We start from the raw sequence: 144,179 nt of genomic DNA on the forward strand, positions 1-144,179 counted from the left end.
TTCTATCGACGTGCAAACCAACCTTACGATATGTGGCGGAATATCATTGGATACCACTATCCTATTCTATTGGTGAAAAGTTCGCCAGAAGAACTACTCTGAACTTCTATCATTTGTCCCGTAGAGGTAATTTCGTGAGATGTGGGTGGGAGGAAGTAACGTAGTGCCTTACTCTTTTTGGTACGTAAGTTGTCAGGAATTTAACAGTGAACCTCTATCGACGCACAAAGCCTCTCTTGTGGCGCCTGCCATCTCTCGATCTTGCCTGCTAATGGGCACAGACTGGCGAAAATTGCTCAATCCTAGTTCAAAAAAAGGATCTTTTAAGTTCCTTCATCGGTGAGTTACATTTTGTTACCGTTTCTCAAATGAACTCAATTCATATTCTTAGCCTACAACTTGTTTCACGTGGTTGCTTCAGTTCCTAGATATTTTAACGTTGCTGTTGTTTGCAGTGACTAATGACCATTCGTGTAACCGCGCAACAGTTGGTATTTACGCCCGCTTAAGCGCAATACGTTGAATTCATTTATGTTGAGAGTCAAATGCCAGTCCCTGCATCAGTCACTGATTCTTCACGGGTCTTCCTATATTTCGCTACTCTTTTCTGGTGTTGTGTTTCCTTTGTGGTTCAAATGCTTCAAATGGCTCTGAGCACTATGGGACTTGACATCTGAGGTCATCAGTCCCCTAGGACTTAGAAGTACTTAAACCTAACTAACCTAAGGACATCACACACATCCATGCCCGAGGCAGGATTCGAACCTGCGACCGGAGCAGTCGCGCGGTTCCGGACTGAAGCGCATAGAACCGCTCGGCCACCCCGGCCGGCGTTTCCTTTGTGAGTTGAGGGCCAAAACTCAGGAAAAGTGTTGCCCTTTTTGGAGATATGAGTACAGAGTGATGTGATAATCGTTTACAATGTACCTCAGTATTGTAGGGGAAGTCGAGGCGAACACCTGTGTCCTATCAAGCCGGAAAACAGCCTCAAATCGGCGTAAAAAGCTACGCTACAGCACATGCGCACTGCGCGAGATTTTCACTTAAATCGTCTACATCTATATCTATACTCTACAAACCACCGTGAGATGCATGGCAGAGGGTACGTCCCATTGTACCAGTTATTACAGTTTCTATCTGTTCCATTCACGTAAGGAGCGCGGGAAGACTGATTGATTGAATGCCTCTGTGCGTGCAGTAGTTGATCTAATCTTATCTTCACGATTCCTAAGTGAGCGATACGTAGGCGGTTGTAGTATATCGGTTGAGTAATCATTTAAAGCCGGTTCCTGAAACTTTGTTAATAAACTTTCTCGGGGTAGTTCACGTCTGTCTTCAAGAGTCTTTCTGTTCAGCTCTTCACTATGTCCGTGACACTCTACCACAGATTAATCAAACCTGTGTTCATTCGTGCCGCCCTTCTCTATATACGTTTAATATCTCCTGTTAGTCCTGTTTGGTACGGGTCCCACACACTTGAACAATATTCTAGGATGTGTCGCACGAGTTATTTGTAAGAAATATCCTTTGTAGACTGTTTGCACTTCCCCAGTATTCTACCAATAAACCCAAGTCTACCACCTGCTTTACCCACGACTGAACTTACGTGATCATTCCATTCGTATCCCTACAAAGTGTTACACGTAGGTATTTGTACGAGTTGGACGATTCCAACAGCAACTCATCGATATTATAGTCATAGGGTACTTCGTTTTGTGAAGTGCGCAATTTTACATTTCTGAACATTTAGGGCAAGTTGCCAATCTCTGCACGACCTTGAAATCTTATCAAGATCTGACTGAATATTTATGCAGCTTCTTCCAGATAGTACATCATTATGGATAACTGCATCATCTGCAAAAGCCTGATTTTACTATTAATATCGTCTGCAAGGTAGTTAATATACAACACGAACAGCAACGGCCCCAACACACTTCCCTAGGGCACACCCGGAGTTACTTTTACTTCTGATGACGACTCTCCATCCAAGATAACATGCAGTGTCCTCCATACCAAAATACGATATTGCAGTGCCCGTGTTATTCTGATGACGATGTACTGCGGCGACCAAAGCCGTTATGAAACACATCAGATGAATTCGCAATTGCGAATAATGAGTACCGTCAGCTGTAGAATGAAATGGCGACAATGAAAATTTGTGCCGGACCCGGACTCGAACCCAGATTTTGCGCTTATCGCGATAACTCCCCGATACAGTCACAAATTTCACTTGATACATCATATGATGGTACTTTTTTACAACAAGCGTAGGTCTGGTACCGAGTCAATTGCTTTTCGGAAATCAAGAAATACGGTATTTACCTGGTTGCCTTAATTCAAAGTTTTCAGTATGTCATGTGAGAAAAGTACGAGTTGAGTTTCACACGATCGATGTTTTCGAAATCCGTGCTTGTTAGCATTGAGGAGGTCATTCTGTCCAAGATGCCTCATTATGTTTGAGCTCAAAACATGTTCAAATGTGTGTGAAATTTTATGGGGCTTAACTGCTAAGGTCATCAGTCCCTAAGCTTACACACTACTTAACCTAAATTATCCTAAGGACAAACACACACACCCATGCCCGAGGGAGGACTCGAACCTCCGCCGGAACCAGCCGCACAGGTTTGAGCTCAGAAGCGCTCTTGAATATTAAAAACCCGTTATTCCCGCACTTAAAAATATGTAAAACTGACGTTTGTTTGTGTACATTTTTCTCAAAATGTTGGGAATATAACAGCACAAAATTGTCAATTAAATCTTTTCATTTGTCTGGCCTTCTTACTGCGAAACTACTGTGCTTGTCATGGTTCAGTTTAAATCGGATCGTAAACGTAGTTAGTTTTTGCACAACGTCTACAAAGGTCATTTTCTTTCATTACCCTCACGGGAAAGTTTAAATGAAAGACCGTAGCTCCATAGCCGACTAAGCCGGCGGCGTAAAAAGAGCGAGAGAATATTGAAAATATCACGCTGTGCGCATGTGCCGTAGCTTAGGTGTAGGGTTGCCATAATCCAAGGACGAAAATCAAGGACAGAATTCGGTGATTATAAAGATGTGGTTGAAACACGGACCGATATGTTATGCAAGTGACCATTGGTTTGCGTTTCAGTTGAATCTTTATCATTACTTTACAGTGGTAATTATGAAGATGTGGTTGAAACCTGGTATCACACAACGTCCTTTCACCTTTCTGCACGTCAGCCAAATCTTCATAATTACCATAATTCAAACAGTAATTCTGTCAGCAAAGAAGTTGTAATTAACAAGGAAAATTAATCCAAACATTAAAGGTGTCTATAAAGGAGTGGTCAATGATGAAGAAAATTAATTGCAATTGACATTAAATAAATTTTTAATTAAAGCACTGAACACAAATTATTAACATGTACACAACCATGCGGCTACAATTGATATATATCTTTCACTTTATGCTTTAAACCAGTCATATTTCTCTGAGCCCTGGACAGAAGAAAGAAACTCGCTCCGATTCTGAATCAGTCTATGAAAATCTGTGCTATTTGTGTTTTTCATGTTATATTGGATTTGAAGAATTGCACTGACTGATGTTAAAGTTAGCTTGTTAACTTTGCACGACCAAAGAATATGAGATACCGACAGCAGAGACGTTGTAAACCAACAGCGGAAAACTGAAACAATCGCAAAGAATCGATTATTCCACTGCTTCCACAGTCTGTTCTGAAAACAGCCGAGCGATTCTGAAGTGACACAGAATATCAGCACAGGTTTCAACGGCTATCGTCAAGTTTGCAGGAGTTATCAAACACTTGATCAGTGGCCAGTGGCAAAATCTGCGTAAAAAAATTTTTTTACTTAAGTGCTACTTTTTTCGCGGACATTTTCCACTTCGTCCAGGACACCCGCCTTCGAGCATAAAATTGCGGACTGTCCGCGAAATCCGCGACGTATGGCAAACCTATTTAGGAGCCTTCTGCAGACCTGATCGAGGTTTATGGAAACAGAGAATGGGGAAAGAAAGAGAAGGGACGCGTGGGAATTCGTGACTTTCAGCCGCTCAGGGCACTGCGCTGATACAATGACGAAAGTTGAAAATTTATGCCTGACAGTGATTCGAACCCGGATTTACTGTTTCTCATGAGCGTGTTGCCTGGACCGCTTCGGCCATCCTGACACGGTCCGTGACCAACCCAAATTTCCTACTTATCGCACTCTGCCACGCAGTATCCCTCGTCCATTAACCCCCAAATCGCAAATTAGTCATACCAGTTGAAGATTGGGCGATATTAGTACATCTGCACTGAAACAAACGTCAAGGAGCCGTGGCGCTCTTACAGAAATGTATTTAAAAAATATGTATTTCAGTGCTGTCTGTTCTGTCGGACGTATCAGATAATACAGTTTGAGGTTATTTCCCCGGCTTGATAGACAGCAAGTGTTCAAATGGTTCAAATGGCTCTGAGCACTATGCGACTTAACGTCTGAGGTCATCAGTCGCCTAGCACTTAGAACTAATTAAACCTAACTAACCTAAGGACAGCACACACATCCATGCCCGAGGCAGGATTCGAACCTGCGACCGTAGCGGTCACTTGGTTCCAGACTGCAGCGCCTAGAACCGCACGGCCACTCCGGCCGGCACAGCAAGTGTCCTATATCAAAATGTTCGCGTTGACTTCTCATACAACACAGCAGTACGTTGTACGAGGTTTGTTCAGAAAAATTCCGAGATGGCAGAGATAGAGAAGCAACGCGTCTGCATTAAATTTTACGTGAAACTCGGGAAAACCTTCACAGAGACACATCAAAAAATGGTTCAAATGGCTTTGAGCACTATGGGACTTAACATCTGAGGTCATCAGTCCCTTAGAACGTAGAACTACTTAAATCTAACTAACCTAAGGACATCACACACATCCATGCCCGAGGCGGGATTCGAACCTGCGACCGTAGTAGTCTCACGGTTCCGGATTGAAGCACATCGAATCGCTCGGTCACAGCGGCCGGCTATCAAATAACGCAGGGGGTCTACGGTGATGAGTGCTTAAGCTGTATTCGGTGTTACGAATGGTTCACACGGTTTAAAAATGGCCGGACGGAAGTTAAAGATGACCTTCGTTCAGGACGACCTTAGACGTCTACCGACGATGCTCATGTCAGGAACGTCAAGACCAGAAAGACCTCCGCCCCGCAATCTGTGAAGATCTTTTGGACAGCACAAATGAGAACGGGACGTTCCTAAAGAAAACTACAATTGGTGATGAGAAACGGTCTATGGTTTTGGTGTTGAGACCACGGTCCAGTTTTGACAGTGGGTCGGGAAAGGTTCTCTAAGTCCAAGGAAAGTACGTCATGTCAGATCAAATCTCAAAGCCATGCTGATAGTTTTCTTTGACTTTGAAAGTTTACTTAATGATGAATTCGGGACACAGGGACAAACTCTTAATCGATGGTACTGTCGGCACGTGTTGCAATGCCTGCGAGAAAATGTGAGAAAGAAACGGCCTGAAATGTGGCGAGACAGTTCATGGCTCTTACATCACGACAACGCACCCGCACATCCATCCCTGTTGCTGCGTAACTAATGCACAAAAAATAAAATCACTGTGCTACCTCATCTTCCGTACTCTCCAGACCTGGCCCCTGCGGGCTTTTTTTTATTTCCAAAGTTGAAAAACCCGTCGAAAGGTTTAAGATTTGCGGCGATAAACGAGATAAAATAAAATTCGCAGACGCCACTTCGCGCGATCCAGCTAGAGACGTACCAAGACTGCTTCCGGAGGTGGAAACAGCGCTGGGAGCGGTGAATCAATTGTGGAGGAGAGTATTTCGAACGAGACGATGCACAATAAGTAAAAGGTAAGTGTAGAAAAATACAGGGTGTCCACAATGAGACTCCAACATTTTAATATCCTATATCTTTCTCATTTCAGATGGTGGACCTGTGAATCCTGAAGGGGCAGACAGAGCAACTCAACAAGTTTGTGGTGTGCAAATTTGATACGCCAAGAGTCCGTAGTGGAGCTGCAACAATTGTTTTCGCAAAATGGAGGATGTGAAGGAGCGTGCACAAGTGGTCTGGTGGTATGCAGAGACAAAATCGGCGACCCAAGTGCAAAGAAACTTTCGTAGAGTTTACAACAAAGCGCCCCCGTCGTTCAAGACTATAAAGAAGCGGTGTGATCAGTTTTTGGCTACTGGGAGTGTTGCGAAAGGGCATGGTGGTGGTAAGCCTGGGATCAGCGAACATCGTGTGGAACAAGTGCGGCAAAGTCCACAGAAGTCAGTGCGACAGGCAGCACGAGAACTTCGTATGAAGCGTTCAACAGTGCACATAGCGCTTCATCAGCGATTACGTTTGTACGCATATAAAGTGCAGGTTGTGCAAGAAATCAAGCCTGTTGATGGACCAAAGCGAGAAGAATTTGCATATGTCATGTTAGAGCGCATTTCCGCGGACGAGACATTTTTATCACGCGTGATGTTTACTGACGAGGCAACCTTTCACGTGTCAGGGGCTGTCAATCGTCACAGTGTGCGCATCTGGAGGTCCGAAAATCCACATGCACGTAGGGAACACATGCGCGACAGTCCGAAAGTTAATGTGTGGTTTGATGATAAATCGCATTGTTGGGCCGTTTTTCTTTCAGGAGCCGACTGTGTATGGAGCCATCTACCTGGACATGTTGGAACAATTTGCCGTGCCACAGATAACAGATATGCAGCCAAATGTGATGTTTCAACAGGACGGTACACCACCCCATTGGAGCCTTGATGTACGAAAATTTTTAAATGACACATTCCCGCAACGGTGGATTGGCCATGGAGGTCCAATTCCTTGGCCGCCACGTTCGCCCGACATAACCCCCCTCGATTTTTTTCTTGTGGGGTTATGTGAAAGACCGGGTATAAGCTACACCAGTAAAGGACCTGCACGACTTGAAACAGCGCATAAGAATTGTCATCAACTCTGTCACAGAACAGATGCTCCGCAACACATGGCAGGAAACCGATTATAGACTTGATATTCTTCGCGCTACCCGTAGAGCCCATGTTCAAGTGTACTGAACCGTCCACCTGTGTATGAAAACTTGATGAACTGCTGTATGGTTTCCCTGTATTTGTTCGTCAATAAATTGTGTTTCCTCTCAGATTCTATGAGTTCAAATGTTGGAGTCTCATTGTGGACACCCTGTATTGTGAACAAAGCTCCGGATTTTTTAACAGGCCTCGTAAACAGTTATCGTTCACACCCTTGTACGACCCACAATGTTACCACCAGATGCAGCGCAAGGTTCAAGTGTACAGACGATACCTGAGGTGTCTGTCCCAGACAGTTGTGTGGTGAAAGAGGCGAGACGTCACGAGTTAACCAGCTTTGTCCGTGGACAATGATTGGCGCAAGACGCATGGCCCATACCGTGTGGGAGATCCGCATTACTAAAACATTTAAACGGTGCACAGTGCAATATCCCAGATGCAGGTTGCCTATTAACGTTTACTAGGGGCAACAACAATTTGAATTTCTGTAGTCCATATAACTATTAACCGAATTTAAAATGTTGTTCCATGTTAAGCGTAATAACTTTAGTATCAAAGTTATTAACCGCGTAAGACTCTTGAGGTAGAGCTGCTCATGACACGCAAACTATTCACACTATACTGACTCATTATTTGAGAATGAGAGCACTTAGCGACTTCCAACAAACTTTACACGTAATTTCAAACCTTTTCCAAACTTGTTCACGCTAAATCCCCGCCCAAAATAATCGTTCTCTAATTTCATTGTACAATTACGTCAGAAATACGTTATTTCTGAGAATTTCGGAAGCTTACAAAACTATATTTTCTTACGTTACCGGTACGACTTTTTGGATACATAATTTATTTCATATTAAATCAGCTTTGTGGTTCTCAGTTCTGCCAAAGAATACATTACCACTGAATTTCGTTGTATATCAACGCAAATAAACGTGTCTTTTTGAGAACTTCAGGAAGCTACTACTGTCCTTTGCGTAATCTACGATCAATCTGTAACAAATCGGTGTTTGTGATTTAGTTACTCTAGCAGATATTCTTTGCTTTCTTTGTTTCGTTTGCTTGTGCCTTGTTCCCGCAATGACGCACAGTCGGCACGGTTAATCGGAATTGGCAAGGTTAAGTTAAGAAGGGGTGGCCGGATGCCCTTCCTGGCGCCACCCCGTACCCTCCGGGACGGAAGTAGTGTACCCCAACTGTCTGTGACTGGCGTAGTCCATGGAATAGTGCGAATGTGTTCAGATGTCTGCGAGCTGTGGAACTGAGGCGAAACGTGGGGACCAGCCCGGTATTCACCTAGTGGGATGTGGAAAACCGCCTAAAAATAACAGCCAGACTGGCCGGCACACCGGCCTCCATCGTTAAGCCGCTGGGCGGATTCGATCCGGGGCCAGCGCACCTACCCGAGTCCAGGTAGCAGCGCATTAGCGCACTCGGCTAACCTGGCAGGTCAGTTACTCTGGCAGATATTCTAACAAACATATTGTGCTACATCTAGTTTTCCGTTATAGAGGAGTAGCCCTATATATTATCTGCATTTATCATAAATTAACTCTGTTTTAGATTTCGCTAACAACTATAACTAACCTCAAAACGTTTTAGGAAACTAACAAGTTTTATCACAGGTTTTTGTGTTGCCTTAATACGAGGTGCATTCAAGTTCTAAGGCCTCCGATTTTTTTTCTCCGGACTGGAAAGAGATAGAAACATGCGCATTGTTTTAAAATGAGGCTGCGTTCATTGTCAATACGTCCCAGAGATGGCAGCACCGTACGGCAGATGGAATTTTACCGCCAGCGGCGAGAATGAGAACTGTTTTAAACACTTAAAATGGCGACGTTTTCCTTACTTGAACAGCATGCAATCATTCGTTTTCTTAATTTGCGTAGTGTGAAACCAATTGGAATTCATCGACAGTTGAAGGAGACACATGGTGGTGGAGTTATGGATGTGTCGAAAGTGCGTTCGTGGGTGCGAGAGTTTAATGAAGGCAGTACATCGTGTGACAACAAACCGAAACAACCTCGGGCTCGCACAAGCCGGTCTGACGACATGATCGAGAAAGTGGAGAGAATTGTTTTGGGGGATCGCCGAATGACTGTTGAACAGATCGCCTCCAGAGTTGGCATTTCTGTGGGTTCTGTGCACACAATCCTGCATGACGACCTGAAAATGCGAAAAGTGTCATCCAGGTGGGTGCCACGAATGCTGACGGATGACCACATGGCTGCCCGTGTGGCATGTTGCCAAGCAATGTTGACGCGCAATGACAGCAATGAATGGGACTTTCTTTTCGTCAGTTGTGACAATGGATGAGACGTGGATGCCATTTTTCAACCCAGAAAGAAACCGCCAGTCGGCTCAATGGAAGCACACAGATTCACCGCCACCAAAAAAATTTCGGGTAACCGCCAGTGCTGAAAAAATGATGGTGTCCATGTTCTGGGACAGCGAGGGCGTAATCCTTACCCATTGCGTTCCAAAGGGCACTACGGTAACAGGTGCATCCTACGAAAATGTTTTGAAGAACAAATTCCTTCCTGCACTGCAACAAAAACATCCAGGAAGGGCTGCGCGTATGCTGTTTCACCAAGACAACGCACCCGCACATCGAGCTAACGTTATGCAACAGTTCCTTCGTGATAACAACTTTGAAGTGATTCCTCATGCTCCCTACTCACCTGACCTGGCTCCTAGTGACTTTTGGCTTTTTCCAACAATGAAAGACACTCTCCGTGGCCGCACATTCACCAGCCGTGCTGCTATTGTCTCAGCGATTTTCCAGTGGTCAAAACAGACTCCTAAAAAATCCTTCGCCGCTGTCATGGAATCATGGCGTCAGCGTTGTGAAAAATGTGTACGTCTGCAGGGCGATTACGTCGAGAAGTAACGCCAGTTTCATCGATTTCGGGTGAGTAGTTAATTAGAAAAAAAATCGGAGGCCTTAGAACTTGAATGCACCTCGTAGAAATCTCGTTTTTTGTATTTGCGTCAATTCTTGTAGGGAATTAGCAACTTTTAGCTCAACAGATTAAAAGATAATCAGTGGGCTTAATTAAAGTTATTCGTTCACTACCTTATAATACACTGCACCAGACAAAATGCAACCACGACTGTGGATGTTGTTCTCAAACACAGGATGAGTTGGCTGAAGTTCGTAAGCAGCTGGAAATCGCCCTGACTACTGCCAAACGATTGGCAGCTGCTGCGAATCGCTGTGTTGGAAGAGCTCCAGATAGTCATGCGCCTGTGATAGCTGCACCAGAGCTACCTCAAGTACCATCCTCTCCTGTGGATCCAGTCCCCTCTGCAGAAAGTACAGGATCCGTCATTACTCGTCCACTTGACTGCGAGTGGCGAGTCAATAGCAGATCCAGGCGTCCTGTACAGGATGGATGAGGACCAGGAACGACTCAGAGTTTTGTACCGGACTCCCTAAGCAACATATCTGAGGTGCTGTCTTTCACTGAAGCTGAAACTGAGCCAGCGGGACTCACTTTACCTATTTTTGGGAAACCTGTTTAGTCCAGTGTCAAGAGGAGGCAAACACAAAATGTTAAATCGTCGGCAGTTCAAACGTACAGTTAATGATGGTACACCTTACGGAAATGGCAGCAAGGGACAGGGAAGGACATTGGGTGCTCTCATTGTAAACTCCTGGAAATTGAAATAAGAACACCGTGAATTCATTGTCCCAGGAAGGGGAAACTTTATTGACACATTCCTGGGGTCAGATACATCACATGATCACTCTGACAGAACCACAGGCACATAGACACAGGCAACAGAGCATGCACAATGTCGGCACTAGTACAGTATATATCCACCTGTCGCAGCAATGCAGGCTGCTATTCTCCCATGGAGACGATCGTAGAGATGCTGGATGTAGTCCTGTGGAACGGCTTGCCATGCCATTTCCACCTGGCGCCTCAGTTGGACCAGCGTTCGTGCTGGACGTGCAGACGGCGTGAGACGACGCTTCATCCAGTCACAAACATGCTCAATAGGGGACAGATCCGGAGATCTTGCTGGCCAGGGTAGTTGACTTACACCTTCTAGAGCACGTTGGGTGGCACGGGATACATGCGGACGTGCATTGTCCTGTTGGAACAGCAAGTTCCCTTGCCGGTCTAGGAATGGTAGAACGATGGGTTCGATGACGATTTGGATGTACCGTGCACTATTCAGTGTCCCCTCGACGATCACCAGTGGTGTACGGCCAGTGTAGGAGATCGCTCCCCACACCATGATGCCGGGTGTTGGCCCTGTGTGCCTCGGTCGTATGCAGTCCTGATTGTGGCGCTCACCTGCACGGCGCCAAACACGCATACGACCATCATTGGCACCAAGGCAGAAGCGACTCTCATCGCTGAAGACGACACGTCTCCATTCGTCCCTCCATTCACGCCTGTCGCGACACCACTGGAGGCGGGCTGCACGATGTTGGGGCGTGAGCGGAAGACGGCCTAACGGTGTGCGGGACCGTAGCCCAGCTTCATGGAGACGGTTGCGAGTGGTCCTCGCCGATGCCCCAGGAGCAACAGTGTCCCTAATTTGCTGGGAAGTGGCGGTGCGGTCCCCTACGGCACTGCGTAGGATCCTACGGTCTTGGCGTGCATCCGCGCGTCGCTGCGGTCCGGTCCCAGGTCGACGGGCACGTGCACCTTCCGCCGACCACTGGCGACAACATCGATGTACTGTGGAGACCTCACGCCCCACGTGTTGAGCAATTCGGCGGTACGTCCACCCGGCCTCCCGCATGCCCACTATACGCCCTCGCTCAAGTCCGTCAACTGCACATACGGTTCACGTCCACGCTGTCGCGGCATGCTACCAGTGTTAAAGACTGCGATGGAGCTCCGTATGCCACGGCAAACTGGCTGACACTGACGGCGGCGGTGCACAAATGCTGCGCAGCTAGCGCCATTCGACGGCCAACACCGCGGTTCCCGGTGTGTCCGCTGTGCCGTGCGTGTGATCATTGCTTGTACAGCCCTCTCGCAGTGTCCGGAGCAAGTATGGTGGGTCTGACACACCGGTGTCAATGTGTTCTTTTTTCCATTTCCAGGAGTGTATATGCCTGTGGGCCTCATTCAACATGATGAAGCGGCTACTCCAGCAGCCATTGAGGGAATAGGGGGCAACTGCAAATTGTGGCACACGATGGAACATATAATGCCCGTCATCTGGGCTTGGGTCATTCCAGCGACTGGCAGAGAAGTTGTAAATACCAGCCTTGCGCATAGAGTTTGAACAAAGCTCACAAATTGGAGCATTGTCCCCAGAACTGATCGTGGCCCTGTGGTTCTGGGTCGAATGGAAGGATTGAACCAGAGACTTCGAAGGTTCTGTGACAAGCTAGACTGGGCTTTTTCCACAGGGTTGAGAATTTAGTGTCTCCCTAAATGGATCGGGTGTGCACTACACAACAGAAGCTGCTATTAAGGGAGCTGACTGCGTGTGGGGTGCACACAAGGATTTTTTTTAGAATAGGCGACTCCATCCAATCCAAATAACGATAGTTATAGGAAACCCAGAAGTATCAGTACAAGGTCGAAAGATATGCCTCCCACAGGTAAGAGTATTAAAATCGTAATGGTAAACTGCCGGAGCATTCGCAACGAAATGCCAGAGTTTGAAGCGCTCATGAAAAGCACTGTAGCTCACATAATACTACGTAGAGAAAGCTGGTTGAAACCTGAAACTGATAGCAGTGAGATTTTTGGGGAAGATTTAAGTGTATATCGAAAGGATAGGCGAATGGGAAATGGAGATGGCTTATTTATCGCAGTAGACATGAAATATAAATCCACCGAGATAGGAACTGAAGCTGCACGTGAGACTGTTTGGGCAAGGCTCAGTATCAGGGGTGGGCATAAAATGATAATTGGATCCTTCTATCGCCTACCATACTCATCTCCTGACGTAACCGGAAACTTTGGAGAAAACCTCGGTTCAATTGTACATACCTTCCCCAAACATACTGTAATCATCGGTGGAGACTTTAATCATCCAACAAGTAATTGGGAAAATTATAGGTTTGTTAGTAGTGGGCATGATAAGACACCCTGTGAAACGTTACTAAATGCCTTCTCTGAAAACTACCTAGAACAGATAGTTAGGAACTCCAATTATGACGGAAATCTATTGGATCTAATGGCAATGAAGAGGCCTAAATTTTCATTGAGGATGTCCACATCGAAACTGATAAAAAATCAGTAGTGTCATGTCTCAATAAAGAACTTGAAACTTTCATCACATGGCAGGAGTACGAAGAGGAACTCCAGCTCAGGTTTAAAGGAATAGTTGACCATGCACTGGATATGTACCCAGTAGAACTGTTCAAAATGGGAGAGAACCTCCATGGTATGCAGTCACTGTAATGAAACAGAGATTAGTGCATAATAGGTGTAAAACAAAGCGTAGGGCTGTAGGTAGAAAGAAGCTGAATGAAATGCGTTTGACTATCAAAAGAGCAAATCGTGATGCCTTCAATGACTACCATAGCAGAATATTGTCAAGTAATCTTTCACAGAACCCAAAGAAATTCTAGTCATATGAAAATGTTGTTAGTGGCACCAAAGTTAGTGTCCAGTCCCTAGTGAATGAGATAGGAACTGATATTGAGAGCAACAAAGCAAAAGCTGAAATGCTTAATACCGTTTTCAAAAGTTTCTTTACAAAGGAAAACGCAATAGATTTGCCCCAGTTTAACCTCGTACCACTGAAAAGATTAATGAAATAAGTATTATTGTCAGTGGTGTTGAGAAAGAGCTGAAATCGTTAAAACTGAACAAAGCTCCAGGGCCCGATGGAATCCCTAAGAGATTTTATACTGAATTTGCAGCTGAATTAGCCCCTCTTCCAACTATAATCTATCGTAGATCTCTCGAACAAAAAACCGTGCCCAGATCTTGGAGCAAAGCAAGAATCACACCTTTCTACAAGAAGGATGGTAGACGTAATCCATAAAACTATAGTCCAGTATCCTTGACATCGATTTGTTGTAGAATCTTGGAACAAATTCTAAGTTCAAACGCAATGAGGTATCTTGGACAGCATGACATACTCAATGCCAACCAGCATGGATTTAGAAAACATCGATTATGTGAAACCCAACCTTGCACTTTTCTCACATGGCATACTGAAAGCTTTGCATCAAGGCAGTCAGGTCGATGCAGTATTTCTTGATTTCCGAAAAGCATTTGAGTCAGTACCACACCTACGCTTATTGCCAAAGTTCGATCATATGCGGTATCAAGCGAAATTTGTGACTGGATTAAGGACTTTTTTGTAGGGAGGACACAGATGTTATCTCGGACGGAGAGTCAACGTCAGACGTAGAATAACTTCAGGTGTGTCCCAGGGAAGTGTGTTGGGACCCTGGTTGTTAATTTTGTATATTAATGACCTTGCAGACAATAATAATAGTAAAATCAGGCTTTTGCAGATGATGCAGTTATCTATAATGAAGTACTGTCTGAAAGAAGTTGCATAAATACTCAGTTAGATATTGGATAAGATTTCAAAGTGGTACAAAGATTGGCGACTTACTTGAAATGTTCAGAAATGTAAAATTGTCCGCTTCACAAAACTAAAAAACATAGTATCCCGTGACTGTAATATTTATTAGTAGAATTAACCAACTCATACACATACCTAAGTGTAAGTCTTTGTAGGGATACGAAATGGAATTATCACATAGGTTCAGTTGCGGGGGTGAAGCAGGTGGTAGACTTCCGTTTTGTCGTAGAATCCTGGAGAAGTGCAATCAGTCTTCAAAGGAAACTGCTTACAAATCACTCGTGCGATTCATCTATATCTACATGGATACTCTGCGAATCACATTTAAGTGCCTGGCAGAGGGTTCATCGAACCACCTTCACAATTCTCTATTATTCCAATCTCGTATAGAGCGCGGAAAGAACGAACACCTATATCTTTCCACAAGAACTCTGATTTCCCTTATTTTATCAAAATGGCTCAAATGGTTCAAATGACTCTGAGGTCTATGGGACTTAACATCTGAGGTCATCAGTCCCCTAGAAGTTAGAACTACTTAAACCTAACTAACCTAAGGACAGCACACACATCCGTGCCCGAGGCAGGATTCGAACCTGCGACCGTAGCGATCGCGCGGTTCCGGACTGAAGCGCCTAGAACCGCTCGTCCACACCGGCCGGCCATTATTTTATCGTGGAGATCGTTTCTCCCTGTGTAGGTCGGTGTCAGCAATATATTTTCGCATTCGAAGGAGAAAGCTGGTGACTGGAATTTCGTGAGAAGATTCCGTCGCAACGAAAAACGCCTTTCTTTTAATGAGGTCCAGCCCAAATCTTGTATCATTTCTGTGACACTCTCCCATATTTCACGATATTACAAAACGTGCTGCCCTTCTTTGAACTTTTTCGATGTACTCCGTCAGTCCTATCTGGTAAGAATCCCAAACCGCGCAGCAGTATTCTAAAAGAGGACGGACAAGCGTAGTGTAGGCAGTCTCCTTAGTAGATCTGTTACATTTTCCAAGTGTCCTGTCAGTAAAACGCAGTCTTTGGTTAGCCTTCCCCACAACATTTTCTATGTGTTCCTTCCAATTTAAGTTGTTCATAATTGTAATACCTAGGTATTTAGTTGAATCTACGGCTTTTAGATTACACTGATTTATCGTGTGACCGAAGTTTAACAGTTTTTATTAAATATGAAACTCCTCCAGCTGTACTTAAGATTTCATATGTATTTGGCTACTAGTTTCGACGTTCCGTCAACGCCATCTTCAGGCCCGTACACTTTGATGATATCAATTGTGTGTGGCTGAGTACTAGAAGTCCGCGGTGAGACCAATGGGTGCTCCACAATGATGGCGGGCAGAATTTTCGCACCATTCAGATATCTTTTCTAAATACTAGAACATTGCTCAAGTGCGTGGGGCCCGTACCGAACAGGACTAACCTGGGATATTGAACGTATTCACAGTTACTGCACGCAATCCAGAGCAGTTAACACAAGCAGGAGAGGGAAGGAGGGGGGGGGGGAATCTGCTCCTTCGTTTACAACAGAATATACTGTGCGGACAGAGTTCAAGCGAGGCCGTACGAGATGCCAAGGCGGCGAACATTGCAGTGGTCGATCAAATGAGGCGACCCGCCAGAAATTGTGAAGGAAATCCGCAAAATGATATTGAACGACCGTCAGCTGAAAGTGTGCGAGCTAGGAGACGTCCTAGGCATTTCAAAAAGTGCTGTAAATCGCATACTGACTGAAAATTTGGGCATGATAAAGCAGTGGGCAAGAAGGGTGCAGTGTTTACTCACACTGGTGCAAAAACAGCGTCGTGACGATGTCTCAGTCGAGTGTTTGGTGGTGTTTCGCTGCAACAAAGCCGAGTTTTTGTGTCGATTCGCAACCTTGGATGAAACATTTGTCCATCACTTTACACCCGAGACGAAGGAACAACCGAAACAGTGGACTGAAAAGAAAGAATTGGCTTCAAAGAAGGTGAAGACCTTTCCATCTGAAGGCAAGGCCATGGCGCATTTTTTGGGATGTGCGCGTGGGATAATTTTTATTGATTATCTTCAAAAGTGAAATGCATTCAATAGGGAGGATTATGCGTACTGAATGCAGCGTTTGTGATGAAATCAAGCAAAAACGGCCGGATTTAGCTAAAAAGAAACTTTTGTTTCATCGCGACAATGCACCAGTTATCACACATCCGTTATCGAATTGCTTGCTCATGTAACCTATTAGCCAGGTTTTCTTTATTTACCTTTGCGCATTTTGCTGTTCGTCTAACTTCATCTGCATGGCTGTACCGTAGTGATACGGAGGAACCTGAAGAACAGTCATAAATTCCATGATGAAAATGTATTCCTAGAATATTCGAAGTGGTTTTCGTGCGGTATTAGATGCCATGTTTCAAACGCACCTTGTCGGGAGGCACCTGGATTACTGTAACCGCACTGTCCCTATTTTATGTACTTGCTGCTGGTTTCCTCTTTCTTCACTGAGCAACCCAAATTCATTCAAAGCGTCTTTCTCGATGGCAGATCCCGTAAAATTAAGTTGCATAGCCTTTAACAGACGCAGGTATAGGGGCAAATAAAACAATGTCATGACGACGTGACGATCGTTTGTGTAGAGTTCCTCCTTCCTTTACAGATAACCACCTACATTATTTTTCTTTAAATTGTGTTATGGTGATCTGATGAAGAGCGCGTAGTTCCACTATTATTTTTCAATTCTTCCATTCTCCAGCACGGCTGTGGAAGCATAAAAACACCCTACTAATTGAACTCGTGATTCTACGAATTCCGCAGACGGTTGAGCACGGGTGAGAGAGCAAGTTTCCTGTCGTAGCCAATAGTTCGCCTTTATTGGGCCATGATGAATAAAATTGTCCTGAATGTAACGTTTTTCTATTTCCTTGTTTCTCTTCCGGATTTTTCATAGGTTCAACATCCAGTCAACGTATAAATCTTTTGAAGCTGAACAGCTGATCGCTTGCAAAAGAATATGAAGCGAATCGACTGTGTACCCATTCGAGGAAGAACCCGTCGTAGGTCTACTTGCCTGGAGAGATTCGACGGAGCCACAAGAAACCCAAAGCAGGATTTTCGAACGAAGATTTGAGGCCCAGTCCTTCCGAATACGATTCAGAGTCAGATCACTGCACTGCTCGGGATAGTGAAACGAAAATGATTGTTGCAGGGGCGAGCAGAATTTCTTTCTACTTTTATCTCGTTTTGTCCCTGGAGAGGACAATATCTCTGCGCTACGATAAAGTTCAGAATGCGGAAAGCAGTCTCCTTCCACTTCACATGTTACGTCGTGGCTTCTATGAGGAGATTTCCTCGGTTAGAAGAAATAGTGTCATTAAAAATGGTTCAAATGACTCTGAGCACTATGGGACTTAACATCTGAGGTCATCAGTCGCTAGAACTTAGAACTACTTAAACCTCACTCACCTAAGGACATCACACACATCTATGCCCGAGGCACGATTCGAACCTGCGACCGTAGCGGTCGCGCGGTTCCAGACTGAAGCGCCTAGAACTGCTCGGCCACATCGGCCGGCTAAGTGCCATTATAATCCGATACCTCTCTCGTAGTAGTTGTTTATTGTCAACGAAGAACGTTTGCCATGCGAAAAGAAAAGAACGAAGGGATCCAATAAAAATACGACAGTTCGCTGCTTCGCTGTGTTATTCACAGAATTATCATGTACTCTGTATCGTCGTGGCAGCGTTCAAGTGAAGAGCTACACATTCTAACCTTCCACAAGAAAATATCTTATACGAGAAATTATTTCCTACGTATAAAAAGGGCATTGTCATGCGAGGCCATATTTATAACAGTCCGTAAGTATACTGTCATCAAAAAATTCCCCTCGACTGTAGCTCGCATTTCAAGAGAAAAATCAGTCAACTTAATCAGATAAAGAGGTGTCAAATCCACATATCACTAATTAATATAGGCTTTAAATTAGCGAAGTGTAGTCAAGCTACTATCGTAACACAATTAAATATTGTAAATGAATAGCTTCTTCCTTGTTGGCACTCTGTTGATGCGTTGAAATTTTTAGTGGCACATATAATTAGTGTACAGATTATTGTGTAATTGTAGTTCCAGGCAGGAATTCTAATTAATGAAACGGAACATTCCATGCGTCATTTCATATGTCTGTAAGAAATAAGCTTGTATAGAAGAGATACGCCTCCTATGTTGTACGACGCTATTGATATGCACTCTATGTAAACGAGTACCAGCTCCGCGTTTAGCTGGTGTGCTTTTTATTACTATTTTAATAATATCGTTTGTGCCTTCTGATGTTTACTGTCTCATCGGTTTTTATGAACCACAAGCTAAACGTTTCTTACGAAATTACATCGTCACGCGATCAAATCATCGAGTAATTTAAAGAGACGCGAAACACATTTTGAGAAACGTACAATTTAACAGATCGCTGTATCTCCAGAATATGGGTAGTAAGATTACCGTGAATATTACGATTTGCTTGAGGTGATATATTCACGACTATTCTAATCTTTGTCTATTGAATGTACGTGATTAGCATAGTATATTTTTTTTTTTTTTTTTTTTTACAGGAAATGGGTTCGTCGTTATGAAACTTCGTTTCAACTAACGTTAAAGAACAAAGCCGCATGTAAATTAGCATGCAACTGACACCACGACCATCTCATAGTAATGTTAATGAATTTTAACATACACCTTCACAGGATCTCTTTTCAAGTATTAACATTTGGTCTGTGGACTCGACTACAGCTGCCGCATTTACTTACCTCTGGTAGTTCGTCGGGTACTTTTCCCATCCATGTGAGAGACAGGATGGCACAGTCACATTTGGCATTTGTATTCCGTTCGAAATGCAAGTGCATAGCAAACTTTTCCTCTTCTAGTAGATTACAGACAGCTGAAGTGCGCGAGATGGTAAGCGCGTTATTTTTACAGAAAGATTTCGATATAGAAAGCTAGTGCGGCCGTAATTGTAAACGTCACATTTCGAAATTGTTAGGCTCATGACCAGTTCGAGGAACAAACATTTTTTCCGATAACTTGCGGCATGCGAAAAAGTTATCTGTCACATTAGCATTATTTTATTTGCATTAGGACACATTTGCTGTTTGTTACAGAAGTTACGTATTATAAACACAGAATCCGCATTCCGTATTCCGCGCCGTTGTCGTTGCACTTTATCAGTGCAATGTCTTGCGGGCAGCACTCCGGAGATAGTTAAAGTAAGAACTTGGCCCTTAGATTTTTCACGCTTTACACGCGCAGCTATATTAGTCACAAATAATTTCGAAACATGAGGAATTCGTTTATTAGAGCTTGCTTCTCGAGCAGAACGCGTATTGATTCTGGCTATCCTCGCACCGCGTGCAGGCGAGTGTTCGAACTATACGCGAACTGCTGGAAGTGGGGGGAAGCTTGTCACAGTATACATTGCTCCAAGCTTAGGCATCTAATCTTTGGAAATCTGATTATTCATTTGTTATGCTGGATTTAAGAGCACAAATAAAATACAAATTTCTGTATGCACGACGAGATCAAACATTTTGAAAATGATGTTACAGAAAACTTAGGTTTTAATCTGAATTTCGTGATTAGACTAGGCACAGTTTAATTTAATGTTGTCACGCCTGCGCATGAAAGCTACATCTATGACACCAAGAGTAAGCTGTTGGAAGTGTGAGCGAAGTAATGTTTTTCGTTGTTGTAAAGCAGGCGATTGAGAATGATAGTTTTGAAGTACGTTTGGCTGGTGGACGTCGTACATTTCATTGCGATTCTTGTACGGGCAGTTATGGATTAATTATGTCTATTCGGTACGCTTATGTGTTTGTTGAATTCGAGTAGCTGTAAGGCACGAAAAAATGAAAATTGGCACTAATTGTTGCGGGTTTTTCCATCTCGTCTTTCACGTGACTTGCTACTCGTTACGTTTTGACACTAGTGTAGGCAGACAAGCTGTATTTTATTCTCACTTACCCAAGATGTGAGGCTATTTAATATTTACATGTGATCTGTGTTTTTATCTTATAATTTTTTCCATCAGTTACATAGATACGGTCTTCATATGCATGACGTTAATTAACGGTACATACCCATAAGTAATATTGCAAAATATATCTTTTACATGCTGTTTCAAAGTATGATGGCTTTCATGTGTTCAGTTTTTTTTTCACTGTGGCATTCTTGGTAAATTGACAGTGTACATTCCCCTGTACATTAGCCCTTATTTTTCATTTCAAGCAGCTATTCTGCTACTGAAATTGTTGCGGCGCATTATTTCAATTGACATGTCTGATTGGTCGGTAAAATTTCTGAGCATTCCACAGAAATTTTATTTTAATCTCTTTTACGTACCCTGGGTAACGGGGTTATTATGAAATAATCAAGAACTGATTCCTGCACCCATAAAACTAGGATTTTTAATCATATTTTGGGGCAATTCGTCATTAAGAGAGAAAGTATTCAGTTCACAAAAGCGTGTAATCAGAATACCTGGAGCTCACCCAAGATCACCTTCCACCCAAGATCACCTTACGGACTTTTATTTAAGGAACTTGGTATATTCAAAGTACCTTCACAATACATATATTCCCTTATGAAATTTGTCATTAATAACCTATCCCAATTCAAAAATAACAGTGAAGTGCATAGCTACAACACCAGAAGAAAGGATGATATTCACTAGTCTGAATTAAATCTCACTTTGGCACAGAAATGGGTGAATTATGCTGCCACAAAAAGCTTTGGTCATTTGCCAAATAGTATTAAAAGTCTGACAGATAGCCAACCAACATTTAAAAGCAAATTAAAAGAATTTCAGAATGACAACTCCTACTCAATAGATGAATTCTTAGATATGAAGTAGTAGCTGTAAAAAAAAGTTAATTAGGCCTATTTATTTTGTGTAAAGAAAACTGATAGTGACACATTCCACATCATTACGAAATGTCATATTCATGATCTATGGAACAAGGACTGATTAATGTATGTATGTATGTTGAACCTATGTTGATAGTTTTGTTGGTGTTTCTTCCTGGTGCTTACTTATGTTTTACTAGGTCAGTTTCCACACACTTCCAACAGACTTTTTATGGGTGTATTCGTTGGTTATAAAAATTAAATTGCACAAAATGATTAATAAGAAAAATACAATTTGTCCTATTCCTCAAAGGAATCACCTGCTTGAAACACTGCAACATTTGAGATCATGATGTACTAGTTGGTTAATTATTACTGTGATAGGAAATACTTGAGAATGGTATTTGATTGCCAAAAAGAGAAGTAAGAGTATATTATTCCTAATTATTTGATTTTTACCTTTATTTCTTGAATTAGATTCCATATTTTTGAGAATATCATCTGAAATGTAGATATAACGCACTGCTGTTGGGACCCATCGCAAATAGGGCTAACACGGGATACTGCATTGAAGATACATGTCAACTATACTTTCAAGAACCGCCTTCAGATGATGACTGTAGGAGCATACTACTCCCCCCCCACTGCTTCACACTCACATAGGAATCTCGAGGACAAGATTAGATTACTTATAGCACACACAGAGGCATTTAAACAGTCATTCTTCCTGCTCACCATACGTGGATGGAATGGGAAGAGAGCTTAATAACTGGTACAATGGGACATAGCCTCTGTCGTGCACTTTAATTGATATGCAGAGTATAAATGATCCGTATCTGGAAGTAACTGAACATTCTTTCCAAGATTACCATATTGTGCTGGCAGCATCTCTCTCTCTCTCTCTCTCTCTCTCTCTCTCTCTCTCTCTCTCTCTCTCTCCCCCCCCCCCCCCCTCCCTTCCTCCCCCAACATTCACTGCTTGTGTCACCCATACTATACAGTTACATCTTCGACATGCAGATTGGACAGAGGAAAATGGGTCAAGTGACCATGAGGTCCCCAACTCTCCCACCTTCAATTTGTTGAAAATTCTTCAGTATTTACCACAGGGACCCAAGTGAACATTTGCCAAGTTTAATTCCATCTGTATCTCTGTGTGTATACTGCTGTCACTTTCACAGAGGCCGATTTATTCAGAAATGGAAATGCATGGGAAAGATCTTCAAGTTTCCTGACCTAATATAGCTACAATTCTTCTGTTTGGACTCCCAACATAATTTATGGACAGAATACAGAAATAACATAAGAAGGGGTCAGAAAGTAATAGCCATAGCACAATCTCTTCAAAATTGCTTAAAAACTTTATTGCAACAAATCTTCTCCATCTTTTAACAAGGAATAGGTAGTGAGTAAATGATGCTGGAAACATGATCATTTTTCAGTGAATTGTCTGTTTGCCTATCAGAAAACACACATGTATTCCATATTTTTATGAGCCTCTTAAAGTATCCAAATGTAACATATGTTCTTATCTTCAAGCATCTCTATGCTTTGACACATCTGATTTCATAAATCTTAACACCACTGAAAGGGTTCATTTACATTCATCATAAGCATTATTTTTAGTTTGGTGTTTTTCAAAGTGGTTTGTGACCATAGGTGCAGCAGGTTCACACTCATCATTAGGTTTTTTTTGTTTGTTTGGGTTTTTTTTCCAATTGTAATCCGAATTCTTTCACCTTAAGGGGAATTGTTCATGAACAATTATCAAAAAAATCAATTTTTTAATTTGCCTTAAAAAATTATCTGTAGCATTCTTCGTGATCTTGCGGTAACGTTCTCGCCTCCCGAGCACAGGGTCCCAGGTTCGATTCCCGGCGGGGTCAGGGATTTTTCCTGCCTCGAGATGACTGGGTGTTGTTGTGTCATCTTCATCATCATCATTTATCCCAATTACGGTCGGAGGAAGGCAATGGCAAACCACCTCCACTAGGACCTTGCCTAGTACGGCAGTGCGGGTCTCCCGCATTGTTCCCCTATGCTCCGTCACAGAGTATGGGACTTTCATCATCATCATCATCATCATCATCTTAAGAAGAAAAAGTTTGCTTCCAGGAAAGTAGACCACAGAAAGTATCAAAATTAGGGAAATTTAAAAGTGGCTGCATGCACCATGATGTCCCCATGGCACACAATTAGTTCTACTAAAAATAAAGTTTTGTTGTATGACTGTTTAGTCCCATAAGTTGGCTAATCTGCAAAAGCTTTACAGTTGCTTAGCCTTTGTTTATACAGAGAGTTTATTCACTGTTTGCTGTTGCTTTGGCACGAATATTTCGTTTACAGCCAAGTAACTGTATGCATGAGTTTTGTATTGAATTATTACGGACAAGCCATAAGACTAAATGAATATGACCAAAAAGGCAGTATGGGCTACCTTCTTTCATAAATCCTCCACAAATGACGACCCATAACATGCACTCTACCCATCTGGCAGTGATTTATGGTGTGGTTCCCAGGGAGCTGTTACTCAAGGTGAGACCTACAACCATTCTTTGCCATTTGCTGTCATGAATGTTATAAAACCTATATATAGAGATCTTAGTGACACAAGATTAATAGCGAAATGTTTACATGGTAGGACTCAAAATCCAAATGAAAGTTTCAACAATAGCGTATGGGAACAGATGCCAAAAACTCTTCTAGTAGGACTAAATACATTGAAAACAGGTAGGTGTGCTAGATGCTGTTGTGTGTTTCAATGACAGTGCAGTGTCAAGACTTAATGTTGGGGAACTGATGGGAGTGCCTGGTGGACAAAATATGCATAGAGTTCTAATAGCCATTGACTCAAGGACTCTCTTCGAAGCAGAAAAATCAGTGTTGGAATCCACAAAAGAACCAAGAAGTAGTAGTGTGAAAAAGAGAAGGGAGGAAGAACGAAACAGGAAATAAAATGAATATGGACCTGGGAAGCATTAGTGCCATTCAAGTTTAATAGAAAAAGCAAGTTTTAACTTTAACATGAATTTCCCAAAAGTTAAATTATTTCATGTTCTGGTACACTTTGGCTAAAAACAATTAAAGGCAGAGAGCTGAAATTTTGTATAATGTCTTAAAACATGCTTAATTAAAAAGTAAGACTACTCTTTTGACTTAACTTTGAAAATAAAATGCTTTTTTGAAGAAAAACCCTGAATGTATTTCCAAAATTTTTGATAATCATACTTAATTTTTTTTTGTACCACAATTTATGACAGTACCATCTTCTCAGTAGTCTGTTTTAAAGGTAATAGTGTGAAGAACTTACAGGAAAAAAAATAAACCTACTTTCTTTGTATTTTGAGTAATGTGTACCTACGAGGTGCATTCAAGTTCTAAGGCCTCCGATTTTTTTTCTAATTAACTACTCACCCGAAATCGATGAAACTGGCGTTACTTCTCGACGTAATCACCCTGCAGACGTACACATTTTTCACAACGCTGACGCCATGATTCCATGGCAGCGGCGAAGGCTTCTTTAGGAGTCTGTTTTGACTACTGGAAAATCGCTGAGTCAATAGCAGCACGGCTGGTGAATGTGCGGCCACGGAGAGTGTCTTTCATTGTTGGAAAAAGCCAAAAGTCACTAGGAGGCAGGTCAGGTGAGTAGGGAGCATGAGGAATGACTTCAAAGTTGTTATCACGAAGAAACTGTTGCATAACGTTAGCTAGATGTGCGGGTGCGTTGTCTTGGTGAAACAGCACACGCGCAGCCCTTCCCGGACGTTTTTGTTGCAGTGCAGGAAGGAATTTGTTCTTCAAAACATTTTCGTAGGATGCACCTGTTACCGTAGTGCCCTTTGGAACGCAATGGGTAAGGATTACGCCCTCGCTGTCCCAGAACATGGACACCACCATTTTTTCAGCACTGCCGGTTACCCCGAAATTTTTTTTGGTGGCGGTGAATCTGTGTGCTTCCATTGAGCTGACTGGCACTTTGTTTCTGGATTGAAAAATGGCATCCACGTCTCATCCATTGTCACAACCGATGAAAAGAAAGTCCCATTCATGCTGTCGTTGCGGTCAACATTGCTTGGCAACATGCCACACGGGCAGCCATGTGGTCATCCGCCAGCATTTGTGGCACCCACCTGGATGACACTTTTCGCATTTTCAGGTCATCATGCAGGATTGTGTGCACAGAACCCCCAGAAATGCCAACTCTGGAGGCGATCTGTTCAACAGTCATTCGGTGATCCCCCCAAAACAATTCTCTCCACTTTCTCGATCATGTCGTCAGACCGGCTTGTGCGAGCCCGAGGTTGTTTCGGTTTGTTGTCACACGATGTTCTGCCTTCATTAAACTGTCGCACCCACGAACGCACTTTCGACACATCCATAACTCCATCACCACATGTCTGCTTCAACTGTCGATGAATTTCAATTGGTTTCACACCACGCAAATTCAGAAAACGAATGATTGCACGCTGTTCAAGTAAGGAAAACGTCGCCAATTTAAGTATTTAAAACAGTTCTCATTCTCGCCGCTGGTGGTAAAATTCCATCGACAATGAACGCGGCCTCATTTTAAAACAATGCGCATGTTTCTCTCTCTTTCCAGTCCGGAGAAAAAAAAAATCGGAGGCCTTAGAACTTGAATGCACCTCGTATAATGTACATAAATAATTAACAACAAAGAAATACAATTAAAAAAAAGTGCGAGAGCTAAAGCTGTAGTTCATACATAAAAATGTTCCCAAAAGATGGTAAGCATTATATGGGCTTACAAATCTTATTCTTTGAGTTACAATGGTTAGAAAACTAACTATTTTTCAGCATTTCCTCTGGTATTCGTGGACCAGCCCCCTTAACTGAAGTGACACCAAAATGATAGGTAGACAAGACAATTTACTGACAAATGACTGTGTTTCCGGTGCCTTTTACTCACTACTTATCCCTTGTTAAAATACGGAGAAACTTTTTGTGACAAAGTTTTTCCAGCATATTTGAAGAGACATTGTGCCATGGGCTTTGCTTCCTAAACTGGATTTATGTTATTTCCTTGTTGTTGTTGTTATTGTTGTCTTCAGTCCTGAGACTGGTTTGATGCAGCTCTGTTATTCTGTGCAAAAACACGTGCAAGGTTTGCAAGTTATGGAATCATAGCTCTATTAAGTCAGAAAACTTTTCTTAAATGTGTTTCCAATCCAAAGAAAGTGGCCCTTGTGGAAACAGCTCTAGTACATACGAATACACTAAGTTACAAATGAAGCTGAGCCTTAGCAGAAGTTTATGCACATCCTTTAGGAACATCCTGTACAGATTTCAACAAAACTGAAGGGGTCATGCTGAGAGCATCTTGCAGATTGCGTCAATTGACGTTGAATGACTCAACTGCAGTTACAAAAATTTAAGTGCATATCGATTTTACACATTCACTGGCCCAAAATACTAGCTATGTGGATGTACAAGCAAATAAAAAGTAAACTATTTTCTTTTTTATTATTATTACTGACATTTTTAGAAGATTCTGCTCGATATGTAAATTGATAATATATAAAGACAAATATTCTAGAATCTGGGTAAGAGTATAATCACTGTTGCACAGTTTTGATTGCTAAACCTGAAATTTACTCTCAAAATGTTGAGCAGTATGAAACTATGCCTTTAACATGTTCCATACCTCAAACGGTAAAAATGAAACATTATAGGATCACTTTGTTGTCTGTGTGTCTGTCAAAACCCCTTTAATCAGGAACGGGCAAACTTATCAGATTGAAATTTGTGTCACCTACTAAGGTCTATGTTCTCTTGACAGCATAAAAAACTAACTTCTAAAGCAGTGCAGCCAAAAGATATGGCCACTTATGTCGCTTGGCCCAATATTTGCAAACACACACTTAAAAACCAGTAGGGTACTTCCTGTTTACCTAGAATTATGAAATTTGCCAAGAAGCAACATTTTATAGTAAAAACTTTAACTTTGTAATTATACCACACAAAAAAATATTTTCAAGTTGAAATTTATGTCACATACGAAAGTATGGCCCTTTGGCATCTAAGTCAGAGCAGTCAAAAGACACAGCCATTTACACCTTTGATATCCTGCCAGTATCAGTATCAATAACTGACAAAAATCGCTGAAATTCTCGATTTGTGAGACGGATGAACTATGTATGTACATCAGTTACTGTTAGGTGACTGTTTTGCGCTGAGTGCAATTTACTTAAAGAGAATTACATCATATGCATTTTGCTTTTAATTATTTATGAAGCATCTTCCATGGTTATACTGCGAATTGGATACATACATTTGTATATGTTTGGTTATTTTAGGTTAAAAATAGCATTTTGTTTATAAATTTAGTGTAGAAGTTTTTCTTTGCATATTTTGCTTCTTCCCTCCTTGCTAACAGCAGTTGATGTTGAAAGACTTCAATTCACATATGCAGTTGGCAGTTTTTGCCATTCTGCAGTATTTTTTGTGCTGCAGTAATTTGCACTTCACTTTGGTAAACTGTTTATCACTCTGCACAGTAACAATGTTTAATATCTGTTCTTTTGTTCTCACCCATGTTGAAAGTGTTGCCAACGTATGAAGCTACCTTCCATTTTGTGAGAGTTAGTGTAAATTAGTGAAATTGTCTTGCGTGTTAGGTAGAGATGTGAGAGGAGATGGCGAGGTTGACAGCGTTTTTTTTTTGTTTTTTGTTTTTTTTTTTTTTTTTTTGGGGGGGGGGGGGGAGGTGGGCCTGGATGGTGATTATAGGAGAGCATCTAGAAGGAAATGGAGATGGGGCCTGTTGTTATATGTGTATATTTTATGTTGTATTAAATGGTCAGTCAATTTAAAGAGTGTGTGGTTTGCCAAGTTGGTCTGATGATTTACGGGATGTTTCTTTTCTGTTATGGGTTTTTGGATGTGGTAGTTTCCTTGTAAGGTGTTTTTTTGTTGTTTATCCTTATGATTTCCATGTCTGCATCTCTGGTTGTAATTTTACATTTGTGTTGGTGTGTGTGTGTGTGTGTGTGTGTGTGTGTGTGTGTGTGTGTGTGTGGGTGCGTGTGTGTGTGTGCGCGCGCGCTACACAGTTCAATGATTTGTTCTGTACTTGCGTGCTCTTACATGTTCTTTTGTATCTGGTGTCAAATGTTCTCCTGGCTTGATGTATGTATAAACGATCAGACCATCTTGGCAAACCACACACTCTTTAAATTGATTGACCACTTAATATAAAGATATAACCACAGGATCCATTTACCACTACCACCTCCTCCCAGATTTTGTCCTAGAATCACCATACAGGCCCATCCTTACCCCCCCCCCCCCCTCCCCAACCACAAAAAATTGTAATCAACCTCTCAATTTCCTCTCATATCTCTACCTTACATGCAAGACAAATTCACTAATTTACACTGACTTGCGAACAGTTTACAGAAATGAAGTACAAATAATGCAGTGCAAGATATACTGCAGAATGGCAAAAATGCCAAGTACATGTGTGAATCGAAGTCTTTTGACATCAACTGCTGCTAGCAAGGAGGAAAGAAGCAGAATGTGTATAGAAACACCAGAAGTAACTTGCACACCAACATTATAAACAAAACACTGTTTTCAACCTAAAACAATCAAAAATATACAAACGTATGTATCCAATTTGCAGAATAAACACTGAAGGTATTTTGTAAATAAAAGCGAAATGCGTCTGGGGCAGTTCTCTTAAGTTTGTACCGAATCCTTGGTGTGTGTGTCCTACTTGCCCTTATCCAATTTTTTTTCCCCCTCCACAGTAGTGACTATGTAAAAATATTCCAGGAGTAGAACTGAAGGGTATTTCAGATGTTGTTCTCATACTTTGAATATAAGCCAAAAATCAGCAAATCTTGCTTTAATGATAGGAATACAAAATGTTTCGTTTACTGTCAATCGTGAAAGATCAATACTGAGAGCAGTTTGCATTTGTAATGTTGTATCTCTTAATCTGTTGATTTAAGTGCATAGTAACAAAATAAACGTACAGTAGGTCCTCCCATATGATTTTTATGGAAAGTTACTTGTGTTTCTTCAGTAAGTGATACTTTAAAGAAATTTAGTGTTGTACATCAACAAAAATAATCAATTTTTAAAAATGGAATACAATTGCATTTAAAAAAATCTGCTCAACAAGCAGCAGCAGGAGAAAATTCATAGAAAGGTTAAAGAAACATGTGTGCTCTTCTTCTCATCCCATACAATAAGTCTCCACTGACCTGTGGTTGGGCAAGTATTCCAACCTCTCTCCATTTCGTAAACCTCGCCAGGTTTTTCCTTCATCCCTCTTCCTTCACCTTCAACCCTTCTACCAGAAGGAACCACTGGCTGTGAAAGCTTACAATTTTCTTTAACCTTTGTACGTGTTTTCTCATGCAGGGACTTCGACGGTAGATATTTTTATGTATCCAATTGTATTATAATTAGTGCACTGTGCCATATATTGGAAGACCAAATGAGATTCAACTTTTAATGGTCAAATTTTAACAAAGTTAACTATTGCAAATCAGAATGATCATATAAATTCACTCTGTTGTTGAGGCTTCATTAAAAACCTGAAATTTGTTGTTTGTAGATTCATACACACTGTCACTACTAATTACAATCGAGCCACCAGAATAAGTAAATCTTGGATTAAAAGGTAGGTCACACCACTGAAGCAGATGACGATTGCTGGCTACAAACTGTGAAGTAATGTTTAAGATACTTAATATCATGATCCAGATTAAAATGCCTACCCAATTATTCAGATTTAGATTTCCCTAAATCATTCCAGGGGATTTAGAATCAACAATGTCACTGCAAATTTTGTCCTTCATCTTCCTCAAGCTGAGCTAGTTCTCTAATGACCTCAAACTTGAGGAGTACTACTGCCAACATTTCTTTTAAATTGAAAAGTTCTGTGAACTGTAATGTTCAGTTTATTTTGTTATTACAGGATCTCGTAAATAGCTGTGTGTGTGTGTGTGTGTGTGTGTGTGTGTTTTACAGGAACATTCCAGGTCAATGACAGGATTAGTACTGAGAATAACTTCCAATTTCAAACGCAACCAGCATGGTTCACTTGTGTCTCCTGGCAATTTTACCTTAAATGCTATTATGATTCAGTTGTCCCACTCTGACTTTTACAAGGTTTGTTCAAAAAATTCCGGTACATTCGTAATTTCACACCACTGGTGTGGTGGAGCGGAATGCAGTTGGCATCCCTGCACACACCTGTGTATAGAGTAGAATATTGTGTCGCACAGTTTGCGAATTTCAAGATGGCAGATAAGGAGCAATGTGTCTGCATTAAATTTTGTGTGAAACTCAAGAAAACCTTTACAGAGACACACAAAAAGAAGCAGGAAGCCTACAGTGATGACTGCTTAAGCCATACCGAGGTGTTACGTTTGGCTCGGAAAAGTTTATGCTCATGTCAGGAACGTCAACAAAATTGTGCATGCCAATCAAAGACTGACTGTCCGAGAGATTGCAGAAGAATGTAACATTTCAGGTGGATCACGTCATGAAATCCTGATGTCTTGGAATGCCTTGTGTTGCCGCCAAGTTTATCCCACGGCTCATGAGTCAAGATCATGAAGACCTCCACCTTGCACTATGTGAAGATCTTTTGGAATGCGCAAATGAGAACCAGATATTCCTTAAGAGAATCATAACTGGTGATGAGACATGGGTCTACAGTTATGATGTTGAGACCATGGTTCAATCTTCACATTAGGTCAGGAAAGGATCTCCAAGACCAAAAGAAAGCTCATCAGGTCAGGTCCAATCTCAAAGCCATGCTGATAGTTTTCTTTGACTTTGAAGGATTAGTTCATCATGAATTAGTGGGACAGGGACAAACTTATAATTGATGGTACTGTCAGGATGTGTTGCGACACCTACAAGAAACAGTGAGAAGGAAAGTGTCTGAAATGTGGCGAGACTATTAATGGCTCTTGTGTCACGATAAAGCACCTGCATATTCATCCCTGTTGGTGCATGACTGTTGCACAAAAAAATTATATCACTGTGCTGCTTCATCCTCTGTTCTCAACAGTCCTGACCCCAGCAGTTTTTTTTTTTTTTTTTCCTCCGAAGCTAAATACCCATTGAAAGGACAAAGATTTGCAACACTACATAACAAACATGAAAATTCCAGACAGCGCTTCACGTGATCTAGCAAGAGGCGTACCAAGACTGCTTCCAGAAGTGAAGACAGCGTTGGGAGAAGTGTATCAATTGTGGAACAGAATATTTCGAAGGAGACATGCGCAAGAAGTAAAAGGAAAGCGATAGAAAAATTTTGTGTACAGAGTCCTGGAATTTTTTGAACAAACCTCGTATATGATACTAGCCGACAAACACAGCACGTTCTGGGTATTCATTTTGACAATTTTCTATTAGAAACAAAACCAAAAAATGAAATGAAAACACCTTTTAAACCATGAAACAGTCATACAAAGAAATTCACATAATATACAAACGTGTGAGTACAAACAATGGAAACTCTAGATTGGAATATCAACAATATTCGGAAAAGGAAAGATGCTACTCACCGTAAAGATGACCCATTGAGTTGCAGGCAGGCACAATGAAAAGAGTTTTACACATTGCTGAATAAGGCTTTAGCCTAAAGCTGTAAAGGAACACACACACAAGCAAGCACACCTCACGCACACGACAGCTACCACCAGCAGCTCTGACCAGAATGCGACTGTTATGTGAATAGCAACCTGGAGTGAGGCAGGGAAGAGAGAAGGAGAGGAGAGTAGGGTATTGGGGGGGGGGGGGGGGGGGAGATCGCCGATGCATGGCGCACAGGTAATAAGACTACCAGGAGCAGCGTCCCGAGGTGGGGGGGGGGGAGTGGAAGCAGAAAAGGAGAGGAGCGGGGAGGGGGGAAAGGACAGGTGGGTACACTGGCAAAGGGCAGCACACAAAGAGGTTGAAGAAATGTGAGAGAGGAGGAGGTGATAGGATGAGTGGACGGAAACTGGTGGCCATGGGGCCAGTAAATTACCATAGGTAGTGGTGGAGGGGAGGATCTAGGTGGCATTGGGACCCTCCCCTCCACCACTAGCTCTTTGAAATCCACAGGTGGGACTTATCCTTAAAACACAATCTCCACTCCTGAAATTATCCCAGCCTCAACCTATTGTCCCCACACCCTCCTCCCTCAGTTTCTGTCCCTAGCCATATTACCTCCTCCCTTTTCACATTCCTTCACCCTCTTTGTTCGCTGCCCTCCGACAGTCTACCTGCCCATCCTTTCTCCTTCCTTACTCCTCTCCTTTTCTGCTCTCTGCCCCCCCCCCCCACTCCCCCACCTCCAAATCCTGCACCTGGCAGTCTCTACTCCCTGCACACCTTGCCAGACAGTGCTCTTCTCTCCCCCCACCTGTACCCTGCTATTCGTCCCCTTCCCCCACCCCACTCTAGATTGCTATTCACATAACAGTCGCATTCCACTCAGAGTTGCCAGTGGAAGCTGTCGTGTGCTTCAGGTGTGCTTGCTTATGTAAATACATGTGTGTGTGTTTTCTTTGCTGAAGAAGGCTTTAACCAAAAATTAATGTGTAACAGTATTTTCATTGTACCGATCTGCAACTCAGTGGGTCATATTTACAGTTAGTCGTAAATCCTTTTCCTAATATTGTAAATGTATAAGTATAGAATCCAAATTAGAAACATGATCCCAGACAGTTTCTGTACTCTGGGTACAGATGCTTTACGTATCTACAACGTGATTTTGTAAACATCTCTATGGCAACACCTTTTCACAGCTCTATAAAAGGCTATCATCTCACCTACAGCAGGTTGCGCTTCACAGATGAAACCTGTCAAAAGCACTGCCGCCAGTTGTCAGGGATTTCCTTAACATGACTCTGCTGTAGGAGTGCCTTACTAGTAGACAATAAATGTATTCAAACTCCATGCATGATGCAGAATTTTGTTACATATCCCAGAGTTTATGGCATTATACATCATATCTCTTTAACTGTGTGTTGTAAAATGATATATTTGTGTAGGTAGATTTAGCGGTATATGTGGATACCATCTGAAAAATATGTGCTAATAGTGTTAGTACAAAGAAGTAATAAATTTAAAAGTCATGCATGATGCAGCAGTTTTTCATGCATCTCAGTAATTATGATGCCGCATCTCCTGTAGTGCTTCTTTAGTGACTAACAGAATAATTACTTATGCTGTCATCTGGAATCTGAGTAACTAGTTCTTTTCTCTAACACAGGGCTTCACAACATACGTGCTTGCGGAGCAAGCTGTGAGCAGCAAGGCGCAAGCACGGAGCAGCGCGAGCACGCTACCCCCACTACCGGACCAGAGCGGAGAGTGGGGAGAGTCACGTGGGGCACACAACAGCTGCCGCCAGTCAATGTAAATCTGCAGCCACCTGCAGGGATATCACTCACGAATTATTACTGCGACAAATGAAACAAATAAAGGAGAATGTACACATGCCACATAATTTTATTAGCTTAGTGTATACCTCTACATTCGCATTAATTTGTGAACTGTTACACAATAAAAGGTGTCACTGAAGTGTGGGATTCTCGGTTATCTTACTTTTCGCTCTTTACAATTGCGTCTATGTTCGGAGTAATTGTTCTTGTGCATTTTAGGCGCAGCGTGCAGTTTAAATTTTGATCAAACAATGCGTTTCTCAGGCGCGTCTTGTTACATTTCACTGCAGAGAACAGTGGTTCACAAACATACGTGGAACCGAACACTGATATTATTGTAGCCGCCAGTTTGTATAAACGAGGAAATCTATCCTGAGGGAAGTGTCTGTAGAATTCCAAAATGTTTTTCTTGTTCTGAAATTTGTCTGTATTCTCTGTCACACTGCAGGTCAATAATTTCTTGCTGCAGCTCAGGACGAATCTCTTAAATATTCGCTGAATATGGAGAGAACAGATCTTGAAAGTGCTGATCAACTAAACTATGTGAATAACGTTCACAGTCTTTGTGAACATCTTGCATGGATGATAATTTAGGAAAATGAGCTAGGTTTCCTGTTTCCAGCTGACTCACCCAAAGTGTCAATTTCATTTTAAAAGCTCGTATTCGATCTATGAAATGAGTAATTAGCAGATCTTTACCTTATAGTAAAATGTTCAAAGCATTCAGATGGCTAGTTAAATCTGCTAAGAACGCGAGATCACATTCAAACGTGCGCGCGGATTTCCCCTCCCTCCCTACTCCGAGACCTTGCACCTGCTCGCGAGCACGTGCCTGAGCAGACGCGAGTACTCGCGCTCAAAACTGGCCAGTTGTTAAGCCCTGCTCTAACATAACAAAATATGTTTGCTTCATTTTTTCAGTTTAATTTTATTGAAAATTATGTCAGTAACTTTGTGTTTTTCAGTTACTTCAGACATTTGGGGTGTAAAAAAAAAAATACCTTTAAGTTCAGTGCATTAATCCCATTGTGATGAATAAATTAAGGTCAGTCAATAAACAGTAGTTTCATCTAAACAGCATACCCCATTTTTCAGTTCTCATGCTGCTGCCATAGTATTAAATGTAGAGAGAGGAGTAACAACATGGATAGGGAAGGGAAGAAGAAAACTCGAATGCATACTTAGCACTGAAAATACTTCTTGTTACTCTCGACTTACCTCCATTTGGCATAATTCAGTGATTGGTCTTAATATGTTTTCAGATTACTTCATTAGCTTTTATACTTCCTTACTGAGAAGCACTTCAGAAGACTACAAAATGGATCTTCCATTACGAGTTTCATGCATTTCTGGATGCCTGTTCAGACAATATCCAGCAACAGAAATTAAAATAGCTGAACCCAAAAATGATCCATGTTTGATTAATATTGCCCAAAATGTTCACTGTACATTGTCTTAAATAAGTTCAGATTAGTTGCTAAGTGTTCAAAAGATGTAAGGAAATTTTCTACATCTTAAAATGCATAATAAAAACAATCAAAAACAATGCATGTATTTTTTTCTCACTTCATATGTACAGTATTCACTTATGGCAACTTTCTCATATCTCACAAATGTGCTTAGGTCTTCTGCTGCCTTACACATGGAGGAATACAAAAGTTTTACAATTTTAATCTCATGAACTATCTTCTTCATCCAGTTCATCTTCAGCATCAAGGTCAAGCTCATCCATATCTTGGAAGAGGGACTCATCGACTTTAATGGTATCACCACCTATACAAAAAGAAATAAATATAATTAAAATTTTCTGCCTTATGATGAAGGATGTGGTGAAATTCCTTACAGAAAAAGACGATCCTCGTTGTTTTGTATAGCAACACAATGCAAAGAAGAAAATAGATATGAGCATTCACACACATTATACCAAGTGATGGACTGTGACAATTCAAGAACTAGATAAGCCAAATTGGAAGACTGCAATTAAATCCATTCCCTGAAAGTTTTTTTACATCTGGCTACCAACATAGAATTACAACCGTGAATAAAAGTTTGCCACTCATATTTCAACGAAAACTGTAAACTATATTCTGTACAGAAAAGCTGTTGTGTAACATAGTCCACATGTTCTTTTTACTAATATGAAGAACTACGAAAATGTCCAAAATGCAAGCATTTCTGACAACCATGAAACTTGATAACTGCACTCTCTGCAATAACTTGACTACGGTTCACAAGGTGAATATATTAACAAAGCCATTGTTCGATACTCTGTAGAACACTCAGCAACTCAAAAGCGCGTTTCTTGCTCTATAACGTGCTGCACTAGGCTTCTGGATACCACTGTGTTCTGACATACACGAACTGCTCCAACAATACAAATTGTTTCTAGCTGCCTCTGTCACACTTGGATTCGAAAAATAAATTAGTTGACAGCGAACTGTTTACAGGTAACTACCATATTAATAACCAATCAGAGAATGACTGTAGTAACAGCTTCTGTTCTTTTCACAATTGTCATGCCACTTGCTGTCAAGTGTTCGACAAAACAGCCAGTTGCACCTGACAAATGCAGTCAATGAGTAACTGCTGTGATTTGTTTTCAATGTGCGTTTTATTTCTCAGTGTGGTGAATTTGTTTTACAAGCATTAAATCTGAAACTAATGGCAAAAGAAAGCAATAAAACTATTAAAATCATGACCTGTTAGGATGTTCTCATAGAGTAACTGTTAGAAACAATGGTGGACATAACGTAAGTCACATTGTGTCCCATACAAACATTCCTCATGGTAGGATACCACCACCAGCCTCTACTGTACCCTGCCATCACCCTGTGCAACATATACAATGAAGTAACATGACAAGCTGACATTTCAATGGCAGTGTTCCTGTGCTCGTGCTAATCTCTTGTGTGTGTCCTGTTAGCAGAGGTACTTACATGAAACTGTCTTCTGCTTCCCATAGTGAAGAAAGAATTTTGCACAGTATGTCTACTCTTATTTTCTCGTCCAACAATATAGAAATTATTAGTGGTGTGTTTCCCGTAAGTCAGCCTGCTGGTGGCATTTTTACCAGGCTTGAGGTGTCCAAAGGGGTCCACAAAAAGGGATGTGGACCTTAAATATCATCCCAATGATCTGGAGAAAAAATTTGAGGGCAGAGATCTAAAATGTGTGCAATTAGTCCCTGACTGCCTCAAATGGCCACTAGGAAGTTGGAACACTACTACAGTCAAACATCAATAAAAGAGTGAACGATTATCAAAACTGCAAGTAGTAAACATGTGCTTTAAACCATTCTAATGCATGATGTCAGATATATTACCCAGATATCACCTTGATGATCATTCAGTCTTCTGTGATCTGAGAAGGCCTTTAGAAACAGATGTATGTACATTGCCCCAATAACAATAACTACAGAGAATGAATGTTTCATTCTGCAAGCAAAGTGCACAGTTTTGAAACTTCTTAATCGCTGAACCAGGCTTGAACATAGAACCTCGTCTTTTGCAGGCAATGGCTCTTAGAGACAGACCCAGGGAAAGTCTCCACACTTCATTACTTTCCAAACTGTCAGGGCAGGCCAGGAGTTGTGCCTGGATAACTCAAAAACACCTCACTTGAAACACTGTAACCGTTAACTGTATTAATCATTCTAACCTTAAATCTCAATGGATTTGAGAAGGATGCACACTTCGACATCTAATGAGGGGAGCATGAAGTGACAGGCTGGGCACTGGAGACCGAACTGAATAGTGATGTTCTTTAAGGTACCCGATATCTCATCCTAAAGCCATTCACTCTGGTTGGCCTTCACTCACGAGATATCATCCTCAAAAAGCAGACAAGGTAACTTTTACATCCATTAAAACAGCATCAGTTTTCGTAGAGTGGTGAAGGTAGCCGAGTGTGTATGATTTTAGACTAACACACATGGTGTCTTGGGGTTGAAAAAGCTACGTGTACTATTTTTAATTTTTGTCTGTGTCTGAATGTGTTGGTGTATGCGCACATTGCTAAGGGGGTAATCTGATGAACTTCCATTAGACTCTGCTTTGTGGCAGCAAAATTCCATCCATTTCTCTTACTTAAAGAAGCACTGGCCTTTACTTCAGTATTATTTTTCGTTTTCCCTTTCACTCACAAAGATATGAGAAGGATATATACCTATTTTTAAGGGAACATGTTCTCTCTTGACTTTACACATATTCACTATGTGCTGCATTTTGCCAAAAATGACCATGGCAGCTGCTGCAGTCTCTTCACGCCTAGTACAGAAATGTTATCTACAATCAGCTAGTCACAACTTATGGTTAATTGGCGTCCATCATGCATTAAACCACCCAATAAATAACCAATTGTCATCTTTTGGAGTGATATTCTCCCTTCTCTACAGTCTTTGCTGTTCAAATTCTGACACACTATGTAAAATACACTGCCACCTGTTTTCACAATTATCCTTCCAAGCAGTTTCACAAGTAGTATCTCAAGGTCTCTTCAGCAGTTCCAATTGTCAGAACATTCACATATCTCACCCCCCCCCCCTTTCCTATTTCTACCTTATTCCCTGCAATATGACTCATATTTGTGTGAATAACTCCAATAAAAACACATTTTGTATACCAAAGACCAAAAAGATGATGAATTTTCACCCACATGGTCTCATTTTATTTGCTTCTCACCCCTTTTTTTTTTTTTTTTTTTTTTTTTTTAAATGTTCAATTTTATGATATCAATCTCTACATTAACGTTCAGCTACTGTCACCCAATTCCAATTGCAAGTTGCCTATGTAAAGGCTTTCTTGGACAACAAAAATTTAATTTTCAGTATCTGACATAATTATTTACCGAATTTAAAATGCTGTAATAATCTACTCATTAAAAGGTACAGTTTTACATTAAAACTTTACCACAAAACGTCCCGTTTGAAAGTTAGAAACTTTTTATATATCTTGAGACAGTGTAACAAATGGCTTGCAAATTACCAAGACTACATTCATTTGTCTATGGGTGAAAAATTCGAAACTAATAAAACCAACATAATTAGGGTTTCGCATCTTAAACCATAAAGGTTTTACATGCTTAATATCAAATATTTAATGCTTTAACTTATTTATAATCAGACTTCTGAAAGCTTTTTTTGTACACGGGAATTCCATTCTTTAAAGAACTGGAAAAAAGGGGGAAGGGGGGGGGGGGGGGGGTTGGTAATGGAGTATTAACACAGGGTGTTACAAAAAGGTATGGCCAAACTTTCAGGAAACATTCCTCACACACAAAGAAAGAAGATATGCTATGTGGACATGTGTCCGGAAACACTTACTTTCCATGTAAGAGCTCATTTTATTACTTCTCTTCAAATCACATTAATCATGGAATGGAAACACACAGCAACAGAACGTACCAGCGTGACTTCAAACACTTTGTTACAGGAAATGTTCAAAATGTCCTCCATTAGCGTGGATACATGCATCCACCCTCCATCGCATGGAATCCCTGATGTGCTGATGCAGCCCTGGAGAATGGCGTACTGTATCCGAATCTGTTGTTGAGAAGCGTACGAACACTTCGACTGAAATGTGCAGGAGCTCCATCGTGCATGAACCACATGTTGTATCGTACTTGTAAAGGCACATGTTCTAGCAGCACAGGTAGAGTATCCCGTATGAAATCATGATAACGTGCTCCATTGAGCGTAGGTGGAAGAACATGGGACCCAATCAAGACATCACCAACAATGCCTGCCCAAACGTTCACAGAAAATCTGTGTTGATGACGTGATGGCACAACTGCGTGCGGATTCTCGTCAGCCCACACATGTTGATTGTGAAAATTTACAATTTGATGACGTTGGAATGAAGCCTCATCTGTAAAGAGAACATTTGCACTGAAATGAGGATTGACACATTGTTGGATGAACCATTCGCAGAAGTGTTCCCGTGGAGGCCAATCAGCTGCTGATAGTGCCTGCACATGCTGTACATGATACGGAAACAACTGGTTCTCCCGTAGCACTCTCCACACAGTGACTTGGTCAACGTTACCTTGTACAGCACAAACTTCTCTGACACTGACATTAGGGTTATCGTCAACTGCACGAAGAATTGCCTCGTCCATTGCAGGTGTCCTCGTCGTTCTAGGTCTTCCCCAGTCGCGAGTCATAGGCTGGAATGTTCCATGCTCTCTAAGACGCCGATCAATTGCTTCAAACGTCTTCCTGTTGGGACACCTTCGTTCTGGAAATCTGTCTCGATACAAACGTACCGCGCTACAGCTATTGCCCCGTGCTAATCCATACATCAAATGGGCATCTGACAACTCCGCATTTGTAAACATTGCACTGACTGCAAAACCACGTTCGTGATGAACACTAACCTGTTGATGCTACGTACTGATGTGCTTGATGCTAGTACTGTAGAGCAATGAGTCGCATGTCAACACTAGCACCGAAGTCAACATTACCTTCCTTAAATTGGGCCAACTGGCGGTCAATCGAGGAAGTACAGTACATACTGACAAAACTAAAATGAGCTCTAACATGGAAATTAAGCATTTCTGGACAAATGTCCACATAACATCTTTTCTTTATTTGTGTGTGAGGAATGTTTCCTGAAAGTTTGGCCGTACCTTTTTGTAATACCCTGTATAATGGCAACCTTATAGCATTATTCAGGAACATGTACAACAGCTTCTCCACCCGTCAATTGCTCTATAACGGAAATTGTGCTGTTTATGTTCAACACATTGAATCTGGTCATAGAATTAACTGGGTTATCCAGATCAGCATCAAATGATTCAGAACTTTAATATGTACCTTCACAACATCACAAGCACAGAGACTGAGCTGAATCTGCTCGATTCATACTTCAGAAAGCCATGTAGGAAAAGTTAGCATTTTTTAACATCCCAGCAATAATGATCTTTGAGGTGCGTCCACACTACTCGTGTGCTTATGAGACTCGTGAGCCTATGAGTACTGTGAACGGAGGTAGGCTCTGAGGACTCACCGTGAGATGGGCTCGGAAGCCACCCAAACCTACAGCTTGTCTAGCTTCACCTGTTGTCAGTACATCATAGGGATGCACAGCAAGCTGCGCAAGTTGAGTGGATGGGGACAAGCCTAGATCAGTCGGCTCGCTGCACTTGTCCAGTTTTTTCTTGGTTTTTTCCTATTGCTGAGTCGTGGACATTGGTTTTTCTTTTAAATTGGAGTGGACCGACAATTTTATTACTACATTCACACGTTCATAAATATTTACGAACTATATTCTGTGTTGTTGGGTTTCCACAAACTCCCATTAAAACATAAAATCCAAAAAAGTGAAACCATAAGAGCTGCACCTACTTCAGGATATTGCTTCCTTGGAGACTCTAAATAAAAATAAGGCTGAAGTAGGAATCATCAGTTGTAGGTATCCGAGCATAAATGCCAGCTGCTCAGTAACTGGTACAGCTTTCTGAAATTTGCTGTCCATCTTTGCTATCTTCAATCCAACCAAATTTATCAAATATTCAAAATCAGATGCACACATAAGGCAAAATGTATGTTTTCAACATCCAAGTCATCCATCCAATCACTCCCACTATATCTTTTTCTGCTTCTGAAAACTGGTCATCCATCATCTTTGTTTTCTTGGGTCTATGTTACTACTTCTTCTATCTTGTCCACGAGGCAACAGACGCTTCACAAAGAAATTGGCACTTGTTATAACCAGGGAATCTGGCACTAGTCACGACTGTGAGTACAGAACAGATCCTCACGTGTCAAAGCCTGGCAAGCAAATGCAAAAGTGTGGACCAAGAAACAGCACGAGCGCAAATTGGACAAGTCAGATGAGCCTCCTGACAGACGAGTCTGACGAGCACAAGCCTGGTGAGCACGAGTAGTGTGGATGCACCTTTAGAGACAGAGCACAAATTTAGATACGACTAGGATGTAAAAATCAACTGACCATGTACTTTTCAATTAAACATTCTGGCGTTAGTCTTAAGTAATTTAGGGAAACAGTCGTAAAACTAAATCTTGATGGTCAGATAGGAATTTGAATCCCATTCTTCCAGAATACAGACCCAGGACCTTAATTATTGCACTAACTAACTCCAACTCCAATAAATATGTTTATACACTTCAGTTATAACACAATAATGTCAGTCTTTAATTTAGAGTGTATATCTTGTTATAAAAAGATGTATGTTATGCATCCTTTTGGTCTGTCAGTTTTTCACACTGACAGGAAAACAGATCATCATTTGCCTTGCAGAAAGAATCATCCAGGAATGACCAGAAAGAATTATAACATGATGTTTCCACCATATCACCAAATTCAAAGTCTGCCGTACCAATTCCAAATTCAAAGTCTGCCATACCAATTTCCACATTAGAATTAAAAAAAGTACTAAAAGAATAGGCCTACATACCATCCTCAAGAAATTTGAGATCTGATTCATAAAGACTTTTATCAGAAAGGAACAGTTCCCTTCCAGTCATCTTTTTGCTATCTTTCTCCTCTTTTTCTGGCTTCTTCTTCAAATTAAATTCAGCATCAAATGCAGCCTTCCACGCCAGAAATGTTTCAACGGTAACTCTGGTGCCCTCGAACCTTTTCTGCAATAATTGGAGAAATTGTGATGCATTTTGACGTTTGTAAGCAACTTTGCTATTAAAATTTCACACTGAATAAAGATAGATAATAAAAATGTACAGGAAATAGTGAAAGTACGAACATATACAGATGAACACATCTACTGATTAGAGCTCATTTGCACCAACAGACTTGTTCAAACAAATAAACAAAAAATAAAATAAAAAAAGAGACATTTCGAAGAAACTAGAATGCATTGTTCAGTGATATTACTTTATTTCAAACTAAATTTCTAGCAAATGAAAAAATGATAACCATACATGCTAAACCATACATGTTGAACCATACATGTTGCAAAGTACCTGCTGCATTTCAAGGTTTTTACTATTCAAAACTTATTTTCTTGGGGTGCTCAAATGGCTCTGAGCACTATGGGATTTAACATCTGAGGTCATCAGTCTACGGGTAGAACTTAGAACTACTTAAACCTAACTAACCTAAGAACATCACACACATCCATGCCCAAGGCAGGATTTGAACCTGTGACCGTAGCAGTCGCACGGTTCCAGACTGAAGCGCCTAGAACTGCTCGGCCACACCGGTCAGCTCTTGAGGTGCCTCCAATAACAGTTCATCTGCAGGCTCAAATATACACACATATATCAATCTATTCTCTCCCTGCAGCATTCTTAGTCTCACAATGAAAAAAACTTAGACAGTTTTGGTTGTTGTTGTTGTGGCCTTCAGTCCTGAGACTGGTTTGATGCAGCTCTCCATGCTACTCTATCCTGTGCAAGGTTCTTCATCTCCCAGTACCTACAGCAACCTACATCCTTTTGAATCTGCTTAGTGTATTCATCTCTTGGTCTCCCCCTACGATTTTTACCCTCCACGCTGCCCTCCAATACTAAATTGGTGATCCCTTGATGCCTCAGAACATGTCCTACCAACCGATCCCTTCTTCTGGTCAAGTTGTGCCACAAACTTCTCTTCTCCCCAATCCTATTCAATACTTCCTCATTAGTTACGTGATCTACCCATCTAATCTTCAGCATTCTTCTATAGCACCACATTTCAAAAGCTTCTATTCTCTTCTTGTCCAAACTATTTACCGTCCATGTTTCACTTCCATACATGGCTACACTCCATACAAATACTTTCAGAAATGACTTCCTGACACTTAAATCTATACTCGATGTTAACAAATTTCTCTTCTTCAGAAACACTTTCCTTGCCATTGCCAGTCTACATTTTATATCCTCTCTACTTCGACCATCATCAGTTATTTTGCTCCCCAAATAGCAAAACTCCTTTACTACTTTAAGTGTCTCATTTTCTAATCTAATTGCCTCAGCATCACCCGACTTAATTCGACTACATTCCATATTGTTGATGTTCATCTTATATCCTCCCTTCAAGACACCATCCATTCCGTTCAACTGCTCTTCCAAGTCCTTTGCTGTCTCTGACAGAATTACAATATCATCAGCGAACCTCAAAGTTTTTATTTCTTCTCCATGGATTTTAATACCTACTCCAAATTTTTCTTTTGTTTCCTTTACTGCTTGCTCAATATACAGATTAAATAACATCGGGGAGAGGCTACAACCCTGTCTTACTCCCTTCCCAACCACTGCTTCCCTTTCATGTCCCTCGACTCTTATAACTGCCATCTGGTTTCTGTACAAATTGTATATAGCCTTTCGCTCCCTGTATTTTACCCCTGCCACCTTTAGAATTTGAAATAGAGTATTCCAGTCAACACTGTCAAAAGCTTTCTCTAAGTCTACAAATGCTAGAAATGTAGGTTTGCCTTTCCTTAATCTTTCTTCTAAGATAAGTCGTAAGGTCAGTATTGCCTCACGTGTTCCAGTATTTCTACGGAATCCAAATTGATCTTCCCCGAGGTCGGCTTCTACTAGTTTTTCCATTCGTCTGTAAAGAATTCGTGTTAGTACTTTGCAGCTGTGGCTTATTAAGCTGATTGTTCGGTAATTTTCACATCTGTCAACACCTGCTTTCTTTGGGATTGGAATGATTATATTCTTCTTGAAGTCTGAGGGTATTTCGCCTGTTTCATACATCTTGCTCACCAGATGGTAGAGTTTCGTCAGGACTGGCTCTCCCAAGGCCGTCAGTAGTTCTACTGGAATGTTGTCTACTCCGGGGGCCTTGTTTCGACTCAGGTCTTTCAGTGCTCTGTCAAACTCTTCACGCAGTATCGTATCTCCCATTTCATCTTCATCTACATCCTCTTCCATTTCCATAATATTGTTCTCAAGTATATCGCCCTTGTATAGACCCTCTATATACTTCTTCCACCTTTCTGCTTTCCCTTCTTTGCTTAGAACTGGGTTTCCATCTGAGCTCTTGATGTTCATACAAGTGGTTCTCTTATCTCCAAAGGTCTCTTTAATTTTCCTGTAGGCAGTATCTATCTTACCCCTAGTGAGATAAGCCTCTACATCCTTACATTTGCCCTCTAGCCATCCCTGCTTAGCCATTTTGCACTTCCTGTCGATCTCATTTTTGAGACGTTTGTATTCCTTTTTGCCTGCTTCATTTACTGCATTTTTATATTTTCTCCTTTCATCAATTAAATTCAATATTTCTTCTGTTACCCAAGGATTTCTACTAGCCCTCGTCTTTTTACCTACTTGATCCTCTGCTGCCTTCACTACTTCATCCCTCAGAGCTACCCATTCTTCTTCTACTGTATTTCTTTCCCCCATTCCTGTCAATTGTTCCATTATGCTCTCCCTGAAACTCTGTACAACCTTTGGTTCTTTCAGTTTATCCAGGTCCCATCTCCTTAAATTCCCACCTTTTTGCAGTTTCTTCAGTTTTAATCTACAGGTCATAACCAATAGATTGTGGTCAGAGTCCACATCTGCCCCTGGAAATGTCTTACAATTTAAAACCTGGTTCCTAAATCTCTGTCTTACCATTATATAATCTATCTGATACCTTTTAGTGTCTCCAGGGTTCTTCCATGTATACAACCTTCTATCATGATTCTTAAACCAAGTGTTAGCTATGATTAAGTTGTGCTCTGTGCAAAATTCTACCAGGCGGCTTCCTCTTTCATTTCTTAGCCCCAATCCATATTCACCTACTACGTTTCCTTCTCTCCCTTTTCCTACACTCGAATTCCAGTCACCCATGACTATTAAATTTTCGTCTCCATTCACTATCTGAATAATTTCTTTTATTTCATCAATTTCTTCGTCATCTGCAGAGCTAGTTGGCATATAAACTTGTACTACTGTAGTAGGTATGGGCTTCGTATCTAATAACTGTAATTACTGTCCAGTAATTCTGTATCATAATTTTTTAGTTTTCTTAGTTTGTTTCAGCAAAATGACAATATTCAATAATTACGTAATAACTGACTTCCTTGACTGATGCCTCGGGCCATTTCCAATAAAAGTGTACTTAGTAAGCTCACAACAGCAATTATTAACTATTCTGCAATGGGAAAAGATGTGGTATTTCAACCATGTGGGCAATAAACATTATAGATTATTTCCAATCATCATACTTCGAGTAATATTATTAGATTTTTTTCCCAAATGTAGTGCCGTGCTGTCCTGATAAAGACCAGATATATTCTAAAATAGTTTGGTATTAAAGGAAATAAGTTGTTCTTTCCTCCAAAATTATTTACATTGTATCAGAACTTTCCATACCATTGGCATACTTGAAAGATGATTAATTTTTGCAATTACTACTATCTTGCAATATTTTACTGAACTGCGGCATTTCTTGAACTAGAGATGTGAACTTCTGTGTTACCTTACAACTGTATTACCATGTAGACTTTTGTGGTACATAACACAAGATATAAGCCAAAATAATGACTGGGGGGGGGGGGGCTTTTCATGAACTCAAGATTTGACTATCATGTACAATACATGCCTAACAGTTCTCATACCACAAGGTACATTTCTACCCATCACCTCTTTCTAGGTTACAACATTAGCAAGGCACTGTCAACTGTAACAATGTGTTCATAATTAATTTTGATGAGTAGCCAACAATAAACTAAATATGTCAACAAAGAATCAGAAGCATTAATATCCAGAAGGACTAAAATAAAGACAAGTGATGTCTTAATGTGGCTCAAAAATATATTAAGTCCACGAGGAGGACACGCACGGGTAGTCTCTCTCTCTCTCTCTCTCTCTCTCTCTCTCTCTCTCTCTCTGTGTGTGTGTGTGTGTGTGTGTGTGTGTGTGTGTGTGTGTGTGTGTAAGTAAGTAAGTAAGTAAAAGGCCTACATACAGCTATTCACCACACTGTAATTGACGTTTATCAAAAGCAAAAACAGAACTGTTTGTAATCTACACAAAAATATTATAATGATCCAAAATGGACTATGTTATCTTAGAGAAGTACTGTACTAAAATAATTTGAATGTGACACCATAAGCAACTGCCATGGGCAATTGAAAAGGAAATTTGGTAGCTTTTCACAAATTTGCAAAAACAAATTTTGAAACAGTATATAACTAATACACAAATAACATTTTATAAACTTCTAACCATACCATGACTTCAGTATTGTAGTGAAAACTGTACTTGAAAAGAGCAAAATACAAAGGATAAAATTAGGAGTGAGAATTACACAAAGTTAACCTGCATAAAATATTACAGTCCACCTGAAACTGAAGTTATAAAATTTAAGACATAGCAATAATGGTGTCTATATATGTTATGTATCTAAGACCATTGTGTGATGAAAGAAAAAGAAAGAAATATTAGGGTTTCACATCCCATTAACAATGAGCCATTAAAGACCAAGCATACGGATTAGTACAAGCAAACTGGATGTATCATTTTCAAAAACAAAAAACTGCTGGCATTTGCCCAATGGTCATGTGGGCCTCTAAGCCACCATCCCCTAAATGCAAAGCCTTGCTTGGCTTTCTTGTCTAAGCTCTCTCTCTTTAGCAACTATCAAAGCAAAGAAAACTATCCATGTGACAACCAAGTAAGAGGTGAATCAACAGACCAGGACAGGCAAGAGCACCGGATCTCACATTACTATTATTATTATTATTATTATTATTATTATTATTATTATTACTACGGAATAATTCAGCATGTCGGATGATTGGGACATCATCACACCTAGTACTGGCTATCAGTTTGTGACAAACCAGGCAGATTTTTTCAAACTGTTATGTTTTTCTTCCCCCCACCCCCACAAAAAAAAAAAAAATAAAAATAAAAATTCTGGCAAATAGTTTCAATACTGTTACTTTTATGGCATGTGTATAGTACTAAAAATCTCAAATATTAACTCATGGCTTGACCAACTTGACTTTATTATCCATTACAGTCTTTTAGTTAATTGGTACTCATAAGTACAAATAGATTACTTAGAAACTGTGCTAATGGCAAAATAGTAGTAATTTCAAGTTCTGTTATCATTTTTCATATGTAAACATACATTCAGTTACTCACTTTCAGATAAAGTAGATCAAAAGTATATATAAATAAGAATCTTGACAGCTCACTCATTTAGTTTCAGAGTAAACAGCATTCTTATTTACAATGTCATTACTAAAGTAGAATCCCATATGTCCAATAGCAATTTTTGTTTTATCTAAAGGTCCTCAGTCAAACAAATCTTATTCTTCTACTCAGTTGTTCAAAAGAGAAACCTTTACTTGTAATTTGTAAAAAGACAGCAAACAGCAAAGTAGTAGTTGTGATTTTCAGTCCGACAATTGGTTTGATGCAGCTCTCCATGCTACTACATCCTGTGCAAGCCTCTTCATCTCCAAATAACTACTGCAAGCTACATCTTTCTATATCTGCTTACTATATTCCTCTCTTGGGCTCCCTCTACGATTTTTACATGCCACACTTCCCTCCAGTACTACATTGGTGATCCCTTGATGTCTCAGAATGTGTAGTATCAATCTCTACTTTTTGTCAAATTGTGCCACAAATTTCTTGTCTCCCCAATTGTAGTCAGCACCTTCCTCATTAGTTACACGATTGACCCATCTGATATTCAGCATTCTTCTGTAGCACCACATTTCAAAAGCTTCTATTCTCTTCTTGTCTAAACTGTTTATCATCCATGTTTCACTTCCACACATGGCTACACTCCAGACAAATACCTCCAGAAAAGACTTCCCAACACTGAAATCTACATTCAGTGTTAACAACTTTCTCTTCTTCAGAAAGCTTTTTGTGCCATTCCCAGTCTACATTTTATATCCTCTCTACTTCATCCATCATTAGTTATTTTGCTGCCAAAATAGCAAAACTCATCTGCTACTTTAAGTGTCTCGTTTTCTAATTTAATTTCCTTTGCATCAACTATATACATTCCATTATCCTTATTTAGCTGTTGTTGATAATCTTATATACTCCTTTGAAGAATGTCCATTCCATTCAACAGCTCTTCCAAGTTCTTTGCTGTCTCTAACAGATTTACAATGTCACTGGCAAATCTCAAAGTTTTTATTTCTACTCCCTGGACTTTCATTCCTACTCCAAATTTTACTTTGGTTTGGCTTGTTCAGTGTACATATTGAATAACATCAGGGATAAGCTACAACTGATCTCTCTCCCTTTTCAACCACTGCCTACCTTTCATGCCCCTCGACTATTATGACAACTGTCTGGTTTCTGCACAAGTTGCTTTTGTTCCCTGTATTTTACCCTTGCTACCTTCAGACTTTGAAAGAGAGTATTCCAGTCAACATAGCCAAAAGGTTTCTCTTAAGTCTACAAATGCTATAAATGTAGGTTTGCCTTTCCTCACCCTATCTTCTATTAGAAGTCGTAGGGTCAGTATTGCCTCGCATATTCCTACATTTCTCCTGAATCCAAACTGATCTCTCTTGAGGTCTGCTTCTACCAGTTTTTCCATTCTTCTGCAGAGAATTCATGTCAGTATTTTGCATCCATGACTTATTAAACTGACAGTTCGGTAATTTTCACACCTGTCTGCAACTGCTTTCTTTGGAATTGGAATTACTATATTCTTCTTGAAGTCTGAGGGTATTTGCCTGTCTCATACATCTAGCACACCAGAGGGAAGAGTTTTGTCATGGCTGGCTCTCCCATGGCTATCAATAGTTTTGATAGAATATTGTCTGCTCCCAGGGCTTTGTTTCGACATAGATCTTTCAGAGCTTTGTCAAATCCTTCTCAAAGTATTGTATCTCACCCCCCAATCCATCTTCATTTATGTACACTTCCCTTACTATAATATTGCTTTCCTTTTGTCTGCTGCCAGCCGCTGTGGCCGAGTGCTTCTAGGCGCTTCAGTCTGGAACCGTGCTGCTGCTACAGACACAGGTTCAAATCCAGCCTCGGGTGTGGATGTGTGTGATAACCTTAGGTTAGTTAGATTTAAGTAGTTCTAAGTCTAGGGGTTAGGCCTTGTCTTTTCACCTATTTGATCCTGTCGCCCTCATTATTTCACCTCTTAAAGCTACCCATTCCTCTTCTATGGTATTCCCTTCCCCTGTTCTAGTCAACCATTGCCTAATGCTCCCTCTGAAGCTCTCGGCAATCTCTGGTTCATTCAACTTATCCAGGTACCATCTCCTTAAATTCCTATCTCTGCAATTTCTTCAATTTACAACCAATAAATTGTGGTCAGAGTACACATCTGCCCCTAGAATGTGTTACAAGTTACAAACTGGTTCCAAAATTTCTGCAAAATTCTACCAGGTGGCTTCCTCTTTCAATCCTTTCCTCCAGTCCATATTCACCTATTTTTTCTTCTCTTCCTTTTCCTACTATCGAATTCCAATCCTCCATCACGATTAAATTTATGTCTCCTTTAACTATCTGAACAATTTCTTTTATCTCATCATACATTTCTTCTATCTCTTCATCGTTTGTGGAGCTAGTCGGCATGCAAACTTTTACTACTGTGGTAGGCATGGGCTTCGTGTCTACCTTGGCTATGACAATGCGTTCACTATGCTGTTCATAATAGCTTACCCACGTTTCCATTTTCTTATTCATTATTAAACCCACACCTACATTAACCCAACCAGAAGTTCTGTTCCTCCTGCCACTGAACTTCACTAATTCCCACAGTATCTGGATCGAACCTATCCATTTCCCCTTTTCAAATTTTTTTAACCTACCCACCCCAGTTAAGGAATTCCATGCTCCGATCCACAGAATGTCAGTTTTGTTTCTCCTGATGACGATATCCTCCTGAGTAGCCCCCACCTGGAGGTTCGAATGGGAGACCATTTTACCTCTGGAATATTTTATCCAAGAAAATGCCATCATCATTTAACAGTAGAGCTGCACATCTTTGGGAAAACATTACAGCTGAATTTTTCCCTGCTTTCAGTCGTTCACAGTACCTGCACAGTAAGGCCGTTTTGACTGATGTTACAAGGCCAAATCAATCATTTATCCAGAGTGTTGCCCCTGCAACTACTGAAAAGGCTGTTGCCCCTTTTCAGGAACCAATCGTTTGTCTGGCCTATCAACAGATAACCTTCCACTGTGGTTGTACTTAAGGTACAGCCATCTGTATCACTGAGGCACACAAGCCACCCCACCGACGGCGAAGTCCATGGTTCATGGGGGAGCAAAGAACAATAGCTGAATTTATTGCAAATTATTGTAATCTTATAACAGAGAGGCTGCTGGGAGCCATTTCAGTCAGTCTGTGGAGATTTATGATATGAGCATGATCTGTACCTGAAATTACTGCATAATGTACACAGACAAATTACCACAAGTCACAAGACATAAAAAATGCCAAATAGAATCCAAATTCTGTATTCAAGAGTTTACACAGTGCCTGTTTTTCAGTGATTGACTGTGAACTCTTAATTAATTTTATGAACTGTGTTAATTTTCAATAATGCATTCTACCAACTGTGACAGTAGTATTGGACTATGAATTGTATTATTTCTAAATTATACTTACTGTGCACATCGTTTTTTTGTATTGACTGATATGGCTGTTACACTTGAAGGACAATGTAATTAGGGATCATCTTAATGACATACTTGCCACATGTAAACTTTTGGGTCACTTTAGTGTTAAAACTACTGCATTCGAACAATTGTTACAGGACATCAATAATGTGTATTATGTGGCTTACCCTTTATCTGTGCACAAATTACAGTAAACGAGACTCGATCTGCCCATAAACAGTATGTTACTTAATATCAAAGTGCAATTAAAGTGTTTTGGACTGTAAACCTGGTGTGTAGCCCACTTTCACTAATTACTTTTCAGCCAGATTCGATGGAGGTGCAACTACTGATGGCAAAGCACGGGTAAATAGGGTCATGTTACAAGTGTGACTAATCTTCTGCAAAAGCCACTATATCAGCACCTTTAATCATGTGTGCCTGACAAACGCTCTTTCTCCAACACCCAGGTAGTGCAGGGCAGAGTCTTCTCATATGCTGCTGTATCATGGGTGTACCATGCATACCTCGATTTGGAAAACTGCCATCATTTTTAGGTGTGTGTTAACAATGGGGTCACTGTTGGCTATCATAGCCTTTAATCATACATAGACAAATCACAGAACAACAAATCTCTCACAAATTCAGAGCTGAATAACAACACCTATGAGCACTCAGGCACACCACGCTTTGGGATCCAGAAGCTAACCACACTGTGGGATCAGGAAGCCACCACCAAACACAGGAAACAAGGACACTAACTTGGACATGTAGGTCCAGGCTGGTAACATTCTAGAAGTACTAACTAAGGAAAAAACACTTGTCAACATGACATGCTTCACGCAAAAGTGGAGGTATTTTGAAACAGGAGGGCACTGCCACTGATTTCCAACACCAAACAATGTGGAAATTTATTGATATGTGAACCCATTTATTCACAACATCCTGCAGGCAACCTGTACCTTCATCATTACAGTGATTTATCCCATTGCCCCTAAACTTTGGTTAAGTTATCCCTTGGATATGAGGGTACTGCTGTGTATCCTAGTTCATCTGCCCTCAGTCGTATTTAGCCCATATGGGACATACCAAGGGAGAGAGTGCACAGATGTAGTTCCAAGAGCTGTAGGCAGCAATTGGATCAGCAACACTCAGGCCCAACCAATGCTTTAGGTCTCTTGTGAAGCACACATTCATGTATAGATCTCTCCATTTCAATTGTGTGTATTACTAGGCACCAATGCCAACAAAGTTGTCATATTAGCTGTTAACTTTCTGCTAAGAGCTTCAAAACTGAAAATACAAATGCTGTAATTTTGCCACTTCCACTTTGCTGAACTGAATTCTGAAGATTTTGTTTTACAGTCACAAGTAATAAAAATTGCTCACCCTTTCGGCCTCTTCCGCCTCTATTTCTTTTCTCCTTTCAGCCTCTTCTCTAGCATTCCGGACTTCATCCCACCGCATGTTTAGCCATTCCTGAGCTGATGAAACTAAGGTAAATATCATGACAGTTCCTAAATTGTCTTCAGCCTAAAGAAAAAAAAAAAAACAAAAGAGGTTACAGCTATAAGAATGAAAACTTTCATACTCTAGAGCAAAGCAAAAACATTAGTAAAACTGACTCGGCAAATAATCACCACCACCACCACACCACCACCGTTAATCAATGTAATCTCCAGGATGGAATAACAGCAATATGGAAAGGACAGACTGCTACTCACCGCATAGAGGAGGCACTGAGTTGTGGACACACAATGAAAAGATTGCTAAACTTTTAGCTATCAAACAAAAAAGTTCTCCTCCTTACTCTCTCACACAAATACAAATACAAACACAAAACACACACACACACACACACACACACACACACACACACACACACACACACACACACACACGGCTACTGTTTATGGCGCGGCTGTAGGCAGTAAACATCAAAATGATGATAATGCAAATTTTACTCAAAGTTGAGGAATCGTGGGATGTCACACAGGTCATAAATATCTGTAATTTTCCTTGTTTTCATTCTTCACAACATAATCAATTCAAATTAGGATCCTTTTTGACTGAACATTGAGAATAGTGAATGGCAAACAAATAATAGAATAACTGGAGATGACAGTTCACCATGTAGAGTGTGTATCCTCATACAATTGCATTATCAAATTATTTGCAGAATCAAAATTACATATTATTAAAGAAATGACAGCTATGTTGTAATATTGATTCTTGTTGAACAATGTGAAAGAAGATTCATTTTAGAAAATACTGTCTGAAGATTTTTTTAAGTTGTTATAATTATTTTGGAATAATTTGAAACATCATATTGTCATTTTTAATACTTCAATATTTTCATGGAGTGTAAATGAAAGGTTCCATCATGGATAAGACAGTCTTCAAATTTAAGTATAAAAATGAAATTTGTAAGAAAGTTTAATATTAAATATTGATTAAATGACAAATCATTTGTTTTTTGTAAACATAATATCAGGTAGAATACATATATAAGATAATAAGTTACATATCATAAAATACACTAATGAATCATTTTGTACTACAAGTTATTTAATTGCCAGCTGTGCTGTGACAAGGTATAGCAGTGGAGATAGGAGGCAGTCAGTAATTCTGTAGAAAGATCAGAGTGTGAACAGTATATATATCAATAATGAATAAAATACATTACTTAACAGAATCCACAATTATTTCGGGATGGAGAAAAATTCTTGTCCAAAAACTGATATTTACAGAAATGAAAACCACATACCCTACAACATTACAGACCACAAGGGGACAACAGGTATGGCCACCGTATTTTTTTTTTTTCCAAGAGCCCATTTGGCTGCTGCATCTACCTGTACGATCCCATTGCTGCAGAGTCACATGTGCCCTCTCATTGCTGCAGAGTCACATGTGCCCCAAGAGCCAGCAGTGATTTCTCTTTACTACAGTTCTACAGAGATATGCCTAAATGTCACAGACACAATTCTCTGCTGCATATATTCTATGTAAACACTGAAGAGCACTGTATGCATTGCAGTAGTTTATGAAAATCTTTGTACAGGCACGTTTCACCTGTTTCAAAGACATGATTACTGCATAGAATTTGACATCAAATATGCTGAATTTTGTCAAATTTTCTGAATTTATGGTCAGTGAATCCTCAGACTGCACACATAACAGCCAACTAAGTTCCCTCACTTCAAACCAACTGTGTAAATCATTTCAATGTTCTGTGCTCCACTAAAATGAGGACAGATAAAATTTCCTGTACTTGTTGTACAACAGAAATTAAAAATTATTCAGAGTCCCTATCAGTCAAAGCAACTTCGTACAGGTAGCAAAGCTACAAGAGACCCTACACTATACTCAACTGTGAGTAATTTTACAAAAATTCCTAATGCCTTTGTGACTTGGGGGTAATTCAAAAATAGTTGGCCTACTAGTGGATGAGCAACAATGATGGATACGGGGACACTCTTTGGTCAGTTTAGTTTTAATATTGTGTTGCATGGTCAGAAACCACTGTCAGAAATTAAGTGCTTGTTCACTTAGTTGTTACTGTTAGAGGCTACAAGTACAGCTTGTCATACAAACCTCCATTCCCAGTATAATCTGCACTTGGTGTACTAAGTCCAACAACTTTCGGTACAATGACACTCTGGCTAGCCCATAAATCGCGCACCCTAACCTAGACAGCACGAGACCAATGCTCTGCATAGTAGTTGTACACAGGTTCAATGTATTTGGAGTGATAAGTGGGTGTCACAAGGACCTGGCTACACCTAATATCATCCAGGACGTCCTTTTGCCTGGTGTAGTGCAGAAACTTCACATGGAATGGTCTCAATAAGTCACTGGAAGTTCCTTGCAGAAATATTGTGCAGTGCTGCTTCTATAGCTATCCACAATTGTGAAAGTGTGCCAGTGCAGGATTTTGTGCATGAACTGACCTCTCAATTGTGTCCTATAAATTTTCAGTGGGATTAATGTTGGGCGAAATGTGTGACCAAGTCATTTGCTCAAATTGTCCAGAATGTTCTTCAAACTGATCGCGAACGACTGTGGCCCACTGACATGGCACATTGTCATCCATAAAAATTCCATCATTGTTTGGGAACCTGAAGACCATGAATGGCTGGTAAAGTAGCCGAACATAACTATTTCTAATCAATTATCAGTTCAGTTGAACCAGAGGACCCAGTCCATTCCATGCAAAAACAGCCCACACCATTAGGGAGCCACAAACAGCTTTCACAGTGCCTTGCTGATAACTTGGGTGCACGACTTTGTGGGGTCTGTGCCACACACTAACCATACAGTCTCCTCTTAACCAACTGAAATCAGGACTCATCTGACAAGACCATGGTTTTCCAGTTTCCAACTGAAATGATCATGAGCCCAGTAGAGGCGCTGCAAGCGATGATGTGCCGTTAGCAAAAGCACTTGTGTCAGTCGTCTGCTGCCATAGCCCATAATTACAAAATTCCCAGCACAAACTTAACTGAAATGTTTGTCGTATATTCCACATTGATTTCTGCGGTAACTTCATGCAGTGATGCTTGCCTGTTAGCACTGACAACTCCATTTGCAAATGCCGAATTCCAAAACAACTTCCAAAATGGAATGTCAATATGCACCCAGCTCCAAATAACATTCTGCTTTCAAAGTCTGTTAATTCCCGTTGTGTGGCCATAATCACATCCGAAACCTATTCACACGAATCACGGGAGTACAATGACAGCTCCTCCAATGCACTGCCCCTATATAGCTTGTGTACACAGTACTATTGCCATAGTGCATATTGCTATCCCATGATTTTTGTCACCACAGTGTACATCTCAACCTTGAAGTACCATTCCCTCATACTACCCTTGGAGTTTCACATTCTGGGTTGTAATCTGTCTGGCAACTTCCATACCAACAAATACCAATACCAGCTGCTGTCATCCACCTGTGGAGATGAAGTGTTCTATCATTCTGACTGCCCCAGCCTTGGCTTCTCATGAAGTACAGTAAACTTTCTTAGGTGAGTGTAGAAAGTTCTCCCTGAATGTCTGCTGTTGCAGAGGAGAGAGTGTCCATGTAATTTGGTAAAAGCTGTTCTGCCCAAGTCTCTCCTTATCAGCAACTACTTATTTGTGTTAAGGAGGATGACACTATTCTGGCTACGAAATGAAGCTGGACTGTTGGAGTAGGCAACCTGTAATCAGCCTGTTTGTTTCACTGAGAGCTGTGTCTGTCTGTCCATAATGATCTTTACCAGACTGTAGATTCACATTCCACACCAGAAAATCACAGTGTCATTGCTGATGCAGGGATTGTGGAAGGATGGGAGTCCAATTTGCCGTAGAGATTTTCATGTTATTGTTATTGTTATTATTATTATTCCTTTACTTTCTCAGACGTTAAGTCTGGTTAAAAATGGAAAGTGACGCGGACCTTGATCAAGCGTCACTTCCTTTTAACTGTACGGTATATGTTATATTGCATTTAGGAACTTTCGGGTAATTGAACATGTATCAATAATTACGGATTTCTGTAATTGTATATATAAGTTTGGATGTAGCTGTATTGTGTTGATGTACTGGTGGATATTGTGTGGTATGACTCCTGTAGTTGATAGTATAATTGGTATAATGTCAACTTTATCCTGATGCCACATGTCCTTGACTTCCTCAGCCAGTTGGATGTATTTTTCAATTTTTTCTCCCGTTTTCTTTTGTATATTTGTTGTATTGGGTATGGATATTTCGATTAGTTGTGTTAATTTCTTCTTTTTATTGGTGAGTATGATGTCAGGTTTGTTATGTGGTGTTGTTTTATCTGTTATAATCGTTATGTTCCAGTATAATTTGTATTCATCATTCTCCAGTACATTTTGTGGTGCATACTTGTATGTGGGAACGTGTTGTTTTATAAGTTTATGTTGTAAGGCAAGCTGTTGATGTATTATTTTTGCTACATTGTCATGTCTTCTGGGGTATTCTGTATTTGCTAGTATTGTACATCCACTTGTGATGTGATCTACTGTTTCTATTTGTTGTTTGCAAAGTCTGCATTTATCTGTTGTGGTGTTGGGATCTTTAATAATATGCTTGCTGTAATATCTGGTGTTTATTGTTTGATCCTGTATTGCAATCATGAATCCTTCCGTCTCACTGTATATATTGCCTTTTTTTAGCCATGTGTTGGATGCGTCTTGATCGATGTGTGGCTGTGTTAGATGATATGGGTGCTTGCCATGTAGTGTTTTCTTTTTCCAATTTACTTTCTTCGTATCTGTTGATGTTATATGATCTAAAGGGTTGTAGAAGTGGTTATGAAATTGCAGTGGTGTAGCCGATGTATTTATATGAATGATTGCTTTGTGTATTTTGCTAGTTTCTGCCAGTTTCTGCTCGTTCTAGAAAGAATTTTCTTAAATTGTCTACCTGTCCATAATGTAGGTTTCTTATGTCGTGAATCCCCTTCCTCCTTCCTTTCTGCTTAATGTGAATCTTTCTGTTGCTGAATGTATGTGATGTATTCTACATTTGTGGCATTGTGAACGTGTAAGTGTACTGAGTGCTTCTAGGTCTGTGTTACTCCATTTCACTACTCCAAACGAGTAGGTAAATATTGGTATAGCATAAGTATTTATAGCTTTTGTCTTGTTTCTTGCTGTCAATTCTGTTTTCAGTATTTTTGTTAGTCTTTGTCTATATTTTTCTTTTAGTTCTTCTTTAATATTTGTATTATCTATTCCTATTTTTTGTCTGTATCCTAGATATTTATAGGCATCTGTTTTTTCCATCACTTCTATGGAGTCACTGTGGTTATTCAATATGTAATCTTCTTGTTTAGTGTGTTTTCCCTTGACTATGCTATTTTTCTTACATTTGTCTGTTCCAAAAGCCATATTTATATCATTGCTGAATACTTCTGTTATCTTTAGTAATTGGTTGAGTTATTGATTGGTTGCTGCCAGTAGTTTCAGATCATCCATGTATAGCAAATGTGAGATTTTGTGTGGGTATGTTCCAGTAATATTATATCCATAATTTGTATTATTTAGCATGTTGGATAGTGGGTTCAGAGCAAGACAGAACCAGAAAGGACTTAATGAGTCTCCTTGGTATATTCCATGCTTAATATGTATTGGCTGTGATGTGATATTATTAGAGTTTGTTTGGATATTAAGTGTGGTTTTCCAGTTTTTCATTACTATGTTTAGGAACTGTATCAATTTAGGATCTACTTTGTATATTTCCAATATCTGTAGTAACCATGAGTGGGGTACACTATCAAAGGCTTTTTGGTAATCAATGTATGCGTAGTGTAGTGACCTTTGTTTAGTTTTAGCTTGATATGTCACCTCTGTATCTATTATCAGTTGCTCTTTACATCCTCGTGCTCCTTTGCAGCAGCCTTTTTGTTCTTCATTTATAATTTTGTTCTGTGTTGTATGTGTCATTAATTTCTGTGTAATGACTGAAGTTAATATTTTGTAGATTGTTGGTAGGCATGTTATGGGGCGATATTTAGCTGGGTTTGCTTGATCTTTAGGTTTCAGATAGGTTATTCCATGTGTAAGTGTATCAGGGAATGTGTATGGGTCTGCAACGTAACTGTTAAATAATTTATATCTAAAAAGAAAGATGATGAGACTTACCAAACAAAAGCGCTGGCAGGTCGATAGACACACAAACAAACACAAACATACACACAAAATTCAAGCTTTCGCAACCAACGGTTGCCTCATCAGGAAAGAGGGAAGGAGAGGGAAAGACGAAAGGATTTGGGTTTTAAGGGAGAGGGTAAGGAGTCATTCCAATCCCGGGAGCGGAAAGACTTACCTTAGGGGGAAAAAAGGACAGGTATACACTCGCGCACACACACACATATCCATCCGCATATACACACACACAAGCAGACATTTGTAAAGGCCTTTACAAATATCTGCTTGTGTCTGTGTATATGCGGATGGATAAATGTGTGTGTGCGCGAGTGTATACCTGTCTTTTTTTCCCCCTAAGGTAAGTCTTTCCGCTCCCGGGATTGGAATGACTCCTTACCCTCTCCCTTAAAACCCAAATCCTTTCCAAGGCCTTTACAAATGTCTGCTTGTGTCTGTGTATATGCGGATGGATAAATGTGTGTGTGCGCGATTGTATATCTGTCCTTTTTTCCCCCTAAGGTAAGTCTTTCCGCTCCCGGGATTGGAATGACTCCTTACCCTCTCCCTTAAAACCCAAATCCTTTCGTCTTTCCCTCTCCTTCCCTCTTTCCTGATGAGGCAACCATTGGTTGCGAAAGCTTGAATTTTGTGTGTATGTTTGTGTTTGTTTGTGTGTCTATCGACCTGCCAGCGCTTTTGTTTGGTAAGTCTCATCATCTTTCTTTTTAGATATATTTTTCCCACGTGGAATGTTTCCCTCTATTATATTCATATTGTTAAATAATTTAGTTAGATGTGAATGTGTTGAGGTGAACTTCTTTAGCCAGAAATTTGCTATTTTATCATTTCCAGGGGCTTTCCAATTGTGCGTAGAATTAATTGCTCGGGTGACTTCATGTTGCAAAATTATCACTTCAGGCATTTGTGGTATCATCTTGTATGAGTCTGTTTCTGCTTGTATCCGCCGTGCATGCCTGTTATGTTGTACCGGGTTTGACCATATGTTGCTCCAGAAGTGTTCCATGTCTGTTATGTTTGGTGGATTGTCTATTTTAATGTGTGTGTTATCTATTGTTTGGTAAAATCTCTTTTGGTTTGTGTTGAATGTTTGGTTTTGTTTCCTTCTATTTTCACTTTTTTTGTATCTTCTAAGTCGTTTGGCCAATGCTTGTAATTTCTGCTTCTTTTCATCTAATTGCTCTATTGCTTCTTGTTGTGAGATTTTACCTAACCTTTTTCGTTTTTTGTCTGATATTTCATTTCTTATAAATTGTGTTAGCTGTCCAATGTCTTTTCTCAGTTTTTCTATTCTGATCTGTAGCCTGTGTTGCCATGCTGGTTTTGTGGGTTTCTTCTGTGTGTTGGTTGGTTCTGATCTCTGCCTAGTGTGTATATTTAGTGTAGTGAGTGCTCCTACATAAACCAGTAGTTGTAACTCTTCCATAGTTGTGTTTTCATTTATTTTGTTGTGTATGATTGTGTTGATAGTTGTTATTGTTGTTTCGACTTGTGGGTTATTTGGTGGTCTATGCAAGAATGGTCTAATGTCTGTATTTGTGTCTTTGTATTCTATATATGTCAGCTGAAATTTTTCTTCTATATCTAACATGTGTGTCACTTCGTGTTCTATTTGTGCTTGTTCTGGTGGCTGTCTTAAGCTGTTGTTTTCCTCTGATTGTTTAATTGACGCGTTTTGTTCTTTGTTTGTTTTCTCTGGGATGTTTGAGTCCGTTACTGTATTTTCTTCTTCTTCTGATTGCACATTATTTTGTTCTAGTATTTGTTGTACTTGTTGTTTGATGTTTTCCAATTCTGACTGGGGTATCCTGTTATTTTTTATTATTACACGGATCTGATCAGCTAGTCGTTGTTCTGTTAAAAATTTTAATTCTGGGTATCTGGTAATAAAAGTTGTGTATACTTGTGACCTGTATCCAGTTGTGTTGGTTCCTAGGTTTGTTGCTTGGTAGTAACAGAACATGAGGTGTCGATTAACTTCATCTGACCATCTCATCCTCTGTCTTTGTTTTCCTTCTAGGGTGGTTGCAGGAAGCATATCCTGCAAAACACCTCTATTTGGATTTAAATCATTTTCCAGTTGGCTAGCAGTGTCATTACCATTGTGGGCGGGCATAGGGTTCAAGTGTCGTCCCCGACCATGACAGCGCTTGTCCGAGGCTTCTTTAGTTATTATTATTATTATTATTATTATTATTATTATTATTATTATTATTATTATTATTATTATTATTATTGGTTCTTGAATGTATGAGTTCTGTGAAGTGTTACTCTCAGGTACTTTGGAGCTTAACAACACTGTAACAGGGCTCCTGACCACACTATGCACCTCACGACAAGCTCCTGTGTTCTGTAGCTGCAAACTCTTTACACCACTTACGAACATCTTTGTCAACCATGCACGACTCATCATACACTTCCATCACTTGGTGATGGATGTCAATCGGCGCAGTGCCCTTTGCGTTCAAAACCCAAATAACTGCATGCAATTCACACTTGGCGGTAACATCCAACGGAAGCTCCATTCTCAATGGCTGCCAAGCCAAGACAGAGCCTCAGCATGGCATGTGCATGTTTACACACAGCATGTGAAGCACTCTATATAACAGTGTGACAAACAGAGTTCTGTACTTATAAAAAATTTGAGACCTTACCCTCATACTTGCACCCTTGAAAGGTTCTATGTTAGTGAGTGGGCAGCCACAGTTTTTGCTCTGTGCAAAAAGGGCTGAACTTATAAATACATGTGTTCTCATGAACACCCAAAATCCAAGTCAATCATATGGAAACAATGCCCTGAAACCACATTTTCATCTGCTGCAGTTGTCAGAATTGTGCCTTATGCTGTAGTAGTTGTGTTTAATTAGGGGGACATACAATGGGCTTTAAGATAGGAAATTTCGCTCAAGACATCTTGAGAAAATAGATTTACAGTGCCTCTCTGCAGCTGGAAAGTCAGTTGAAGACCTGGTAAAGAAAAAAAGGCAGAAAACAAGAAACCAGAAGAGAAGCGTAGAAGGGAAAGAGGATTAAGTACAAATCTGGGGCCTTTGGAAGATGTGATATGAGAAAAAAATGTTAGGTTGAACTTCAAATTGCATATCCTGAAAGTTGTGTTTTTTAAAGTTTATGTACCTTTCTGTCAGAATCTATAAAGGATAGAATTGTGAAATTACACACACTTATTTCAATACACCCAATAAGTATTATCTCAAGAGTGAATTTTGAAATTCTGTATATAAGCTGAGATTGGTGTAAAGTGCTTGGAATTTTGCTTGAATTTTTTAATATACTTAACAAATTATAATTAAAAATTTATTAAAATTCTCTTTTTTGATACACTGTATTCAAAAAAACTCAACAGAGAAGCTTACTATATACAAAGAGATTAAACAGAGAAATTTTTGTAGGAATCTCTTGAACAGTTTCTGAGAAAAAGTGCATAAACTATTTTTTGAAAATACAATTTTTAAATTCTATAAAAAAGTTAAATATATATAATCCCAGAAATTTAATGATAAATGTGTTAATTTCATGTAAAGCAAAATACAGTTTCATTGCAGTATCTTCAAAAATGTGGATTTGGTGCATCTGTTAAACAGTGTGTGTTTTTCATCAAAATCCCCCCGTAATGTGGAATTAAATGTTGATCTGCCTTTACCAAAGAGCCTCCTGATCAACATGCACAATTCTGTGGCTGATGTAAAATGATGAAGAGAACTCAAAAACTCATGCTGTTACATTTTCCTACTCTCCTTAATTATTAACCAATTTTTTGTCTAGATGAACCCATTGGCTTACTCATGGCTTCTATATTCATAGCATGTTGGATCACACTTATAATGTGACCCACTCATTCTTGAATACCAACTCTATATTAAAACCTAGCAAATTGGCTGTAAAGTGTCAGTTCACTAGGCTGAGCGAAGTCTCTTCCTTCCTCCTCAGAAATGTCAGTGACCACAACATTGGATTTTCCATCAGACAGTGAAAGTACTCTATGATCTGATAGTTTTATACTGAATTTCTTAAGTTTTGGCCAGATTTTAATTAACTTTTCTCAATAATCAGAAGAGATAATTGATGTGTACACAAGGGTACTGAATACTTATGTTCTCGAGAGGAAAGGTTCTTGTTTAAGAGTGTCACTTTCAGACTCAATTCAAAAACTGAGGGTTGCTGATGACAGTACATCATGGTAACTAGCAATACAATTATACAGCTATTTCATATTACTGGGGTAGGGGGCAAAGAATAGTATGAACATCTGAAATGAAATCGCTACATAATGATCTACTTATTCAATGACTTCCATAAGATATAGTGTAAACAGTATATAGTTTTGGCATCGTCACCTGGTAACGGGTATTACAGAAGTGGGAACAATTACATGAGCAGGTTACAAACTGTTAAAAAACCCATGATGATTCCACCATATAAGTAGCCACCCAGATAACATCTCAATGAAACTACACAGCTTGTATTTTGGAAAGAGTATCAATGTTTGAGGTCAGCAATCTGCAGGCTAATTTACCTGTGAGAGTTTGTGGCCACTCAGAGCTTATTGTGTAGAGAAATGTACGAAATTCAGTCCATGGGCAGAACTGTTTTAATTAACATCTGTGTATCACTCAGTATATTGATGAACTACCTCAGTAGATACAACAAAAACTGGGTTTATTACAGTACTTTATAGATGCATTATTGACCTATGCTGCAATAAATGATTGTTGTGACTAATAGAGAACTGTACTTAAAAAAGGTACAAAAATAGGCGTTAAACATACAGACAAATGATAGTAAAGTACCAACAGCTGATGGTCATGACAGTTTGATAGACATCAGTGGAATTGATGACTTTATTTATCAAGACTAATCTAAAAGTGCCGTATACACTACTCCAATCACCATAGGTTCTCCACACCGACAATAGGAAAATCAGAAAGAAATACCACCATCACTAATTATATGGCTTACAATGGAACCTGAACAGATAAAGACTCTTTTAGAAGAGCTCAATTTCTCAACACAGGATAGCCTCTTTCTCTCAATTTGTATGCCGAGAGGCTAAATACAATCTCTACATAAAAAACAATACTGATTGGGAAACAGCTTGATGTAGTGTTAATGCATTTACCAAGGACATACAAACCTGATCCTCATTAATATTGCACCAGTAACTGAAAACACGAAGTCAGGTGTATCATAATAATTAAAGTTTTCAAAACAGCTGGTACATTGTCATTTCACTTCCATCTCACTCTTGAAACTTTGAACTGGTTATCATTAAATGCTTTGTGTGCCAACATTCAATCCTTGGTACTCTCTTTAGTGATTTACCACAGAAGTTTACTAGAATTTAAAAAAACTATTGCTGTATCTGATGGGAAGAGGAAACTAATAAAACGCCAAAAGTCAACTATACCATTTATTAGTGAACATAACAGCTGAAGAGGCTTCTAACTGGATCACTGTGAACAATGTAATTATCAGTCTTCCAAAATTGAGTACCACAAAGATACAGAAAGGGTTGGCCAGTTCTTACCGCCAAGATGTACAATGCCAGTACATCAGACACAGAAATTCACTATCCCGTGGTTCCAGAAAACTTCGAAAATGTTTTGACAGTTAACCACTCCACTGGTGGAATTACAAATGTCAATGACAAGGTTATAACACTAAGTTGTGGATGGATGTATGGGGGAGTTCTCATACCTGAATTACTCACAGGAACATGACGTATGGGCCAAGGTGTTGGGAGTAGGGTAGTGTAGGAGTGACAGTTATAGGTTGGTTGGTTGGTTGGGGAAGGAGACCAGACAGTGAGGTCATCGGTCTCATCGGATTAGGGAAGGACGGGGAAGGAATCGGCCGTGCCCTTTCAAAGGAACCATTCCGGCATTTGCCTGGAACGAATTAGGGAAATCATGGAAAACCCAAATCAGGATGGCCGGACACGGGATTGAACCGTCGTCCTCCCGAATGCGAGTTATAGGTGAGGACATGAATTACTAGAAATGAGATGGCAATTTCTGAGTACGTCAGGCTAGGTAGAAGCAGCATTCACTGTGGCAAGGCCATGTGCCTTAGGAATACTGATGTAAAAAGGGGTGCTGTCAACACACACAAACAAGCACCAGATGGTAAAGGGACAGAAACTGTAGACCCAATAGGGGAAGTAGGTACAAGACGATAGGTTGTACATAATGGGCAGCAGATGTTGGTCCACAGGGGCAGAGATCCTTTAAGCAAGGGGACAGTAATCAGCACCAACAGAACATCTTGGCCTTATGAATCTTGGGAAACAGAAGATCAGAGTCAGTGTAATGTTGAGAGCAAAGTGGATGACAGACTTGCAAAGAACTTTTCAGATGGCCTACAGGATTTGAAAGGTCACACTGGACTTCTGTGTTGCAGTCACTGTGTGTACATGTGTCCAACTGGCTGAAGCCCTTCACATAGTGGATGATAAGGATGAGGTCTGTTTAGATGTGAGTGGCAGTGAGTGGAGACACAAAGTTTATGAGTGGAGTTCAGTGCTGAATTTTGGTAAACTGGTCTACACGCCAGTGGCAAAGAGGCATTTCCACAGTAATGCCTGCGTAAAGGAGAAGAGGTCCTGGAAAGTCCAGCATGGCTGAATTTGGATATGGGACTAAATAAGAGCCCTTTGAAGAGTATTGAAACATCTTTTGGTTTAAAGAGATTGACAACTGTATTGTGTGTCTGCCTGAATTCTATTATATGGAGAACGAGACACTGTGGGAGCATGGAAGGCGTAACAGGTCCATGAAGTATTGCACACCTTTATCTTTGTTGCTGTCTACCAACTATGTATCTTTCTGTATTCTATGATATCTATTCTTGCTTTTGATTCATCTGTAAGATGTGTAGCAATATCTTACTTCCTCTATAAATTGTGCCATCTACTTTTGCCCAGCTTTAGTTACTGGGTTTCTGATGAAAGATCACATAAACTGTTAACACTTCATTAAACACTCAAAGCAAACAAAATTACTAGTAAATGTACAGTTGTTCCCTGGGTGTCAGCAGAATAACTGGTACAGACTCTCACAAGGACTGCATGTGTGTCAAAATTGATTCACCAGTATATCCAGAATGTTTTACTCCCAATCATATTGTAGCCATCTGCAAATGGCAAACAAAATGAAGATGGCTAAAACCAAATGATGATGGAAGAGGAACAGCCAATAGATGGCTAAATGGATTACAAGGTTTCAAGGAACCAAAGTACTATGGTCATTAGTCCCTCAAAGCTGAGTATGTCAGAAAAATGGAAAAAAACCATTCAGTTTTAAAACATTGCATACAAGATGTTAATAAGAATGTATTAGGAGTTGGGAGAGCCCTTGAGGCTTTTTATAAAAAAGTGGGAGACGAAGCTCTGCCCCCTTGCAGTAGCCAGCGGAACAAAAAACCTGATTTATCACCTGGACATTATCAGCAAGGATTTGAGGCAGTTCCTCACCATGTAGCACTAAATGTAGGGGTTATGAGTGACTGTCAGTTGCCCAAGTCTATGTCATCCATAACGTTCAGTTCTGTAAGTTAGCCTCGTCAGTAACATCATTTTCAGTTCAGTAGCCAAGGTTGCTATTCTGTACACTACTGAAGCCTGTTATCAAATGGTCCGCCTGCCTATTGTTCATCAACTGTACCGAGAGATGGTGAGATGACAGTAAGATTTTTAGTTTTGGATTTAGTGATTAGATTTGACTGAAGAATCACCAGGAGGCATCATAGCGAAAAGTGAGATCATAAGTGTTGTTATGCATGCATGTCAGCCAAGAATCATGAAAGCGCACATCGTACTGTTAAGAAGAAGGCAAGAGTGACAAAGGCAGCTAAATGATATCCAGCACCATGCAATTTGGCAATGTAATCTGCGGGATGAGAAACGCCTGAGGGCAATTTTTTGGCGAGGTACAGACTGAGCAGGGAGGCAGCCCGTAACTTGGCTGAGAACTTGCAGCCATCCATTAGAACCAGTCAAAGAGCTACAGATGTCTCTTTGCATAAAAAGGCAAATTTGTTTAGCAAGTCCTGAAATGACTACATCAGTTGAACAATTCATACCATTTATCAAAGGCAACTGTTATTTTTTTCCTAGTTCTGACACTCTTAACATCCTGGGACTTGAGTCTGTTAAAAAGGGGGGTAGGGGCTGACAATTCAGCTGCCATGAATCAGCCAAGCATCTCAGGGTTCACAGACAAAGTTCTGAGGGCTCTCAAAGTGCCTGCAGTTTTGATGACTGGTTTCCCCTTCGCTGAGACATGAGCAGTTAGATTTCTTATTATGTGAAGGTATTATATATGTTGTAGCACATTCAGGAGAACAGTGCTTGCTTACATTAAAAGCTACTTTATGGGAACTTTAGACGCTCATTCTTACGTGGTGTCATTGGGCAATACATGAAGCCATTTTAGAGTCACTGGGATGTGAACGTACTAACCCTCTCATTTTCTTCCGCCATTTCCACTGATGTCTTATATGACCAACACTTGTGCTTGTAGTAGGTTAGTAACTGGGTGACTAGTTAAGAGTTTCATTGTAGTTTTGTAATAGTAGATGCAGTTTCACTTTTTTGTTGCGTTCTTTCACTTTTCTATCCATTCCACCCTCTGCTTATGTAATTTTTTGCCATTTTCCCAATTTTTAACTCTTCAAACTGTCCTCTCTTGTCATGATGAATCCCATCTCATATTACATCCGTTCTTTTCGAAAATATGCCTCTGCACTATCAAAACTAAGGTCCCACATTCTGTTTCTTGAAACCTGCTTGTCCCTTGGAGTTACTCCAAAAGACCTAACATTGAAAGCCCCCGTTTCTGGATGCAGTCCTACCCTACAACAGGCTCTTTTACAGTTTCAAATACAGCAATCTCTTCCTCTTACCCGGCTAATCTGTGACCTATATGCCTCATCAGCAAATTTCCACTCTACCAGACATCTCTCCTATAAAATCCTGCAGTTATCTGACTCTTATGTTTCCTTGAATGGTACCATCCACCAAGCCAACTTCAAACAACATGCCAGACTTCACCTCAAAAAGCTATCCCACCTTATCCTAAACTACCTGAACAGTGGTATTCCCTTCCTATCCTAATACCTCTACACACAGCGTCTGCCATCAAGATCTCTTCACTGTGATTCAAACTGACCTGCAGTCCTTCCTTAAAACCTCTCAAGCCCCTCACAAGGACTAACACCTCACCCCACCCAAACCACGCACCTTTCTCCTAAGATCCACAAACCCAATCTACCTGGCTGTCCTATAGTTGCTGGCTTCAAAGCTCCCACCAAACGTATATCGGCCTTAGTTGATCAACACCTGCAACCCATACAACAACCCCCCTCCTACATCAAAGATACCAATCATTTCCTAGATTGCCTGAAATCCGTACCTGTCCCTCTTCCACCACACACCTTGCTTGTCACCATTGACACCACCACCACCTCCATCTATACCAACATCCCCCATGAACATGGTCGGTCTGCTGGTGAACATTTCCTCAGTCAGTGCCCATCTGATTCCAAAGTTATGACATCCTTCCTACTCACCTTAGTCAACTTTATACTTACCAACTACTACTTCACCTTTGAGGGGCAGACATACAAACAAATCAGGAATACGGCCATGGGAACCAGGATGGCTCCTTCCTGTGCCAACCTTTTTGTGGGTCGCTTGGAAGGGGCTTTTCTGGGATCCGTAAGTCTTCAGCCTCTAGTTTGGTTTAGATACATTGATGACATCTTTACCATATGGACTCATGGTGAGGCTGACCTGCTAAAATTCCTGGAATCTCAGAATATCTTCTCCCAATTAAATTTCACGTGGTCCTGTCCCGAATCCCATGCCACTTTCATTGATGTTGATCTCGTCCTCAGCGAAGGCCAGATACACACTTCTGTCCACATTAAACCAACCACAAAACAAACAAACAACAGTACTTGCATTTCAACAGATGCCATCCTTTCCGTGTCAAACATTTCCTCCTTACAGCCTTGGCATCTGAGGCAAACATATTTGTTCGGATGCAGACACTTTACAGCAATACACCACCATTTTCACCTCAGCCTTCACTGCATGTAATTACACCACCATCCTAATTAAAAAGCAGGTTTCCCGGGTTATCACATCCAATCCTGTACTGCTGATCCCTCCACAAAACAACTTCAGAGCACCCCACTGGTGACTCAGTATTATCCTGGTCTAGATTGTGTTAATCAGCTACTTTGACAGGGCCATGATTTCCTAAAAACATGCTGTGAAATGAGATACATTATGTATGAAATTTTGCACACCACACCTAGAATAGCTTTCCATCACTCTCCCAATCTCCTCTAAAGCTAACATATATCCAAGATCTCCTCTTAGACCTCCATGACAGTGGGAAGACAGTAGTATTCTTCTGGTTCCCCAGTTGTGTTGGGATCCTGGGGAATGAACTAGTGGACCCACTGACTGCAGAGGCTACCAGGACAATGATCAGGACATAAAGATAATGGGGTCCAATGACGTTGTATAACTGGCTCTTAGCAGCATGGAACTATTGTGGCATCACCCATCTGTGCAGACTTTACAACCCGTGGCTGAGGGGGGAGGGGATGGAGGGGGGGGGGGGGCAAGGTAGTTGAAATCCTACTGCTGGAGCCCAAATATCGCTGAGGTGGCATAGTGCAACACCCCAGTGCATTTCAGTGGTGAGCTAAATAATCTTGTGCTGTGGCCTGATGATGTGACCAAACGTTGGGCCCGGTCGTAACTGAGCTGGGCAGAACCACTATAAATACTCAGTGCTCAAATGTAGCAGTATCTTGTCTTCAACTACTACCAACACTGAGACATACTCGGTACCAGTCAATGGTCCCATGTGGGCCAGTTAGTCTCGTTAACATCTAGCCACTTCATCTGCCAACTGCTGGTGTACAAACTGCTGCAAGACATGATGATTCTGAGGTCGAGCCGGAGCCACCAAGTGAGAGCCACCTCCATGATGACTTCATCCGATCTCTGGATGCCTGCGAGGGGTCTTGGTTTCAGAGCCAGTGAACTAGGTGCTTGGCTGTCCGCCAAGACAGATGGCTGTCCAGCACACACATGCCTACTCCCTGCCAAATGTCTGATGTCAGTCCTACACCCCATGCTGTTGCTGCCACTTTGCTGAACCAGCTTTCCTACCCAGCAACCAAGAGCTGCTGCAGCCAAACACACCACCTTGTGCTATGTTGGGGTAGCCATTGCTGCCTGTGGATCAACGTACAGCACAGAGCTGCCAACTTCATCCACTGTACGAGCGTCTTACTGAATAAAGAATTTTTTCCAAGGGAGCTCTACCGATTCCACGGCCTCTGAGTTGCTAGTGTTACGCAACTCATCTTTCTGCACACACCATCCTGGATTAAAAGAGGACCATCCAAGTAATTAATCGTGGTCCACATTACCAACCCCATTAGAGAACAGATAATGGAGTGTCACAAATGTAACCAAACAGTTACGGATGCGTGGCAGCCTTCCCTTTGACCATTCTGTCGTCAATCCACAATCCTCTGCCACCTCCATACTAGTTACACCAATCTGATCCACCGATACACCCTACAACAAGCTGCTCCATCCTGCTGCAGTTTTTGCACTCTCCTGTAACCCTGTTCCGTATCATTCAGTTTCCCTGCCAATAGATTCGGTAGGTGAGCACACCAAGCATTAGGGTTAGCGCAACAGAGTCTCTGTGCAATTTATTAAGCCGTTCAGTAGTGCCACGGCCTGGCTTCCGAACAATTGAGGTGGGCCTGTGCCATGTTGCCATATCTCCTCGTGCCAGCCAATCAATTACACATGACCACAGCTGCGGGCACGCTCACCCAATGATTGCGCACCCCGCACAGCGCACTGCAGTGCACAAGTGCCTCCACACCCGAAGTGGCCAGATTACACAGCTACCAGACACGCTATTCCCGTTATTGTTTTCAATAAGTGTGTTTACAGTGAATAGCATTGGTCATTTTTATTTATTTATTCTTCATAATTATAGCTTGTTATATGGAAAGCTAAAACAGGCCATGCAAATATCATTTCCTTTGATAGTAAAATATTATCTATTAACTATTTATTTCTTTAATTTGATATATAAAAAATCTACTCACCAAGCGGTGGCAGAACACACTCATATAAAAGACTGTTGTGATTGGCAAGCTTTCGGACCAGTGGCTCCTTCGTCAGGCAGAAGGGTTGAAGGAGAAGGAAGAAGGGCGAAGGTAAAGGACTGGAGAAGACTAGGAAAAGGGGTAGATTTCGGGAAAGTCACCCAGAACCACAGGTCAGGTGAGATTTACCATATGGGATGAGAAGGAAAGACTGATTGTTGGGGACTGCATCGGATAAGATTGGAAAACCTGAGAGCTTAAAGGTGGAAGATAGGGTAATATGCAAGACAGAGATTACTACTAAAACACTGTGCATGAGTTACTAAGAGTGAGAAGCTAAGTGCATTGTACTTAACAGAGGTGGGAGGGGGCGGTGAAAAATAGACAAGAAAGGCAATGGAAGCTGTAGGAAATTAAAATGAGTGAAGCAAAGAGTAGTTACAGTAATAAAAAGCTGAGATGGAAGAAATTAATGTAAATTAAGGACAGATAAATGGCAGGAACCAAGGACACGTTGTAGCACTAGTTCCCACCTGCAGAGTTCCGAGAAACTGGTACCTGGGGGAAGAATCCAGATGGCACGTATGGTGGAACAGGCATTGAAGTCACGAATGTCACGTTGTAAAGCATGCTCTGCAACGGGATACTGTGAGTTGCCAGTATATACCCTCTGCCTAATTAATAATTTGGTGGTAGTCATGCCAATGTCGAAGGCTGAACAGTGTTTACATAATAGCTGGTATACGACATGTTGTTTTGCAGGTGGCTCTCCCTTTGATAGTATATGTTTTGCCAGTTACAGGACTATGGTAGGTGGTGGTAGGAGGGTGCATAGGGCAAGTCTTGCAGCAGGGACAGTCACAGGGGTAGGAGCCATAGTGTGGGGCGATGGGTGCAGAAGGAGCATCAGGTCTGACAAGAATATTATGACTGGGCCCAACTTTTGGTCACGTAGGGGACCAAGGCAGCACATCAGGGCACAGCATGTGGTAATTTAGCTTACCATTGAGGTGCACTGGGGTGTTGCACCATGCCACCTCAGCAATATTCTGGCTCCAGCAGTGGGGTTTCAGCTACCAGGCCCCCCATCCCCCACCCTTAGCCACGGGCTGTAAAGTCTGCACAGACGGGCATTGCCACAACGAACTGGGTGATACACACTGCTAGTGTTTTGCCTTTTGAGAAGGGGGAAGGTGGGGAGGGATGTGGGTCAAGAATGGCAACATAGGAGGCATCCAGCTGATTGACATTGTGAAATGAGAAAACAATCAGGTAATGATCACTATCAGAGGGAATTGATGCACATATCTCTCTCTCTCTCTCTCTCTCTCTCTCTCTCTCTCTCTCTCTCTCCCCCCCCCCCCCCCCCCTCTCCTTGCTTGACAGGTCAGTTTTCATGGCAGTCAGCATCTAGCGAGAGAAATGAAATGGTGTTGTGGGGAAGGTGAACCAAAGACTGCATTTTATTGGCAGAACCCATAGAAGATACAACAGATCCACTAGAAAGTCTACCTACACTACACCCGTTTGTCCTATGCTAGAGTACTACTGTGCAGTATGGGACCCTTACCAGATAGTACTGACAAAAACAAAAGGGAGGAGGGGCAGTTCATTTTGTGTTATTACAAAACAGCAGAGACAGTGCCATGGATATGATACACAAGTTGGGGCACCAGTCATTAAAATAAAGATGACCTCCATATGACCATCATTGTGAGAGCTTTTCACGAAATTTCAATCACCATCTTTCTCCACCAACACTTACATTCAGAGATATGATCATCACAATAAAATAACAGAAATGACTGCTTTGAAAGATTTAAAACTAAACTAAACTCCTCCCAGACAGGCCATTACGGCCCAATGATACCGCCATGTCATCCTCAGCCCAGAGGCGTCACTGGATGCAGATATAGAGGAGCATATGGTCAGCACTATGGCCTCCCGGCCGTATGCCAGTTTATGAGACCGGAGCTGCTACTTCTCAATCAAGTAGCTCCTCAGTTTGCCTCACAAGGGCTGAGAGCACCCCACTTGCCAACAGCACTCTGTCGACCGGATGGTCAACCATCCAAGTGCTGGCCCAGCCTGACAGTGCTTAACTTGGGTAATCTGATGGGAACAGGTGTTAACACTGCAGCAAGGCCGTTGGCACATGGAGAGATTTGAAAGTTCATTTTTCCCAGGTGCTATTTGAGAGTGGAACAGTAGAGAAAATGCGTGAAAATGGTTCAATGAACCTTCTGCCAGACACTTAAGTGTGAATTGCAGTCATATAAATGTAGACATATCTTATATTTACATCTACATGATTACTCTGCAATTCACAAATTAGTACCTGGCAGAGGGTTCATCGAATCACCTTTTGAATTACTTCTCTATCGTTCCACTCTCTAAACGTGTGCAGGAAAAATGAACATTTAAATCTTTCCATGCAAGTTCCAATTTCTCTTATTTTTTTTACAATGATCATCCTGCATACGTGGATGCCAATGAAATATTTTTACACTCTGTGGAGAAAGTTCATGATTGAAATTTCGCGAGAAGGTCTTGCACCTATGTTTAATGACTGCCACCCCAATTAGTGTATCATATCTGTGGCACTCTCTCTCCTATTTCTCGATAAAACAAAACAAGCTGCCCTTCTTTGAACTTTTTCAATGTCCTCCACCAATCCCATCTCATGTGGATCCCACACTGAACAGCAGTACTCAAGAGTAGGGCAGACAATCACAGTTTAAGCAGTCTCTCTAGTAAACCTATTACATTTTCTAAATGTTCTGCCAGTAAATCACAGTCTTTGGTTTGCTTTCCCCACAACATTATCTATGTGATCATTCAAATTTAAATTATCTGTAATTGTACTCCCTAAGAGTTTAATTGAGTTTACAACCTTTAGATCTGTGTGTTTGTCACACAACTGAAATTTAGTGACTTTTTCGTGCTCATGTGGAAGAAGTCACACTTTTCTTGATTTAGAGTAAATTGCCACTTCTTGTCTAAATCATTTTGCAATTCGCTTTGATCATCTGATGAAATTACATGATAGTAATTGACAGTATTATCTGCAAACAGTATAAGAGGACTGCACAGATTGTCTTCTAAATTGTTTACATAGATAAGGAACAGAGAGCTTATAACACATCTTTGGGGAACACCCTGTTTTACTTGACAACTTTTCATCAATTATTATGAACTGTGACCTTGTATTTAAGCAAGTCAACTGAAATAATGAGACTTAATGACTTATGCACCATACAGCCAACAGCATCGTTCAACTTGAATTTCTTCATTGCAAATGGTCCGCCACACTGAGATCCACTTCAACCTGGAGCTCTCCCCATGGGCTTCACAGGGCCTATGCAACAGTAACTTGGCACAGTGGCCACTGCCCCGAGTCCATGTGTCCCAAATGATACACACACATACTCCTGGGGAAGGAAAACCAAGGACGCCAACTGTGGGATCCTTGTGCAGTAGTTACCACACTGGGTGTTGTGTTTCGCAACCTTTCCCCACACTATTGAGAAATTTTGAAAATAACGTGGAGGCAAAACCTGGTAATGGGGACACTTCTAAGTAACCTCAAAGGGGTTTAAGATGTAGCAAAAAGGTAAAGCTGACCATCTCTGATTCCATAAGGAACCAATGTAAACAGCGGCTGTAGATTAATTAAGGAAGGATAGGAAAGTTAGCAACCAATCATAATCGCACTGGTTTTTTTATTAGTCCTGCATATCCAGATTTCAGCTACAGACAGCTATCTTCAGTGCATTTGAGTGAGTTACTATCCAAAAAACTCGCAGCGGTACACGCCATCATGACTATTCTGGTGTATAGGCAGAACATTAACAAAAAATCAGTTGGAGTGTGATTGTTGTGTTCCTATCCTTCCTTATTTAAGGCAAAGGCAAGTAAACAAAAGTAGCAACTGCAGTTAGAGCCTAGTCAATGGTGAATAGGGCATCCATCGGATGTTAAGTCAAAGTAGAACATTAGTGTGGCACAGGAAGAGAAGATGGCTCAGGACACCAAGTTTCCCAAGCACATCTTGCAAAAGAGTTGTGAGCCTCCTGAAGAAAATAGAAATATAGCAGGAAAAACACAATGGAACAAGGTAATAGCCTACTACAGTTTAATCTGAATAAGAGATATTTTCATTTTGTAGATATCTTGGATGGCTAGGTGTAATACCACAGTCTAAATGAGTGCTAAAATGTATACTTTTCAGCACTGGTAAGTACACAGAGTCTACATACATCATCCAATATGCTTAACATTCTGGCAGCCATCCTGTGAAATTGGCAGTGTATTATAATAATCTGCAAAATAATGAATCATTTAGGACAGGTTGTTGGCATCACGAATCCAATTTTACGTTACCATGTCAATTTTTCAGTACAGATAATCCAAACTTCAGACACAAAAATTTATCTTTATAGAAATTTGAAAATTAGCATTCCTGGGCAATTTTGTCAAAGACCTTCTCACTTTATTCAATGCTTAAAATACTGGGCGCAAGGCTTCAAAACTCAAATCATTGTAATATTACCAACCTCCTTCAATATATGCTGTGTCAGCAGGTCTGTATCTACATCTTCAAGGTTACTGGTTTCTGTAACTTCAACTTCTGGAGGTTCATCTGGATATTTGTCAGTGTAACTAAATTTTAACTTGCATGACATTCCATTTTCAGTGTCTGGTTCATATTCTTCAGACTTTATAGGTATTAAAAATCTGTGATATGGCTCTGTTGTTAAAACTGAAAAACAGTTGGGAAATAAAATAAACAATCTTGATTAACAATGAATTATTCCACTGTACTGCTGTAAACTTAAAAAAAAAGGTTGTAAGCAAATTTCAATGAAAATCATTTCTCACTTCTTTCAAATGCTTGTCAATTGCTATTCTAAATCAAGCTTGTACAGAATCAACCTTTATCCAAAACAGCACTCACTCACTGTATGTTTGGATATGACATATGTCTCCCTTGCAAAATTTCTGGAAGTAACACAATAAGCATAAATGAATCAGTAGAAAATTATTAGTAAGTGACATAAACACAACTGCAAATACAACTCCTGCTAAGCATGCATTTACAGAAATACAAAGCCTCCTCAACTCAAGTTTAATGTTGTACAGCAGCGTAAAATAGTTAAGAGGTGTATATCTTTAAACAAGGTAATATCCTCAAGCTTTACAATACATACAGCCCATGTTTGCGATGTTACAATATGGATTTCTGTTATAGGGATTTGTTTGGCTTAACTACAAGTTCTAGTGGCACGTATACTTCTCCGCTCAATTGATTTGTGCCCTGAGACAGTACAGTGTATTGAATACCAGGGTGATCTACAAACTACACTTTGATCCCCCAGATGATCTACATTGGATAGAAGTGTCAACACCAACTGCAACGCTTTCAAAACAACATTGGAGAAGGCTTGCAACTTGTTGCAGCACTTTCATTTTACTCCAGAATAACAACTGTAATCTACCCTTCGCAAAATATAAGAGCTTCAGCTTCATGTACCAGGCAATTTATGACGACAAACGTCAATCTCAAACATGCTGATCATAAAGTAGATACTTTTTCACTTGATAAAATCTTCGATTTCCACCTTTAACGATATCTACAGCAATCATTTTCTGTGCCATTTACACAGTTAACCACAACTGGGGTTTACTGTAATCTTACTTATATTGGTAAAAACATCACGTTTCGAAGTTGAAAAAAGAAACTTGCGCGCTTACTTTCAAGTTCACCACAGTAAATTGAATCCAGGGCTTCTATTTCGTTGTTCTGTTCTTCTTTGTAATCCATTGTTTTTTAAGTCAAGACCAACATAAAAATATCCATTGAAATTCGCGACTACACCAAACAACCATACCGCTCACGCAGGGTGACGTTACATTATCATCTCTGGGGTTAAGCACCGATTTGCATCAAATACAGGTGAACAATCCACGAACAATCTCACAGCGCTGAGACTAAGGGAAAACAAAACTTGACCAACAGCAAATAAACTGAGCATTCCAGGTGCACATTTGCACTGTAAGCTTTAGTAGGTGAAGGCTTGCATCAAATCCTTTAATTTTTCAGTGACTGTATTTTACGATTGTTTTATTCATAAATAACAAGTATATGCCATACTCTAATGAAACGAAATCTACAGAGCTTAGTAATCAAGAATTACAATCATTTTTTATGGTGCCTCGTATACGAAGAATTACAGCCTCTCGTCTGTTGGTATGAAGCATGGGGAAAGGCAAGGTAACACATCTTTGGCCAACAATATCTTCACACACGCCGTGTGAAAGTGGAGAGCGGCTTCATGCTGTGGGTTTGCTGCTGAAGACTAAAGAAAATATTTAAATGGACAGCTTGCAGACTGGGTCCCTAACCGGGGCGCAGAAAGATGAATTGATGGACCAAGTAAAGCAGCAAATTGCTGTTGCAAACGCTCAGGAGCTCCTGACGGTATGTTTAGCGAGAGATGATGTAAAGTATTTACATAACAATCGTTACATTTTTCTGACAGTAGAGTAATTTCGCCTTTAATTATTTCAGAAAATGACAGAAAAGTGCTTTAAGAAATGTATCAACAAACCGGGTACCTCGCTAGACAGTTCAGAACAGGTAACATCATGTGTTTTGTGAAAAATTTTGTCTTTTTGATTACAGAATGTTGCCTCCTGGTATTTTATTTACATACTCATTTACCAGATCACTTCAAAACTGAAATAGCTACTTCTAAATTCTGATGTAAAACAAAGACGCGTTTACAGACGATACTCCATTACATACAAATGATTTATAATACCGCATTATTGCTTTTAACCGCGTCTCAATTGTTGTCCTTAGTTATAATACTCTCAGCCCACTAATACGAACCCTGCGCGTAACATTTGCCTCCTCCGTAAAAAAATATATAGTTTTTGTACAACATCTTTTTCCTCAGTAATTACTATTTAGTATCTGTACACTGAACAGATATAAAACAAGTAGAGGACATAATCAACATGAATCTTTGTCGATGTAGCCTTCATAATGTTCACTGTAAGTCCCACCTATAACTGGCTGTAAAAGTCAGTTCAGTGGCTGGAGGTAGGCATAGTCGTTCAACCTGTGGGGTTCAGACAAACAATTAGGTGAAAGACAGTTTTAGTTACAGGCCATTTGCCTTTGTCTCTCAACTCTAGAAGAGTAGTGACAGATGTTAATATAGGTTGGCAGAATTTTAACAGTGTAAACATTTGAGGTTTATGGAATGGTAAGCCTTTTGAACATGCTTTTATATGTGATGGCAAAACCAATTTGTTGTCATATTTCCAAGGTTTACGAGGATGTGGACTGTCAAGTGCCCTAACTACATCTACATCTTTATTCTGCCAAACATTGAAGTGTTTGACAAAGGGTAAGGGGACATTGTATATAGAGGAATGCATGATAAGTCATTGACTTTGATCTGTAACATAGGAAACGTGCAAAAAATGCCATAAACAATATGGCCATTACAATGTGATGTTGGTGATTTTTTTTCAAAGGGTAAGCTACAGGTCACTCTGTTGCCACAGCCATCACCACAAGCAGTTTGTTTTAGTATCAGCTTAGTTGGCCTCTCTCATTCGGATTGTTACCTTCTAGCCTAGCCTATACCTTGTGCTAAGCTACATAGCAATGTGTCACTAGCACCAGTTTTTATTCTCACGTTTGTTGGCTTCACCAGGTAACAATAAAAATGTGAATATATGCACCAAAAGGTGATGGTGAAAGAACCCATTAACAATTTGTCTCTGGCCAAAGCTGATAACTCATATCTAACATTCCTCTTGACAGGGGTACATCCCATTGTACCAGTTATTAGGGATTTTTTCTGTGACATTTGTGTATGGAGCAGGAGAAGAATGATTGTTTAAAAACCTTTGTGCATGCTGTTAATTGTCAAACCTTGTTCTCGCACTCCCTGTGGGTGTGGTATGTCTGGGGTTATAGTATATTCCTAAGAGTCGTCATTCAAAACTGGTTTTTAAAACTTTACAAGTAGGCTTTCTTGTAATAGTTTGTGTCTGTCTTCAAGGATATGCCAGTTCAGTTCTTTCTGTCTGTGACACACACGACTGCTGCAGATCAAAAAAGCTTGTGATCATTTGTGCTGTCCTTCTCTATGCTCAATATACCCTGATTCCTGTCTGGTACACGTCCCATACACTTCAGCAATATTGTAGGATGGGTCACACAAGTGATACATAAACAATTTCCCTTGTAGACTGACTCTATTTCCCTAGTATTCTACCAGTAATTTGAAATCTGTTACTTGCTTTACCAATGACTGAGCCAATTTTATTGTATTGCACCCAGGTACTTGTCATTTCACAGATTCTAATTATGACTCACAGATATTATAGTCAGAGGAGAGAACTTTTTTCCATTTTATGAAGTGCACAATTTTATGTTTCTGAACATTTAAAACACATTGCCAGCCTTGCACCACTTTGGAATCTTATCAAGAACTGGCAATATTTGTGCAGCTTCTTTCAGACTGTACTTCATTATAGATAACTGCATCATCTGCAAAAATTGTCACAATTAATATTGTCCACAAGGTCATTAATATGCAACATAGTAGCAGGCATCCCAACACACTGCCCTGGGGCACACCCGAAGTTAAACCTACATCTTTTGATGCCTCTCCATCCAAGATAACTTATCGCATCCTCCCTGCCAAAAAAAGAAAAAACCCTCAATTCAGTTCCCAGTTTCACTTCATACCCCATACAATCTTACACATGTAGATACATATATTACTAAATCCCTCCCATGGACCATTTGTGGGGAGGCTTGTGAGCTGCAGCGATACAGATAGCCGTACCGGAGGTGCAACCACAATGAAGGGGTATCTGTTGAGAGGCCAGACAAACGTGTGGTTCCTGAAGAGGGGCAGCAGCCTTTTCAGTAGTTGCAGGGGCAACAGAGTGGATGATTGACTGACCTGGCCTTGTAACACTAACCAAAACGGCCTTGCTGTGCTGGTACTGCGAACGGCTGAAAGCAAGAGGAAATTACAGTAGTAAATTTTTCCCAAGGGCATGCAGCTTTACTGTATGGTTAAATTATGATGGCATCTTCTTGGGTGAAATATTCCGGAGGTAAAATAGTCCACGAAAGGGAAATGGATAGGTTAAAGCTAGATATAGTGGGAATTAGTGAAGTTCAGTGGCAGGAGGAATAAGACTTCTGGTCAGGGTTATAAATAAAAAATCAAGTAGGGGTAATGCAGGAGTAGGTTTAATAACGAATAAAAATATAAGAGTATGGGTAAGCTACTGCAAACAGCATAGTGAATGCATTATTGTAGCAAAGATGGACACGAAGCCCACGCCTGCCACAGTAGTAAAAGTTTATATGCCAACTAGCCCTGCAGATGACGAAGAGATTGAAAAATGTATGATGAGATAAAAGAAATTATTCAGATAGTGTAGGGAGACAAAAATTTAATAGTCATGGAGGACTGGAATTCGGTAGTGTGAAGAGAATGAAAAGTAGTAGGTGAATATGAAATGGGGGTAAGGAATGATAGAGGAAGCTGCCTGGTAGACTTTTGCACAAATCGTAAGTTAATCATAGCTAACAGTTGGTTTAAGAATTGTGAAAGGAGGTTGTAGAGGCCTGGAGACACTGGAAGTTTTCGTATAGATTATATAATGGTAAGACAGAGATTTGGGAACCAATTTTTAAATGGTAAGACATCTCCAGGGGCAGAATTGGACTCTTACCACAATCTATTGGTTATGAACTGGAGATTAAAACTGAAAAAAGGTAGGAATGTAAGGAGATGGAACCCGTACAAACTGAAAGAACCAGAGGTCGTAGATAGTTTCAGAGAGACCATTGGGGAACGATTTACAAATACAGGGGGAAGAAATACAGTAGAAGAAGAATGGGTAGGTTCGAGAGATGAAATAGTGAAGGCAGCAGAAGATCAAGTAGGTAAAAAGACAAGGGCTATTAGAAATCCTTGGGTAACAGAAGAGACATTGAATTTAATTGGTGAAATATAATAATGCAGAAATATAGAAAATATAAAAAGGCAGTAAATTAAGCAGGCAAAAAGGAATACAAACATCTCAAAAACATTATATCGATAGGAAGTGCAAAATGGCTAAGCAGGCATGGCTAGAGGACAAATGTAAGGATGTAAAGGCGTATATCACTAGGGGTAAGATAGATACTGCGTACAGGAAAATTAGAGAGACCTTTGGAGAGAAGAGAACCATTTGTATGAGTACCAAGAGCTCAGAGGAAAACCAGTTCTAAACAAAGTAGGGAAGGCAGAAAGGTGGGAGTATATAGAGGGTCTATACAAGGGCAATATTAGTGAAATGGGGGAGGACGTACATGAAGATGAGATGGGAAATATGGTGCTGCGTAAATAGTTTGACAGAGCATTGAAAGACGCAAGTCGAAACATGACCCCGGGAGTTAACGATATTCTGTCAGAAGTACTGATAGCATTGGGAGAGCCAGCTATTACAAAATATTTCCATTTGGCGAGCAAGATGTTTGAGAAAGGCAAAATACCCTCAGACTTCAAGAAGAATATAATAATTCCAATCCCAAAGAAAGCAAGTGTTGACAGGTGTGAAAATTACTGAACTATCAGTTTAATACTAACACGAATTCTTTGTACAAGAATGGAAAAACTTTTAGAGGCCGATCTTGGGGAAGATCAGTTTGGATTCCATGGAAGTGTTGGAAACACGTGAGGCAATACTGGCCTTATGACTTATCTTAGAAGATAAATTAAGGAAAGACAAACCTACATTTCTAGCATTTCTGGGCTTAGAGAAAGCTTTTGACAATGTTGACTGGAATAATCTCTTTCAAATTCTGAAGGTGGCAGGGGTCAAATACAGAGCACGAAAGGCTATTTAGTATTTGTACACAAACCAGGTGACAGTAATAAGAGTCTAGGGGCACAAAAGGGAATCAGCGGTTGAGAAGGGGGTGAGACAGGGTTGTAGCCTATCCAAAATGTTATTCAATATGTATATTGAACAAGCAGTGAATGAAACAGAAGAAAAATTTGGAGTAGAAATTAAAATCCATGGAGATGAAATAAAAACTTTCAGGTTTGTCGATGACATTGTAATTCTGTCAAAGACAGCAAAGGACCTGGAAGAGCATTTGAACGGAATGGACAGTATCTTGAAAGGAGGATATAAGATGAACATGAACAAAAGCGAAACGAGGATAATGGAATGTAGTTGAAATAAATCAGATGATGCTGAGGGAATTAGATTAGGAAATGGGACACTTAAAGTAGTAGTTGAGTTTTGTTATTTGGGAAGCAAAATAATTGATGATGGTCGAAGTAGAGAGCATATAAAATATAGACTGGCCATGGCAAGAAAAGTGTTTCTGAAGAAAAGTAATTTGTTAACATCGAGTATAGATTTAAGTGCCGGGAAGTCTCCTTTCTGAAAGTATTTGTATGGAGTGTAGCCATATATGGAAGTGAAACATGGACAGCAAATAGTTTAGACAAGAAAAGAATAGAAGCTTTAGAAACGTGGTGCTACAGAAGAGTGCTGAAGATTAGATGGATAGATCACGAAACTAATGTGGAGGTACTGAATAGAATTGGGGAGAAGAGGAATTTGTGGCACAACTTGACTAGAACAAGGGATAGGTTGGTAGGACATATTCTGAGGTGTCAAAGGGTCGATCATCACTTTCGTATCGGACAGAAGCACAGAGGTAATAATTGTAGAGGAAGGCTAAGGCATGAATACACTATACAGATCAGAAGGATGTAGGTTGTAATAGTTACTCAGAGATGAAGAAGCTTGCACACAATAGAGTAGCATGGAGAGCTGCAACAAACCAGTCGCTGGACTGAAGACCACAACAGCAACAGCAATACTAAATCGAATGCTTTTTCGGAAAACAAGAAAAATCACATCTACCTGTCTGTCTTGATTAACAGTTGTGAAAGGGATAGATCGCTACACGCTGTAAAGGTGACACGTTGAGTTGCAGACAGGCACGCACTAATCTTTCAGCCAAAGCCTTCTTCAGAAGAAGGAAAACATCACAGAGGCAGGCACACATCACATACACATGACTTATCTCTTGCCAGACTGCCCAACAGAGCAGTCATGTGTGCATGTCACCTTTACGGTGAATAGCCATCTACACTTTTCATAATATTGTTGATATTCCGACGTGGACTTTCCATTGTTTGACTGTCTTGATCCATGGCTTTCAGTATGTCATGTAAGAATAGCTAAGAGTTGTTGCTGAAACTACAGTGCAGCTTTTAGTTTTAATGATATTTGTCCTTACATAATGACTATTGTGTACAGATCTATGACCTAGTACTTGGAATCAGCAGAAAATTTTTGCAATAGGATATATAAAGACGATCCCACACTACAATGTTTATCAGTGTAATCAATTTTGTAGTGTATTAGTAAAAAGGGATGTATTTAAACACATACACATATAATATTGAGAAAAAAAATGCCTTCCACAGGTGAGAGTATTAAGATGCTAATGGTTAAATGCAGAAGTATTCGCAACAAAGTGCCAGAGTTTGAAGCACTCCTGAAAAGCAGTGAAGCTCATATAATAATATACAGAAAGCTGGTTGAAACATGAAGTTGTTAGCAAAGATATTTTTTGGAGGGAAATTGAATTGTACAGCAAAACGATAGGCTAATGGGAAATGGAGATGATGTATCTGTCACAGTAGAAAAGAAACTCAAATCTACCGAGATAGAAATTGATGCTGCATGTGAGATGGTTTGGGAAAGTCTCTATCAGGGGTGGGTGTAAAATAATTGGATCCTTCTATTGCCCACCAGACTCATCTCCTGGCATAACCGGAAACTTTAGAGAAAACCTCAGTTCACTCGTACATAACTTCCCCAATCATCAGTGGAGACTTTAATCATCTTACAGTATTGGGAAAATCCCGTGAAACATTGTTAAATGCCTTCTTTGAAAACTACCTAGAACAGATGTTAAGAACCCCACTCATGATGAAAATATGGAATGGCAATAAGTAGACCTGACCTCTTTGAGGATGTTCACATTGAAACTGATATCAGTGGCCATAATATGGTTGTGGCAAAAATTATTACCAAAGTACAAAGGACAACTCAAACTAGCAGAAGGATTTATATGTTTAGTAAACTAGATAAAAACTCAGCAGTGTCATATTGTCAAATGATATTTCACAAAACCCAAAGAAATTCTGGTCGTATGTGACGTCTGTTAGTGGCACCAACGTTAATATCCACTTCCTAGTGAATGAGACAGGAACTAAAATTGAGGGTAGCATAGCAAAAGCAGAAATACTTAATTCCGTTTCCAAATGTTTCATTACAAAGGAAAGCCTAGGAACATTGCCCCAATTTAGTCCTTATATCAGTGAAAAGATGAATGATGTAAGTGTTAGTGTCAGTGGTGTTGAGAAACAGCTGAATTCGTTAAAACTGAACAAAGCTCCAAGGCCAGATGGAATTCATATCAGACTCTATGCTAAATTTGTGGCTGAGTTAGCCCCTCTTCTAACTACAAACTGAGTAGATCCTGCGAACAAAAAACTGTGCCCAGTTCTAGGAGAAATGGGACAGGTTACACCCATCTACAAGAAGGGTAGTAGAAGTGAGCCACTAAACTACTGCCCAATATCCTTGAAATTGATTCGTTGTAGAATCTTAGAACATATTCCGACATCATATATAGTGAGGTATCTTGAACAGAATGACCTTGTCAATGTACCAACTCGCATGGATTCTGAAAATGTCGATCACATGAAACCCAACTCGTACTTATCTCACATAACATAGTGTAAGCTTTGGATCAAGGCACTCAGGTTGATGCAGTATTTCTTGATTTCCAAAAAGCATTTGACTCGGTATCACACTTGCACTTATTGTCGAAAGTGTGATCATATGGGGTATCAAGTGAAATTTGTGACAGGATTGAGAACTTTTGGTAGGGAGGACGCAACATGCTATCTTGGATGGAGAGTCATCATCAGATGTACAAGTAACTTCAGGTGCGCCCAAGGGAAATGTTGGGACCCTGGCTGTTCATGTTGTTTGTTAATGACCTTGTGGACTGTGTTAATAGTAACCTTAAACATTTTGCAGATGATGCAGTTATCTATGAAGCTGCGTAAATTTTCGGTCAGATCTTGATAAGATTTCAAAGTGGTGAAAATATTGGCAACTCGCTTTACATGTTCAGAAATGTAAAATGTGCACCAAAAAAAAAGCCATAATATAAGGAGTCACTGTTGGAATCACTCAATTCAAGCAAATACCTGGGTGTGACACTTTGTAGGAATATGAAATGGAATGATCTCACAGGTTCAGTCATGGGTTTACTGGTAGAATACTGGGGAAGTGCAATCAGTCTACAAAGGAGATTGTTTATGAATCACTCGTACAACCAGTTGTAGAATATTGCTCAAGTGTGTGGTACCCATATCGGGTAGGATTGACAGGGAATATTGAACGTATAAAAGAGAAGGGCAGCACAAGTGGTCACAGATTTGTTTGAACTGTGGGAGAGTGTCCCAGAGCTACTGAAGGAAATGAACTGGAAGACTCTTGAAGGTAAATGTAAACTATCCTGAGAAAGCCCATTAACAAAATTTTAAGGACCAGCTTTAAATGATGACTCTAGGAACATACTACAACCCCCAGTGTATTGCTCACATAAGGATAATGAGGGTAAGATCAGGATAATTACTGTACGCACAGAGGCATTCAAACAGTCATTCTTTGCACGCTCTGTATGTGAATGGAACAGGAAGAAAACTTAGTATTTGGTACAATGAGACACACTCCTTGCCATGTTTCTCACAGTGGTTTACAGAATATACACTATGTGATCAAAAGTATTCGGACACCTGGCTGAAAATGACTCACAAGTTCGTGGCGCCCTCAATCGGTAATGCTGGAATTCCATATGGTGTTGGCCCACCTTTAGCCTTGATGACAGCTTCCACTCTCAAAGGCATACATTCAGTCACATGCAGGAAGGTTTCTTGCAGAATGGCAGCCCATTCTTCATGGAGTGCTGCACTGAGTAGAGGTATCGATGTTGGTCGTGAGGCCTGGCACGAAGTCAGGATTCCAAAACATCCCAAATGTGTTCGGCAGGACTCAGGTCAAGACTCTGTGCAGGCTAGTCCATTACAGGGATGTTATTGTGATGTAATGATTCCGCCACAGGCTATGCGTTACGAACAGGTGCTCGATCTTGTTGATCGTGTTTAAAGACGCAGTCGCCATCCCCAAATTACTCTTCAACAGTGGGAAGCAAGAATGTGCTTAAAAAATCAATCTACACCTGTGCAGTGATAGTTCCTGTAAGCTTTTGTGCTGTACGTGTCCCTTCACGTTTCCACTTCACTATCACATCAGAAACACTGGACCTGGGGATGTTTAGGAGTGTGGAAATCTGGCGTACAGACGTTTGACAGAAGTGACGCCCAATCACCTGACCATGTTCATATTCCGTGAGTTCTGTGGAGCACCCCATTCTGCTCGTTCACAATGTCTAATGACTATTGAGGTTGCTAATTGGAGTACCTGGCACTAGGTGGCAGCACAATGCACCTAATATGAAAAATGTATGTTTTTGGGGGAGTCCGGATAGTTTTGATCACAGTGTAGATGTAGATAAGTTGTTAATTTGTGATTTGGCCTGAAGCACACTTTGTTAGGTTTTACACAGGGCTGCCTCTTTCACAGTGCATAGGTTTTCTTAGCAGTGTACTAGGTAAGTAGATTGAAATTTTTTGGTTTATAAATGAAGTGCATCTAGGCTTCTGGGGCCATTGTCAGTTTGAACAAGATCCTTTTGGTTCTCAGGTTACCTTATACAGTGGAAGTGAATAAAAGTAAATTGTAAAAAATGGCCAATTTGTTACCCATCGAGGCCTGCTTTGTTTTATTATTGTTTAATTTTGCAAAATTACTCAGCCTAATGCTCAAAAGGATTTTATTCTGTGAAAATACAGAATATTTTTGATATTACGGACATGCCTAAACACTACTAATGTAAACTGTGGTACCTTTTTATGTGCTGCTAACTAATAAGTGTAGCTTAAAATTTCATGGTACTTGCTTTGTTTGTAAAGTATATTAGCATCAGAGAAAAGTTACCAGTTGTTAGGAGTCATAGCCAATTCAAAAATAAAATAAAATATAAACTATTAAATTACTCAGCTGCTCTCCTCCCATACCCATCACCTCTTTTTTTAACTTTTGCTACCATCTAGTCATAGTACGGCATTTGTAGCTGTCTGTCTTTACAATTTGTTCTTTCTTGTTCCACAGAAATGCATTGCCATGTGTATGGACCGCTATATGGACTCGTGGAATTTGGTGTCTAAGGTGTACGGTAGCAGAATACAGAAAGAAAGGCATAGACTATAAATATAAACCAACATGTTAGATAATTTTAGGTGAAAACAGATCGATGTACAAAACCAACATATTTAAAAGAAACATATTTCATATGTGTGTATAAAATATTTTTTTGCTTAAAAATGATCCACAGATAATTTTAATTGTCTTTGTATACATGTTATTAGTGCTGTTTATAAAATAAATAACTAATTATTGCAACCCAGTGCACACCAATTTTCAGTTACAAGTATTGATATTCGGATTTTATGTTTTTGGAGATATTAGATCTCTCACTCTAGATTTGGAATGAGTCATTGGCCATGCAAATGTTAGTATAATTATGTAGAACTGAATAAAAATAAAATTACAAACGTATGGAGTTGACACTGTGATCATGAGCAGAGGACAGTTGAAAAACATGGCTGCACACTATAAAAGTGGTTACTGTTGATCAATGAAAGATGAGAAAATGCTGACATTGTAGGTGGTGCAAGAACAATACCACTATGTAAAGGTGGGTTTAAGTTCAAAAACATCAGATTAATTCATACACCTTAGAGCTTGAATCATTGCACAATTACTTGATGTAACGAGATTCCACAAGAAAGAAGATTTATTTATTCCCCCCCCCCCCCCCATCTATGAAATACATTGTGATGCAAAACTCTGGCATACAGAATGAAGGTTAACATCCAAACCTGCAATTTACCAATTATTTTACAGCTGCAAAGTGCGTCTGCTGATATTTTTTAAAAATATCATAAATTCGATATATCAATATTTTAAAAAAATATCATTATCGCTCTTGATATATTGGGGGGGGGGGGGGGGATATCGATATATCGACGTACTGGCTGCACATTATAAACATACTGCTGGTTTTATAGCTGTATAGTTAAGTATTAATTTATTATTAGATATAATGTACATCAATAAGCTAGCAGTCAGCTTATCCCCCTTAGATCAAGAATTGAACAGAAAAAGATGCACAATCGCCCTTAGCGATAACCAGTTTGCTGACGATGGTAAATGCAGGTTAGTGGCACAGTACAAGGTGTCCAATGAGTCCTTCATTTGGTTTTGTCACTTATTGGATTTGTCTGTAACACTTCATGTCAACTTCCCTGTTTCTCATTTCTGTGAACACCAGTGATCTAGCAGTTGTCAAAATTGCATGGTTGAGCTAAATGTTGCAGTTTCTGTCAGTAGCGCTAATTACATCAGCATTTCCCCTCACGCATCTCTGCCCATCGCAGTGACCAATCTTGTCATTCAGATTTTTGTTCATCATTTTCAGCAACTGTTTTCAAAGTATGCCGATGTGTAGAAATAGCACATTAGTTGCATTGAAAACTGATCTTCAGTGCAACTGAAGTGCTATTTCTTCACAGCAGAAATCTTGTTGTTCCATTCGCACCATCTCACCCTCCCCCCTGTACAGCCGGACTACTATTGTGCCGCACCTATACTTGCTTCACCCATTCAGAGAGAAAGATTGGACATTATGAAAGCTCAACAAGTAGTAAGACACCTTCACACAGTGACAGAAAAATTATGTTCTACTACAATTTCAAAAGAACAACTTCAAATATTTACCAAAAACTGTAAAATAAAACTATTGGCACTCGGTATTGCCATTTTGATAGTGATAATCAGGAGAAAAAATATCACCGATATCTATTTTATCAACAGCCTTAAGCCAAAGCATATACCCCCAGAGGATAACAGATGTGAATAAGTTAGATTCTTCAAAAAGCAAGATCTTTTACCTGTTAAAAGTGGGGAGGAAAGGGAGTCAATGAGCAAAGAAGCATACAATCGTGTGAATAAAGGATGCAACAAAGATGGCTCCATCTCCCTCCAGAACAGCCTCCTGAGTCTACATCTAGTGGCCCTATCCTGTCCCCACCACTTTCCTGCACGCTCTCACAGGTAGCATATCTCCTCCTCCCCCCCCCCCCTCTCACCTCAGCCCTGCCCTGCCATCCCTCCCTCTCCCCACCCCATGCCACCTCCGTGCTCCCACCACCCACCCCAGATTGCTGCTAGGGTTCCACAAGTTCTTGAAATCGGAATTTCAAATGCATCAGGGAAACTGGGAGGGGGGCACTGGAAAAATCTCGTTTTTTGTCTCAGTAGATGAAATGGTTTGTTTACTGAAATATCATGCATCGTCACTGGCCGGACACAGCTGAGTACATGTGCCGCTTCCCTACTCCCTCATATCTGCTGCTTCTCCCCTTCTTACTGCTCCTTTCTAATTGCAGTCAGTGCTGCCACCACTTCTTGCCCCCCTAACCTAACAGCTGCTAGCGAGAGGCAGGGAGATGTGAGGAGTGGTTTGTTTGGATCTGATTCTCAGGAATTGTAGACGCAGTGGCCTGAGACAGCAGTCAAGTGTGCACGAGTTGTTTATGAGTGAATGTGTGTGTTCTCTTCTGACAAAGGCTGTGGCCAAAAATTTAGTTGAGAGTGTGATTGTCTTTTCTATGTGCCTGTCTGTGGCTCAGCAACCATCTTTACTTGGAGTTCCCTATTTTCATTATTATTGATTCTTAGAGTATTTTCACAAGTTATCTGTTGCACAAATTAATCACCACAGTCTCACTTCATCAACATGGTGTGTGTGATGTGAATAACTGGCCACCCAAGAGGACTTCCATGACGGGCCAAAACAGCAGGCCATTTCTGTGGGTATCTCTAATGGATCGGGCCTACCGATCTGAACGTGATCGTTTCCAACTAATGTGCAGGCCCTGCCCATTTATCCAGTTTCATCAATCTGCCCGCAGACTGGGTCTGTTTGTGTGTGGCATAATGTGGTGGATTTTCGTGGTTTATCCGTGGGCCCAGGACTGTGGTGCATCTTGGCAGGCCAGAGGCCACAGGCAAAGGAATTCAGGAATTGTGATTGTCTCACCACAAGTATGCGTACAGTGCAGCATATTATAGATGTTTTATTCATTCTAGTACATTTTTTCACTTTGAAAGTAGATTATATATTAGAAAGTATGGACGATAAGAAGAAGACGAAGAAAGCTGTGGCAGTCACTGGCAATTTGTACGCTGTGTAATCGTGTATTTCTTGAAAGGAAAATCGCACAATACCTGTAAAATAATAAACGTAACACAGTAAGTAATAGCCAACGATAACAAACATAGCAGAACCAAAATTTTTTAGTGGTCACATATTGTGTTGGTTTACACAACTCTCCCCCACCTTATACATTTCTTTCGAGAGGCCTACTTTTTTCTGAGATTATTTCTGAAATCAGTGAAGGTATTTTAAATCTGTGTTGCAGCAACAAGGAAATGCATATTTTAGTCATCAGATGTGTTTTGTTTCATTTAAATAAAACATCAGTGGTCTTAATGAAACATCTATACCATTTGGCTTGCTTTCATCAAAAAAGCAGTTCATTACAAAAGATGGTGATGTTAGTACTGAAGATTTTTGCTCACATGTTTAGAAATACAGAAGTTCTTACATTTTTTGTCAACTTATGTCTTTACTTACCTTTGATATCTCAGAAATTGTCAGGAAAAATGCCGAAACTTGTCTGGAAATTAGGGAATTTAATTTGGGATAATTTCGGGCAACACTAGCTACTTATGTCGGACACAGTCCACAGTTGGGCCACACCGGCTGGAGACCATAGCTCTGTGTGTGTGTGTGTGTGTGTGTGTGTGTGTGTGTGTGTGTGTGTGTGTGTGTCTGAGTCTGAGAGAGTAATTTTTTTTGTGTCTGAGAGTTACTGGTCTTTCCATAGTACCTGTCTGCAACTCTGTGCCTCCTCTATGTGGTGAGTAGCAATCTATGTACCCTTTTCATATTGTTGGTTAGTTGTGAAACATCTCTCATAAATGTAGATAATCCAATGTAAAATAAAAAAGTCATTTTGTTTGTGGGAGTATTATAATTTGATACCTGTATTTTGTGAACACTTCATTAAATTTAAAGTTGCTTAATCACAATGATCACACAGTTTGTGATTTTGCTGCATGGCATGGTCTTTGAGTTATGGATCCATCCGAGAGGCATCGTATTTAATGGACTCCGTGAGCCTCAGTTGTCCATAGTGCTGGATGCCACTGGGCATGAAAGTGTGTCGGGACTTCAGAAAATACATTATGCATGTTGTCCGCCGTGAAGACCACAGCGGAACAAGAGTGCATTGTCAGAAGACAGTACATGTTCTGGGTTTGCTGCAAAGAGAATTCTGTGTAATTCTTGTGGTCAAAAGTCTAAATAGCACAGAGATTCACCATAAAATTCTTGCGTTACATGAATCAAAGGCAGTGTCACATCCAACCGTAGTTAAATGGCACCAACAATTTTACCAAGACCACACAGACATGGATGATTGGGAAGAAAGGCCATTGACATCAACCACAGATGACAATGTACAGTTGGTCTTTTTGGCAAGTTGAAAGATTATCTGTGGGAAAGATCTTTGGCGATGAGGATGTCACAAAGTGGTTCTTGAATGGCTTAGTGACTAAGGAGCTGATTTCCATGGTTTAGGAATTGAACGATTGACAGAATGTAACGACTGTTGTTGAGAGACATAGTGTCTGTTGAAAAGTAGTGTCATGTATCTGTTACTTTGAGGTGTAGTGCTGCAAGTTACTTGGCCTGCCACAGTAATGTTGCTGCACTAGTGTCAGTCCTAGTTGAGGGAAAGGGAAATTTTATCAAAATTCAATGCAGATGCAGTTGGGCAATGATATCTGGGGCCGCTGATAGTGTGTTAAGTCGACAGCCATCAGGCGAGGCAAGGTAAACATGGCACTCACAGGTGCGGAGCAGCAAGAGCGGTATTGCACGCACGATTTGCTTTTAGTTAAGCAACAACGAGGCAGGAAACTGCAGTGTTGCTTGAATTTATTGCAATGTATGAGGCGGGGCACTAGGCCAGAGCCAGGAGGGCAATTTGTAAGTGGCTGACAGGTGGGAATTTATCCCTGCCATAGTTTCTGTCTCTCCCTGACACTACGTCAGAAGTGAGGGAGAAACCAATGTAAGTAGACAGGCAATTTTAGCTTGAGATAGAGAGAGTGCTAGGTCAGTTGAGCGTCAGGATGAACCTGTGCTGGTCTACACTTATAGGGGCCAGTCTGGCAACAATGTTGTAACCATTCTACATAAACTTGTACTTTCTGTGTACTTGTTTGGGCTATATTCCACCTGCGGGAACAGAATGGCAGCCTGGAACTTGGAGATCACACGGTCTGCCTGAAAGAGAGCAGTGGCAGTGGGTCCAGGAGGGGCTCGGTTCCACTCCAGTCTAAGGGCCATGTTCGCTTCCCACCTGGCGTACCGGGGTCCGGGCAAGGCGTACTGTGCGGATGGCGCTGCAGCAGTGCCAGGGATGGCGGGCAGGTGTTGTCATCCGGCAAGCACCGCCAGCGGCAAGTTGCACCGCTTCCAGGAGGACGCGGGTTCGAGTCCAGTCCTGTCCTGGGAGCAGTGGCGGCCCAAGGGCCACGGGTGACCACTACATCCACCTTTGTCTCGTGGTCAGACAGAGCAGGCCAAACGGGGCGGAGGGCGGTGAGGACCAGGGGAGACTGATACAGTCTTCGGAATCGCGGGCGGCGTCCGGCGGGCGTGCAGCCGACTTTCAGCTGAGTGGGCTTGATGGCAGCAGCAGCAGCAGCAGCAGCAGTGTCCGCATACCAGGAGTTGCTGAGCTGGCTGAACTCGCGGGACAGTGCTGCAGGCAGCACGCCGACACTACGCTGCATCAATCGAATACTGTAAATTAGCTGAATAAAGAAATGCTACCAAATACTGCTGTATCACTCTGCACTGCCCTTTGACACTCTTGAACTTGCTCAGCCGCCTGACGAAATACGGTGCAGTGGGTCCCAGCTTCAGCTTGGTCATCTGGAGTCCCGGGTCGACCCCCCGAACCTGCAACAGTAGTGCCGGTTACAACGCTGGTACCGGATTTGCACTCCCACATCTTATGTTGAGCAAGTAGCGTTAAGGTGTGCCTGTGTAGAGGGGTAGTTGTGGTGTTTGGTTGCGTTTGTAACGTGTGGTCGTGCACTTCTTGTTACGTCTTGTCATTCAGGTGGTGTTCGTCCATACCAGTATAGGGAAGAAAGCAGGACTATTCACCTGCACACGAGCATGATATGGAGGGGTGAGTGACGTTTGATTTATGGTTTATGTGTCATTCTTTTGTTAATTAGGATGCATTTTTTAGAGATGGCTTTTGTAAGGCAGGAGGAGCCTGTAGATTTATCTGGATTCAGGGGAAATGGAGGACATAACAGCGCCTAAGCGACGTAATTTTTGTAACCTGTCAGGTCACAGACTACTGTGTACACAGTGGGTGATAAAGAATTGTTTTATTTGTAAGAGATTTGATCATTTGGTGCGCAATTGTTCAGAATGTAGATGGGCAATGATTCGCCGCAAGAACTAAGTTTAATTAGTTGCAGAGTGAAATTAATGGCAATAGTAGAGCTATAAGCAAGAATGGTGGAAACACGTCGAGTGGCAGAGGCTGCGGCAGTGACTACAGCGGAAGCTGTAGCAGCTCTAACGAAGCAAATTTGGGTATTGTCAGAGGCGAGGATAAGTGACAAAGAAAAATATGAAGAATTAGCAGGTAGATTTGAGGCATTGCGAGCAGGGGAAGGGATGTCGGGTGAAAGTAAATTACATGTCATAGACCGTTTGACCTGGCAATCGTGACATTGATTAACCTCTTTTCTGGTAAAACAACAGATGATGTGTCGGTATTCCTTAATGACATTATCACAGTGACAGGCCAACGGGTGGTCGGATGTTGTAATATTGAGAGTGGCGAAGCTACGCTTGATAGGGAATGCCAAGTTGTACATATTGTACCATAAAACGTTGAACAATGTGGGGACGTTCTCAGAGTTTGAGGCTGGGTTACGCCAGAGGTACCAAAAATAGAATAGTACCAGGGTTTTTCGTGGAAATTGTTAGTTACGAGGAGAAATGAGACTGTGGAGCTTTCTCAGACTGGATTCGAAAACTGAATGCACAAACATTCGAACTGTCACAGAATGGGGAGGCTTGTTGTTACAAGAGGCCGAGAACAAGGTGTTAGATGTGTTTTTGCGGGGAGTACCGCTGTAGATGTCACGTCGGGTGAGAATGGAGAATCCCAGTGATCTTGCGGCGGCTCTAAGGATTACCACATACTTAGAGGAGATAGATTATGCTCCCCCCTTTGCTTCGTTGCATAGAGTCCTGGCAGCGGAAATTGTTTTGATTGTGGCCAGGTAAGGCACGTTAGGAGGCAATGTCAGCGTCAGTTGCGGTGTTACTCATGTGGGAAAATGGGTCACCGAGCAGTGAACTGCAGGAGTAAAAGGGGGGGACCTCGGCGGCAGCAGACGTTAAACGAGAACGGGATTGCTTCAACCGTCGGAGAGCAGTCCCAGTGAAATTAGGTATGCGCTTGTAGGTGCACAGATGGAATGCTGCTTATTAGGCTTGGTGAACTGAAGGGTACAAAGGTTTCTGGTTGACACGGGGCACACGTGTCTTATTATTCTAGACCTGGTTAGCAGGAGAAGGCTTGAGCCACCACGTTATAGGTTACGTGGGGTGGGAGATAATAAAGTGGAGTCATTGGTTACGACGGTACATCAATTTGTGATCACAGGATCTAAGTTTAGTGAGCAGGTAGAGGTGTTACCATGTGTAGGTGAGGGATATTCGATGATTCTCGGACTGGAATTCCTTGACAAACATTATGCGAAGATAGATCTTTTGCAACAAATAGTGGAAATCGGTGGAACAATGTTTCGCATGGGGGAAACTGTTGCAAATGGACGAATGTCGCAAGGTGCACTTAACATGAAGGTGACGCCAGCTAAACTGCGAACGGGTTCATTAAAGGTCGATCAGCAGGATAACATACCGTACTGGCAGGTATAGGGAAGTTAGTTGGGTTTCGATAAAAACGGGCTTACCAAAGGAGACGTTGTACATGGTGGAGTCACTCTCGAGTAAGGAGGAGTTGAATAATGCGCACTGTTTTGTGTGGAGGAGTTTAGCTCACACAAGTTATGTGGAAGGAGTTACAGAGTTCCTGTAAGTGTAGATAACTTCGGCAGAGCGGATTTTAGCTTGTCAAAAGGGTTGTTATTGGCCATGTCGGTTTTTGCTGAAGATGACCTCGATAGGGAGGATTTAGAGGCGAGCCATAAGCAAAACCTCGATGCAGTATAATTAAGGGCAAAATTACAGCATTTGCAGGGAGATGACAGGTTCGTGTTGGAGGAATTGTTATTGACATTTAGCGACCTATTTGGAACGGAGGGTAGGTATGTTACCAGCAACACCGATTACGAAGCATCACATACCAACGGACGATAATACACCAGTGTTTAGGAAACCATATAGGATAGCACGTCATATGCAACCGCTACTAGAGGAGTTTATAGAACAACTACTTCGGGATGGAATCATAGAGCATAGTGATAGTCCATATTCAAGCTATGTAGTTCTCGTACCTAAGAAGTCGGTGGATGGTACAAGGAAATATAGGTTTTGTTGTGATTTTAGGTTTCTGAATGCGAAAACCATTTCAGGCGCATATCCGATTCCGAATATCACGGACACATTGGACAATCTGGAACAATGTAAGTATTTTCTGACGATGGATTTGTGGAGTGGATACCACCAGTTAGAAGTCGCGCCAGAGGATAGGACAAAGACAGCTTTTACTGTTCCTGGGTATATATATATACGTATGGCGTTTGGGTTGAAGAATGCACCGGCAACTTCTCAGCGATTATTAGAGGGGTTTTTAAGGGGGCTGCAACCAAAGACATGTATGGTTTATCTAGATGACATCATAGTATTTTCGAAGGATATACCAGAACATGTATCCCATTTAAGAGATGTCTAGAAGATTGCGGTCAGCACGGTTAACATTAAGTTTAGAAAAATGTAAATTTGCGCAGACACATGTCAAATATTTAGGTCATGTAATCAGTGAACAAGGGGTTCAAACCAATCCTCTGTTAACAGAAGTAGTTCAAAATTTTCCGACACCATTTACAACAAAGCAGTTACAATCATATATTGGGTTATGTTCATATTATCGTAAATTTGTAAAAGATTTTGCTAAAATAGTCAAGCCGTTAACAAAGCTTTTAAAGAAAGGGGTTAAATTTCAATGGACAGAGGAATGTCAGGAAGCTTTCAATGAATTAAAGATGAGATTAGTTTCTGGTCCGGTGTTGGTGTCTGGATTTTGAAGACTTCGTCTTCATTAATTAAAACTTCCGGGCTGAATTGCTGTGGTCCATATATAAAACTACTACTCCTTCCTGACGTTTCGTTGCCTACTGCAGGCAACATCATCTGAGGTGAATCGGCGACTGGCTGCTAGGTGCTGGAGGTCCTGCTTATATAGAGCGCTTAGATGGTGCCACCACTCATCACGTGCTTTCGACTTTAAAACTATCTCTGGCTAGTGCCATCTCTCTCGATTACAGGTAATAGATTGTCACTTCGTTGGTGCAAAGTCGACCGCCATATCTTGTCTAGTTTTAATCCCTCTACCAAAGAGTTTGAGAGAGGGAGTCTCAAAGCAGGCCTATGATCATGTGCTCTCTGGGCATGGTGGTTGTCGAGCAACGGGAAGAAGGGTAGCAGAATGATTTTGGTGGCGCACTCAGATAAGAGATGTGGAACAATACATAGCAAATTGTGTGCCGTGTGCGCAGCGAGCGGATGTGACACGCGCAAGAATTCCATTGCAACAATTACCAGAGGCTTCAAAGCCATTCGAGTTTATTGGGCTAGAAATTTGCAGGCCAAACAACAAGGCAGGGAATCGTTACGTTTTAACTACAATTGATCACTTTTCGCGGTTTCTAGCCATGGTCGCAATACCAGACAAGTGCGATTGCACAAGCTTTAGTCAATAACTGGTTATTGAAGTTTAGGGTGGCTGATACTGTAATTACGGATCAAGGAATGAACATCATGTCCAAATTAATGTCACAGTTGTGTCGTTTATTGAGAATTAAAAAATTACAGACCAGCCCATTTCATGCGCAGGCGGCGAACGGGAGAACGGAGCGAGTACATAGGACAGTTTCGAAAATGCTAAGTTATCCCATGATAACTGGGAAACTTCCATTCATCGTATCAAGCTATAATAATAAAATACATTTGGGGGTCGGAATGTCACCGTTCGAGGTGGTCTATGGAAGAAAGATGCCATCGCCATTTGACATTCTACGTCCGAAATTGGGAGCTAAAGGTGACGCAGTGAGGGAATTTGCACGGACAATATGGGAAGTCTGGAAGAGGGTACAGAAGGCCAATACGAAATCGCTAGAGAGGCGGAAAGAACCGAAAAAGCAATTGGGACCTTTACCACTGTACAGGGTAGGTCAATGGGTACTGATCAGGAATCCATATACACCTAAGGGAAAGACGAAAAATTCTTGACGAAGTACCACGGACCATACCAGGTCGTGGAGATGACTTCGCCTGTGAATGTTAAAGTGCAGCTGCCAACAAAAACATCCATTATCCACGTGAGTAGAATAAAGCCTTTTAAAGTAATGGTGGACGGATTAACTCAATTACAAGGAAGTGACCCGATTGCAGAGGTTAGGCAAAGCAAGCGGAAGGAGGAGGTCTCGGGGGAAGGACAACAGCGGACGCACAACATTCTGTATGCGTTACGGTCACGGAGGTAGTAAATTATTGTATGTGTCATATTGTATGGCATGTTTACATTTTGTGTTTTTGTATCAAAGGATAAGTTTTGTGTGTGTGTGTGTGTGTGTGTGTGTGTGTGTGTGTGTGTTTCTCTCTTTTTCTCGCCTTTTGTGGGTCCAATAATAGTTGCGTTTTTCTTGTTTTAGTTTTGTCATTGTATGGGGAGACTCTTTTTTTCTCAGTGAATTCGATTGGGACAGAGTGAATTATCGGGAATTGGGAATTTTTGAGGATGCCGTACGATGTTGTAGTAACTTGTAGTGGAAGGGGGTGGACTAGGCATATTTTACTCCTTTTCTTCCCAGGGACGAGTGCTGATTTGCCCTAATCGACCAGTTTTTTTTCGGCTAGTAGTACATGCGAAGTTGGATTGTTCCTGGGTATTACGAATGGCTCAGATTATGAGAAAGAGGTGTTATCGACACATTCCTACTTTCAGAAGGTAGGGAGGCATTGGTTACATTCGGTATTTATGCCGATATGGGTGATGGTCACTTGTTATACCAATCAGAGAGCGGATAAAATAAGGAGGTTGCAACTGCGGGAGACGGGAATAATTATAAATCGTACAGTTTGTGAGATTGTGGGGGAGGATTTCCATCTTCCATCATCACGTACAGGTGAAACAGAGTTAACTTTGTCACAGGGAATGTTGTTTTATCCGGAAGGGGTTCTGGAGATATAACCAGTGCAGAATGTGACATGTGTGAACTCCACGTTAAACCCAGAGTTTTTGGAAACGTTGCATTCCTTTATTAATGCACAGGAAGGATCTATCACGGTTAATAAACTATTGGAACACGTTCGAATGTTCCAACAGCATCAGAGCAACAGGGTAACGATAGTGAGCATTTCAGCCACAGGGTTTACCGTTTTTCTATTTTTCTTGAGTATAGCTTTGCGGAGAATGTGGAAACGTGCACCAGTGGAGGAGGTGCCAACACATCAGTTGCCTTCGGCATGGGTAACCAGTGTATAGTTGTAGAGTTTACAGGGTGTATACGACCCGGGAAATCCGGGAGTTTTTTCATCCGGGAGAATTTTTTTATTATTTTGGCTTTCAGTTAAATTTTTGTAATTTTGGCTGGTAAGAATTGATTCTCTAGCAAAGAATGTCACTGTATCCTGCTACTGGAGAATGATACTGCAGCAATGAAATATAAACAGGAAGGGAAAAAATAAAACTTTAGTGGCAAAGGAGATGCGCCATTTACAACAAAACCCCGTGCACGCACGCACACCAAAAATATGCCAAAGGCCTTATAGGGCTAAGAGTATGCAATATTTAATAACAATAAACTGTTTTCTGTGAGCGTGACGTCACAACTGTTTACATTAGCCAGCGGGCTTACTCGCATGAGCTGTTGACTCACGTATGAGCAGTACCTTCTCCCGCTTCCTGCTACTTGAAGGTTGGCTGTTAGTTGTATCGTCTGTAAGCAGCAAGCAGCCAGATGCTAACGAGAAAAATTTTTCTCGCGCGGCCTACCTGCCAGGTTCTCGCATGCACAGAGTTGTCGTGGGGAGGGGGTTAGTGGCCACGTGACCCGTGTTTGCGTTAAGTGATTTCGCTGTTTCCTCTTCGTTCACAGCTCCCACGTCAAATGAAAACAAAACGGATTTCTGCGACTGGGACCTGTCAAGTGAATTATAATACATTCACGTAATTATGGAGGGCAAAAATATATTATTAGTTTCAGTTTTCTGATTTGATTTGATTTCCAAATTATTAGCAGTCAAGTTCTCATCGCCTTGCAGAGCGCCGAAGTTATTTTTGTCAGTTTGCTAAAGAAATTTGGCTTTATTAATCTTTCCACTGAGGCAATCAATTTATTTGAAATGAAGTGCTTCGTTCCACAGTACTGGCTAGTTCCAATTGTTCGCAAAATTTCAAGTGCATATATGTTAGAGAGGACGTCAAACACGATAATTTAAAGTTCACTAACCAGCTAGGGGAAGAGCAAAACTTCAAAATTTCTGCTACACAACTGACAAATTTAAATATAATTGTTATTTGCATATATAGAAGCCCAGATGGAAACGTAACTACTTTCATTGAAAATCCTGAGAAGGCACTTAACAGTATAAAAATAGTTAGTAAAACAACCATCATATGTGGTGACTTTAATATAGATTTCAACAAGAACTCAAAAGACAGATCAAACCTTGAGGTCTTATTAAAAACCTACAATATACATACAACTATCAAATCCCCCACCAGTCACCAAATCGTCAAGCAGTGCTATAGATCAAATACTAATAAATACAGATAAATATTTCTACAAATCTGGAAATATGAATACAGGTTTCAGTGATCATTATGCACAGTTTATTGAATTCCCGATACTGCAGGAAATACTGAACAACAAATGATAAGAAAAGGTAGAAATTTTAGCAAGCACAACCCAGAACACTTCAGGCACTTACTAAAAAAAGAAACATGGAATGATATAGACAACTATGAGGACACATGTAAAAATTTTGACATGTTCATGGAAATATTCTCCCATTATTTCAATATTTCTTTTCCAGTTAAAAACCAAACATTAAAAACTAGAAAAAGAAATGTTACATGGCTGACAAAAGGCATTAAAATATCATGTGCTGAAAAGAGAAGACTTAATGAAGTCTCAAAAACACAAAATGTTACAGAAGAATTTCTGGTGTATTTCAAGAATTACAAGAGAGTGCTTCACAAAGTCATAAAAGAAGCTAAAAAAACAACAACTGATCACCATATAAAAATGGCCAGGAACAAAATGAAAGCCATGTGGAAGATAGTCATAGAACAAGTAGGAAATGAGACCTCCCAAAATGTAAATCTCCAGGTAATCCAAGATGGCAAAAAAATTACAAATCCAGAAGAAGTAGCCTATGCTTTTAATACATACTTTGCAAATATTAGTGAAAAATTACTCTCTGACATAAAATATTCAAATAAAAATCCTGCTACAACATCATCAAATCAAAATAGAAACTGCAACTCACTATTTCTTACTCCAACCAACCCTAAGGAAATTATACTATCAATTAGAGAGTTAAAAACAAAATTTTCAACAGGTGTGGATGAGATTCCAGATTATGTCCTTAAAAATGTGGGTGACCTCATTGTAATACCATTAGCCCACATTTTCAACAGTTCATTAACAAATGGAGTCTTTCCTTCCTGCTTAAAGACAGTGAAACTGAAACCACTGTTCAAAAAGGGTAAGAAAGAAGACATAGCCAATTATAGACCTATTGCCTTGCTATCTACATTTTTGAAAATACTAGAAAATTTTTTTCATAAGAGGTTGCTAGATTTTCTAGAAAAGTGCAAAATATTATCCATAACCCAACATGGCTTCCGGAAAGGCCGATCAACAGAAACAGCAATATATGAATTTCTGGGTGAAGTACTCGAAAAAATTGATAGTGGACAAAAAGTAACTGGCATATGCCTTGATCTGTCTAAGGCTTTCAACATCATAGACCACATCCCATTGCTGCAGAAGCTTGAAAGAATTGGTTTCAGAGGTATGCCTAACAACTGGCTTAGATCATATCTTACTGACCGCAAGCAAGTAGTAGAAATACATTTTCACAAAGAAAATAAATCAACAAGATACTATTCTGATTATGAAGCAGTAAAATATGGAGTACCGCAGGGCTCGGTACTGGGCCCCATCCTATTTTTGATATATATAAATGACCTAACATCAACCAACCAGTACCATAGCACTATCCACAGTTTGCAGATGACACAAGCATATTAGTCAGTGGGAAGACTGCAGAGATACTTCAGACAAGACTGTCTGAGGCATTAACAAATGTTGTAAACTGGTTCAACCAAAACAAACTAATAATAAATACCGTATTTACTCGAATCTAAGCCGCACTCGAATCTAAGCCGCACCTGGAAAATGAGACTCGAAATCAAGGAAAAAAAAATTTCCCGAATCTAAGCCGCACCTGAAATTTGAGACTCGAAATTCAAGGGGAGAGAAAAGTTTTAGGCCGCACCTCCAGATCGAAACAAAGTTGGTCCATTGTAATATGAGACACAATTTAGGTCGAATGAATGACGACACAGCTGCAGTAGTTTAGTTCGAGTCGTAAGCTTAGCAGTTAAGCTTTACCAGGTAGCCATTGTTATGCGTCAGGCGCTCCGTCCGTATTTATACGGGTGCTCTTCCTTTTTCACGTGCTTCATCTGGTTTGATTTGATTGCTTATTTTTCTTTGATCTGATAAGTGCCGTTCTCTTTGTTATAGGTGTTAACGTCACTCTAGGCTGAAAATGCATTACTGTACTGTGTCATGCATTGTTTGTCTCATTCTGATAACGAGTGTTTCGGTCTGTCGCCACTCGCGGCATGGCTTGCTTTTGTGCGCGCTACCGCCGCTTACAATGAGAAGAAAAAGAGAGAGAGAGAGAGAGAGAGAGAGAGAGAGAGAGAGAGAGAGAGAGAGAGTAGTCTTATTAGCGAAACAATGGCAAGAGACTGCTATTTGTTGTTACTCACACTGCTGCTTTCTTTGATAATGATCAACAAGAACCCAGTAATAGACTGTGTATGATAGAAGATAGTCTGAACGAGAGTTTAGGGAAAAATTTTCTCCGTTTGAAAATCTTTGCAGACGCCTCTTCAGTACATTACATTCTGCACAGAAATTAGAGTCATCTTAGATTTAAAAATCTAGTCAATTGCCGTGCTTCATTTCTGACTGTATCACTATTAGGCATAAGAATAATACGAATATAAACATGACACGATACGTATATTCTTCCGTGTTTGCTGTTGTCTCCCTCTAGTTTCGTAGTTTATTACGCAGACAGGATTTAAATGAGATAGCAGCAAACACGAAACAATACATGGCAAAATGTGTATATTCGTATTATTCTTATGGTGAAGAGAATACTGCATGTGATTGACAATTCATAAAAGTTCCTATTAGCAACCATCTCTTCTCACAGGTTGGAAAAAATTCAGAACGTAGAGTTGGCCATATTGACAAACACCCCGAATAGTCTTGCCAGTCAGATTTTCGTAGTAAATTGAAATGCTGCTACATTCAAAGATGAACAATACGGAATTTGTATTTACTTCGTTGGATAATGTATGAAAATGCAGTGGTCGAAACTTGAGGCGGAGAAAAAAGCTCGCCTTCCACCTTTTCTTTAAATTTATTTACTGACGCAGAGGTTTTGACGCTAGTATTTATCTTTGTGCCTGCAAAGCATGCCTATGTAGCGCTACATATATTCGACGGCAGAAGTTAGTTGTGGCGGCACCTACCAACATTTTTCAGAACTTCTGCTTACTTTGCACTAGATTCTAAGCCACAGGCGGTTTTTTGGATTACAAAAACCGGAAAAAAAGTGCGGCTTAGATTCGAGTAAATATGGTAAAAGTAAAACAGTAGCATTAAATTTTCGTAATGTCAAGAGAAACACTGAACAGGATATAAGAATTCAGATGTCAGACACAGATATTGCAAGTGTGCCTAATACAAAATTTCTGGGGGTCTGGCTACAGGATAATCTTAGATGGGAAACTCACAGTGACAACATATTAAAGAAGCTAAGTACCATGTGTTATTTAATGAGAGTGCTAAAAAACTGCTGTCATAAGGACTGTCTAATGACAGTTTACTATTCTAATATACATTCTGTCCTAAAATATGGGATCACTTTCTGGGGTAACTCGCCATCCTGCCTAAAACTCTTCAGGATGCAAAAAAGAATAGTGAGAATCATGGCTGGAATAAAAAGGAACAAACCATGTAGACCATTATTTAAAAGGATGGGGATTCTTCCCCTTCCATGTATTTTCCTATTTGAAAGTGCAATGTTTATAAACAAATATACAATAACAAATCCTAGTATCCTCCCCAAAAATGAAAATGTTCATCATCATAATACAAGACAGAAAACTGACTTTCATGTACTCCATACAAAAACCAGTTTGTGCCAAAAAGGAATATTACACTATGGAAAAATTATCTACAATAAATTGCCAAGAGAAATTAAAGTAAAGACTGATGTAAAAAGTTTTAAAGCAGCATTAAAAGAATATCTGTTGACACATTGCTTTTATAGCATGGAAGAGTTCCTCCAAAATCCTCGAGAGTCTAAGTGATGATTATGCAAATACTGTAACCATTAATACTGGCCTATAAATACATTCTGATGTAATTCTCAAGTTTCTAATGGGGTTCAAGTATAAGTTGTATACTGACTTGCCCAGTATATGAAGTAAAATTCTGTGAATGTTATTCTCTAGTGTACATGTCAATTCATAGTGTAGAAGAGTTCCTCAAAAATCCTTAGAACTTAAGTAAGGATCATGCAAATACTGTAATCGTTAATATTGGCTTATACATGTATTCAGTTGTAAACTTCAAGTTTCTAATGTGGTTTAATTATAACTTACACATTGACTAGCCCAGTATATGAAGTGCTGCAAAATTTTGTGAACATAATTTTCTAGTTTCTAAAGTGTTTTAATTGTAAGATATACTTTGACCTGTCCAATATCTGATGTGCTGTACTGTACATGTACTGGACCAATAAATACAATACATCTCCTGCCATGTGTGGCATTATGCCACAATAAAGAATCAAATATGAGATAGTGCAGTATTGGTACTCCAAGAAAATTTACATTCCAAAAACCACACTGAAAAGCTTGATATCAGATGGGACCTACTTCATTGTGAATCTGGAAAAAACCAATGTGCACTTAGAGCCGAATTATGCATTTTAGTCTGGTTTACGAAATTCTGATGCTTTTGGAGTATCCTCTGATGTCCTGTTCCTTTTATGGCATAATATAAGCTCTCTTAGTGCTTTGTACATACGAACATGTGGGCTTCCTACACCACTGCAGCTGCGCACGCGCAATAATGCCTGTTTTCTAGCGCTCTCTGGCAACTGCTAAATCGAGTCTATTTCTAACAGTCTCAGGATAGTATTGCGAACGGTGTTTCGAAAAGTGTTACTTTCAAAGTAAATTTATTTTTACGGAAGATGAATTATGTTACGTGTCAGAAAGTGGGATGAATTTCTTGAATCAAAGAGCGTTTAAAACTGAACACTTTGAGGGCCAGCCACTTAACAAGAATTTCAAGCCCAGAAGACCAAACATGTGTCATTATTTTAAATTTACTGGCACATTTGTGTGATGTATCTTAAAGTATAGGCCTAACACACGCAAAATAGAGCAATATTAGATGTGGAAGCTTAGCTTCTCTTGTACCTTATTAATCTTAGAGACGAATATTATATGTGAAAGCTTAGCTTTTCTTGTAGCTATACTATGTATATTAATGTAAACCACTGACGTTTCCTCTTTGTGTGTTCGCGCTACGTAAGAGTGATCTTTCAATTGGCTGACTATAACACGTGTCCTATGCTCTGAATATCTGCTGTCATCAGCTGGTGAGATCACGTGGCATGAGATATGACTGGCTTACTAAAGAACCCATGGACCTTGCCGTTGGTTGGGAGGCTTGCGTGCCTCAGCGATGCAGATAGCCATACCGTAGGTGCAACCACAACGGAGGGGCATCTGTTGAGAGGCCAGACAAACGCGTGGTTCCTGAAGAGGGGCAGCAGCCTTTTCAGTAGTTGCAGGGGCAACAGTCTGGATGATTGACTGATCTGGCCTTGTAACACTAACCAAAATGGCCATGCTGAGCTGGTAAAGCGAACAGTTGAAAGCAAGGGGAAACTACAGCCGTAATTTTCCCCGAGGGCATGCAGCTTTACTGTATGGTTAATGATGATGGCGTCCTCTTGGGTAAAATATTCCGGAGGTAAAATAGTCCCCCATTCGCATCTCCGGGCGGGACTACTCAAGAGGACGTCGTTATCAGGAGAAAGAAAACTGGCGTTCTACGGATCGGAGCGTGGAATGTCAGATTCCTTAATCGGGCAGGTAGGTTAGAAAATTTAAAAAGCGAAATGGATAGGTTAAAGTTAGATGTAGTGAGAATTAGTGAAGTTCGGTGGCAGGAGGAACAAGACTTTTGGTCAGGCGAATACAGGGTTATAAGTACAAAGTCAAATAGGGGTAATGCAGGAGTAGGTTTAATAATGAATAAAAAAATAGGAATGCAGGTAAGCTACAACAGACAGCATAGTGAACGCATTATTGTGGCCAAGATAGACACGAAGCCCACGCCTATACAGTAGTACAAGTTTATATGCCAACTAGCTCTGCATATGACGAAGAAATTGAAGAAATGTATGATGAAATAAAAGAAATTATTCAGATAGTGAATGGAGACGAAAATTTAATAGTCATGGGTGACTGGAATTCGAGTGTAGGAAAAGGGAGAGAAGGAAACGTAGTAGGTGAATATGGATTGGGGCTAAGAAATGAAAGAGGAAGCCGCCTGGTAGAATTTTGCACAGAGCACAACTTAATCATTGCTAACACTTGGTTCAAGAATCATAAAAGAAGGTTGTATACATGGAAGAAGCCTGGAGATACTGGCAGATTTCAGATAGATTGTATAATGGTAAGACAGAGATTTAGGAACTAGGTTATAAATTGTAAGACATTTCCAGGGGCAGATGTGGACTCTGACCACAATCTATTGGGTATGAACTGTAGATTGAAACTGAAGAAACTGCAAAAAGGTGGTAATTTAAGGAGATGGGACCTGGATAAACTGACTAAACCAGAGGTTGTACGGAGTTTCAGGGAGAGCGTAAGGGAACAAATGGCAGGAATGGGGGAAAGAAATACAGTAGAAGAAGAATGGGTAGCTTTGGGGGTTGAAGTAGTGAAGGCAGCAGAGGATCAAGTACATAAAAAGACGAGGGCTAATAGAAATCCTTGGTTAACAGAAGAAATATTGAATTTAATTGATGAAAGGAGAAAATATAAAAATGCAGTAAATGAAGCAGGCAAAAACAAATACAAATGTCTCAAAAATGAGATCAACTGCAAGTGCAAAATGGCTAAGCAGGGATGGACAGAGGACAAATGTAAGGATGTAGAGGCTTATCTTACTAGGGGTAAGATAGATACTGCAAACAGGAAAATTAAAGAGACCTTTGGAGAAAAGAGAACCACTTGTATGAATATCAAGAGCTCAGATGGAAACCCAGTTCTAAGCAAAGAAGGGAAAGCAGAAAGGTGGAAGGAGTATATAGAGGGTCTATGCAAGGGTGATGTACTTGAGGACAATATTATGGAAATGGAAGAACATGTAGATGAAGATGAAATGGGAGATATGATACTGCGTGAAGAGTTTGACAAAGCACTGAAAGACCTAAGTCGAAACAAGGCCCCGGGAGTAGACAACGTTCCATTAGAACTACTGACGGCCTTGGGAGAGCCAGTCCTGACAAAACTCTACCATCTGGTGAGCAAGATCTATGAAACAGGCGAAATTCCCTCACACTTCAAGAAGAATATAATAATTCCAATCCCCAAAGAAAGCAAGTGTTGACAGATGTGAAAATTACCGAACTATCAGTTTAATAAGTCACAGCTGCAAAATACTAACACGAATTCTTTACAGACGAATGGAAAACCTAGTAGAAGCCGACCTTGGGGAAGATCAGTTTGGATTCCACAGAAATGTTGGAACATGTGAGGCAATTCTGACCCTACGGCTAATCTTAGAAGCTAGATTAAGGAAAGGCAAACCTACGTTTCTAGCATTTGTAGAATTAGAGAAAGCTTTTGACAATGTTGACTGGAATACTCTCTTTCAAAATCTGAAGGTGGCAGGGGTAAAATATAGGGAGCAAAAGGCTATTTACAATTTGTATAGAAACCAAATGGCAATGATAAGAGTTGAGGGGCATGAAAGGGAAGCAGTGGTTGGGAAGGGAGTGAGACAGGGTTGTAGCCTCTCCCCGATGTTATTCAATCTGTATATTGAGCAAGCAGTAAAGGAAACAAAAGAAAAATTTGGAGTAGGTATTAAAATCCATGGAGAAGAACTAAAAACTTTGAGGTTCGCCGATGAAATTGTAATTCTGTCAGAGACAGCAAAGGACTTGGAAGAGCAGTTGAACGGAATGGATAGTGTCTTGAAAGGAGGATATAAGATGAACATCAACAAAAGCAAAACGAGGATAATGGAACGTAGTCGAATTAAGTCGGGTGATGTTGAGGGTACTAGATTAGGAAATGAGACACTTAAAGTAGTAAAGGAGTTTTGCTATTTGGGGAGCAAAATAACTGATGATGGTCGAAGTAGAGAGGATATAAAATGTAGACTGGCAATGGGAAGGAAAGCGTTTCTGAAGAAGAGAAATTTGTTAACATCGAGTATAGATTTAAGTGTCAGGAAGTCGTTTCTGAAAGTATTTGTATGGAGTGTAGCCATGTATGGAAGTGAAACATGGACGATAAATAGTTTGGACAAGAAGAGAATAGAAGCTTTCGAAATGAGATGCTACAGAAGAATGCTGAAGATTAGATCACATAACTAATGAGGAGGTGTTGAATAGGATTGGGGAGAAGAGAAATTTGTGGCACAACTTGACTAGAAGAAGGGATCGGTTGGTAGGACATGTTGAGGCATCAAGGGATCACCAATTTAGTATTGGAGGGCAGCGTGGAGGGTAAAAATCGTAGAGGGAGACCAAGAGATGAATACACCAAGCAGATTCAGAAGGATGTAGGTCGCAGTAGGTACTGGGAGATGAAGCAGCTTGCACAGGATAGAGTAGCATGGAGAGCTGCATCAAACCAGTCTCAGGACTGAAGACCACAACAACAACAACAACAACTAAAGAACAGCACAAACTCGATTTCAACGCTTCGGAAACTAACTTGCTGTGTTTGGTGCAGTTCGAATTTGTACTTTCGTAATACAAAAATATGCAGCGCATATGTTGCTGCAAATCAAAAGTCTTTCCAAAACTTCTCTCCCACATTCTTTTTTTTCCGGAACGTTCAACGCTAGTGTATAAAACGTTAACCATTCAAAGGAGTGAAACGTTTTACAGTTCTAAAGGAAAAAGCTTCAGAAAACCTACTGTCACTTAGCAAGGAAAAGATGTATTTTGAACCGGGGAAAAATATATTTTTTAAGTGGGATATACAGGAATAATCCGCGAAATTTTTTTTCCTTGTCCACATATACACCCTGGTTAATGTTTTGATGTTCTCGTTAGTTTTAATATGTAGAATTCAAGTTTTGTGAAGAAGGTATGTTTATGCAGCCACAGGCCACATCTGTTTTATCTCGATTTGGGACGAATCTTGTCTAAAGGAGGGAGGTGTGCTGTGCTAATGTCAGTCCTAGTTGAGGGAAAGGGAAATTTTATTAAAATACAATGAAGGCGTGGTTGGGCGATAAAATCTGAGGCCGCTGGCAGAGTGTGGTAACAGACAACAGCTGGTGGCTGACAGGTGGGACTTTATCCCTACAATAGTTTGTCTCTCTCTGACACTATGTGAGAAGCGAGGGAGAAACCAGTATAAACAGATGGGCAATTTTAGCTTGAGACAGAGTGTGTGCCACGTCAGTTGAGCGTCGGAATGGACCTGTGCTGGTCTACGTTTATAGGGGCCAGTCTGGCAGCAATGTTGTAATATTCTACATAAACTTGTACTTTGTTTCTATGTACTTGTTCAGACTATATTCCGCCTCCAGGGACACAACACATGGGCGGGACAGAATGGCAGCCTGGAACTTGGAGATCACACAGTCTACCTGAAAGAGGGCAGTGACAGCAGTCTGCAGCAGGTTCAGGAGGGGCTGAGTTCCACTCCAGTCTACGGCCACGTTCGCTTCCCACCTGGCCTGGCATACCGGGATCTGGGCAAGGCATACGCTGCGGGAGGTGCAGCAGCACTAGGGATGGTGGCGGGTGTTGCCATCCAGTAAGCACCACTAGCGGCAAGTTGCGGTATCACATCCAGGACGGTGCGGGTTCGAGTCTGGTCCTGTCCTGCGAGCAGCGGCAGCCCAAAGGCCACAGGTGACAAGTACAGCCACCTCTTGTCCCGTGGTCGGACAGAGTAGACCAAACAGGGCGGAGGGCAGCGAGGACCATGGACTGTAGCAGTCTCCAGAATCACGAGCAGCAATGCGGCGTAAGACGCGACGAATCAGCGGGCAGCAACTGGGGAGAGCGCGGCCGACTTCAAGCTGAGCAGCTTTGATGACAGCAGCAGCAGCGTCGGCATACCAGGAGTTGCTGAGCCGGCTGGACTCGCGGGACAGCGCTGCAGGCGGCATGCCGACACTACGCTGCGCTTATCGAATACTGCAAATTAGCTGAATAAAGAAATGCTACCGAATACCGCTGGATCACTGCACTGCCCCTTGATGCTCTTTAACTTGCTCGGCCTCCTGACGAAATACGGCGCCATGGGTCCTGGCTTCAGCTTGGCCATCTGAATTCCCGGGTTTGACGCATGCCCCGCAACAATGTGTAATTTACTTTTTTATTCCCTCTGAGGATGACACGGCAGTCGGACAGTCCCGGTAGGCCACTTGTGGCCTGTAGATAAATTGCATATGATATGTATTGAGAACTTGTAATTAACATAAATAACAATAATTTAACTTAAATAATACTCAGATATTATATTTTACTGAGCACCATGTTATTAGTAGATGTGGCATGCCATCTTTAGCCAATAACCCATTTATGCAGAGTAAGTAAAGATAAAGTAGCATTTTCTTGGTGTACATAAACAATTTGCCAAATAATCTGACAGTTGCAGAAACGGTGATGTTCGCTGATGACACTAGCATTTTTATAAAACGATGCACTGAGGATGACCTACTGCAGAGTGTTTGTAGGACAATAAATGAGACAGGAAAATGGTTTAGTGATAATGCTTTGATCATAAATAAGGATAAAATGGTATTGATGAATTTCAGTAATATTAAAAGTAAAGCTAGAAGAAGAGTAAAGGCTGAGTTAAGGAACTATGTTATTGCACAAGCTCCAAACACAAAATTCCTCGGTATATGTGTGGATGCGCACTTGAGATGGGAAAAGCATCTAGAAGTTTTGAGTAAAAGAATGCTTCGGGAATGCTGCAACACTGAATCATTGCTGTGTGCCTATTATACTTACATGAACAGTTTGCTTAGATATGGTGCGATCTTCTGGGGAAATACAGGTACAGCAAAACAAGCTTTCAAGCTTCAAAAAAAGGCTATTAGAATAATGATAGTGGTTCCCTGCAGAGTGTCATGCAGGGAAATATTTAAAGAATTTAAAATAATGACTCTTCCTAGCTTATGCATCTATGAATGTGTATGCTTTCTGAAAACTCACCAGGAGTTTTCAACATTAAATAATCAGGTTCATAAACATGAAACAAGGAACAGGGATGATTTTCACAGAGACAACCACAAAGGAGCACTCTACCAAAAAAGTGTAAACTACCAGCCCAAAATACTTTTTAGTGCATTGCCTTCTACAATAAAGAAAATTAAAGAATTTCATAAATTCAAGGTAGATCTTAAACAATTTTTACTAACACACAGTTTTTATAGCATTGAAGAATATCTGAATATGGAAAAGTAATATTATTTATATATACTGATATAAAATATTTGTATTTACTATTTTAAACATAGCTGCACAACAGCAACGGTTTCACATAATAAAATTATAAACAGCCAACCAGTTGCAATGGATAAAGAAATTCTTTACCTAGGTTTCGACAAATATAAATTTGTCTTATTACCTTCTTCAGAAGACAGAAGACAAATTTATGTTAGTCAAAACCTAGGTAAAGAATTTCTTTATTCATTGCAACTGGCCGACTGTTTATAATTTTATTGTATTTATTATCTGAGTTTTTGAAACAAATTAAAGATAAGAAACTATATTGTAATTGACTTCATCCACACAATGTATATTGTTAACGGATGACTAAAGAGATTCATTGATTGATTGATTGACAACTTTTTTCCTTGCAGTGATGGTTATATAAACTGAAACCAGTAAAAAATAAAGTTCACTGCGTACAGCTGATGCTGTAGAAGTGCTTTTCTTCAAATGTTTAACAACTGTAGAAAGTTGCCTACATAAAGTAATAATGTGTTTCCATTTTTCTGTATCTTTAATTAGTCTGTGGCATAAATTTTCCGCCTAGTTTTGCAAGACTTTTAATACATTTTGTAACTCAGGGCTTGATTATAGAATTGAAAGGAGTCTGTTTCTAACCCCATGGAAAGGGGTAGAAAATTCATCATTTAATCTTATACACACTGTTAATAAAAGACCAGTCCTTTAGTTGAAAGATGCAGTCTCTCCACTGTCTTTCATTCCTTTTTTTCTTTCTTCATTCCCTTTCTTCTATCCTTCTTCCGCTTCAGCATTTGAGGTTCCTCTTTTTCTTCTTCCTCCCTGTGCACTCCTGAAGGTTGGCCCACATGTCTGACAAATAACACAGGTGACTGGGTAATGCGCAATCCCCAGCCCTGGGTCAACAGACAGGGTTCACATGTACACCCTCGTACAGGCTAGGCCTGAGGGGTGACTGCCTGAGCTATTTATTACCTCCCCAAATTGCCACTTGGTCTCTCTGTCAGGTGTTTGGGAGGTGTGACCTGAGGTGTGAACAATCACCTAAGATGGGTTTGTCCCCTCAGAGGGGTGACCCCCAGTTGGAAGGAGAACGGCATTAGAGATGCTGGCAATCATGGGGATTTTCTCGAAATGAGCCTATCACATCTTCACAGTCAACATCTACTAAAAGTAAATGGAATGAGGCTAACAATTCAAAGACCCTCCCAGCTGCACCTGATTCCTCATGGTGGTCCCCCCCCCCCCCCCCCCCCTCTTCAGATCCGGGGGTAAGAATAGGCCCGAGGTATTGCTGATTGCTGCCCGTCATAAGAGGTGACTAAAAGGAGTCTCTCACGTTTTGTCCTTTATGTGATGGTCCCCTGTAGGGTCTGACCTCCATTTTTCAAAATTTTCCTGAAGAGCGAGCCAATTGGGGAAGGGCGCCTTACATGGTGCATCATGTCCACCGTGCATGGGGATCTTTAGCCCACGTTCTCGTCATTGTATTGCAGTCCCATCGATTTTCCATCTCTTGGGTGAGGACACCTTCCTGGGTGCGTTTTCTACCATGCACTATGAAGTGTCAGTTTTCGTGCCAACGATGACCATGGACTTCTTTGTACCTCATATCCAGCATAGTAGTCAGTCTGTTGTGGTCTGCCGTGTACCCTGTTGGTTGTAGCCTGCTGACAACACAGGGATTACTCTGCTGATGCCTGCACCATTAACTCCCCACGTATGCCAAGGAGTAGATGCCTGTCACCCTGGGTTGGCAGGACTCCCAGCAATGGCCATTCTGCCAGGTGTCCTTTGCTGTGTCTGGATGGCTCACATGGGGAGGGCTAACCTCAATGCTAAGAACTATGACACCAAGGCGTTCTCCTCCCTGGCCACACCATGGAAGGAACACCAGGCTAAGGATGGCAGCAAAGCTTATTCACTCCAGTACCTTGTATGTACAAGAGTTGATGGGGAATTTTTCATGTCCATGAAGCCTCAGTTTTTTGTGGAACATTTGGAGGACAAGTTTGGGGAGGTGAAGGGCTTGTCCAAAATGCGCTCTGGGTCAGTTTTGATAAAACAGCATCCTCTGCCCAGTTACGGGCATTACTCACTTGTGGCAAGTTGGGGATGTTTCTGTTACCGCCACGCCTCATAAGAGCTTAAATATGGACCAGGGTATTATATTCGACAGGGACGTTCTTTTGCAGTCTGACGACGAGCTGTGCACCAATTCAGGGCGGTGAGGTGTTCATTTTGTCCAGCGCATCCATCGGGGTCTGAGGGATAACCAGGTTGCCACCAGTGCCTTCATCTTGGCCTTCGAGGGTGACACATTGCCCGAGAAGGTCAAGGTGATGGTCTACTGCTGTGATATCAAGCCATATATCCCTCCCCCGATTTGGCGCTTTAAGTGCTGGAAGTTTGGCCACATGTCTTGTGTGCTGTACTTCCAGCCCCACCTGTCAAGATTGTGGACATCCATCACATCCCAATACTCCATGCGCCTCGCCTCCCATCTGTGTCAACTGCAGAGAGCATCATTCACGTTGCTCGCCATACTGCAGGACTTTACAGAAAGAGAGGAAAATCATGGAAAATAAGACCCTGGACCGCCTGACCTACACTGAGGCCAAGACAAAATTTGAGTGCCTACATCCTGTGGCTACGACATCCTCATGTGCCGCCGCTACGAGAACAGTTCTCGCCCCATCAGTTCCTTGAATGCCCCTTTATGGTGGGGGGCACTTCCTTCCTTGTTGCTCCCACACCACCTACTTCAGGAGCAACACCCTCCCCAACCATCGGGAATTTAGTCCCCACTTCTGAGCCAGAGAAGCATAAGTCTTCTTCGGTTCCTCTCGCTAGGAAGGGGTCCCTTGGGTCACTCCCTTCCCAGGTTTCTGCTAGTGGGAAAGGTGACACCCACCAGTGGCTGAAGAGCCCAAAAGCAGCTGGTCGTAGGGCTTCACGCTCATCCTTAGTCCCGGAGACTGATTCAGTGAAGTCCTCCCAGCCAGGGCAATCCAAGGAATAGCGCGAGAAATCGAAAAAGAAGACCCCTAAGAACAAGGAACTTCCGGTGGCACCCACACCACCGCTACCTACAAGCTCTGCGTCTGAAGATGGGGTAGAGATTCTGTCGTCTGCTGAGGACCTGGATCTCGCCGGACTCTCAGACACAATGGATATAGACTGCTCAGGCAAAAAGTTGGTGGCAGCAGGTGACCCTGAGGCGTAAACTGCCTTACTGAATGTTCCATGCCTTCCCAGTCTCACAATGATGTCATTCTCCAGTGGAATTGTGGAGGTTTTTTTCCACCACCTGGCTGAGCTATGGCAACTGTTAAGCTTTACACCTACTTTCTGCATTGCCCTCCAGGAAACCTGTTTCCCGGCAATGCGGACCCCTGCCCTCCGCAGCTGTAAGGGATATTACAGGAACTGTAGCGGCTATAATCGAGTGTCAGGTGGAGTTTGCTTTTATGTCCTAAACTCAGTCTGTAGTGAATCTGTGCCCCTTCAAACACGTCTTGAGGATGTGGCTGTCAGAATACGGACAATGCAGGAAATAACTGTCTGCAATGTATATCTTCCTCCAGATGGTGCAGTACCCCTGAATGTATTAGCTGCACTGATTGATCAACTCCCTAAACCTTTCCTACTTTTGGGAAATTTTAACGCCCATAAACCCTTGTGGAGTGACACCGTGCTTACTGGCCGAGGCAAAGATGTCGAAACTTTACTGTCTCAGTTCGACCTCTGCCTCTTAAATACTAGGGCCACCACACATTTCAGTGTGGCTCAAGGTTGTTACTTGGCCATTGATTTATCAATTTGCAGCCCAGGATTTCTCCCATCTATCCACTGGAGAGCACATGACGACCTGTGTGGTAGTGACCACTTCCCCATCTTCCTGTCACTGCCCCAGCGTCAGGCCCACGATTCCTGCCCATATGGGCTTTAAACAAGGCAGACTGGGAAACTTTCATCTCTGATGTCACCATTGACTCCGCCCCACATGGTCACATCAATGTGATGGTTGAGCAGGTGACTACCACAATCGTTTCCGTGGCAGAAAACACGATCCCTCGCTCTGTAGGGTGCCCTGGGCGAAAGACAGTGCCTTGGTGGTCGCTGGAAGTCGCTGAGACAATTAATGAGCGTCGGCAAGCTCTGCAGCGACATAAGCGGCACCCTTCTCTAGAGCATCTCATAGCCTTTAAGTGGTTCTGTGCCCATGTACGCCAGCTCATAAAACGACGAAAAAAGGAGTGTTGGGAGAGGTACGTGTCGAGCATTGGGTGCCATACGTCACCTTCCCAGTCTGGACGAAGCTCAGATGTCTTATTGGGTACCAGATCCTGGCGTTACCAGCAATGTTGTGCTATGTACCGATGCAGACACGATTGCTGAGCACTTTTCTGAGTACTAAGCTCGAGCCTCTGCATCAGAGAACAACCCCTCAGCCTTTCGTCCCCACAAACGGCGGATGGAAAGGAAAGTCCTCTCGCTCACTACACGCCACAGTGAACCCTATAACGCCCCAATTACAGAGTGGGAGGTCCTCAGTGCACTTGCACATTGCACCGACACAACTCCTGGGCTAGATTGGATCCACAGTCAAATGATTAAACATCTCTCATCTGACTACAAGCGCCATCTCCTCATCATCTTCAACCGGATCTGGTGCGATGGCGTCTTTCCATCGCAATGGCAGGAGAGCACCATCGTTCCAGTGCTCAAACCCAGCAAAAACCCGCTTGATGTGGATGGCTATTGGCTCATCAGCCTCACCAACGTTCTTTGTCAGCTGCTGGACGCATGGTGTGTGATGATGATGATGATAATGATTGGTTTGTGGGGCGCTCAACTGCGTGGTTATCAGCGCCCGTACAATTACCCAATCTTTGCTCAGTCCAATTTCGCCACTTTCCTGGATGATGATGAAATGATGAGGACAACACAAACACCCAGTCATCTCGAGGCAGGTGAAAATCCCTGACCCCGCCGGGAATCGAACACGGGACCCCGTGCTCGGGAAGCGAGAACGCTACTGCGAGACCACGAGCAGCGGACGCGCATGGTGTGTGGGCAGTTAGGTTGGGTCCTGGAGTCACGTGGCCTACTGGTTCCATGTCAGGGCAGATTCTGCCAGGGGCACTCTACCACTGATAATCTTATGTCCCTTGAGTCTGCCATCCAAGCAGCCTTTTCCAGATGTCAATACCTTATTGCCATCTTTTTTGATCCCCGCAAAGCATATGACACCACCTGGTGACATCATATCCTTGCCACATTATACGGGTGGGGTCACCGAGGCTCTCATCCAGAATTTCCTGTCGCTCCGTACTTTCCCTATCCAAGTAGGTGCCTCCCATAGTTCCCCCATATCCAGGAGAATGGGGTCCTGCAGAGCCCTGTGTTGAGTGTATCACTATTTTTATTGGCCATTAAAGGTCTTGCAGCAGCTGTAGGGCCGTCCATCTCACACTCTATATGCAGACGACTTCTGCATTTCATACTGCTTCACAAGCACTGGTGTTGCTGAGCGGTGCCTGCAGGGAGCCATCCACAAGGCATAGTCATGGGCTCTCGCCCACAGATTCCAGTTTTCAGCTGGAAAGTCGTGTGTCATGCACTTCTGTTGGTGTCATACCATTCATCCGGAGCCAGAACCTTAATGACGATCCACTCACTGTAGTGGAGACATATCGATTCTTAGGACTGGTTTTCGATGCCCGATTGACTTGGCTACCTCACCTTTGTGATCTTAAGAGGAAGTGCTGGCAGCAACTCAATGCCCTTCACTGCCTGAGCAACACCAACTGGGATGCAGATCGCTCTACTCTGCTGCAGCTCTACAAAGCCCTTGTTCAATCCCGCCTTGAGTATGGGAATCTGATATATGGTTCAGTGGCGCCCTCAGTGTTGCGTGTACTCGACCCAGTGCACCACTGTGGCATTCGCCTAGCGACGGGAGCTTTTAGAGTAAGTCCGGTGACCAGTGTCGTGGTGGAGGCCAGAGTCCCTCCATTGCAGATCCAACATGCACAACTGCTCGCCAGTTAAGTTGCATACATTCATAGTTCGCCTGAGCATCTGAATTACCGTCTCCTTTTTTTTATCCACGGCCATTCATCACCCGCATTGGCGTCCCAGGTCAGGGCTAATGATTACAGTTCGTGTGTGATCCCTTTACCAGTCCTTCCCTTTACCACCTCCCATCCAGGTCCATCTGCATACACCTCCATGGTGTACACCTAGGCTGCAGATTCATCTGGACCTTTCACATGAACCTAAGGATTCAGTTACTCCTGCCACTCTCTGCTCTCACTTCCTCGCGATTCTTGATGTGTTCTGGGGCTCTGAAGTGGTTTACACCGATGGCTCGATGGCTGATGGTCATGTTGGCTTTTCCTACGTCCACAGAGGTCATTTTGAACAGCATTCCTTGCCCAATGGCTGCAGTGTATTCACTGCAGAGCTGGTGGCCATCTCGCATGCACTTCAGTATATCCTGGGAAATTGTTTCTTCCGTGTACTGACTCCTTGAGCAGCCTACAAGCTATCGGCCACTCCTACCCTCGCCATCCTTTGGTAGCGTACACCCAGGAGTCCATCTATACCCTGGACCGATCTAGTTGTTCAGTGGTGTTTGTGTGGACCCCAGGACACGTCGACATCCCAAGCAAAGAACTTGCCAACAATCTGGCCAAACAGACTACGCTGAAACTGCTTCTGGAGATGAGCATCTCTGAACCTGACCTGCGTTCTGACTTATGCCATATGCTTCCAGAATGAGATTTTCACTCTGCAGCTGAGTGCGTGCTGATATGAAACTTCCTGGCAGATTTTCGGCTTTGGGAGACGAAATGGCGTAACAGTACACACAACAAACTGTGTGTCATTAAGGAGGCTACGAATGTGTGGAAGTCTTCCATGCAGGCCTCTTGCAGGGAATCAGTTGCCTGTTGCTGGCTCCACATTGGCCTTCCTTGGGCGACCCACAGTTACCTCCTCCACCATCAAGACCTGCCTGAGTGTCGGTGCAGCGCCTGGTTGACAGTGGACCATATTCTGGTGCACTATCCCACTTTGACTGCCCGGCAACGAAATCTTGGGTTATTGGACTCGTTGCCGCTAATTTTATCTGACAACGCCACATCAGCTCATTTAGTTTTACGTTTAATTCGTGAGGGTGGGTTTAATCGTTTGATCTAAGTTTTAGCGCATGTCCTCTGTCCCTCTGTGTCCTCCATCCTGGTGCCATAATGTGTTGCAGAGTGGCTGGCTTCTTTTTTATTCACATAGTCAGCCAGCCATGGTAGTCTGCTTTTTGTTTTAATTTCTTCATCCCGTTTTTGAGTTTCTGTGGTTTTCTTGTCTCCTTTTGTCCATTTACATATTTGTTGCCCTTCGTCATTCTTGTGATTTTTCCTTTCATTCCATTTTGAGTTGTCAATCTCGTTTGTTTTATTCTCACACTTGTGGCATTGTTTTATTCAGAACAAGAGACTGATGACCTCATAGTGTGGTCCCTTCCCCCCCCCCCCCCCCCCCTCTTTCAATCCAACCAACCAACCAACCAACCAACCAACCATGGTTTCATGTACTGAAGACAGTCAGTTCTTTGCTATGGTAAACCTGTTTTATTCAGAAAGGTGTTGATGCGATTGCTGGTCCTGTGAAATCCTGTTCTCATTTACGCAACGCCATTTTGATTTTGGAGACTACGTCTGTTTCTCAAGCACAGCAACTGCTTGTAGCTTTGCTCCTCCTTGGCAATCCTGTTCATGTTGAAGTCTATCGAATGCTGAATTCTTCCTGTGGTGTTATTTACACTAGACTGCTCGATGGTCTGACTGAGGCACAAATCCAAACATACCTCTTTGATCAGGGTGTCACTGCAGGCAATCGGGTGAAGAGAAAGATAAATGCATCCTTAGTGCCCCCACACACTCTCTTTCTCAGTTTTGACAGAGTGGTGCTACTGTCAGAGCAAAGCAGGCTGTGAAGTTACCACAGTCTGACTGTACATTCCAAGCTCGATGTGCTGCTACCACAGCCTTCATTACAGCCAACTTGAATGTCCTGCTGACACCCAGTCAAATGTGTAACCTGCAGTAGGGATGCTTTCACCCCAGAGGGCAAAGTCACCTGATCCACAACCAGCAGGCAGAACAGGACAGAAGGGATATTTTGTGTGTGTGGTTTGAGGTTTTCGGGCGCTAAACAGCGTGGTCATCAGCGCCCAAGAAGGAATATTCCTGCGAAGACTTCTTACATCCCTCCAGCCACCAAATGTCTCAGTCTTCCATCTGACTACTGGAAAGACTTCAAGATATCAAACAAATGCACACAGTCTTCTCCTTTGCCTACTCGAAGATGGTGTCACAACGTGATACCCTCGCCTGACTGACCTCTGTGTCTCCAGTGGGCACCGCCACCCATCAGCACATCGACAGAGGGAGAACTGTAGAACTCATGGAGCAGGATCCTCCAACCTCTGCATCATGTAGCAGTGAGTCTCGGCACTCACCGAGAAGATACCCTTTCATTTTTTCCCTCCTCCCCTTTCCTTGTGGCTCTCCTCCAATAGAACGTTCACGGCCTCTGATCAAACAAAGACTTATGGCTACTCTTGGAATCACAGCGTCTGCTTGTTCTGTGCCTCGAGGAAACAAAATTGCGTCCTCACGACCGCTTTGAGCTCTCACATTTTGTCCTGGTCTGCTTTGACCTCCCCCCCGAGGTTGGCATTCCATCTCATGTGGGAGCCATGCTGCTCACCCTGGATGATGTTCATATTCAACCGATCTCCCTCACTACCCAGCTTCAAGCTGTTGTAACCTGCATTTTCCTTCCTCTCTTGAAATTTTTCCTTTGTACCATTTACATCCCTCTGTCAGTCAGTGTCACCATGGAAGACTTCCTCCAGCTTATATACAGTAATGCACACCATCCTCTTTGGGATTCTGCCAGAACCTGTCTGAGAGGTGCCCTCTTGGCTGACCTTCTCAATCAACTTGACCTCATCTGCCTTAACACAGGAGCAAACACGTTCCTTTCCGACTCCATGCACACTTATTCCCATTTGGACCTCTCCTTTTGCACTGCCCAGGTTGCTCATCATCTCGACTGGTCAGTTCTCTCTGACGCATATTCGAGTGACCATTTCCCATGTGCTATCCATTTGCTGGCTCCTACCTCACCTACGTGCACACTCAAATGGCAACTTTCTAAGGCCGACTGAAAACTTTACTCCTCCCCGGTGACCTTCAACGAACATTTCCCCTGTTGTGATGACCAGGTAGAATACCTTACACACGTTATCCTTACTGCTGCAGACTGTTCCATTCCTTGCACTTCCTCTTCACCAAGCTTTATCCTGGTCCCTTGGTGGACTGAGGCATGCGGAGATATGCCCTCTGCGTTTTTAACTGTCTTCCTATGATGGCAAACTGCACTCGTTATAAACAGCTGCATGCTTAGTGTCGTCACATTCTTCGAGATAGCAAAACAGCTAGCTGTATTTCCTTTACTGGTTCTTTTAGCAGTTCCACCCCCTCTTCCGTCATGTGGGCCAACCTGCAATGGCTCTCTGGGACCAAGCTTCATTCCCCAATTTCCGGCCTGACAGTAACAAATATTGTCATAGAGGACCCTATTACTATATCCAACACCTTGAGCTGCTATTTTTCGGAGATTTCGTGCTCCTCCTAGTATCACCCTGCCTTTCTCCATCGGAAACGAACGGAGGAGGCTTGGGTGATACCCTTCTCAGAATCGTGAGAGCTACAATGCCATCTATACTATGAGGGAGCTAGATCATGCACTCACTTCATCACGATCTTCTACCCCAGAGCCGGACAATGTTCACATTCTGATGTTTCAGAACCTTTCTCTGGAAGGCAAGCACTTTCTCCTTCACACATACAATTGCAAAAAAATGGTTCCAATGGGTCTGAGCACTATGGGACATAACTGCTGAGGTCATCAGTCCCCTAGAACTTAGAACTACTTAAACCTAACTAACCTAAGGACATCACACACATCCATGCTCGAGGCAGGATTTGAACCTGTGACCGTAGCGGTCATGCAGTTCCAGACTGTAGTGCCTAGAACCGCTTGCTCACTCCGGCCGGCTACAATTGCATCTGGGCAGAGGCCATGTTTCTCAGACGTTGGCGTGAAGCCACTGTCATACCCATACCCACGCCCAGTTATGACAAACACCTCCCTCCTAACTACTGCCTCATTTCTCTTACCAGCTGCATTTGCAAGGGGATGGAATGTAGATTGATGCGCAGGTGGTATGGTGGCTCGAGTCTCGCAATTAACTAACTACTGCACAGTGTGGATTTCAAGCACACCGTTCTGCAGTTGACCATCTCATCACATTATCAACCCGTCATGAATGTTTTTCTGTGGAAATACGAGACTGTGGGTGTGTTTTTTGGTTTGGAGAAAGCCTGCGACACCTGCTGGAGGACTTGTATCTTCCGTACTCTCTACATGTAGGGCTTCCATGGCTGCATGCCCTGTTTCCTTGAGGAATTTTTAAAAGCCCTGTTTTCAAGGTACATATGGATTCTGCCTTGTCGGACACGTTTATCCAGGAGAATGGTGTGCCCCGGTATTTCACCCTGAGTGTCGTCCTCTTTGTTATCGCCATTAACCCTATAATGGCCTGTCTCTCACTAGGCATCTCCGGCTTTGTTTTTGTTTACGATTATGCAATCTATTGCGGTTCTCCATGGACTTGTCTTCTTAAGCAGCGTCTTCAGTGAGGTCTTGATTGTCTTTACTCATGGAACATTGACAATGGCTTTCGCTTTTGCACTGACAAAACCGTTTACATGAATTTCTGGTGTCGCAATTGGTTTCTTCCGCCGTCTTTACATCCTGAGCCTGTGCTTCCATTCATTGAAACTACGAAATTCATGGTGCTCATGTTCAATAGGAAACTTTCTGGCCGTCCACTGTTGTTGGTCCCTCGTTGTCCTACATGTCTTCAGCTGTACTTCCTGGGGAGCTGATTGGACCACCCTCCTTCATTTGTACTGGTCCCTTGTCTGTTTGAAACTAGACTATGGGTGTTTCGTGTATGCATCAGCATGTCCATCCCTCTTATGCCGTCTCAATACTATCCACCATCATGATATCTGTTTGGCCACTGACACCTTTTATGGTAGCCCTGTTGAGAGTCTGTATGCAGAAACTGCCAGGCTACTGCCTTCATACCGCCATGACATTCTCCTCAGCAGATAAACATGTTGCTTGTCTGCCATGTCTGGTCACTGATCCTATGCCTCCTTCTTGGATGACTCCTTTAAATGGTAGTATGGGCACATCCCTCTTCTCTTTTACCTCCTGGAGATCAATTTCAGCTCTTGCTCCAGCAGCTGAACTTCACGCTACCTGCTACTTTCCCGATGGGTGTGAACCCTTCACCACCTGGGCTTCGTGCTGTGGCCTGTGTTCACTTGGCCTTCACTCGCTTCTTAAGGACCCTACTCCAGCCTCCCTTTGTCACCGTACGTTTCACGACCTTTGCACAGAACTTCACGATAGTATTTTTGAGGAGACTGATGGCTTTCGGACTGACCCTGGCATCAGGTGTGCCTTCGTCATTGGACCTACGTTTTTCGGTATCTGCTTCTGGAACACTGTATCTACAGCAGAGCTCTTCACCCTGTATCAGGCCACACAGTACATCCAGCGACTCAGGCTTTTCAATTGCATCACCTGCTCCGACACACTGTGCCCTTCAGGGCCTGTGTGCGCTATACATGGTCCATCCCTTAGTGCAACGGGTCCAGGATAGCTGTTACTTGCTCACTCTCGATGGAGCCACTGTGATATTTATGTGGGTTCCTGGTCATGTGGATCTGGTGGGAAACGAGGCTACTGAAGGTGCTGCCAAGGCTGCAGACCTCGTACCATGGCCCACTTAATTCTTCCATTCCCTTCGACGATCTATGTTTTGCTATCTGTCAGCAAGTGGTGTCACTTTGGCATCACCACCTGATCTTGCCTTCATGGGAACAAGCTCTGGGGTATTGAAGCTCACCCAGCGGCTTGGACGACCTCCTCTCGGCCCTCTCGCTGCAAGGAGATCATTTTAGGTAGTTTGCGTATTGCCCTCAACCTCTGACAGTTTATCATTTCCTGACGGAGTGCCGTTTTTTTTAACCACTTACGCTCTCATTTATGTTTGCCATCTGAGTTATGGGCCGTTTAAGCAAATGATGCGCGGGCTGTTGCATGTTTTACTTTTTATCTGTCGTAGCAGCATGATGAAGGATATTTAATCTTTGGTCCAGGACCTCCGTTTCTCTATGGCGTATTTTATGGACCTTTCTCCACGTCCCTGTTTTTAGCTGTCTTTCCTTCCATTGATTGGGACTAACATGTAGTCGTTTTAACTCTTTTTTTGTCTTCATGTTCTATAGTTCTGACATAGGTGCATATGGACCTAGCTGGTTTTGCACCCTAAACCAAAAACAAGAAATACGAGGAATAAGTAAGACTGAGGCTAGGGGCATCAACCAACAAGCTGTCTGTCTGTATGAATGGCCACCAACAAACCGTGACCGACAGACAGCTGGACCACCCAGCTGCTGGATGTGATGCTGCCCAGCACAATGATCTACACTTCACAGCCTTCACGATCTGGATCCTTTGTACCAACACCAGTTTTTGTGAATTGTGCAGGTGGGAATTGTCCCTGCAATATATCCTACATTCCCACAAACACTCCCCCCTCTCCCCCCCCCCCCCCCCCCCCACCCAACCTACCTCTGACCTTTGTCAACCCCTGTACTTTACCCACATATCCTTCTGCCAATAAAACACCTTCATTCAGCTATTCAGCTATGTGGCTTCTTTTAAAAACACCTTGTCATTCTTGACTTAATTGCTGTAATTTTTATGAAAATTTTAATGGCTATTGATTCTTGAGTGGTGTTGTTATTCACAATGTCTCTTGGCTGTGGTTGCCCTCCACAGAAAGTTGTTTGTATGTATTATACTTCTGTACATCAAAATCATAGTCAGTACATAAAAAACAGTACGTCAGATGACTAAAAAATGCATACTTCTCATAAACGACTTACCAGAAGGCCAAATACAACGATGATCCAGAGCGGTATATCAAATACACATAATTTAGTTAACCTCATGAACCACACAACTAGATAGAATCAAATATGTAACGGGTTGCATGAAGACTGCTGACAGTTTACAGATAAAAGTCATAAGAGATATGACTGAAGATCACCTAAGAGTATAGTATCCAAAGATTAAACTGTACACAGAACTATAATTTAGTCAATGGAGTAAGTCAGAGTACAAATAATATAAGAGTAGTTCAATGTTATGGTCACTAAACAAACTGTATTGAGTACAGCATGAGGAGAACTAGCCCAGATGACACTGCATTGTACAAACATTAAATTTTTACTAAATGGACCACTGCGAACTGGCACATGACTTTACAATAAACTTCTGCACCAGCTCAAGACAATAAAAGAAATATGCACACTGAAGCACCAAAGAAATTGGTATAGGCATGTGTATTCAAATACAGAGATATGCAAACATGCAGAATATGGCGTTGCGATCGGCAATGCCTATAAAAGACAAGTGTCTGGCACAGTTGTTAGATCGGTCACTGTTGCTACAGTCACAGGTTATCAAGATTTAAGTGAGTTTGAATGTGGTGTTATGGTCAGCGCATGACAGATGGGACACAGCATCTGCGAGGTAGCGATGAAGTAGGGATTTTGCCATATGACCATTTCATGTGTGTGCCATGAATACCAGGAAACCAGTAAAACATCAAATTTCCAACATCAATGTGCCTGAAAAAAGATCCTGTAAGAATAGAACCAATGAATGAAATGAATCGTTCAACGTGAAAGCAGTGCAACCTTTCTGCAACTTGCTGCAGATTTTAATGCTGGGGACATCAAGTGTCAGCATGCAAACCATTCAATCATTGATATGGGCTTTTGGAGCCGAAAGTCCATTCGTGTACCTTTGATAACTGCATGACACAAAGCCTTACACCTCACCTGGGCCTGTTGACACCGACATTGGACTGTTGATAACTGGAAACATGTTGCCTAGTCGGACGAATCTCGTTCCACACTGTATCGCGAAGATGGACATGTGCGGGTATCGAGACAACTTCATGAATCCATGGACCCTGCGTATCAGCAGGGGACTGTTCAAGCTGGAGGAGGCTTTCTAATGGTGTGGGGTGTGTGCAGTTGGAGTGATGTGGGACCCGTGATACACTATGTGATCAAAAGCAGCCAGACACCCCCAGAAACATACGTTTTTCATATTAGGTGCATTGTGCTGCCACCTACTGCCAGGTACTCCATATCAGTGACCTCAGTAGTCATTAGACATCGTAAGCGAGCAGAATGGGGTGCTCTGCAGAACTCGCGGACTTCGAACGTGGTCAGGTGACTGGGTGTCGCTTGTGTCATACTTCTGTAGGCGAGATTTCCACATTCCTAAACCTCCCTAGATCTACTGTTTCTGATGTGACAGTTAAGTGGAAACGTGAAGGGACACATGCAGCACAAAAGCGTACAGGCCGACCTCGTCTGTTGACAGAGGGAGATTGCAGACAGTTGAAGAGGGTCTTAATGTGTAATTGGCAGACATCTATCCAGACCATCACAGACGAATTACAAATTGCTTCAGGATCCACTGCAAGTATTATTACAATTAGGCGGGAGCTGAGAAAACTTGGATTTCGTGGTTGAACAGCTGCTCATAAGCCACACATCATGTCAGTAAATGCCAAATGATGCCTCGCTTTGTGTAAGGAGCGTAAACATTGGATGACTGAACAATGGAAAAACATTGTGTGGAGTGACGAATCATGGTACACAATGTGGCGATCTGATGGCAGGGTGTGGGTATGGTGAATGCCCGGTGAACGTCATCTGCCAGCGTGTGTAGTGCCACAGTGAAATTTGGAGGCGGTGGTGTTATGGTGTAGTCGTGCTTTTCATGGAGGGGGGCTTGCACCCCTTGTTTTGTGTGGAACTATCACAGCACAGGCATACATTGATGTTCTAAGCACCTTCTTGCTTCCCACTGTTGAAGAGCAATTCAGGGATGGCGATTGCATCTTTCAACAAGATTGAGCAGCTGTTCATAATGCATGGCCTGTGGTGGAGTGGTTACACAACCATAACATCCCTGTAATGGACTGGCCTGTACAGAATCCTGACCTGACTCCTATAGAATATGTTTGGGATATTGTGTAACACTGACTTCGTGCCAGGCCTCACCAACTGACATTGATACCTCTCATAGCACAGCACTCCGTGAAGAAGGGGCTGCCATTCCCCAAGAAACCTTCCAACATGTTGTGACAAAGCAAGCTGGGATATTTTTTTACTCCCCCTCTTGTTTTGCAATCCGCCTCCTTAAAATTAATTTTTGACTAATTACCATTAACATATGTGAATATAATCTGCATTTGCATAAAAGAGAAAGATTGGCCCTCAGTTTTAAAGAATATAACACCAGATCTAATTTTGTACTTAGTTTTATGTATGTAATTGGTTTTCTAATTTATTTTGACTATTTCTAGTTAGTATCGTTTGTTATAGGGTGAAATCAGTAATTGTTTCGTAACTTAAGTTCTATTGTTGACTTGTAAACAAGTATAAATTCTGTACTAATTGTAAACATTTGGAGGAACAACTAATAGCATTCTTAAAGGATCTATTTGGCTCTATTCGAAAATATGTTAGCAAAGTCAGTCCTTGATTAATTCCAGAGTAATTACCAGTTTTGTCAGAAGTATTGTTTGCGTAATAATATATGTTAATTTCATCATTTAAATAATTCAACCTAACTCTTGTAGTAGAAGAAACTGTTAAAAAGATGCAATTTTTTGATGTCTGCAGTTAATTGAAGGAGTCAAGTTTTATCTGTAATTTCTGTAAATTAAACATCAAACAATGTGTAGTTTCTGTGCCTATTATTGTAAGGATATATAAGGGCCCGATTTTTGGTCCCGAGACAGTCAGTCCACGTCCGAGTTTCAGACACGGAACCTGTATTGGTTAGATCAACAACAATGCATCACCTTAACTGTGAAATAAGTTTTACATCAATAGGAAGTGTGATCAAGAAATGACAATGTCTGTCCAATTTATTTGAAAGACTGTGAAATGTGTGGTTACGTTTTTACTGCTCGTGAATGTTCAACAGTAAACTATTGTAGCTGTATGCGGATGTTTGCCTGCAACCTATTAATGAGGCTTACTGAAAGTTAAACAATAGTTAACTGGCCATATAACAGTGTAATATTTGGGGGTTGTGAACAGTGAAAGTAAAGAACTGTGAAATGCAAATGTGCACCTGTCGGCTACATCATTTAAAGTAATCAGTATTGAACTTCCAAACACCATTTTTCAGCCAGTGTAGCAATGCACTATGTCGACACCAAGACAACAAACGAAGAAATAAAGCAGGCGAATGTCACAACCTGACTGAACGTATGCCTGTGAGAATGGAAGCTGTCATGGAGGCTGAGGGTGGGCCAACACCATACTGAATTCCAGCATTACCGATGGGGGCGTCACAAACTTGTAAGTTATTTTCAGGCAGGTGTCCAGATACTTTTGATCGCATAGTGTAATTCTAGATACGACTCTGACACTTGACATGTACGTAAGCATTCTGTTTCATCACCTGCATCCAGTCATGTCCATTGTGCATTCCAATATACTTGGGCAATTCCAGCAGGACAATGCGGCACCCCAAACACTATATCAGGCAGGTGTACCAGTTTCTTTGGCTCTTCAGTGTATGTATGTATGTATGTAGTGTCTGTTCCTTGAGACATGCCCAAAAGAACAGACACCAGGTTGGTCCAGCAGCCACTGTGAATTAAGATGCAAATGAATTGCAGACATTGGCTGTGTGTGGGCTCTGATTTAAATCAATGGGGAAAGTTGAAAATATGTGCTGGACTGGGATTCGAGCCATGGTCTTCTGCCATCCGAACGCAATGGTCATCACAACTGCAGGGGCTATCCTAGCACACCTCCCATCAGACCCGGACTCAAATTCCCCATTACTCATGGTATTTTGTCGATTCCTGTTAAAGTTCAAGCTTGGTCAAGTGCCACGAGTAATGAGGATAATGAGCAAGGGGCACTACATTACACAAATTTTCAGTTTTCTCCATTGTTTTAAATCAATACCCATTCACAGCCAATTGCTGTCATTCCTCTGTATCTTAATGTAAAAAATACAAAAATTCAAAGTTGCTCTAAAACACATTTGAAATATATGTTCTATAACATTGTAAATGAATACCTGTTGACATAAATTTAAAGTTTTCTTATTTTCTATAATGTACTTACAACTGCTTTTATCTGTGTATTATACTATATTTTAGATTGTACTATTTTAATGTATTAACAGTTGAAATTGTATATTACTGAATCAGTTTTGCTGTGGTGTACCGTGTATTAACTTACAAAATAATCTATATCCTGTATCAAAGATTTGATGAAACCGATGTTTAATAAATAAATAAATAAATTGTAGGTTTTGAGAGGATGACTTTTAAGGTAAACAGTTTTTGGCATAATATTATATAAAAGACAGATGAGATTAGATTAGATTAATACTTGTTCCATACATCATGAATACGACACTTCGTAATAATGAGGAACGTGTCAGGTTAATAAAAGATGTCTGTACAAGATATTAAATTTCACAAAATATTGCGTGACACTAATGTTTAAGTTCCCCCCCTCCCCCTTGATGAGTAGGAGGAGTTGTCATCTAGAAATTCTTTTAATTTATTTTTAAATGTTAGTTGGCTATCTGTCAGGCTTTTGATGCTGTTTGGTAGGTGACCAAAGACTTTTGTGGCAGCATAATTTACCCCTTTCTGTGCCAAAGTCAGATTTAACCTTGCATAGTGAAGATCATCCTTTCTCCCAGTGTTATAGCTATGCACACTGCTATTACTTTTGAACTGGGTTGGATTATTCACAACAAATTTCATAAGTGAATATATATACTGTGAGGATCCCTAGATCCTTAAATAGATGTCTGCAGGATGACCGTGGGTGGGCTCCAGCAATTATTCTGATTACACGTTTTTGAGCAATGAATACTTTTCTACTCAACGATGAATTACCCCAGAATATGATGCCATATGAAAGCAGTGAATGAAAGTAGGCATAGTAAGCTAATTTACTGAGATTCTTATCACCAAAATTTGCAATAACGCTAATAGCATACATAGCTGAACTCAGAAGTTTCAGCAGACCATCAATGTGTTGCTTCCAGTTTAACCTCTCATCAATGGACACACCTAAAGTTTTGAAAATTCTACCTTAGCTACAGACTTCTGTTCAAAGTCTATATTTATTACTGAAGTTGTGCCATTTACTGTACAGAACTGTATATACTAAATTTGTAGGTAGTAATTACAGTGAATGAACTTATCATCTAACAGATGGAATGACAGTTTTATAATGAAGGTACTATATAGAGTGCATATCACAAACAACGGTATTCATAATAAGGGTCACGTGTTTTTTAAATTTTCTAGTTTGTATGACGAATGGCTCTAAATGCAGGAAATGGTAAGCTGCAGCAGGGAAAACACACACACACACACACACACACACACAAAGGATTTAACTTTTATAAGCTTTCAGAGCAAGTGGCTCCTTCAGGCAGAAGAGCTGAAGGGCAACGAAGAGGGGATGAAGGAAAAGGACTGAAGAGGTTAAGAGAAAGGGGTACAGTTCAGAAAAGTCACCCAGAACCTTATGTCAGTGGAGATTTACTGGACAGTATGAGAAGGAAAGACTGAATGTTGGGTACTGTACTGGATGAGATTTGAAACCCTGAGAGCTCAAAGGTGGAAAACAGGGTAATACGCAAGACAGAGTTTACTACTAAAATATGTGACCGAGTTAATAAGAGGAAAAAGGACCGAGTTCATAAGAGGAAAAAGCTACGAGCATTGTATGTAAAGTAGTAGTTACTGTAAATAAATGCTAAAACACAAGGCCAGGTGGGTGGCGAGAACCGTGGACATGTATTGCTAGTTCCCGCCTGCAGAGTTCAGAGCAATTGCTGTCTGGAGGAAAAATCCAGTTGGCGCATATGGTGAAACAGGCACCGAGGTCACAACCGTCACATTGTAGAGCACGCTCTACAACAGGATATTGGGTGTTGCCTGTATACACCCTCTGCCTATGCTCATTCATCCTGACTGATAATTGGATGGTTGTCATGCTGATATAAAAGGCCGAGCAGTGCTTACGTAATAGCTAGTATATGATGTGTCATTTCACAGGTGGTGATAGTACACGTTTTGCCGGTAACAGGTTTGGAATAGGTGGTGGTAGGAGGGTGCATAGGGAAAGTCTTGCAACGGGAATGGTCACAGGGTAGGAGCTATAAGGTAGGGAGATGGGTGCAGAAGCAGCATAGGGTCTCACAAGGACACTGCGGAACTGGGAGGGCGACAGAAAGCTATTCTAGGTGTGGTGGGCAGAATCTCAGATGGATCTCTCTTCAGGGAACGATTTTAGGAAGTCATGGTCTTGTCAAAGTAGCTGATTGATACATTCAAGACCAGGATAATATTGAGTGACAAATGGTGTGCTCCAAAGTTGCTTTTTGGAGGGATCAGCAGTACCAGGATTGGATATGATTTGTTTGTGAACTAGGCTGTTGGGATAGTTATGTCCAGTGAAGGCTGAAGTGAGAGTTGTGATGTATTGCCGTAAAGAGTCTGCATCCAAACAAATACATTTGCCTCGAATGACAAGGCTGTTTGGGTGGGAACTGTCAAAATGTAAGTACTGTTGTTTGTTAGTAGCAACATTAGAGAAGGAAAGTTGCTACTCACCATATAGCAGAGATGCCGAGTCACGATAGGCACAACAAAAAGATTCACACAATTATACCTTTCAGCCATTAAGGCTGTTGTCAGCAATACACACACATACACACACGCACACACATACTCAAGCAAACGCAATTTGCACACACATCTGCAGCCTCAGACAGCTGAAACCACACTCCATTGTTTCAATCTCGTGTAGCACATGGCAAGGACGAACATCTATATCTTTCTGTACAAGCTCTGATTTCCCTTATTTTACCATGGTGATAATTTCTTCCTATGTAGGTTGGACAATAATATATTTTCACATTCGGAGGAGGAAGTTGGTGACTGGAATTTCGTGAGAAGACGCTCTGCAATGAAAAATGTCTTTGTTTTAAATATGTCCATCCCAAATCCTGTATCATTTCAGTGACACACTCTTCCCTATTTCGCGATAATAACAAACATGCTGCCCTTCTTTGAACTCCATCAGTCCTATCTGGGAAGGATCCCACACCACGCAGCAGTTATTCTAAAAGAGGACGGACAAGCATAGTGTAGGCAGTCTCCTTAGCAGATGTGTTACATTTTCTAAGTGTCCTGACAATAAAACGCAGTCTTTGGTTAGCCTTCCCCACAACATTTTCTGTGTGTTCCTTCCATTTAAGTTGTTCATAATTGTAATTCCTAGGTATTTAGTTGAATTTACAGCCTTTAGATTTGAATGATTTATCATGTAACCGAAGTTTAATGAATTTCATTTAGTACTCATATGGATGACCTTGCATTTTTCATTTTGCCAATTTTTGCACTGTACAGATATCTTTTCTAAATTGTTTTGCAATTTGTTTTGATCTACCTGTAGCCATACACTTTGACTTACACCTGTTGCGCACTAATCTCTGTTTCTTTTCAGTGACTGCATACCATTTAGGTTCTCTCCCATTATGAACTGTTCTACTGGATACTTATCCAGTGCATGGTCAACTATTCTTTTAAACTTGAGCCAGAGTTCCTCTTCATGCTCCTCACCTGTGCTGAAAGTTTCAAGTTTCTCATTGAGATATGACATTACTGATTTTTTATCTAGTTTAATTAACATATATATCTTTCTGCTGTTTTAGTTTGTACTTTGTTCTTTGGTAATCATTGTTGCCACAATCATGTCATTGTTACTGATACTGGTTTTGATGTAACCATCCTCAAAGAAGTCAGGTCTATTTGTTTCCATTAGATCCAATATCTTTCCATCAGGAGTGGGGTTCCTAACTATATGTTCGAGGTAGTTTTCAGTGAAGGTAAGGGTGTCTTGGGGGGTGTGATCATACCCACCAGTAACAAAATTGTAATTTTCCCATTTAATTGTTGGATGATTTACGTCTCCACCGGTGATTACAATATGGGGGAACCTACATACAACTGGACTGAGGTTTTCTCTGAAGTTTTCGGTTACATCAGGAGATGAGTCTGGTGTGTGATAGAAGGATCCAATTATCATTTTATGTCCACCCCTGATACTGAGTCTTGCCCAAACAGTCTCACGTGCAGCTTCAATTTCTACCAAGGCTGATATGAGTTTCTTGTCTACTGCGACAAATACATGATCTCCATATCCCATTTGCCTATGCTTTCGATATAAAGTAATGTTTTCCCCAAAAACCTCACGACATCAGTTTCAGGTTTCAACCAGCTTTCTTTGCCCAGTATTATGTGAGCTTCACTGCTTTTCATGAGTGCTTCAAACTCTGGCACTTTGAGGCACAAAGTCACGGATTGAGTGTCCCCTCCTGCTGGAGGTTCGAGTCCCCCCTCGGGAATGGATTTTGTGTGTGTGTGTGTGTGTGTGTGTGTGTGTGTGTGTGTGTGTGTGTGTGTGTTGTTCTTAGCATAAGTTAGTTTATATAGTGTGTAAGTTTAGGGACCAATGACCTCAGTAGTTTGGTCCCTCAGGAATTCACACACATTTGAACTTCTGGGTTTCCTACAGCTATCGTTATCTGGATAAGATGGTGAGCCACCTAATTGAAAAAACCCTTGTGAGCATCCCACACACACTCAGCTTCCTGAGTTAACAGCCTCTGATGTGTAGTGCACATCTGACCTATTTAGGGGGACCCTACAGTTCTCAGTCCTATGGCAAGTCCAGGAAGTCGCAGCCTAGCTTGTCACAAAGCTTTCAAAGTCTCTGGTTCAGTCCTTCCACTCGACTAAGAACCAAAGGGTCACGATCAGTTCTGGGGACAGTGCAGCAAATCTTGAACTTCATTGAAACTCGATGCACTAGGCTGGTCTTCTAAACCTTCTCTGCCATGAATGACCTGGGGGCCCAAACAAAAGACCATTTGTTCCAACATGCGCCACAATGCACTCTGTTCCCTCCATGGCTACTGGAATAGCCTCTTCAACATGTTGAATAAGGTCCCCAAGCATACACACTGAGTGTTACTGTTGTTTTGGATCTGCATAAATGATCTACCATTGTGTGCAAGCCTACATACGCAATCAAAATGATCTCTTGCATTGGAGACTTAAACAAAATATAAAGTACAAATACTTTGGATATTTTCACTACATTAGGTATCATGAAATTGTCTTTTGAGAGAATTCGCAGGCAAAAACAAATACAAACTTCAAAAAAGAGATCGACACGAAGTGAAAATGGCTAAGCACAGGTGGCTAGAGGGCAAATGTAAGGATGCAGAGGATATATCACTAGGGGAAGATAGATACTGCCTACAGGAAAATTAAAGAGACCTTTGGAGGAAAGAGAACCACTTGCACGAATATCAAGAACTCAAATGGAAAACACGACCTAAGCAAAGAAGGGAAAGCAGAAAGATGGAAGGAGTATGTAGAGGGTCTATACAAGGGCAATGTACTTGAGGGCAATATTGTGGAAATGGAAGAGGACATAGATGAAAGTGAAATGGGAGATATGATACTGCATGAAGAGTTTGACAGAGCACTGATACAAGGCCCTAGGGATAGACAACATTCAATAACAACTACTGACAGCCTTGGGAGAACCGGTCATGACAAAACTCTTCCATCTGCTGAGCAAGATGTAAAGAGATGGCAAAATACCCTCAGACTTCAAGAAGAATGCAGTAATTCCAATCCCGAACTATCAGTTTAATAAGTCATGGCTGCAAAATACTAAAGCAAATTCTTTACAGACGAATGGAAAAACTGGCAGAAGCCGACCCTGGGGAAGAGCAGTTTGGATTCTGTAGAAATGTTGAAACACACGAGGCAATACTGACCCTATGACTTGTCTTAGAAGACAGATTAAGGAAAAGCAAACCTATGTTTCTTAACATTTTTAGACTTGGAGAAAGCTTTTGACAATGTTGACTGGAATACTCTCTTTCAAATTCTGAAGGTGATAGGGGTCAAATACAGTGAGCAAAAGGCTATTTACAATTTGTAGAGAAAACAAATGGCAGTGATGGGAGTCAAGGGTCATGAAAGGGAAACAGTGATTGAGAACGGAGTGCGACAGGGTTGTAGCGAGTCCCCGACGTTGTTCAATCTGTATATTGAGCAAGCAGTAAAGGAAACAAAAGAAAAATTTGGAGTAGGAAATAAAAACTTTTGAGGTTTGCCTATGACATTATAATTCTGTCAGACAGCAAAGTATCTGGAAGAGCAGTTGAATGGAATGGACAGTGTCTTGAAAGGAGAATATTAGATGAACATCAATAAACGCAAAACGAGGATAACAGAAAGTAGTCAAATTAAATCAGGTGATGCTGAGGGAATTAGATTAAGAAATGATACAAAGTGGTAGAAGAGTTTTTCTATTTGGGAAGCAAAATAACTGATCATGATCTACGTAGAGAGCATATAAAATGTAGACTGGCTATGGCAAGGAAATCGTTTCTGAAGAAGAGAAATTTGTTAACATCGAGTACAGATTTAAGTGTCACAGAAGTCTTTTCTGAAAGTATTTGTATGGAGTGTAGCCATGAATGGAAGTGAAACATGGGCAATAAATAGTTTAGACAATAAGAGAATAGAAGCTTTCGAAATGTGGTGCTACAGAAGAATGCTGAAGATTATATGGATAGATCATGTAACTAATGAGGAGGTACTGAATAGAATTGGGGAGAAGAGGAAATTGTGGCACAACCTGATTACAAGAAGGGACCGGTTGGTAGGACACATTCTGAGGCATCAGGGGATCACCTATTTGGTATTGGAGGGAATCATGGAGGGTAAAAATTGTAGAGGTAGATCAAGAGATGAATCCACTAAGCAGTTTCAGAAGGATGTAGGTTGTAGTGGTTACATCTTGTTACTCGGAGATGAAGAGGCTTGCACAGAATAGAGTAGCATGTAGAGCTGCATCAAACCAGTCTCCAGACTGAAGCCAACAACAACAACAACAACAACAACAGAAACCATAATTGTCTGTGATAAATTATTGAATTGTAATACATGAATTATCTTATTCCTTATCAGATGGTTGTCTTTCATGGATGTGAAATACCTGTACTCTTTATGATGAACTACTTTGAACATTTACCTTATTAGGAACTTCCGTACACTGTGAATACGTATCTTTGCTGTTTTCCAAATTATAGTCCATAGAATTGCAGTTCTGCTATTTGTTTTCATAAATAATCAAAGAAGTATGCCATTACACGTACATCATCTAGTCATTTGTGTTAAAGTACAATAATGTACAAGTTTGCTACATTTTTGTCAACATTTAAAGAGAGCTACAGGTATATGTACTTTATTTAGTGTGTGGTTGTATTTTTAAAAATATAGTGTAAAAAATTATTGTTTTATAAATAGATTTGTATTTGACTCCTTCCACACCACATATGACATGCTCATGATTTGAGATCAACACAAATGAGGACAGGTACTCATCAGTTAAAGAGTTCTGTCTGATTCAACCCACTTTTTTAGTTAAATACATTAAGTTGTCACCTGTAGTAACTTTTTATCCCAAATTCCTTGACAGTATTCAAAGGTTAACTTTTAGGAGCCCTGTATAAAATTTGGGTATTAAAATGTGTGTCAAAGTTCCTAGTGGCCTGCCTGATGTAAAATTTGTTACATTTACTGTATGCAGTTTTGCAAATGCCAGAGATGATGGTACACATAGCACACTTCATCTACATCTATCTATCTACATTTATACTCCGCAAGCCACCCAACGGTAAGTGGCGGAGGGCACTTTACGTGCCACTGTCATTACCTCCCTTTCCTGTTCCAGTCGCGTATGGTTCGCGGGAAGAACGACTGTCTCAAAGCCTCCGTGCGTGCTTGAATCTCTCTAATTTTACATTCGTGATCTCCTCGGGAGGTATAAGTAGGGGGAAGCAATATATTCGATACCTCATCCAGAAACGCACCTTCTCGAAACCTGGACAGCAAGCTACACCGCGATGCAGAGCGCCTCTCTTGCAGAGTCTGCCACTTGAGTTTGCTAAACATCTCCGTAACGCTATCACTGTTACCAAATAACCCTGTGACAAAACGCGCCGCTCTTCTTTGGATCTTCTCTATCTCCTCCGTCAACCCGATCTGGTACGGATCCCACACTGATGAGCAATACTCAAGTATAGGTCGAACGAGTGTTTTGTAAGCCACCTCCTTTGTTGATGGACTACATTTTCTAAGGACTCTCCCAATGAATCTCAACCTGGTACCCGCCTTACCAACAATTAATTTTATATGATCATTCCACTTCAAATTGTTCCGCACGCATACTCCCAGATATTTTACAGAAGTAACTGCTACCAGTGTTTGTTCCGCTATCATATAATCATGCAATAAAGGATCCTTCTTTCTATGTATTCGCAATACATTACATTTGTCGATGTTAAGGGTCAGTTGCCACTCCCTGCACCAAGTGCCTATCCACTGCAGATCTTCCTGCATTTCGCTACAATTTTCTAATGCTGCAACTTCTCTTTATATTACAGCATCATCCGCGAAAAGCCGCATGGAACTTCCGACACTATCTACTAGGTCATTTATATATATATTGTGAAAAGCAATGGTCCCATAACACTCCCCTGTGGCACGCCAGAGGTTACTTTAATGTCTGTAGACGTCTCTCCATTGATAACAACATGCTGTGTTCTGTTGGCTAAAAACTCTTCAATCCAGCCACACAGCTGGTCTGATATTCCGTAGGCTCTTACTTTGTTTATCAGGCGACAGTGCGGAACTGTATCGAACGCCTTACAGAAGTCAAGAAAAATAGCATCTACCTGGGAGCCTGTATCTAATATTTTCTGGGTCTCATGAACAAATAAAGCGAGTTGGGTCTCACACGATCGCTGTTTCCGGAATCCATGTTGATTCCTACATAGTAGATTCTGGGTTTCCAAAAACGACATGATACTCGAGCAAAAAACATGTTCTAAAATTCTACAACAGATCGACGTCAGAGGTATAGGTCTATAGTTTTGCGCATCTGCTCGACGACCCTTCTTGAGGACTGGGACTACCTGTGCTCTTTTCCAATCAGTTGGAACCTTCCGTTCCTCTAGAGACTTGCGGTACGCGGCTGTTAGAAGGTGGGCAAGTTCTTTCGCGTACTCTGTGTAGAATCGAATTGATATCCCGTCAGGTCCAGTGGACTTTCCTCTGTTGAGTGATTCCAGTTGCTTTTCTATTCCTTGGACACTTATTTTGATGTCAGCCATTGTTTCGTTTGTGCGAGGATTTAGAGAAGGAACTGCAGTGCGGTCTTCCTCTGTGAAACAGCTTTGGAAAAAGGTGTTTAGTATTTCAGCTTTACGCGTGTCATCCTCTGTTTCAATGCCTTCATCATCCCGGAGTGTCTGGATATGCTGTTTCGAGCCACTTACTGATTTAACGTAAGACCAGAACTTCCTAGGATTTTCTGTCAAGTCGGTACATAGAATTTTACTTTCGAATTCACTGAACGCTTCACGCATAGCCCTCCTTACGCTAACTTTGACATCGTTTAGCTTCTGTTTGTCTGAGAGGTTTTGGCTGCGTTTAAACTTGGAGTGAAGGTCTCTTTGCTTTCGCAATAGTTTCCTAACTTTGTTGTTGTACCACGGTGGGTTTTTCCCGTCCCTCACAGTTTTACTCTGCACGTACCTGTCTAAAACGCATTTTACGATTGCCTTGAACTTTTTCCATAAACACTAAACATTGTCAGTGTCGGAACAGAAATGTTCGTTTTGATCTGTTAGGCAGTCTGAAATCTGCCTTCTATTACTCTTGCTAAACAGATAAACCTTCCTCCCTTCTTTTATATTCCTATTACCGTATTTACTCGAATCTAAGCAACACTTTTTTTCCGGTTTTCGTAATCCAAAAAACCGCCTGCGGCTTAGAATCGAGTGCAAAGCAAGCGGAAGTTATGAAAAACGTTGGTACGTGCCGCCACAACTAACTTCTGCCGTCGAATATATGTAGCGCGACACAGACATGCTTTGTAGGCACAAAGATAAATACTGGCGCCAAAACCTCTGCGTCAGTAAATAAATTTAAAAAAAAAAGTGGAAGACGATTTTTTTTTCTCCTCCGCAAGTTTCGACCACTGCATTTTCATACATTATCCAACGAAGTAAATACAAATTCCGTATTGTTCATCTTCGAATGTAGCACAATTTCAGTGTACTACGAAAATCTGACTGGCAAGACTGTTTGGGATGTTTGTCAATATGGCCAACTCCACGTTCTGAATTTTTTCCTATCTGTGAGAAGAGATGGTTGCTAATAGGAACCTGATGAAATTTGAATCACATACAGTATTCTCTTCACCATAAGAATAATACGAATATAAACATTTTGCCATGTATTCTTTCGTGTTTGCTGCTATCTCATTTAAATCCTGTCTGCCTAATAAACTACGAAACTAGAGTGAGACAACAGCAAACGCGGAAAAATATACGTATCGTGTCATGTTTATATTCGTATTATTCTTATGCCTAATAATGATACAGTCTGAAATGAAGCACGGCAAGTGACTAGATTTTTAAATCTAAGATGACTAATTTCTGTGCAGAATTTGATGTAATAAGGAAGCGACCGCACAGATTTTCAAACGGAGAAAAATTTTCACCTAACTCTCGTTCAGAACATGTTCTATCATACGCAGTCTATTATTTGATTCTTGTTGATCATTATGAAAGAAAGCAGCAGTGTAAGTAACAACAAATAGCAGTCTCTTGCCATTGTTTCGCTAATGAGACGATTCCTCTCTTTTTTGTTTTAATTGTACGCGGCGGTAGCGCGCACAAAAGCAAGCCATGCCGCGAGCCGCGACAGGCCGTAAACACACACTATCAGAATGCGACAAACAATGCATGACACAGTGCAGTAATGCATTTTCAGCTTAAGAGTGACGCAAACACCTATAACAAAGACAACGGCACTTATCAGATCAAAGCAAAATAGGCAATCGATTCAAACCAGACGAAGCACGTGAAAAAGGAAGGGTACCCGTATAAATACGGACGGAGCGCCTGACGCATAGCAATGGCTACGTGGTAAAGCTTAACTGCTAAGCTTACGACTCGAACCAAACTACTGTAGCTGTATTGTCATTCATTCGACCTAAATTGTGTCTCATATTACAATGGACCAACTTTGTTTCGATTTGGAGGTGTGGCCTAAAACTTTTCTCTCCCCTTGAATTTCGAGACTCAAATTTCAGGTGCGGCTTAGATTCGGGAAATTTTTTTTTTCCTCGATTTCGAGTCTCATTTTTCAGGTGCGGCTTAGATTCAAGTAAATACGGTAACTTCCATATTCAGGGATGCTGCAACGGCCTTATGATCACTGATTCCCTGTTCTGCACATACAGAGTCGAAAAGGTCGGGTCTGTTTGTTATCAGTAGGTCCAAGATGTTATCTCCATGAGTCGGTTCTCTGTTTAATTGCTCGAGGTAATTTTCGGATAGTGCACTCAGTATAATGTCACTCGATGCTCTGTCCCTACCACCCGTCCTAAACATTTGAGTGTCCCAGTCTATATCTGGTAAATTGAAATCTCCACCTAAGACTATAACATGCTGAGAAAATTTATGTGCAATGTATTCCAAATTTTCTCTCAGTTGTTCTGCCACTAATGCTGCTGAGTCGGGAGGTCGGTAAAAGGAGCCAATTATTAACCTAGCTCTGTTGTTGAGTGTAACCTCCACCCATAATAATTCACAGGAACTATCCACTTCTACTTCACTACAGGATAAACTACTACTAACAGCGACGAACACTCCACCACCGGTTGCATGCAATCTATCCTTTCTAAACACCGTCTGTACCTTTGTAAAAATTTCGGCAGAATTTATCTCTGGCTTCAGCCAGCTTTCTGTACCTATAACGATTTCAGCTTCGGTGCTTTCTATCAGTGCTTGAAGTTCTGGTACTTTACCAACGCAGCTTCGACAGTTTACAATTACAATACCAACTGCTGCTTGGTCCCCGCATGTCCTGACTTTGCCCCACACCCGTTTGAGGCTGTTGCCCTTTCTGTACTTGCCCAAGGCCATCTAACATAAAAAACCGCCCAGCCCACGCCACACAACCCCTGCTACCCGTGTAGCCGCTTGTTGCGTGTAGTGTGCAGTGTGTCTCCCCTGTCTCAGAACAGTGTTCCAAAAAAAGTGTTACTCAGAATAGCATGCCAGGCGCACTCTGCGCCCTACCACTACAGTACAGCCTTTGGATATGGAAGAAGTTATGAAGAAATAGGTAGCCACCGTCTTTATACAGTCACACACTAGCATGCAATTAGGAAAAAGCAAGGACAGCCTGAAAAAGCACCAAGTAAAAACTGTCTTCTATGCACACAATGAAACATGGACATTATTGAAGAGGATCAAAGGTGACCTCAGTTTACAGAAGGCCATGGTATACCAGATTCCGTGCCAGTGTGGCAAGTTGTATATTGGAAAAACCAACAAAGATAGCTGCCAAGAACACCAGCAGCATCATATCTACTGTGTCCTAGTAAGTCTGCGTTGCACAGCACTTCTGTCTGAGACTCATGCAATGGAATAGAAATGCACCAGCATTTTAGCACAATCACACCTGCAGAAATACCAGGGCAGTGTCATTAGAGAGGTAATAAAAACACACACCAGACACAATGTTATCAAGCGGAACTGCAAGTGAAGCAGTCTTGGCAAGGAATGGGAAAGAAGACTCAGTCTAAAGCACCCGCAGGAGGTCAGAAATATTGCGCTTGCTGGGCACTGTGAACTGACCATACACAAATGAACTGTTTGGTCAATTAATATGCTGGTAGAAGCTAAAAAGGGGGTCAACACTTTTTTGAGGATGTGCTTGGATACCATGGGGCCCCAGTCTTTGCAGAATTACTTTCTTTCCATGCTGCATGCTTATACTTCTACAATCCCTTTCCCCCTCTGCCTCTCCATCAGATGGTTTTCTTGGTGTAGATCTGCTTGGACCTGGTTTATGATTTGGGACTCGTGTTTCCATTTCTGGCAGTTTCTAAAACTTTTCATTAAATAAACACATGGTATCCATTGTTGGGTTTGACCTGCCACCAATTTTCAAAATTTCCAGAAGTGCGGGTCACACGGGAAAGGTCACCCAATGTGGTGTGTGCTCCACCTTTGTGCCCTTCCACCTCTGCACCCTTCCCTTTACTAAGGTAATACACCCAAAACCCATCACAGCAGCCACCTTGTTGTGGGAGGGTTCATTAAGTACCTGCACGATGGTTACCCCCTCACCACACAGTGATCACACTGTTGGTGCCTGAGCTGAAAACACCCAATATGTGACGAGGAGTATGTGCCTGCAGTAAGTGGGGCAAGGGGACTCTGAGCAAGAGACTAATGGCCAGGTAGCCACTGCTGAGACTGAGTGGTGTTCATGGGGAGAGCCCCTGTTTGGAGTGGGTGGCACCATGGCAGATGAGCCACAAATGAAGCGTATGAAGCTACCTCGCACTGGTGTCCCAGCCCCATCAAACTCTATGAAGTTAAGTCCTCATTTAATGCAGAGATATATGACCACAAAATGTTTCCTTCCCTGGTTGCGCCACGAGAGGAACATAGGGCTTAGCAGCAAGCAGAGAAATACTCTTCACAATACTTGCTTTGCACAAGGACTGATGGGGATTCATGCTTGGCCACAAAGCCCTTATTCTTTGTGGAGAACATAAAAGACAAGTTTGGGAATTGGCAGCCATCTCTAAAATGAAAAGTGGATGAATTTTGATCAAAACTGCATCCCCTGCCTAGTCACAGGTGCTGCTCATTAGTAATAAGTTGAATGACATACTGGTGACTGCCATTCCCCATAACAGTCTAAATATGGCTCAGGGTATCATTTTTCGCCAAGACCTGCTCTTGCAATCTGACAATGAGCTACATGCCAACTTTGTCTTGTGTGTCACAGGCGGCCAAAGGAAAATAAGGTTGCTACCGATGCCTTCATCTTGGTCTTTGAGGCTGATTCATTGCCTGAAAAGGTCAAGGTGATGCTATACCAATGTGATGCGGAACCGTATGTTTCTCTCTCTCTCTCTCTCTCTCTCTCTCTCTCTCTCTCTCTCTCCCCCACCCCCTCCCCCCTCCCCAATGCAGGCTTCAATTGTTTGAAAGTTGGCCACGTCTTCACGTTGCATTGCTAGCCCCATTTGTAGAGACTGTGGATGACTGCTGCATGCAATTGCCCCCATCTGTGTTAACTGAGGAAAGCACCATTCTCCCCGCTTGCCAGATTGTACAGCTTTCCAGAAAGATACGATAATACAAGAATAGAAGACTGGACAAACTAACTTATCTATCAACAGGCCAAGAAGAAATATGAGCGGGTGCACCCAGCATGTATGACAGTGTCATGTGCTACAGCTGATGTGTCGCCACCCCCTTTGGTGATGGAATTCCAGGAAGGGGTCCCTTGACACACTGCCTTTGACAGTTTCTGCTGTTCTATAACTGGACATCAGCCAGTGGTTAAAGGAGCCACAGGTTGCTGGTTGCAGGGGTTTGCGATCAGCACCACCACCACCACCACCACCACCACCACCACCACCTGAAACTTATTCAGAGAAGCCCTCGCAGTCATCCAAATGCTCTACGGAGAGAAAAGATAGGAAGAAGTTCTCCAAGGAGGAGGAGGAGGAGATTATGGTGGCCACCAGCTCCCACCTGTTCCACTCCTGTGACTGAAGTGGAGATTCTGGCAGTCCCCAAGGTCCTGGGTTGCACCAAAGAACACAGAACCTGTGTGTGTTGACGCCTTAACCCCTCAGCCAGTGGCAGAAGGTGACCATAAAGCACAACCTGCCTCCTTGGTCCCTTAATGGCCTCCCAGTACATTGACAACATTATTGTCTAGTGGACTTATAGTGGTTTATTCCACCTGGCTGACCTCTGGCATCATCTATGCACTTCTGCTGCCTTCTGCATTGCCCTTCAGGAGACTTGGTTTCCAGCAAGGCAGACCCAGG

At 41.4% G+C, this 144,179-nt stretch overlaps 2 protein-coding genes and 1 long non-coding RNA gene across 3 annotated transcripts; 2 read left to right on the forward strand and 1 right to left on the reverse strand.

Moving 5' to 3' along the window:
* The first annotated feature begins 20,207 nt into the window (after positions 1–20,207).
* On the forward strand, positions 20,208–34,903 carry LOC126093443 (uncharacterized). The gene is made up of 2 exons (XR_007521604.1): positions 20,208–20,361; positions 33,654–34,903. It is a non-coding gene; the product is annotated as an uncharacterized LOC126093443 (long non-coding RNA).
* A 449-nt stretch (positions 34,904–35,352) lies between these two features.
* Positions 35,353–77,111, reverse strand: LOC126093411 (RWD domain-containing protein 1). Its single transcript, XM_049908718.1, has 5 exons — positions 76,923–77,111; positions 75,725–75,930; positions 52,712–52,855; positions 42,241–42,427; positions 35,353–35,598 (listed from the first exon to the last, which is right to left on the reverse strand). The coding sequence occupies exons 1-5, from the start codon at positions 76,990–76,992 to the stop codon at positions 35,501–35,503; spliced, it is 705 nt and encodes a 234-aa protein (XP_049764675.1). The 5' UTR covers positions 76,993–77,111; the 3' UTR covers positions 35,353–35,500.
* A 323-nt stretch (positions 77,112–77,434) lies between these two features.
* Positions 77,435–87,824, forward strand: LOC126093427 (mitochondrial import inner membrane translocase subunit Tim13). The gene is made up of 3 exons (XM_049908719.1): positions 77,435–77,649; positions 77,740–77,808; positions 87,534–87,824. The coding sequence occupies exons 1-3, from the start codon at positions 77,545–77,547 to the stop codon at positions 87,630–87,632; spliced, it is 273 nt and encodes a 90-aa protein (XP_049764676.1). The 5' UTR covers positions 77,435–77,544; the 3' UTR covers positions 87,633–87,824.
* The last annotated feature ends 56,355 nt before the right edge of the window (positions 87,825–144,179 follow it).

Source organism: Schistocerca cancellata, chromosome 1 (genome assembly GCF_023864275.1).
Source record: "Schistocerca cancellata isolate TAMUIC-IGC-003103 chromosome 1, iqSchCanc2.1, whole genome shotgun sequence".
Taxonomy (NCBI): domain Eukaryota; kingdom Metazoa; phylum Arthropoda; class Insecta; order Orthoptera; family Acrididae; genus Schistocerca; species Schistocerca cancellata.

Bases quoted from the DNA above. Each gene is read 5' to 3' on its own strand.
- LOC126093411 (XM_049908718.1), bottom strand. From the start codon at position 76,992: ATGGATTACAAAGAAGAACAGAACAACGAAATAGAAGCCCTGGATTCA. The intron at 52,856-75,724 runs GTTGGTAATATT...TTTTTTCTTTAG, and splicing joins CACAGCATATATTGAAGGAG to GCTGAAGACAATTTAGGAAC. The intron at 42,428-52,711 runs GTGAGCAATTTT...CAATTATTGCAG, and splicing joins AGGCGGAAGAGGCCGAAAGG to AAAAGGTTCGAGGGCACCAG.
- LOC126093427 (XM_049908719.1), top strand. From the start codon at position 77,545: ATGGACAGCTTGCAGACTGGGTCCCTAACCGGGGCGCAGAAAGATGAA. The intron at 77,650-77,739 runs GTATGTTTAGCG...TAATTATTTCAG, and splicing joins ACGCTCAGGAGCTCCTGACG to AAAATGACAGAAAAGTGCTT. The intron at 77,809-87,533 runs GTAACATCATGT...CTTGTTCCACAG, and splicing joins CGCTAGACAGTTCAGAACAG to AAATGCATTGCCATGTGTAT.